Source organism: Cygnus atratus, chromosome 11 (genome assembly GCF_013377495.2).
Source record: "Cygnus atratus isolate AKBS03 ecotype Queensland, Australia chromosome 11, CAtr_DNAZoo_HiC_assembly, whole genome shotgun sequence".
NCBI lineage: Eukaryota > Metazoa > Chordata > Aves > Anseriformes > Anatidae > Cygnus > Cygnus atratus.
The window spans coordinates 13,244,791-13,356,148 of record NC_066372.1 but is presented as its reverse complement, the minus strand read 5'-3'; the positions used below and the strand labels follow the sequence as shown (position 1 = coordinate 13,356,148).

At 42.7% G+C, this 111,358-nt stretch overlaps 3 protein-coding genes across 11 annotated transcripts; 2 read left to right on the top strand and 1 right to left on the bottom strand.

Annotated features, from left to right (window-relative positions):
• Window positions 1-9,911: 9,911 nt before the first annotated feature.
• Window positions 9,912-47,666, top strand: ZFAND6 (zinc finger AN1-type containing 6). Of its 6 annotated transcripts, XM_035554629.2 has the most exons (8): window positions 9,923-10,037; window positions 12,508-12,602; window positions 33,818-33,987; window positions 35,226-35,337; window positions 37,537-37,637; window positions 46,008-46,121; window positions 46,608-46,654; window positions 46,737-46,886. In XM_035554629.2, the coding sequence occupies exons 3-7, from the start codon at window positions 33,837-33,839 to the stop codon at window positions 46,640-46,642; spliced, it is 513 nt and encodes a 170-aa protein (XP_035410522.1). In that variant the 5' UTR covers window positions 9,923-10,037; window positions 12,508-12,602; window positions 33,818-33,836; the 3' UTR covers window positions 46,643-46,654; window positions 46,737-46,886. The 6 variants fall into 6 exon arrangements, with proteins under 6 accessions (XP_035410515.1, XP_035410522.1, XP_035410516.1 ...); XM_035554622.2 differs by lacking the exon at window positions 46,608-46,654 and having other exon boundaries at window positions 9,912-10,037; window positions 46,737-47,666; XM_035554623.2 differs by lacking the exons at window positions 9,923-10,037; window positions 46,608-46,654 and adding an exon at window positions 11,043-11,101 and having other exon boundaries at window positions 46,737-47,666.
• A 3,208-nt stretch (window positions 47,667-50,874) lies between these two features.
• FAH (fumarylacetoacetate hydrolase) lies at window positions 50,875-67,423 on the top strand. Its single transcript, XM_035554632.2, has 14 exons — window positions 50,875-51,039; window positions 53,415-53,525; window positions 54,121-54,242; window positions 55,141-55,190; window positions 56,507-56,597; window positions 57,116-57,213; window positions 57,472-57,524; window positions 58,391-58,490; window positions 59,235-59,365; window positions 60,046-60,121; window positions 60,701-60,747; window positions 61,540-61,641; window positions 62,636-62,753; window positions 67,180-67,423. The coding sequence occupies exons 1-14, from the start codon at window positions 50,959-50,961 to the stop codon at window positions 67,257-67,259; spliced, it is 1,260 nt and encodes a 419-aa protein (XP_035410525.1). The 5' UTR covers window positions 50,875-50,958; the 3' UTR covers window positions 67,260-67,423.
• Window positions 67,424-72,385: 4,962 nt separating this feature from the next.
• On the bottom strand, window positions 72,386-109,265 carry CTXND1 (cortexin domain containing 1). Of its 4 annotated transcripts, XM_035554653.2 has the most exons (5): window positions 109,001-109,264; window positions 83,524-83,668; window positions 80,552-80,729; window positions 77,556-77,612; window positions 72,386-75,876 (listed from the first exon to the last, which is right to left on the bottom strand). In XM_035554653.2, the coding sequence occupies exon 5, from the start codon at window positions 75,820-75,822 to the stop codon at window positions 75,643-75,645; it is 180 nt and encodes a 59-aa protein (XP_035410546.1). In that variant the 5' UTR covers window positions 75,823-75,876; window positions 77,556-77,612; window positions 80,552-80,729; window positions 83,524-83,668; window positions 109,001-109,264; the 3' UTR covers window positions 72,386-75,642. The 4 variants fall into 4 exon arrangements, 2 of the variants coding, with proteins under 2 accessions (XP_035410546.1, XP_035410547.1); XR_004779994.2 differs by lacking the exon at window positions 83,524-83,668 and having other exon boundaries at window positions 109,001-109,265; XM_035554654.2 differs by lacking the exon at window positions 77,556-77,612 and having other exon boundaries at window positions 109,001-109,259.
• Window positions 109,266-111,358: the final 2,093 nt, after the last annotated feature.

Sequence of the window (111,358 nt, the reverse complement as noted above, 5' to 3'; positions counted from 1 at the left end):
ATCCTAGGCAGAGAGTCCTCTTTCTCTGACACAAGTTTGCTGGGTGGAAAAACCTAGTGTGCCAGTTAGTCTGCTGGAATTGAATAGATGAATTTTGCCAAAACTCACAATTTTACTGCAGGACACAGGGCCTGGTTGTGATTCTCTGAAATCTCTCTATTCCAGAGTCATGTTATTACTCAAGAATCCTTGTCAAAAAGAAGTTTACAGCCTCCACATTTGTAAAATGAAGCTGGCTTCATGTGATTTCCCAGCATATCAAGAAGTGAAGACAAATAAGAACAAACTGAACCTGTATTTTGGAAACCAACACTCTATAAGGCAATTGTGTGGCTTTGGGGAGGGGGGGAGGCTGACAGTTTATTTCTGAACAGTTTGTGTTGGCAACTCTGTAATTTTCCTTTAATAGCTATGTCTATGCTTGTGCAGTTTGGCTTACAACACCTTCTGCAATAAAGCTATCAATGTTCTTTTGTATATATTAAACTTTGTTTTATTTTTCCTTCTAGTTCCTGAGTCACTAACAGGAGAGATAATGTTATATGTAAGGCAATTATTCAGGCATTTTAAGACTAAAAGATGGAATATATTTCCCTGGGAAGTAAAGTTTTTAGTCTTTTCCACTTATTTAAAGGGGGTGGAAGCTTATACACTGCCTGTTCTGGTTCCTTGCTTGTAGAAAAATAATTTTCTTTCATTTTTTCTGTCTTGAAAGCAGGAAGATTGATTACAAAAATAATCAAAATAGGAAGGGCAAAAAAGCCTCTGAGCTCAAGTAACACATCGATGGGAAAATGTTTGCTAGCCCTCAGCTGTAGCATCTTGCTTCCATGAGGCTGTTTTACTGCAGGCAAAACACGACAACATTGCAGTGAATAAAATATTAAATACTGCTGAGGCTTTTATAAGGACATTTTTATAGTTCTACCAGGTGCAGTGGCATCCTTTTAATTACCTGGACATGACAAAGAGTGCTGCAAAGCTGAAGTGTTGATCCTCGGGCGTACATAAGGCCGTAAAAGTAGCAGCTGGGGAAGGGATCAGCTGCAGGTGAAAGGTTCTTCTGTGCACAGCAAAGGTCAGTGTTTGTTTGGATCTGTCTGTAGTTGTTACCCTGCTAATGGGTGGAAATCATTTTTAAGCATATAAAACCCATTCATAAGAAAAATCACTTGATTTAGCCAATAAATTAATTCAGAGTATTGGTGTCTTCCCATCAGGCCTTATTGAATCTAATAAATGCAGTGCTGTAAGGAGCAACGTGCCCAGCCACCTGCTAATGCTCCCTGCCTGCTTCTGTCTTTCTAACTATGTGCCTAGATCCCCTGTCCTCGCACAGGCCCTGCACGTCTGACAACTGCTCTGGTTTGCCGAACAAGTTGGTTTGTGCACTGTTGTTCCTTGTCCTCCCGTCTTTCACGGGACCTGACCCCTTAGAAATTTCACTCCGATATTTCCCCAGACGTTAGCAGGAACTCATTCCTCAGGAGCAGAATCAACCCTGACCCCACTGAAATACCTTCTACACGTGGTGCCAATGAGAAATCAATCTTTTTTTTTTTTTAGCAAACAATTGATTTGCCCACTGAGTATTAAGAGCATAACTACTTGCCCCTAAGCTAAACCAGCCCCCAGAGTGCTGGTTAGGGAAAGGTTTCCTTATCACGAAGCTGAGTCTGAAAGTTGTTGAGCATCTGCCAAGACTTTTGGTAACTTTTTGTTAGATATGGATTAATACATGGGTCTTCGATGTTTATGACTTTCTCTATTTTGCTTATTGCTTTGCTTTCTCTGATTTACTTATGGCTCAGTATTGATTTTGAACTACACTGGGATGCTTTGTTAGCAGACAGCCTTCTGTTTTATGGTTTGTAATTCTCACAATTCCTTTCTTCCAAGAGCAAGGGCCCTGGCAGATCAGCTCCAGCATATTTAGCAGTGGTGTTTGCAACCAGCAGTGCTTCTCCCGGTATTTTCTGCTGGACTTTATTGACACCAGCATAAAAGCAGCACAAAAAGCTGTGTGTCTTATACCGCAGTTTATAGTCCAGCATCCTAGCACCAGCTCATCCCCACCAGCACTTTAAGCTGGCTAATTATTACAGCACTGTAACATTTATGGAGTTATTCTGGTTGGTTTTACAGGCCATGTGGCTCAGCAATGGCTAAGCCGGTAGCAGTACCCGAGCTTCATTTAAAGGTAGTTCGGGTAAATCTGTGTTACTTAACAGCCACATCAATGACTGTCAGGTAGACATAACTTAATGCTTGACATATTCAACGGCATAATTAGTTATGTCAGCAAATTAACAGCAGTGTATTAAGCACAATTCTTAGCAAGAGCTGGTGAGCTTGGTGTGGTGTCTATAAATATTATTTCGTACTAGTAAGGACAAGAAAATAGGTAACACGAATATTCCCAAGCAGATTCCAGAGAACATTACATAAGAGAGCAAAGCACAACTTGAAATAGATTTTATGAAGTAATATTTCTGAAAGATTCGAATTACTCGCACATTCCAATTTTCTCATGACGGAGCTCTGTACTGTGGTGCCTTGCTCTCTTTCTGCAGAACTTGTTGTTTATTGTGGCAACTCTGATAATTAACAATTTCCCAAAGGAGGGAAAATTTTGCAAGCCTGTAAAATGTCAGAATATTGTCAATTGACCACTACTGTGAAAATAAAATGCTAACATGCATTAATTTTGAAGAGTGAAGGGCTGAGGAGGCACAAAGATATGACACAAAAATGTCACAAATTTTAGAGATGCTTAAAGGGATAAAATCCCACACACACCCTGTATTTTTAAAGAGAAAATTAATAGATGTAGACGAGCAGCCAAGAAAAAATACTTATCCCCAGGACCACTGCAAGAAGCATTATATCACACAAATCTGTGTGCGCAAAGCTGATGTGAGCAAACCAAGTAACTGCCTGCACAGTTCACACCAACGTGCAGAGATGCATTTTGTCAGTGTGTGACGTGTATTTCGACCAACACATCCACTGGATGCCAAGGACAGAATGCAAACGAGGCAGAGGTAATACCAGAAGAGAAGATAATGCCAGAATGGTAACGCCATTCTTTCTAATGGCCCAGTTTTCCTCTCTTTTAGGAGAGGAGAAGCAGTAAAGGCAGACAAGCAAAGAGAAGAAAACTGGAAGGGGTGGGATGGAGTGCTCTGATGTCATAATCTTCCGGATTATCAGCTCTGCCATAATCCCACTACTCAGCAGCGAACACTTCGTAGGGCAGCAGGAGAGCAGAAAGCGAGCAGCAGAGAGGGAGAAAGATGAAGAGGGGGAAGGATCATGGGGAAGGAAGCAGGAATCACAGGCGGCTGAAGTTCCCCGTTGACTGATGCACATAAAGAAACATTTGCTAAGCAGTTTACAGGCAACGTGAATTTTCCTACAAGTGTGATGTTAGGACAACCCCCCTCTTCAACTTTAGACTCATCAGTGATCCAAAGCCTCAACCTGGCTCTGTGTGCACTTCTGCTCAGGAAGCCCATCGGGGCATTTTCTGTGGAACACTGGTAAGTTGCTCGTGTGTGTTTTTAATATGTTCTGTACAGTGCAGAAGATGTTAAAATGTAGTAAAGGGCACCAAGACTTTCTTCAGATCAAAGTAAATTAAACTTTACATGTGCTGGACCAGATCTAGTTTTATAAAATGTAGCAGGGACAGGATGGGAATGAGGATGGACAGGCCTCTAGTGTTCCTGGGTTCTCTGTCATTGTGATCCTCACACAGGCTACAGATGCAATTTTTTAAGTCTGTTGGTTTCTTTCCTTAGATAGAATACCAGCCATCCCATTTCAGCTTTGGTGTCCCCCACCAAAGCCTGAGAAAGCTCAAAGCCGATCATGACAAATTACTTGGCTATTATAGGACAAAATGTGTGTTCTAGGTGTATTAAGACTTTCAGCTCCAAATTTCCTAAAGAAAATAGACAAATCTCAAATGCATTCTAAACATCTGTGAGTCTATGGAAATGTCCTGTTTTATTACTCTCTCCAGTAAAACATTTTATTGTTTTCAAATCCAGCAAAATCTGATGACATTTTGACAGAGAAGATTAATTGTCTCACTTAGGGAAACACTGATCAGATCTGCTCTGCTGTAAAACTTTTTATTGGTTGCAAATTTCAAGTCATTCCAGCTATCCAAGACTGCTTTAGAAAAAAGACTCGAGGCATTATAATTTTACAAGAAGTGAATAACTGCTCGGAGATTTTTGCAAAGCAACCAATTTCGTTCTGAGCAATCAAAGCAATGCTTCAGTTTCTCTAATGAGGCGGTTGTATCAAGAAGCTGGAGAACACCGACACTGGATATTCCCTCTGTTGTTGCAGCAGATTCCTCTGGCATTGACAAATAGCCTGTCTGAAATAGCAAGGTCAGATGGACAGTAACAGAACAAACAAGAGTGTCAAACCCGTCGTAGGCTGATGCTCTTGGCATTCCTAAACAGGCAGGTAGATGGATGAACAGACATTTTTGTCATTTGTACCGTTTGTATCTAGATCCTTGACAGCCACGTCAAGTGTGCTGTTTGCTTTCTAGACGCCGGGACGTGTGGCCAGGCACCAGGATTATTTACACAGAGCAGGCCAGCCATTTCTTTGTCTCTAAATCCAAAAGTCCAGTGACACAAGATTAACTAAGAGCTCCGCTACATGTAACGGAGGCAACCGAAAATTGCAAAAGCAAAAAATTGGCCTCAGGGATGCACTCAGTCCTGCTGGCTTGCAACGCCTCCGCAGGAGCTGTGCTGGGAAGGGATCACCCCACAGTGCTGCACTGATGGCAGCACCTTTGCTTCCCTCGACTTGTGAGGGCCAGAACAGAGCCACGTAGGGCCAGACGGTGTGCGCAGAGGTTTTTGGTTCCTGGTGGCTGAAGGAATTCTGACGTCCTGTTGGAGCATCTCTGGTCCCTTTGTGCTCACAGTTGGTAGCCTATGGGTTTTCTGTACAGTGACCTACTTGTGCAAGGGTTTCCACAAGCATGGTACATGGATATTTTAATGTTGCAGAATACAGGGCTCCAGATTTGGGGTTTAAACTAATTAATAATAAACCCCTGTTTCAGCAGCAGGGTGATTGTCAAGCACATACAGAGGCCCTCGTGTTAAGATGCTGCTGTTGAGGGTAGGACTGAGGAGCACAGAGGCTCTCAGTGAGGCTGGCATTCGCTGTGTTAATGACTAAACACGCAGAGCATGAGCCGCTCCCTTCCTCAAAGCCTCCACTATCTACATAGACAAAGCAGATGCAGGAGGAAAAAAAAAAAAGCACAGAGGTACCAAATAATTTCTGCGCCTGAAGTTACTCATTGGCCAAGAATGGCACACTGTTCTCCTGAATACCAGGCCATACTCAATGATCTATTTAACGTGGATATTAAAAGCTTAAGTAGGGAGTTGTTAAGGTTTTAAAAGGCCCCATCCTGGATTTCTAAACAGGGCTATCTAGAAGGAGTCTCCCAAATTTGTAATAGCATAGCAAAACAATCTGCTTCGTTTTGGACAATGCTGAGCAGACGGGGCTCTGCTCCATGGAGGACCTCCATCCTATGCTCCTTCCTACTCAAGAAAGATGCTCAGCAGCTAGATTGCTCCAAGGTCCCTTCCCCAGCTCCAGTGGTATCAAGGAGCTGTGGCTCTGAGGCTGGCGCTGTGACTCTGGGCAGGGCAGCACAGACCTGGCTCTACTGCCTGCCTGGATGCTCTCAGGCAGCAGCGGGCACTGTCAGATGTGTTTGCCTGCCATCCCACCTACCTGTTCTTACAGTCAACCTGTACTTTGTTTTCTCCTGTTGTCCTTTGTGATCATTCAGCTTTCCCTAGAGCTCCTTCTCTGCTCCCACCCCTTGAGAGGCAGAAAAAGATTAATTTTACTCAGGGAGGGACTCCGACTGGGAAACCAGTACATAGAGAAGAAAAGCAAAGTATCAAACTTTTTGTGTGTTAATAAATATTTATTATTATTATTATGACTATTTAATAACAGACTTAATAAACAAGACTCCAGAATGTCATAAATAAATGCCAGGAAATATGATTTTTCATTTCTGTCTTTTTCTGGTGAGAAAGAGTCTCTGGGTTGTTTTGGAAAATGAATGCTGAAAGCTGGAAATCCTAATGGTAATCAGTGTTTTTTCGTTTCCATATGTGCATCTTTCTTGCAAACTATGTAACATCAGCACAGTAGATACCCTTTATATAATTTAAAAGTAAAATGCAGCGTGAAGCATGCTGTTAGTTCTTGATGATAACATCATATAAACAGAAGCATGAGGGAATCTGAAAAGATCTTGTGCCAATTTCTGCTCTTGGCTAAAATCCTACAACCCCCTTGAAGTCAGTGGCATTCTAGGCTTGCAAATACAAGCAGGATTTGGATTCTAATTCTACAATTTTCTGAATGTGGGCACTGAAAGAGAGAGCTGGCGTTGCTACTCATTAAAGGGAACTGCCAAAGGACTGCTAGGCCAAATTTTGAGTAGGTCTGGATCACTGAAACTCCAACTCATCCTGTTATTGTAAGGTGTGGAACAGAGGTCAGAGTGACCGTGGAAAAAAATCCAGAGAGATTCAGAATGAAATCAATCTCATTGAAGCCTCAGCTGTTCAAGAAAGTCTTGTGCTTATTTCTTTTGGATTTATACAGGCTGTCTCTCAGGAAGTAGGGGCCAATTCCTCTCTCATTAAAGCCTATGGTGAAATTCTCAGCAGTCTCAGGAGCTGCATGCTGGGCCCCAAACAACTAGGTTATAAGGACTGAAATGATGTTAGCACTAAACACCTGATCCAAAGCCCACTGAAGTGAAGAAGAGACTTTCTATTTATTGCCTCTGAAGATAAATCTACCTCAAAATGAATACATTACTAAGATTCCTCAGGTGATTTCTAAAGCTTTAGCAAAAGAAGAAATAACAACCTTCTATAGCAGAAGGAAACATAAAAGGAACCAAAGAAAAAAGTCCTCTGTGCTGGCACATTGGTTAAATGGCTTTGGGAGAAGGGGGTAAAAATTAGAAGAGGAAATTTATTTCAGATTTTTTTGCCAACGTTTTCTAAAGAGGTAGATGGCCCTTAAGAATATGAAAATAAATTGTGCTGAGATATCAAGGTGATGGGAAACTTAAAGTACGACAAACATTTAAATAATGCAGGTCAAGGAGATTAAACACTTTCAGTTGTGACATTATAAGTTGTGAAGTAGTTGTTCCATCTTGCCATACGTCATCAAATCACCAGCATACCTGTGAAATCTTTCACCTCTCTCTGAGATGTTTCAGCTTGTACCAAGGATCACCTTCTTAAAAGTCTGGAGCTTCTTTTTGACTACTCTGTCAAAGAAAAATCATGCCTGGTAGAATTAAGTTGGGATGTTCATCTCCATGCATTGCCTATCAAGCTCCACATGCTTCTAGTCACCCTATGTCCTGCTCAATGCTTGTGTATTCTTAAAAATCAAAACTATTCCTATCACCTTAAGGTGGATAAATAGCCTCTAACTTCTTTGCAGTGCTCTAGTAAAAACAATCTTCTGTTTTCATTTGCTGGCTCAGGTTCACTTTCAACTTTCCAACCTCTTTGGCTGATTTCTGACCCTTTCTGAGTCAAGGAGGCCCTTCTCTGGGTGCTAACAGTCACTTCTCTGATCAGACACTTCCCTCTCCCCATAACCTATGTGAATTCAGCAAGATTTTTAGCCTATTTATCTTAAGGTCCTCAAATGAGAAAATTGAATGCTGTTTCTTTATCTTCCATTCACAGTTGTTCAAGATGTACATTCATTTTTTAACCTCCACACTTTATTCTACATCAAAAATAAATGTGGTCATCTTTTTCATGATTTTTTTTCTCCCTCAGACAGTTTGACTACAGGCTCTTCTTCTGCAGATGACATGCAGCTTTGCATTCCCCATTTCCCAGCTGTTTGGGTCTTGAGTTGCGGCAGCTTCTGACCATTCCAAACATACTGATTTTGAATGCTTCAAGAAATCCACTTACTCCAGCATTACTATAACTAAGCTTTCTCATTTTAGCACATCAGAAAATTGATGAGCTTCAAACACAATCAAGGAAGATTACATCTGAACATGCTGCTGTCCCCCCCTTGACATTTGATGCCATAAGTTAACATTTGTTCCACCATGTGTTGCTGGTCAATAACTCCTGGCAGGAGGTGTCCATCTTGTTCACTGCCTGAATTTCCCTTTTTATTCCCGCTGCTGTACTGCCAGCTGTTGTGTTGGTTGTTCACAACTGCAAAAGATTCAGCTGGCCTTTTTCTAAAGAGACACTGTAAATGTTCTACCCTTCTACTAAGCATCTATATTTCTAATGACGAGGTGAAACCTGGCACAAAGAAAGTAGTCTAAGATGAAACGAAAGGCATTAAGATTTTTTTTAAAGAAGAGACAACCATAGACAGGCTTGGAGGAATGTGATCATCACTCCCCACAGCTCCTTGTGATTACTGCCAAGACCATGAAAGCACTCCAAATAATGTTGTGGGGAATGCTGTGATAACCACATGCAATGCAGGTCATCTTCTGTTCATGCAACTTGGCATTTGGAGGACTTATTGCATCAGCAAAGACAGCCAAGTGTGAATAACCTCTACTAAAATAGCCGTAAAACTGTTAGCATTTCCACGCTGGTTGCACCAGCATTTTCTGGTGTTGATCCAAGCTGAGATATCCAAAACAAAAAAAACTGGGGGACTTCTTGCTATTAAGCCCTTTTGCCAAGTTTATGGATTTGTTTGCTGGGTTCACAACGTTGGCATTAGTGAGATCTTACCAATGGGCCATCTCTACTTGGACTTCATCTTTGCTGAAATCCTTGTGTGTCCTCTTGTAATGCCTTCCTCAGGATATTCTCGAATTCCTCTGCAATAAAGAGAGGACAAATTCTAGAACACTGTTAACTGTCCTGGCAGGAAACAGAAACGTCTTCAGCTTCTCTGTCTTGCCTTGTTGCCCTGGAGCTTCACAATGTCTTGCTTTTTTGCTCCTCCAAAATTCCCCACAACCTCAGCTCACCTGACATCTCTGACCTCTCATCCAGTTCCTCCACTCGTGGCCCCCTACCCTGCGCTATCCGCAGATAAAATTCTGCTCTCATTTGCTTTGTTCCATCTCTCTGGAGTCCTGTCCGCCCCCCTATCTGCTACGAGCCCCCATCGTCCATAAATTTCACCTCACACCCTTCCCTGACAGAGAAATTATGTGAGACCGTACTGTGGGTGCGACATAAAAACATTCTGTGTAAAAATAAGCTGCGGTGCACCTCCTCAGAGCCCCTAATTTGAAAAAAGCAGCACAAAGAAGGCCGGGCCAGGTGACATTTTAACATTTTGTAGATCAGTAGCCTGGAAGCTCACAGCCGACTCCCCCGGGGGCACGAAGCTCTGACAGGGCCGGGGGAGGAGCAGGCCGCTGCCAGCCCCCGCAGGCGAGTTTTATTCCAGCAAGCGTTTATCCTTCACGAATTTAAAACACGGTACACAACATTTTATTTTATTTTATTTTATTTTATTTTATTTTATGAGGTGTGAGGGGGCGGTCTCTCCTCGGGCTCCTCTCAGCCAGGCCGCGGCCCGGCCTGAAGGGAGCAGCCTGCAGCTCCGTGGGGAGCTCCGTGCCCGGAGCTGGGGGCCCCTGCCCCCGGGCCCTGCGTGCCCCGTCCCCGCCTGTCCCTCCCGCCCCGTCCCCGCGGTCGCCTCAGGCCAAGGGGAACGTGAAAAGGGAACGTGATGGGGGGGGAGCACACGGGACAGGCCGCTGCCCCTTTAAATCCCATCCTGCGTTTCACGTCGCCGCCGTCTCCTCGCCATACATAACCAGCCGCGGCGCCGCCCCCCCGTCCCCCCACCGCCTCCCTTCCGCGGCGCCGCCAATCCGCGCCCGCCCGCGTCACTCCGAGGGCGAGGGCAGGCGGAGAGGAAAAAAAAAAAAAAAAAAAGAGAGAAAAAAAAAAAGTTTGGTGAGGAGCGAGCGGGGCCGCGGGCAGGTGAGGGGAGCGCGGCGGGGCCGGCGGGGCGCGGGGGGCTCCTTCGGGACCTTTTTTTGCCTTTTTTTTCCTTCTTTTTTACCTCACGGGGCCGCCAGGCTGCGTGCGCAGGAGCCCTCCCGGGGCAGAGGTGTCCTTGTGAGGGAGCTGCGGGCCCGCCCGGCTGGCTGAGGGCCGCTACCGGGCGGTGCTGGGGGTCGTGGGGGCGGTGGTCGGGGGGGTCGTGAGGGGTTTGGCAGCCCCCCGGCGGGGTGAGGGCTTCCCCCGGCCGGCCGGGCCTTCCCCGCGGGTCAGGGCTCTGCCAACCCCTTGGTGAGTCCCGTGCAGCCCCGCCGTTAAAGGCAGGGGTCGAGCCTGCGCCGTGTCGTCAGCGTTTTTGGTGTTTTTAGCAGGAAAAAAAGTTCTTTTTCGGCTTTGTTGTGGCGCTCGGCGAGGAGCCCTGCTAAATTTAACCGAGCTTAACTCGCTCTGGGCTCTGAAAAAAAAAAAAAAAGAAAATAAAAAGACTGGAGTGAGAGATAAGGGCTGCAGGCATCCACAGCCCCCGAAGGACTTGGGGGGGGGAGGGGGGGTCCTTGCAAAATAAAAAGCAATAATTGTCTCCTTGCTGCTACCGGCGAAGCCTCCACCAAATGTGCTGACGTAAGGTGGAGGCGTTCAGCAAAACCAAGGGCAGCTCCTTCTCCCCCTCCGCGGACCGACTTAAAGCGCACAGTTGTGCTCTGAAGTCCATTCCCTGGATGTTTGTTCAGACTTGCCCTATAATGGGTGTCATTGCATAAGAGTTGCAGGCAGCGTGCTGAGTTTCTTTCATTCTTCCAAGGGTCTGTGCCCTCCTCCTAACTGTGCCAGGCTGTCTGTGTACACTGCAGAGGGAAGGGTGCAGCTTTGCGAGCTGCCCTATGAACTCCAGGGGAAAAAAAATAAAGCAGCTCCTCTCTTCCTCCTCCTGCTTCTAAGCAAATGATTTTGTCTGATGTCATCGTAAATAATTCCTTTCGCAGAGCGCTAATCCTCTTCTGAACTGTGGATGATGGTAACTCAACGGCTGAGGAAGCAAATATGTCAGTTCCTTAGTCTCTTTCCTGTGTCTCCTTTAACTTTTATAGCTTTGCTCTTTGAGTTCGGCCTGATTTGTTTAGTTAGTGCTGGGGTGCCTACACCTGTTCTTTATATTAATTATCCCTTGGCCTAGAACAAGGGGACTGGCTTTTGCGGCGTATATATTTGTTCTGGCCAAAATAACAGTGTGTTCTGGGGGAATTTTTGTTCCTTATGATAGTGAGTATCAAATCCTTGACACGTCAGTGGCATAATTCCTTGATTGTGCTACTTTCCAGATAGCGTCTTCAGCAGTAAAGAACTTCCTCTATCTCCTGTACGTATTTCTGAGGATCCTTGTAAAATAACTTTTGTCTTAGAAAACTATGAATCATATTAAAATAATAACAGATTAAAATTAAGTTACCTCTCGACTAATCATGAGTTGTTGACAAAGATGAAAAACTTGCATGTTACAGACTACTTCTGAGAGTGTAAGAACATAAATTTACACTTCAAGTTTTTGTTACTTTATGATCTCAGATGGCACATAGAAAACCTTGTACAAATAGCTTGAAGGAGATAGTGGCAAGTTATCAGGAGGGGAGTAGCATTGACACAAACTAGTGAAAAGTTGCCGTGGTTACAGATAAAGGTAATCCTTGCTTCTGCGAAGGTGTGTCCTTCTGTAATAGCTGTATAAATCAGTTTGATTTCTGAGAGAATTGTAAGTACACAAACTTCCAGCTCCATTTTCTTAGCAGTTAGTAGTTGTACAGCTACCTTTTTCTTTTAATTAAGTACTGAATAGACTTTGACTTGTGTTCAAGATACTCGATTTAAACTACAAAGAGTGTTACAGATTATATATAGATGTTCTTGGAGCATGCTAAATTCAGTGGAAATCAGCATTTTTTTCTACCCAAGAGATACCTGATGACAAGAAAAAGTCTTTCAAAATGTCTGGATCCTTTCTCAAGTACTCTGAAGAGGGTGATGCGTGGCATCTGGCACTGGAGTCCTCAGCTGTGTAGCTGAACAAGATGTCATTCCCTATTCTGATCTTAAAAATACATATATTTTTAAAAAAAAGCCATAATAGCAATATGGTGACTGCTGAGTGATTAAGACTCATTACAGCTTTGCAGCTTTGTAAGCCAGGAGATAAGAGTGGAACAAAAAGGAGGGGGGGGGAAATGAAAGCTATTTTCTTAGTGGCTTATTCCCTGTGCAGAAGGAAGCAGTTGGAATTTAACATGTGGATAACCTTTAGTAAGTTCTCGGGGTAGCTAACCTTTGGGTGGTTTGAGATAGCTGCTCAGACTTCCAGGGGAATATCGTGTGCGTGAATACGGCTATCCAGGCAACTAACCAGCCCTCTCTGATGGAGACCTGATATTTACCACATGTACTTTTTTGTTATTTCCAGATTTGATTATCACAGTGCGGCAGTACAGCTTGGATTCAAAGCAGCAAGAGAAATCTCAGGAAGTTCTTCAAGCTTACTGAAATCTCATCAGTCTGGTATGTTGCACTCTCTAGACTCTTAGAGTAGCAAGCTGAATTCTTTGTATGCAAGGGCCTCCTTAGTTGCTGCTAAGGATACTGAAGTTTCTAGGACTTTGGCTTGCTACCAGCAACTTTATTCTCACGAAGTAATATGCTACCGCAAGTATGGAACTTTGTATTGCTGGGGTAGTGTAGAAGATTGCTTTTGGTAGTGGTATTCGTACCAGGGCAACAAACCTGTACTTCAGAACCTTCAGTCAACACATGCTGAGAGCTTGTTTTTGTCTTGCCTATCCTGCCTTGAAATTCCAGGTACTTCTTGCAGACTCTTTAAAGTAAAAGCAGGCTGGAAAGAGACTACCACTAACTTTCAAGAGACTGCACACTGATGTATTGATGAATGTATAAGAATACAAAAAGGAACGTTTCTTTTATCATGCAGAATTATTATTCCATTCCTTATGTAGGTAGTTAGTTTAGGTTTGATTAAAAAATGATTGCCAGCTTCTCAGAGCTGTTTCTCAAATGGCAAAGTTCTGAAATTCCTATGCTCATGTGCTTTTAAATTTTTAAGCTTGCAAAAAATCTTATACAGCAAGTTTATGGGGACTGTAGTTAGTAAACAGGTATTGCAACATCTGAGGATACAAAAACAATAGGAAGCTAAATATTCAGTTTAAAGCTATCTCTAATAATAATAAATAAACAATCTAAAAGACAGAGCTGTAATTGTTTAAAAAAATCGGCACATGCTGTAATGCTGACACAATTGACAAGGGGAGGGTAAAGTCCTTTTCTACAATGCAAGTTGAGTGTGTGAAAGCACCAGTTCTGTTACTGTGCTACTTATTAACATGTACAAAATCCAGAAGGTATGTTGTATTCAAGACGGTGAAAAACAGGTGCAAACTGTGAGGAAAGATGGTGTGCTTCACAGGGATCTTCTGGGAACTGGAGAGCCAGTAGCCATCTCTTTATCTAATCCCTGAACAGCCATCACATGGAGCTTTTGATCGCTACTATTCTGGTCTCTGTTTGAACTGGTGACTTAAAGATGAAAGGCTCTGTTCTTGATCTCTTGAGCTGTCAAGTCCTCCAAACTTGCTGTCTTCTGTATATGTAAGATTGCAGAACAAATGGGCTTTTAGCTCCATGATTACAATAGTCAAATGAGAGTCAGGTGCTCTCTCTTGCTGTTGTCCTCAGAGCAAAGTTCAGTGGCAGCAAACCGAATCTTTTTTATGCTGCTGTCAAAGCTTCCCTGTTTAGTGTACTTGCAGCTGCAATCTGCTGTTTCATGTTTTTCTGCGTTACTAAAGATATTGTAAGAGTGGCAAAGGCCTAACTTGAGCCCAGACCTTAAAATGATGCCTCTGCACTTCCTCCCAAATGTGCCTGTGTTTTCATGGAAAATAGGTTACTTGTGTGCAGAAACTGAGCTTATAAATTGGGCTTTTTAGTGTTCAGTTCCACTAGGTTTCCTTCAGCATGGGATAACAACTTGAGTAGCATTTTTTATATATATATTTGGATTTTCAACATGGAAATGGTAGATGTGTGTACCCATGATTTCTGGTTCAATGAGGCAGGGCTAACTGTGAATCTAGTTTTGATTGCCTATTTCACCAATTTGGGGGTTCTATTTATTTTGTGAAGGTAGCAAATTACTCTTGGAGCATTCTTAATAAGTGTTATGGTGTTTTATGGGGTGTGTGTTTGTTTTTTTTTTTTTTTTTTAAGGAAATTAGACTAACAAATCTAGGAGGTCAGTCTTGAACAGAGGAGAATCTGCTTCGCCATTCCCCTGATGCTCTGGGTGAGCCATGCTCTTGCTTATCAGAAGCTGGCCAAGCCTCTGCCAGATCATTGAGTCAGAAGGGGCATGGAAGGGTCTGATGAGTACCAGAGCTGTAGTAAGGCAGTAGGCCAGGCTGCGTGGCTGGGAGGGGAAAGATGGGGAGAAAGAGGAGTGAAACTTCTCCCTTGTAGCGATAAGGAGCTGCTAGCTGCCTGTTTAACTTAAGTATGAGTCGCGTTGTTCAATGATAAAAGTTATTTTTCATCACTGTTGCAGTTGCCAGGTGGTTAGACTTGTTTCGTAGCACAAAGAGCCAGAGAGTTGTAGGTTAATACAGTGTTTTTTCTTCCCTTTTGAAAGTACCCAACCAGCACAAGTAACTTTAGGGTTGTCATGTCCTCTGCCATTACTAGGCAGCTCTGGTGATAAGATTGGTGACTTCGGACGTTGTTTTTATGGGCCTAAAGTTAATGTGCTCTAAATTGAAGCTTTCCAAGATTGATTACTGAGATTCTTAGAGGACGCTTTACTGGTACGTTTTATTTGCATGAACTGTGTGCTTGGATCTGATGTCTTTGATAGCGTTTGGTCAGAAGTGTCCTGCAAGCGGCCTCACAGTTATCCTCAGGGGACTGGCTGACTTCCTAAAGTACTGTTAAAGTTCTGGCTCATGTACACCGTGGGATTTAAGTGTAAGGGTTAACGTCTGGTTCTTACAGCTCATTTTAGGTTCTGCAGGGGAAGTTATGTAAATCTTGTTAAAGTTAACTCCAGTCTTGCAATGCTTTGTGCTCATTAACCTAACAGCTGTATGAACTGCTGCTTTCCAGTTCGGTTTGGCTTTGTGGGGCGATAGATCGCTCTAGAAGAGAAGGTAGCACAAACAGGTTACGTGACTGTGTTAGAGGAATCAGATGGCCTCCTCGATGGTGTTTTTTGTTCTTTTCGGTGGGACTTGCGGAACAACTGCGTGCTAAGGTGTTTGAGCTTGATTAACGTGCACCGGGAAAGTTAAGGCAGATAGCCATGTTGCCATACAGCCCCTAGCTAGAGCAGGGGGAGGCAGCTCCAGCGTGTCCCTAGAGGCGAGAACTGTCCTGTAAAGCAAGGACTTCTCCTCTCTCCCCCTGCTCAGCACAAACCAACCCCAGCACGTCCACGCAGACCGGCGCCTCAGCTTCACCCGGCTGACCCCCCCTTCAGCCGTTACAAACCCACGAACGTGCTTCGGAAGGCGACCTTTTTGTGCTGCGTGGCGCTGGGAGGAAGCCCCGCCGCCGGCCGCCCGGGGAGCCTCGCAGCGCCCCGCCGCTCCTTTCGGCCTCGGCGAGCCCCGAGAGTTTCCAGCGGCGCCCGCAGCCGCTGCCCCCGAGGCGCCGCCCGCCTCTCGCCGTGCTGACTCACGCTTCGCAGCGCCGGGAGCCTCCTGCCAGCGGCCGCCGAGCCTATTTTTAGCCGGGCCGGCCCTTCCCCGGCCGCGAGCGGAGGCCGGGGTCAGCGGAGGGGCCGCGGGGGTCCCGCTGCTCCCGGGGGGGAGCCCCCGGGGGGGGGTACGCGGTGCCCAGCGCTGCCTCCCGTGGCGGCCGCCGGCGGGGTGCGGCCCCTTTAAGAGCCACCCCCCCCCTCACTGGGGAGGGAGGGGGGGGGGTTGCTCGAAGCGCTGCCTCAACCTAACCTGCTAGCGAGGAAAAAGTTCTTTACCTAACAGACGCGCCGCTCCGCCAATCGGAGCGCGGAGCCGGGCCGGCGGGGCGGTGCCTTCCTTATCCTCCACCAATCGCGGCGGGGGCGGCGCGCGCAGGCTGCGTTGCGCCGGGAGAGCCCCCCCCCCCCCCCCCCCCGCCCCCCCGCGGGAGCAAGAAGTGAAGTTGAGCCGGGGTCGGAGCGGGGAGCCGGGCGGCGGTAGGCACCTTCCCCTCGCGGCCGGGTCCTAGCGCCCCCCCGCCGGCCGGGAAGCAGAACAAAAGGGGCTCCGCGGGCAGCAGCCCGGCTGCCGGGGGGCTCCGCGGGAGGATTGGGGGGGGCCTCGGGGCGCTCCGCCCGGCCTCGGGCACGGCCGGGAGCCCCGGGGGGAGCCGCACCGGGCAGCGGCACCAGCTCCGGCCCCTCGGGTCGTGCCCGGCTTCGGGCCAGCTCGCCGTGACAGCCGCTGCGGGGTCAGCCCGCGGCAGCGTTTGCTCCGAGTGGTTCTGTCTCAAATCGCCTATTGTTGTGCCGCCGAGCCCCGCTCCGCTGTTGTCTCGGGCTTCGCTCTCGCTCGCAGGAACGCCTCGCAGGTCCTCGGCGTGCAGAACAAAGATAGCTGGAAACTACGCGGAGAAAGCGCGATTCGCCTCCTCCTTTCTCTTCAGCTTCGCGGACGGCCGCGGCTGCCGGGGCTCTGCTCACCAACGCGGGCAGGAGAATTGTGTTAGCGCCCTGGTCGGCAGCTGCTGCCCTTCCAGCCGGGGCTGGGGGTGAGCGGGTTTGGCTGCCGAATCGCTCCGGCTCTCGTGAATGCTCTGTTGTCCGACCGTAGCGGGTGTCTGCTCTGAGGGGAGATTATTTTTAGTTTCTGCACCAGGTGTGTCATCTAAGGCCTTCCTAGCACTATTTTTAGCGATACTCGGTGCCTCCGAAAGACCTTTAGGAAGAGGACAAGTGTGATTTGCCACGGGTGGCATGGGATGAGGGTGAGAGGGAGGAGAGCAGGAAGTGGCGAGTCAGGAAGTCGGGGTTTTTAATGAGAATGAAGACTTTTTTGTTTTAATCGTCATCCTTTTGGTATCTTTGACAAGTATGTTAGACGAGGCCACATACAGAACAATGCTTTCAGAGCGATGATTATATTTTCTTGCTTCCCTAAATATTTCCTGTTGTTTACTTAAAAAAAATAGAACAAACACTTGTGTCTGTACACAGCTGCTCCTGGGAACTGGAAAGAAATACTCGTGGCCCTAATACTTGTTGAGGCTAAGTAAGGAGTTTGACGGGATTTGTATGATTAGTCGAGATGACAGAAGAATGGCTGTGAAAACTGAGCAGCAGTCTTCCAAGCGGCAAAGGAAAGCTATTGTTTAAACCTGTAGCGAACATAAACAAAAGTGTGGCTATTAAAGTGTACCTCCTGCTTTCAGTTTTGTACTGAGCCATTTTGCTTACTCCAGAAATGCTGGTTACGGATTACTTCTTAAAAAATATGTCAAAGCACCATGACGCATTGGCATCTTGCCATACTTCATTGGCGCAGGTCTGAATTACTAATTTGCTTTTGCTATCTGTTTACACCATTTCTTTTTGTTGTAGACTATATTTAAACCTTGGATATACTTTAGAACGAGCAGTGACTGTGCACAGTCCTGTAGGTGAGAGGTGAGCCAGATCTCTTGCATAAGGGGAGGTAATTAAGAAGGGGATATATACGTTTAAATCCCTGGGGTTTGATTCATTTCTTAACTTTACAACTGATGCTAGGCTGAGACCGAGTGGTTAGGTTTCATGTCTCGGGTGAGGGCAAGAAGAATGGAATAGTTTGCTTTCGTTCTTATAAACGCATGGTATGAGTACGCGCATTAGACTTGCTCAAACAAACTGGAGCAAACTTAGGTGTTTGTGTGCTGGTGAGTACTGTGTTTGGCCAAAAGCTGGTTTTGCTTAAAACAGAAGAAAAGCTGCATGCATCAGGCAACACGAATTGTATTGCTTGGTGTATGAGTAGCAGTTCTTCTCTGCTCCCCTCTGCCCCCCAGCTTAGGAAAGAGAGATTATCTGGGGCCAATTTTACTGATGTATTCAGTGCAGAAGTGAAGTGCTCAACTCTCTCACCACATGTATACAATTCTAATGCAGGCTGTTTGTAGAAAGCAAATCTGCCCTAAAGGATAAACATACCACTTTGCTGGCACAGCTGTACAACTTCTGTATTCAGGCTACAGCAAATGTTTCTTGCCTGCGTTCAGAGCCGTCGCTGGCAGGACCCGTGTTGTCCCCGCGCGCCGATTGGTTGCTCCAGCACTCCTTGTTCAGAAAAACCTTCTCCCGCACATGCTCCATCTGCAAGCCTTAAACACTGTGAGCGTGTCGTGTGCTGTGGGATTTACATGTCTGCTTCTTGCGCCAGGACGGGATATGCATCTCTGATGTGAATAAGAGATTCGTACAGTGATTGTCAGCCTGTGTACAAAATGCGGGACTGGACCTTGTCTCCTCTGTTGGTGAGGCAGAGAGGACCTGTGCTCTTTTGTCTGTTGGCATCTCTTCCCGACGCTGTGACGCGGGTGGCTCTCCGCTCGCTGGGATGGTCACTCCGCACTCTGCTTCCATTTAATGCTTCCTGGAGAAGGCTGTGCACCTCCCCCAGGGACAGTTGTTGTAAAACATGCCAGTAGCCTTACGGAGGGCAGCTGTCCACCCTGCAAACAGCCAGGTGGGCTTCAGGGCCCTGCTTGCTTGTCGAGTGCTTTCTGCTGCGTGTGGTGCCTCCTGCCGCCCTCCCAGCGCAGTGGGTCCTGTGGGCGCTGGGGGCGAAGCCAGCGAGGCTCGCTTAAATTGTTTTAAATTAGTGGCTCGAGCCAACCCAACTGGCTCTTTTCCCTTACTCTTCCTTCCCGTATTCCCCAAGTGCTTCAGGGTTCATTTCTGCTAATTGCTTCGCGCCCAAGGCGCAAGGGAGGGAAGTGGGTGAATAATGTCATCTCAGAGAACTTCAGCCCTACCAGAAAGGGACATCTGTCCATGGTTTTAGACGCGGGTTATGCCTGCTAACAGGTTTCATTGCAGTTCCTAGGAGAGACACGGTGAAGGGGTGAGTAGCTGTTGATCGTTACGGTGGTGCTGGTGCAGAGAAGGTCGGTACTGGAGGTACGGCCCTGGTGGACAGATACTCCTCTCCTCGAGGAGATGGTTGCTCTCCTCTGGTGTGGAGCCCAGTCTGGGTGGGGTGGATGATCAGGCCGGTGATGTTTACGTTGTAGTAAGGTTTTGTGAAAATAAGCAGTTAATTACACATGGCCAACAAAGGAATAGAAACAGCTAAGGTAAGGGACTGTCCTTGCTTTAAAATCAATTTAACAGAGGCATGAAAGGTTTAAGTTTTTTTTAAACCTGCCTTTTTTTTTTACCTTTAGAAATATCAGGAACATTAAGTCTTTCTTCCCTGTTCTTGTTGGGTGTCTCAGATGTGTCATAAGCTTCTCAGCCCTTAATTGAAGGGGTGGGGTGATATATTTTTAACAGATCCCTTCCAACTGTGTTTATAGGGCTTTTGAGTTAAATAGAGATTAGCAAAAACAAAGCCTTGACAGTGTAAAAATTGTTTCTTCTCAATCAAGTTGTATTTGCTTGTGCGTTCTGCGGTTGTTGACAGAAACTCAGGTTTTGTGCATCTGAAAAGTAACTTTTCTAGCTATTAAATTATACATCGAGATAAACCAAGCTAAATCCTAACTTCATCCATCTTCTGTTCCATTTAGACCAACTTGAGAAAATGTTTTGAGCATTACTTAAACAAATGAGCTCTTGCATTTGTGTATTTCCTAAAAATAGTTCCTTTTTAAGCAACAGTTTCATTAAATGTATGGCTCTTCCTTTAACTTAATGGTTCAGCAATCTTACAGAAGCCGAAACGGTCTCCACTCTGGTCTCCAAGCTGAAGACCACCCCTGCTCCGCCGTTCCGCCCTGTCAGGATATATTTGTGTCACAGCACTCTAACCTTCAGGGTATGGTATTTGTCAGTCTGAAATGTAATAATCCTGTATCTGTAGAACGAAACTATAAACAGTGTGGCTGACTTGGCAGGCCCTGACAACCGCCTGAACGGTTTAACTAGCCCAGGGTTTAAGACAACACTGCGCTGGTGCGTCCTGTGATTCACAGTGCTAATGCATTTTTATCCATGTGAAGGATTAGGGAAACAAATATAAACTTCATTATCAAATTAATGTGGAAGCTTAATAGCAGGATTTTTGAGGACAGAAGTGAGGTGCTCTCAGCTTGGTTAAATGTTTTGCGTTGGGCGTGTTTTGTTTTTTTCAAACAATGACTTGACTTTTCACCATTAGCTTGAACAAGGCAGAAGGCTGGACAGCGTATGCCATTGAATATATGCACAAAATCAGGCTGATGAAAATACTGCATGGGGAAGACAGCTGCTTTAGCTGCTGATACCGAAGGCTTTAAATTTTTGGAGGTGAGAGGCAAAAAGAGTACCGCTGATTTTACAGACAAAACTACAGAGCTTCTGTAAGTAAATTGGGCAGTTTCATGCCTTTTTATACACAGGTCTTATCTTTGAGTTAGGTTGTCTGAAGAAAACATTTAACCAGTTGCTGATCGAGCTGTTTCTTGAGGGCAGGGCAGATGAGGCTGCAAAGAAGGATGAAATTGTCTCTACTATCTCCTATGTGAATTTAAGATGTTTTTCTGAAATGATGATATGGAATCAGGATCTTCAGTGCAATGTAACTTTACCACCTAGTAGAATATTTTCTGTGCAACAGAAGCGTCTTGCATTAGAGCCTTATCAAGGCAGGGGCAAAGGAAGTGCCTGTGCTGTGAGTGTTTAGAAACTGAAACACTTGCAGGTTGTTCTTCCTGCCTAGTGAGTTCTCTAAGTGAAATGTACAAGAGTTATGCTGAACCTCTACCATCCAAATGTCATGCTAGTATGATGTACTGTTGGGTATTGGTGTTCAGTCCTTGAATAAGTGATTTTGTAGGGACTAATTAGGATTAGTTATCAACCAAATGTTATTGTCTTGGGGAAAAATAACTAGAAAAGTAATTATTTTAGTGCTTGTTATATTGAAACCATTTGATTTCATACCTGAAAAAAGTGTCAACATGGGCAGACTTACTTAGAAAATTTTTTAGGGAAGAGACTTTAGAATTGCTCAACTGGCTTGTTTTGAATATCAGTATGTTTTCGTGGGCTTTGTTTAAAGTATCCTGGAAGAGCAGGAAGGAGGCATTAGTAACTATAGGTCAAGGTAAGTGTGTCATTAGTTACATAATAAACACTGTCAGCTGAGTGTGACAAACTGTGCTGAGGCTGAGACCAATACTCAGATCAAGGAGTATTTGATTTGTTGTGGACTGGCCTAGCAGCAGTGCATGAATATTTTGCCTTCCTAATAAGTCTAGTGAAACTTGGCGTAGGGCTTTGATTTCAATTGAAAACTCTTGAGCATAGCAGTGGAGTAATTGACTAGCTTCTGAACTTTTTTTTTGGAGGAGCGTCAACAAATAAGCTCAACAAAAACAAACGAACAAAAAACCCTAAAATTCAAGTCTAATTTCACACTCCAGTCGCTTAGGTGATTGTTGCCTTCCTGCCTTTGCTTTTCTCTTAGTGTCTGTGAAACTTTTGGCTGTTTTGCTCTGTCTTTTTGATCCTATTGCAAGAGTTAGCTTGTTGTTCTTCAAAGTCACAATGTGACCCATGGTCTTAAGTTTATACCTAGTCATTCTGTGTCTAAATAAATCCCTGATTAGTTGTTACCTACTTATCCTTCTATCTTTTACCACAGATTGCCCGCTGCACAGGCAAAATGCTTGAAATATCAGTCTGTCTGTTCTGTTGAGGAATATTTCTGTCCTTGATGCAGCTATGACACCTTAATTTCTCAAACTGTCAAGGCCTGAGATGAAGAATTTGCTGAAACTTCTTTGTATGAGCTGATAGCTCTATCTGGTGAACTTGCGCAGGGTGGCACATACAAAGTAAAAGGCGTGTTGTGGTATTGCTGGGTTTTCTTAAGCAGCATCAGTGCTATTTATTAAAATAGGAGAAAGTCTTCTCTTAAAATCCAGGGTTATGGGTGAAATTAGTGACTTTTATGCAAGGGATACAGATACTCTTCAGCAGTGGTAATTTTTGTGTGTGTTCCCATCAGAAAAGGAGTGTGAGACACGTTTCTGGGAGACAATGCCAGTGCACTGCCACAGCTTGAAAAACAAATGGTACTCATGGAATTAGCCTAATGTAATGTAGCAGCTGAAGCTGTGATGCATGCGAATGTGTCTGAAGGGCTCTGATCTTGCTGATCTCCCATGTATTTCTGACCTTATGCCTTAATAAATGGGGTATGTCGTGTCCTTTTTTCCAGTGTTTCCTGATAGAAGTCCTGTTGGCCAGTATTTATGAATGAAAGGGAACGAGTGCTGTGATAGAAAGCCATGCAGTTACACAAAATGAGGTTTGATGTCTTCTGAGCAGGTTCTGTATCACACGTTAGAACGGACGAAGCGGCCTTAGTATGCTAAGCAAAGTAATTGAAGTGAGATCTGGCTTGTGTTTTTGTACTTCTCCTTTAGATCATGAATTTTCCTTTCTCTGGAAGGTGTTGTTACTCTGTCATGTGTCGATCTGTTCTCTGGCAGAATACAATCACTATGGCAAGAGAAGAAGTCAGATGTATTTAAAGAATTATTGTTCAAAATGCAAATTTCTTCTCATATGGGTGGATGAAAAAGGGGGAATCCCAAAGCACTGCTTAACAGCTCAGTCCTTTGGATACAAGTCCCTCCCTTAAAGCTATTTATGGCTGTATTTTTCTTTGTAGAATTGTAAAAAGAACTCTGTACAAAGGTACCATCATATTAAATGGGAGACAGTGGCATCCAGCCATGCTATTTTTAGGCTATTGTGCTCTTAACTTGCTGATCTGAGTGTTCTGGACAGTGAGCGGGGGAGACCTCGTACTAGAAATGCCTGCTCATGGAGTTGAATCTAGTCTGAAAACAGAATGAATAGCAAACTTGGTTGTCAGAAAAGCAGGTCGGAGTTGTACCTGAAGTGAATATTAGTAAGGAAAAAGTGTGATTAAAGCACAGTGCCTGCAACGTAGACTTTTACTCGAAAGCTGGCAGTTAGCTCTGGCTTTTGTCCTGCTCAGGTTGAGTAACTGAAATCTATGCAGTCTGTTCTGTATGGGCTAAGAAAAGAAGTAGAAAAAAACTGATTGTCTGTTCTGTGATGGCAATGGGAAAAATGCCAGTTGTCCTCAGTTAAGCTTCTTCCAATAGTTCTTAAGCTTTTCCTAAACGCTGTGACAACCCCTCCATCTGAGCAAGTGGTATAGTTTTAGAAACCTTCAGAAGGGAGAGTGCCTTACGCTTGGTGAATTTCGGATTATTCTTTAACTTTTCATCTATTAATCTGACACTACCTCAGATAGTTAAGGCTGCAATAAGGCATTTCGTATGTAATTTCCACCCTGGCCTCTTTGTGCCATATGCAGCTTTCATCTTTTCTTGACTTCCACTATGGCTGAAGCCGCGGCGTAGAGTTGAGGTCCAATGCTACTTTGGTAGTTCCACCTTTTTGCAGCAGAGCAATGCTACCTTGACTCTGCTGGCACAGAACTGCAGAGCTGCACAGTGAACCAGGTGCAGGAACCCCTCCAGGCTCTGGAAGAACAAAGTCTTCGAGGTAAATCAGTTCCTGGTGTGCTGACATTAAGCCTAAGTTACCCATACCATGAAACCACTGCACTGGTTACGTGGAAGTACAAATTGGATGCACGTTGGCTGGTTGCACTGGGCTGCTCGCTTGTTGCAGTGTTTCAAGCAGTGTGGCAGTTGAAAGGAAACTAAGGAAAGACACACAACTTCATGGTTAGTGTGACCAGTTAGCTGATACAGCCATGTATTTGGTGCAACGTGGCAGTAAATGTTGAGGGGTGGATAAATATCAGTTGCCCAGCATGGTGGCTGCTGCTCAGCTGGGCAATATTTTTGTATGTTTGGTGCAGGGTGATTGGTTTTACTATTTAGACAATTCAGTAACTTGTTTGGGATCATGTAAGCTGGCTTCCCTTACAATTGAAAAAACACAACAACAAAACTGGAATCGCATTGGGGTTAAAACAAAGTAGCACCTTTGAATCCTTGGCTAAATTTAAGTGCATTGCAAAAGACCAGGAATGCAGCTTTGCCACAGGGAACATTATACTTATACCCCTTTTGCCGAAAACTTGTCCCTAAATACCCTGTTTGTTTGGACAGGCTTTAGCTTTAGGTTAAATTCCCCATCAAACCACAGTAAGGGTATTGTATAATTTTGAACACTTAAATTAGACATAGTGCATCATTCTAAATAGAACAACACATCATCCATGATAATCACAATGTTCTTGGAAGTTAAGTTGAATTCATGATGCCTTAAGCAGAAGTGATGATGATGATGATCCTTTTATTTATTAACATCTAGGAACCCTAATCTAGGAACCCTAATATTAGAGCAGGACCTCCCTGAGCATTAGGCCTATGCAGAACTGTAGCATTATGAGCTAATTAAAATTCTACATGGTGCTGTTTACAAAAACAAATTATAACGTGTTTTGTGCTTACTGTCAGTTCTCAGCAACAGGTGTTTTGTTAGCAAGAAGCTGTCTATTTTGGGAACTCGTGTTAAAGCGGCTTTTATCTCTTCTGGGTTTGATATGCTTAAAATAAGTGAAACTTATGCTGTATTGTGAGAAGATTACTTATTCACTGAATATCAAAAGAAGCGATTACTGAATCTGTATCTATTCTTTTAGTAATTATATGGGTAATCTTGTAAGTGATTGAATCTTCCCTACGTATTATTTTTTATCAGTTTGTAAATCCAAACCTGTTTTGAAACGCAGCATGAAAGAGAGTTTATGGAGTTGCCCTCTGTGTACGTCCCTTAAACTTGGGTCTGGTATCGTAAAGGAATGTAGGGAATTTCAGGATCTTCTAATTTTACCCAACCCCTGATTTCTGAAATGGCTGACTGCGCTGTGTGGTGCCAAGGCAAGCCAAATGTGGCTTTGTCTTGCCTGTTTCAGAGTAAGCTGTCTTGTCATTTCTGGAGCACTTTGAGAATTTATTTGAAACCTGACAGATTAATGACATGCCTTCTTTTAATTTATAGAGCTATGATAGAAATATGGAGAGTAACTTGAGGATTCCTGCTGTCTTTGGCTCCAGGCACCTCAATGCCAAAGTAGAGCTATGAGATAGCACTCTCTAGAGTTTGTGCCCGGGGAAGAAGAGGGCTCACCCAGCAGCAGCTCCTGCAGCTTGACACCAGTTCAGCTACACTTGATGGAAACTGGTTTGTGCAAGCTCAGGTGGCAGGCTGCTGGAAAGCAGTTACCGAGATGGTTTGGTTTTCTAGTGGGTGTAACTCTTCAATCGTTCCTCCTGAGCAGACGCCTGAACAGCACTGCCTAACATTTGTGCTCTTTTATTCATGTTTATGTATTCTATCACCGTAATAACTTCACGTAAGGTTTCTGTGGCCCTCCTGTCACAGAGACAGCCATCTTCCAAAAACAGTCCTGCTACCTCTAGTCTCAAATCGTAGGTGAACTGGGTGGGCTAAACTAAGCAAGTGCACCTTCACGTTTTGGAAGAAAGAAGCCTTTGTGTCTCCTTTGGCTTGCCTACTGACTAAGGGTGGTTGGGTAGGACAGCGTGACCAGTAGGGTGCTGGCCGGTGTCCTCCCTGCGTTCCTCAGATATGCCTCTTGGACTTCTCCCAGAGATAGCGTTACAAAAGCAGCTTCCAGAAACATGACCTGCTCTTTTCTCTTGCTCACTTTGCTTGGTCTGTAATTCACTCAGAAGTTGTCTTTTGCTTTGTACAAAATAACTGTAGTTACTGTGTTGCTCTTGGTGCTTTCAATGTTTAACTAGTTATCTTTATTGAAGGTCCCTATCCTGTGTTACTGTAAACAAGTGTGTCCTGCTCCAAGGGCTACTGGCTATTTTTTCTCTTGAATGGTAGAAGTGATTTTTGTGCTCTGCAGTTATTTTTATTTTTTTTTAAACTTGCATTTAGGTTGACCTCTCCGAAAAGGCAGCTTTGTCAGCTTAGATTTTCTAACGATCATCACTGAAGAGGCCAAAGCTTTGAGCTAGTGGTGGTGTTTCTGAAAGCTGCTAGGTACTTCTCTGGGCTGGAGTTTCCTGCGTTACCTGGGACCGTCTTCAAGGGTATTGTGCTGCTAGGGAATGAGAATTAAAGAAGCAGCTGTTGGGTCTTCTGCCAGACTGGTGTCTCTTTGAATTTCACAAAGTTTGGATAATGCCATCCACGAGGGCTTAACACTAATAAAGCTGCAGTGTTGGTCTTCTTGAACTAAGAAATCCAAACATTATTTTTAGTACATCTAAACACACACACCTTGGTATCTTGAACTGTACTTTTCTGCTTTAGTCTTTGTGTGAAATACATCCAAGATAGGAAGATTCTTGAAATTTTTATACAGAGCACTGCATTTAGTCTTGTAAGGTGCTGCTGGGGTAACATCTGGTACCAAAAGCCTGTAGCTCCCTGTGGCAGCTTTCTGGAATTCCAACACTCATGAAACAACTTTTGTCTGTGCTCTGCCTCTTAGAAATCCCATGTAAGTGACATGTGACTCCTTGTACTAGTCAATAAACCATACCTGTTACCATTCTCATTATTTTTAGGATTTAGCCTTCAGTAGAGTGGTGAACATCGTGGAATTGCCACTTTATTTGGTATGGTGAAGGTAGTAAAAGGTTTGGAGACAAGAACAACTTGCTTCTGTTGTCTGTTTGTAGGCATACTTAGAGGTCACTGCAAGTAACTTGATGCGTTTGTATGAGGGGAATGAGTTTCTAAAGTACCTTGTTTTACAGAAGCTAATCTTTGGTTCTCGTAGTCTGTACTTTGCAAAGGTTGAAGGTGGCCACAAGTAAACAAAGTAACATCTATTAATAGTGTATGCAGGCAAGCATGGAAAGCTGAATCCTTATTATCAATGATCTTCTTGATACCAGTATAGAATCTGCATCTTTATTCTTCCCTACTAAGAGCAAAGAGGTGGTGGTGAAATGTTTTCTTGTTCCTCGTGTAACCTTGAGTGCAAGAGCAGGCAGCTGAAGTTAACAATATAAACTCCTTAACACTGGGGCTTTGTCTATACCGAGTGTTCCTGGGCTGTGCAATGATGTAACGCTGTTAGTAGGGTACTCTGGCTCAGAGCAGTTATGAAAGTTGCTGATGTTCCTTCCCTTCGTAAGACCTGTACTCTGTGTGTTTTCTGTCCACCTTCTGTTTCTGAGACTGCACTTTGTTGTGGCTTTTTCTACCAATGTGATTCTGAACTATGTGAGTAAACACTCTTTCTCCCATCTTAAATCTGGGATTTATGCTGTAGGGTGAGCGTAGCTTTCTCGAGGGTCCAAACTTTACTTATATTTTAATTTTTGTACTGAAAGATCTGAACTAGCTAGCTATTTAGAATTAGAAGGGGAGAAAAGACTCTTTCCATTTTTTTGGTAAAGTTTCTGCAGGGAGTGCCTAATGTAAGTGCTTGTTTTTATCCTAAAATAAGTCTATGCATGAAACAAAAATAAAAAGCTGTTCAACAGGAATAGACTGGAACACAAGTAGATATTAGATGACTTGTCAAGTGAGTTGCAAGAACATGTTACGCAAGTCTTTGGTCACTAGTTTGAATGTTATGTTTTCAATATTAAGTCATTACATAAAATCTGCTTCAGTAGCTCAAGTTGCAATTTAAAGCTGCATTTAGTTGTGGGCAGAAGGAGAACTCGGGGCCTACTGGAGTCAACTGAAAGCTTTAAGACGCAGGGATTCTCTGGGTGTTGAGGAAGTTATCTAACTCCTGTGTTTTGAAAAATGCAGCAGCTGTGTGTTCTGCTGCTACATGAACAAAGAGGTCACTGCCCTTACAGATCTGCTTGCATAGTTGGTCCTTAACCATTTTCACTTTTTTTTTTTAACCCAGAGCGTTCTGATGAAACTGGGTCAGAGCGTAACTCCGCATGCAGCTACGCTGGCAAATCTGAACCAGCTGGAGTGTTTTAGCCAGGGTGAGCTGTAGATGAAATGACATGTCTGACTGCAACCAGAAAGCTGGGCTGAGCCTTAATGACTGAGGCCCCTATTCAAATCTGCCAGTTCTTCTTGGCTCCCTAGCAAGTTGCTGGGACATGGCAATGCCTTAAAGCAGCTACAAGTATCTGCTCTGTGAATGTAAATTGGAGCTTTCTGGGAGAGAGCAGAAGAGTAAAGAGAGAGGACTATTTTGTAACTCGCTATTGATTCATGCTTCTGGGGCTTTATACCCTGAGCAGCGTCCTGCTTTCAGTGTGACACCTGAGCAGCCATTCCCTGTTTCTGTGGGTTCTGCTGGGGACTGGTATCCTCTAACACAGCCCTTTGGAAACTCTGCAGCAAGATTCAACAGAGCTCTTTTCTTAGACCTTTATTTGTCATTTGTTTTGATAAGCCTGTGGAGGAATGCATTTCCTATTTATTACTTTTTGTACTAACATGCCTTTTTCCTATGGTGATACAGGTGGCATTAGCTAGCCGTACCAGCATGTGCTATAGAATTAAATGCCTTTTTAGTGTACCCAACTTCATATCTGGCTTTTGTTTGGGCCTGGGATGAAGGCTTGTATGTTTAAGCAGCACAATTTCCATTTTTATAGTTACTTCCTTGCTTCGTTAGCACAAGGGGAAGATGACCATTAGCACTGGTGCTTGTTAAATCAGTGCTGAGAACTGTTCCTTTATAAAGGTGATTATGATAGAGGAGGGAATATTCTAATCACTTGTTTAAGAGCTGGACTCATCCTTTAAGTGATTTGAGATGAGTGTCGGTTGAGATCTGTCAGTGCACTGATCCATCGTCCTTGACAGTGAGGAGAGGAGCCTGAACTAAATGCTCTGCTTTCTCTTTGAGGAGTATTTTCAAAGCTGGCATCGGAGAGCCTCAGACTGCCTTTGGGTTTGCTACCGCAGCCAAAGCAGCTGAGTGCTGCTGGGTGGTCTCCTTAGCTTCGGCTTTAGCATTTGGGAGGGATCCTTCTCATACCAGTAATGGATTTTAGAAGTGTACTTCAGGGGTGGTTGATGGGGCAGGGATGGCAAACACAACCTCGCAACTTAAAGCACCGGTGGTGGAGTAGGAATTGCCTGTGCACTGCGCACCTACTGGAGATTTTCCTTCGTGTTGACAGTGTTGAATAAGACGACAAAAATTGTAATCAGAAAAGGTTTGGAAGGGAAACAGAATAAATGCCATTTAAATGGACATCCCAGAATGGAAAGGAAGTTTAAGGAGAACTTGAATTTGGGATCTTTTCCTTAGGGGAAGACAGATGAAGAGAGAGCTGACTGCAGAGTTAGGATTTTTTCCTCCTCTTGTTGAGGGGAGGGGGGAAAAAGAGAGATTATTCCTAAACCTTGTGTGTTTAATCCTACTAAATGCTGCTCTCTGATCTCACTGATTAACGTTTCAAGCCTGTAAAGCTAGAGTATTGGTTATTTGAAACTCATATCGTATACACATTTTAATTAAAAAAAAAAAAAAAGCCGAGTATCAAGGTGCTTGCTCCGTGGGGAAAGGATGTGCGTAAGTATTTTGTTACTTGCTTTGTGGAGTGTTGGAAGAGGCATCTCTCTTCACAGCGAGCCTGACATCCAGCAGATTTAACCAGCTCTCGCGTTTCCACAGCCTCAGCTCTGTGGATGTTATATGGTTATAATCACTAATGTCCTTTATATGGTTCCTTGTGGTTGCTGCTTGGTATGCAGAATAATTTACCCTCTGCGGACGCGTGCTGGTGAGGAGCGAGCGGTGGGACCTGTGTCAGCAGGCTAGTGTTTTACTTGCGTGTGAGATTTTGGTGAGTCAGGCCTTGTAGATACAGGAAGGTATGTGTGTGGCAAGGCTAACAGAAATGGGCAGATTTTAGTCTAAATTGCTAGAAAAAGAAGGATTTAGCATGGTAGCACACAGCGCTGCGGACTTCTAGTGGCAGCAAAGAGTATTTTTGAATTGAGCAGTAATAAAAATTACCAGAGGTAATCTCAGCTTAAGTTTAGCAATTTCTAGCTAATGAGAAAAGAGGCCGTCTCCTCCATAATCTTCAGCAAAGTGGATGTTCTGGGGTTGTGTTGGGGGAAGATTGTGTAAGGCTCTTGCCCTTCCCTCTAGTACACTTCCCTCGCATTAGTGCTCATACAGCTGGTTATACAGCTATACTATAAAGCACAGCAGGGAACATGCTTAAAATGTTGTAAAAATTTTTTTAAAGATGAATCAATTCTGCATTCAGAGTATCAGGGTGACCCTATGAGCATTGTGCTAGCACAGCTTGCAGGGAACAGGCAGAGCCTGGAAACCTCTCCAGCAGCATTACAAGCTCCCCGCTTGTTTTGTGACACCTCCGAGGGGGACATATATGCGGCCACGTTGGTCCCAAGACCTTGCTGTCACTGCAGCTATGAAGTTACTTCCACTTTTGTACTCGAGCCAAGCCAGGAGACCAGTCCTGAAACTACAGATAGGGTATGTGCTTGGCGTGTATCGTACAGTAGCTTAATCCCCAGGAATGGCCTGCTGCCACTAGAAGGGGCCGTCCTGTTTTTAACCTTGTCACTTCCTTTGCACCGTGCGGTGGTTCTCGAGTTGGTTGTCTGTCAGATCCGCAAGCTCTCCAGTCCACCAGCATAAATATTGCTGTTTTTCCATCGGCTGAAGGAGCTGCTCTGACTCACCTCGTGATTGCCGGCTCCAGTGCAGAGGAAGGGGTGGGAACGCGCAGCGGGGGCCGGGGCTGTGCGAGCAGGATTACCCCTTTCACAGCCCTGCTAAGGTGCAATTTCCGTGACAGCCCACCATTACACGTGATGGTTGGGCTCGGCGACGTCGTGGATCTTCCTGCATGAGGAATTACAGATGGTTTTGAAGCACATCTTCTGAAGTTGAGCCAGGAGCTGGCGGGGGGAAGTCTTTGCTCCCCCCAAACATCTGTTCGGCGATCTGTTCAGTGGCTGCTTCCAGAGGCAGGGCAGCAGGTGTACCGTGCTGTGCTTGCTGCTGTCTGACTCCTGCCCGAGTCGTGGGGCAGGAATGCCACTGAGGCACGGCGCTTTGGATCTCAACTCCCTTGTATTCTGAACGCCTGCTTTTGGCCGATGGTTTTCCTAAGGCTTTCAGCCCACTCAGTTGCTGAAACAAGTGGTTCCCCGTGTGTCTTCAGCTGCTGTCTCCCACCCTAACCCCTCTCTTGTGCCCAGCAAGCTTGACAGATGCAACTCGTTTGAGTGGCTGGTTTGCTAAGGTTGATCACTTGGATCTGTTTCAGTGCCTGTTTGCACTGAAAGGACGGGAACAGCATGGGAGAGGGAGTGAGAAGCTCGGCAACAAGTGCTTATTGTGCTGGTTTGGCATTCTGTGGCTTTAGGGTTTAGATAGATCAGGTCAAGCATCTCACCCAGGAGCTTGCAGGCTGCTGAAAGGGGTGGTCCCCTGTGTGGCATCCCGCCTGTTTGCATACCATCCTTCACATCCCTTCCCAAGTTTTTCCCCTGAGCGTGGTGCTTATCTTGGTTTGTGTGCATGGACTGATTGAGCTCACTGACCTGTCAGAAGACTTGTGATGGCTTTCTTTCTCTTCCTGGCTCGGGGATCTAGTTGGTGGGTCAGCGGAGGTCCTGGTGAGCAGTGGAGCTGGTGGGGGCAGTGTATGCCATGGCCCCCTTCTGAATGCCACAAGCTATTGTAGAGGTTCAACCCCATTCTAATTTGACTTCCTAACATTGCATCAGTTCAATACTCTTTTCTCCATTTTATTCCCAAAATATTAGCAACCAATACAGGATCTTCCGCTTCCTGTGGCTTTCATTAAAACTCTTCAGAAGAATCCCTGGCACTTCCCTTGGAGATCGGAGTGTTCTGGAGCTTCATGCCATTGGTTTGTGCTTTGCCTGGTGGCTGGATCCACTGCTTAATGAACTCGGGAGCTGGCTGAGCTGGAACTCAGTCCAGCTTTTCTTGTTCTTCTTCTGGGCATCCTTATGCATCTTTCCCAATTTGTTTATTGAATTGGGGCAGGCTCTAAGTCCATGTTAGAAATTGTTATTGTGCGATTGCTTTAGCACCTGGTCCCTTCAGCAAGAGTTGTGTTGGGGAATGAGAAAATTAGCAGTAACTGGTGCTGTTATTGAGTTCCTGCACGCTGCTTGAAGCTAACTGTTGAGCAGGAACCATAGTAAATTTTGAAAGTCAGTATGGTAGGGTTTTTTAATCTGCTGTTGTCTAAAATTAAAAGGTTTAATACTTGCCTTGTGACACCAAATCTCTATTAGCCATTGAAATACTCAGTCCAAAGCGTTTTGTAATTAGTTGTTCAGTCTTAAATGTACTATGCCAGGAGTGACTTGTGTAAGGTTTCACCTTTAAAGTGGTTTGAGTTACCAAAGCAGAGAAAACTTGTGTTAATTTCAGCTGAGCCATTTGAGTGAAGTGTTATGTTGGGCTCAGCCAGCATAAGAATTGGATTCCCACATGCATTACTTGCAGCTTCATTCGGAAGGGTTATCTGGAGAAAGGCAGGCATGAAAGTGCTCTTTTAGCTACAAGTACAATGCTTCAGCAAAATCAAATTTAGCTGCTATTTGAGGTCAATGGGGGCTTTGTGTGTCAAAATCAAATGCTTCTATATTGGGGTGGGAGAGTGCAGTCAAACAGCTGAAATAACCTTAATTGCAGGTTGAAGCTTAATAAAATACTGAGATTTTTTTGTCTTCTTGCCTGTACATCTCCCTTGTCTTATGTCTTGAGTACTTTGTGGTCCTTAGAGCAGAGCAGCTTACTGCTGTGAACAGAAGACTGGGCTGTTTCTGTGTTGCTCCTAGCTTTGTGACCCAGAGATTTACTTTCGAGGTATCAATTTCATGTGCTTTTGGGAAATAAAAACAAAATGTAATGGTTGTGGGTGTGAGAGGAGCTGAGGATATTTGTCTAAAAACAAAATAATGGGAAACTTGTTAGCATTTGGCTTCAAATACATCTTATATAAAAGGAAATGTTTTTACCCTGGTGTACTTCTGACTGTGGTTTAATTTAGTTTTATAACTTGGCAACTGGTGAAATATGCAAATATCTTGAAACCTCTTTCCCTCTGGATTTTCTTATCTCTGCTTTTGATATATATACTGATATTACTTGAAGCATTGATTAGCAGTGATACTGATAATCTGTCTTTGTTTTGACTTGCAGGAATTAAAATCGTCTATGCTTCAGTCTAATTTTTAATTGGGAGGGTTAAATGGTAGACCTAAATTGATCTTGAATGGAATAATTAATGTGTTAAGATACTTAGTTCCTTAATGAGAAACTTTTTTTTCTTTTACAACTGGTTAAAAAAAAAATAAATAAAAATTCTCAGTGAATGACAGGTATCAATAATTCATCCAGAAGTTTGACCATTTGAGAATAGTTAGGAGGTTCAAATACCATTGAAGAGGGGTGTTTGTGGTAATTTTATGAAGAAAGTTTTAGGTTATCCATAAATGTCTTTTCTAGAAGATCTTGATGAACCTTAGGGAAATCCAGAGTTCCGAACACTAACTGTAAAAGAGTTTTTCCTGAGGCCTCTAAATAATGGGTTATATCTCTCAATTTCAGGTGTGTAGAAGAAGGGAAAATGGCTCAAGAAACCAACCGTAGCCAAGTGCCTATGCTTTGTTCCACTGGTTGCGGATTTTATGGGAACCCTCGTACAAATGGCATGTGTTCAGTGTGCTACAAAGAACATCTTCAAAGGCAGAACAGTAATGGTAGAATTAGTCCTCCTGGTAAGTAATGCTATTGTAGTGCTGTTTGAAATTTGAAATGGAAAGTTAGGCTGTAGTTTGATTCTTGACCATGTCCAGATACTAAATACGCTTGGAAGCATAGGAGTATTAGAGCAAACCACTCTATCAGGTTTGTTATCATACCTATCTATTCAGGTATTTTACCTGTTAGATTAAACTTGTGTGAAATGTTCACAGTGTAGTTGTGCTGTGATTAATCTGCTTAGAAGTTGCTAATATACGTTTAGTATGTTATGCTGTTTCCTATGTCATGATAAAAATGCAGAAAAATACCACATCAACACATTTCCTGAAATTACTGACAGTAGAGAGAACATCTAGCTTGGGGAATGTTTGTGAAAAGCATTTAAAATACAGGCATGTAGGTTTGTAGCCTGATGCTAAAGGATTAACCTCCACTTTTTTTAAAGTTTCTCCTAATGTCATAGTTTCTTGTTTGTTTTTTTATCCTTATTTGGTACAAAACAGATTGTGATAATTTCAGTGGGTTGAGGAACTCTTCCTATATTTGCTCTCCAAGAATAAGCTAGGAGATCTTTCCCCCTTAAAATTCATGGCAGCTCCCTCAGAAAGAGGAACCCTTTCTCTGTTCACCTTCACTCTGATGTTTCTGCTTGGGGAAGAAGAGAGAGGAAGTGCTTCCCTCTAAAACCTGAAATGTCTCTTTTGGCTTGGCTGGATGCTGACACCAAGAATCTCATGTTGTGTTCCTCAAGACTTCCTTGACTTTTAATACTAACTTCTAATATTAAAGCAATAGATTTCATTGCTTGAAATCTAGGGTTCTAGGGTTCTACAACTTCGGAATGGATCCTAAGGTGATGGATCCTAAGGTGATGCTAGGATGCAATAATAATACTGTTTCTCACAGGTCCATCTTGTTTTATTTAATAAAATAAAACTTCAGTCAGAAAACTGGAGTTTATCCTGAGAAGGCTGTTTGTAGACACTTGAGGTAGCAGAAAATAGTAACTATTTTAAAGCTCCAGCACTACAGTTTTGTGCCGTGGAGCTTGTGGGGGCCTGGGGCTGGAACATGTTCAAAACATGGCCAAGCAGAATTACTTCTTGTAAAATTATTTTTCGTTATGGTATTGACTGAGGGTTCAGTTACTTTCCTGGCTGGTGTCACAGGGGTTGAAGAATAATTGCACTGTGTAATTTATGTAATCCCAGGAAGTAGTGTAACACATTTTACATTAGTGTCTTCCTTCCAGCAACTTCTGTCAGTAGTATAACTGAGTCCTTACCAGTTCAATGCACAGAAGGCAGTGCCCAGGAAACTCAGTCAACTTTAGATTCTACATCAACTCCATCTATGCAGCCAAGGTAAGCTGTTTCTGTCCGTTACTTTTTGTACATAAAAATGTTTTAATCAGCATGATGAAATGAACTGTGCTCTGACTCTGCATAATTAAATGCCAAGACCTGGATTAGGAAAACATGTAAGATTTAACTGAGAAATTTAAAGCATGGGATCTCAGTAAATAGTAGCCGATCTGTTAGCTACATCTTGCATTCAAATGTAAATTTGTCTTTAGAATTTAGCCTCAAATAGGAGTGTTGCCAGCTTCATGCTGTTCTACAAAGACTTGTCTGGCTAGTCTTCCGGCTCCACCATGTGCAGTTGGTTGTATATTTACCAAAGGAGAGCTCTTTCCATCCCAGAAATTTGAGGGTTTTGTAAAATGGCAGAAAGCTATTGACTAGTACTCTCATAAATAAATGTATGATAATGTGTTAAGGAATAGTAGTTTCACAAAACGTGGAGCATACAGAGGAAAATATGTATGAATCTTAGTACAAGTGGTACTGCTGAACTGATGTCTTATTAAACAACTAATTTCCAACTGGATTATTCAAGGAGAGGTAACAGCCCTTTGTAAATCCCTCAGACTTAAAGTGCTTTCCATTTATGAAAGCTAAATATTTATTTGGTAACTACATTTCAGTTTAGGAAGACATAACCAACAGCAACCATTTTTTTAAAGTGCTTTGGAAATTTTTGCAGTGAAAAACATTAGTTACACTATGGAAGCGAAATGAGAGTTTGAATAAGTATTACTGCTAATTTAAAAAATTGAAATGTAATAAAGGACAGGCCAAGGGTAAGCAAGATCTGATTTCGTCTGTTATTGTTGACTGATTCTGTTCAGACTGTTTTCTGCTCCTTAGCTTTTTATAGGAGGTGTTATCTCATGCTTGGGTCCTGCATATGAACTGAGTGCTAGATGCCATGCTTGATGCTATATTTGGTCTTTCTATTCTGGGATTTCTAATTGAGGTAGAAAGTATATATCTTACCCTGATATAACACTTAATCTGTATTTAAAAGGAAACACCTGGTTTTTATATATATATATTTATATATAATTGTATATATACATGTGTAAAATCATCTAGGTCAATGCACGGAGGTGAACCAATTACAGTGCCTTGGGTTTGTTTTCCCACCTAGCCTTTACAGTATAAACTTTTTTTAAAGTATTTTTTGATCACTAGCTTGGTTATTGGTTACAGAAGAAAAGATGGATGGTGGCTCTGAGACTTGCATTTTAAAAAAAAATCAGTATCACCTGCACTTTTTTCCGAAATAAAAGTAGGTGATCTGGTCATACTTCAGAGTTATGATACACTGAGGAAATGTCTGCTAAATTGAAAATGGACTTTTGTAGGTGACGTAGCCTGCAGTTCAAGACCTCTATGTAACACTTGGCAATTAAAATTACAGTTCTGATGCCCTGGTTGCATCACGGACTATTGGTAGGGCTTTGTTGGTTCACAGACTGCTGGGTAATCTGATTTCTTGAATTCAGAGTGAATCCCTGAGAGGAAGGTGAGAAATAAGTTGGACAAGTGGATAGTTTTACCCCTCACTTGGGCCTTGTCCCACAGCAGAAGTGCTGGTGAGCAGTTTGTGACTGCTAGAATTAAATCTGTCTCCCATAACTGTCCAGGGTATTCACCTCTGAGTTTTCAGCCACACTGATTTTAGCAGTATGGCTGACAGGGTTGAGAAATTTGGCCATCACTGCTTTTTCCCTGCAAAAATACAAGGGGTTCTGCGTACAACTGCAGATTCTTTATTGCTGGAAACATTGACATGCTGCAATTTTCTTGTTCATATCACTGGAATACCAGAAGTAGCTCCTCTGCAATTATCTTGATGGCGTATGTTATAGAAATCTTTGCGCTCTGAATGTTGCATTGTTGCTTCTGTGTGGAAGGATAGTATGCCAAACTACAAAAAGGGGGGGGGGGAGAAAGACCCAAATGTTTTTTTGGTAGTTGAACTGACTTACTATATTCACTATGAATGCAGTGAATGCAAAAATGTTTAATTTTTTATCAGCTCAGCTTGTCTGGTATTCTTAGCGTAACACTTTTTTTAGTGGTTACTGAAGCAACTTCAGAGTGAAAAGTTTTGGCATGCTCTCTTGTCAAGACTTAAAGTATTTCTTTAATGAATGCTCTTAGGATATGGACGTGCCTTGTTTAAAAATAACTTTTTTTTTTTTTGCCTTCTAGCCCTGTGTCAAGTCAGTCACTTTTAACAGAATCTGTAGCATCATCCCAACCGGATAGTACGGCCGTGGACAAAACAGTACCTGAGACAGAAGATTTGCAAGGTTGGTGCTTAGTTTTCAGAGATGGAGCTTATGAATAATGTTTTTAAATCTGTGTTCATAATACACTCCTGTTCAAGAGATGGCTCATTCTCAAAACCAAATGTTCTGTGAAATCAGATGGCAAAATAAGGATTTTTTAAATATATGAGCCTTAAACTGGAAATTTCTAACTTTAATTGTGGATTTCAGTATCTGTTGCATCAGGTTTATTAATTGGGGTTAGAAATGCACATCATAACAATAGGTTCATTTAAGTCTTTGCCACAGCTGCTGCATGCAGATGGAACTCTGACTATATATTACTTCCCAAAATAGTCTTTTGCAGGTTGGGCAAATATCACAGAAGTTTAAGCATATTTGTTAGATAGGATGTTATGACAGAGCTAAGAACAGTGTTATTCTCTAGTATAAACATGAAATGCCTACAAAAGAGCCTTTCACCTAAGAACTTTATTGGCTGTGGTGTAATATTTTAAACCACTGAAATTAATGTTATCAAAGATAAAATTGCGGAACTATGCACTCTGGTTGCTTGAAGGAAAATAACTGAGTGGTTCACTTCAAGTATATAGGCCTAAAATCTTATTGCTCTTACAATGTAAAGTGTTTTTTTCCCCGTTGATTCTTATGTACGGGCTTGCAGAGCTTAAAACTAAAGTGTTTTAATAGCATTTATTAGGAAAATGCAAGCATAACAGATAGCATACGAAATCTGCTCAGGCCTGTAATCTGCAGACATTATAAAAGTTTTTTGAAGGTAAGTCAGTAAGTATTCTGCTTTTTCTTTTGCTGACACAGCTAACGCTTCAGTGAGTAGAGCTCTGTTTCTGTGGACTTGTCTTTAAATATTCTTTGGGCTTTCCCATAAATAGAGCATGCAATTCCACTTAAAGTTGATAAATACAGTTTATTTTGTTGAACTTCCAGTATTGAAGTTCTGCATTTCAGATATTATACTAAACATGAATTTTCCCTTTTTATAGGGCAGAATAGTCAAGTCATTGTTTGTGGCTGTTACCTCCTGGGTGCTGAGTAAAGGCCACATCGTTGGTCACACAAACAGTAGCTGTGAAACTCAGAGAAAAGGTTGTAATGCTGGTGCCATTTTGTACTAGCCTTTGAGAAGTCGGTTATTGGACAAATGTTTGTTTAGTCTTGATCTATTCTAGATGTATGTTCTAATACCTGTTACTTTGTTTTCTGGAGCTGAAAGCTTTTGTTGCCTCAGCTTTTACAATGCACACAAGGCATGCTCTTAATATATAGATCAATGACATCTGACCCTACCTGGTCTGCGGGAAGAGCAAGGGCTGAAAAGGCTTATGCTTCTAAAGTCATATATATTTGCCCAGTGGAGGTAGACTTGCAAGCTAGGCTTTCAGCTGATATACTGCTCAGTAATAAAAATAGCTTTACTTTCAGCTCAGCACTATAGACAAACTGGGATGTGCTGCGTACCAAGTGTAACCTAGCTCCTGTGCAGGTATGTCCCTTGCAGGGGACCTCAGAAGTAGAACAAGCACCGCAGATACACAAATCTGGCACTACAGGTTTATTCTGGTATTGACATAGTATATATCAGGCAATATAAAGTCAATTTTTGTAAGCTGTTTTTCCTTTGACCGTCATGTTTTTTTTCTCCCTCACTATTTCAAGTTTCCACAACCTGTTAGTCTCATGATTCTTTGTTTTCCATCCAGTGCCTGAATTAGTGTCTCTGTTTACATACGTATCTTGCTTGCTTGGCTTAGCTGTAAATCAAAACTCCGGGTTTGTAGCATGTACTGCTTTTTCACTTGGAGGCAGAAGGAAGAGTACTTTATTCTAAAATAATCTTTGGTTCTGGTACTGTTGGTGACTTGGGCCTGTGAAAAGACTTTCCCCAGCAAATTTCTAGAAGAATGTCTCTTCTTAGCCCTTTGGATAAATGTTTGCTCCTTCTAATTCTTCTTAGGAGAAGATGGTTTCTCAACTAGAAGCTTTAATTTCAAGGGTATATTCCTATTTTACAGTACACATTTCAAGGATCAACCTATGTCTGGTGTTTAGAGTACTTCAGCTGTGTCCTTTTCTTTGTACCTTAATGATTTCTAAACTAAGAACATCAGCACGTAATTGCAGTTCTAAATTACAATCTCTATTTATAACTCACGGTAGCAGGGTCAGCCCCATTTTCTGAAGAGTGCTTCTGTGCTGTCCCTTGGCTGAAAATCATCTGAAATTTAGTGTTTCCAGTTTTAATATTCTACTTTAAAAGTGTAAGTTTGGAAAGAAAGCAACTTATAATGGATGCTAAGTGGACTTAATTGAATTGTCACAATTCTGCATCCTAAAGACTTTTTTCTCACAGCGTTCAGAATTTGAATTTTAGGCTGCTGACAAGAATGTAATAGAAATGTGTGAATCAGTTATTTAGCATTGTCTAGCTATGTAGTGTTTAAAAAAAAAAAGCCTCGATATTGAGGGAATTGGTTCCAGACAGAAGACCTTATAATTCTACTCGTGTTGATGCGGGGGAGGAACAAAAAACAAAATTGTCTGATTCAATCACTTGTTCAGCATTTATTATTCTGAAAAATATTGCTTCATTAGAATACTTGTCTGAAGCAAATTGTTTTGTACTACTATAATAAGTTAGTCTACTGCAGTTGTTTGGTCGAAGTCCCATTACTTAACACTTATTAGAATTTACTAGTATATAAAATCAATGAAAGATTAGCTGAATGCTTGGTTTGCTAGATTATTTTAAAGCAGACATAAATTGGACTTGAGCTGTGTGCACACAGTTCATGCTGTTTGCAGAGAAGCTAAAACTACAAAGCTAAAATCCCAAAGAGCAGTTGAGATTTTTCTCTTCATTGAATTTGTGTTTGAAAGAAATAAAGAAAAAACACAGAATATGTTAATAAATCTAGTCTTTCCATATAGTGTTTGTCATAATGCTTGTGGGTACTGAACACTGCAAAAAGCCCAGATGCTGTATAGTGGCTAATAGATATTTTAATTTTGAATTTAATGTTTTATGAACATATCATTAAAGGTGACCTAAAATGAAACACATTAAAGTAGGTACAGTCCAGCTTTTCTAGCAGCTTTCTTCTATTTGGAGCATTTCTCGAGTTCAGTTCGGTTGAAGTGTCTCACGGATTGCTGTACCTTTCACTCATTACAGCACTGTTATAATTAGACGGTCAGGATTCCTTATTTGTTAGCCAGTGGGTTAATGGGGCTGACTCCTGGCAAGCCTGCAAGCGAGGCATTTCACTGCTCTGGGATTAACAGTCTTTGAAAACATCCAGGTTAGGATGTGTACTTTATATTTCAGGGATGCTTTTAAAGGTAAATGAAACTTGTCCTGGGAAACAGGATTATTCCAACGTGTACTTAGTGGAGATCTTGCAGCTCAAGAGCATTGGGATCTAAGTACGAGCTATATTAATGGGTGAGCGCTCAGCCTCTGAGGCTGAAAACTACTGAGTGCCAAGAGAGCCGATCTGGTTTTTGACCACCTTGTAAATTAGGAAGGTCCATATATTAGCATGCAAAACTCAATCGATAACGCAATATGGCACTGTTAGTATTTTGAAAAATCAAACTTAACCAACTTGAATAATTAGCTAAAAGGTGCATGTTTGTTGTTCTTAATGAAATCACCTGGCTTGGCACTAGTTTAGGTTTTTGAGAGGTAAAACATTTCAGTAATTATCATTGCTGACTAAATAAAAAAGGTTAATATTAAAACCAATGAGTAGCTATAGAATTTTATGTAGAGATAACTTGGACCTAATGTGAATTCTAGTGAACTAAACATCAACTTCAGCGGGCCTTATCAGGGCTGTTCCAGTAAACAGTACTGGAAAGGAATTGATGGATACTTCAGGGTTTTTTTTGTGACAGTACCAGGGACTTAGAAGTAGAGTATAATTTTGATACAGATGCAGAAAATGATGCAGGATAGCCTGATTCACCAGATGAATGATCCAGGGAGAGATGTAAAGTTCATGATAGAGGTTTAAACTAAATTCTTTAGGTAAGTGTGCTTTTATTTAAATGTTCTGTTATCTTATGTAAACTTTTACTTAGTGCTTCCATACTAAAACTGCATACAAGCTCTCTTATATATGCAGTAGAATATATTTTAACTTCTGCTCTTCTCCTAAGGCTACTCATGTTGCTCAGTGATGTGGTTTTTCTGGCAAACTTTACTTTCTAGTTCATATTTATAAGAAATAGCTCATGTATGTAGCCAATGATTTTAGTAAATGACTTATTAAAAAAATGCAAATAAATACTGTAGCTTTAATATATTTTTTCCTTTGCATATTTTTTTTTCTTTTCAGGTACCAGTTTTGTTCTTACCTGTCTTTCATTTTTATCTTCCTCTCCAGGTTTCTATGGGAGTAACTGATCTTTCGTGTTTTACCTCTTGTCACAAAACATTTATCACTTTTAGCCTCACTTTCTATTACTGTTTGAGATTTCTCCTGTAGAATATCAGTGAAAACTTGCCGTACCTCACATCTTTTAAATATAAAATTTTACGTACAGTTTTGTTCCATAAAAAAATTTTCAGGGGAAATCCCAGCCTTATGATAGAATATAAATGTAGCTTTCAGATGTGGAAGTCAGGTTTGCTTTCCCAGTTTTCATAAGATTTGCAGCAGTTCAGAGGCAGTTGGGGGTCAGATAAAGGAGGCTTGTGTTTTTTGATAGTTTCTTAGATGCTTTGACATCTGAAGAGTTTCACCTCAAGGAAAAGCTGGAGCTACCAGCTATCAGTCCTTGGCTGAAGGAACTGAATTTGAATCCAGTCTTGTTTCAGACCGTAATATCTACTGGACTTTATCTTTCTGGTCTTCACCTGTAGGCTCAAGATGAAAAGTATGGGATGAGGAGGGGAAATACTTTTCCCTACATTGTAACGGGTTGTTTGGCAAAAGTTTGAGAAGTTAGAGGATGCTGGATGCTTTTTTCAGCTGCTGGTTTTAGTTTAACTGCAGTAATGGAATTTTTTAAAGGGGAGTGAAGTAGTTCAAGAGAGTGTAGGTGAAAGGTTTCTGAGGAAAATTAGGGGAACGTGCTTGCCTTCTTTTACACTCTTCTTTTAAAGAAGTTCTTTATGTCTGTGCTAGTGAAATGCTGGTCTGATCCAAGCGGATGAAATTGAGGAAACAAGCCTTTCTAAACTGCATAGAAACTTAGTGTGAAGTGCAAGTGGTAAGAAACTTGATTTCTCCTTTTGTCCCGTCTTTAATCTGAGACTGAAACAATCCCTCTGCACTGTTTAGCTCATGTGGGTGGAAAAATGCAAACAAAAAACCCACCACAAAACTGGAATGCAGCAATATCCTACTGTTATCTTTTTGTAGGTGCAGTGTATTTTAGGTTCATTACTTCAGTTTGTAGTTGAGATGTTAGTAGTGATCTTCTGGTTAGGATTAACCTTAAACATTGCATTCATTTGGGACAGACAGTATTCTTCTTCCTAGGTTTGATCAGATACACTTAAAAGGTAAATATAGCTGTTAGTCCCCTTCCTGTGGGAATAACGTTTCTTTCAGAAACTCTGCCTGGTAATACAGAGGCAACGAACATAAAGCATCCAGAGCAGGGGGAGAGAAGAGAACAGAAGAAATGTCAGGAGCTTTGCAACAAATGCGCTCAGTTCTGTGTTGAGCCTGCAGGGATACAAGGACTGAAGCGTGCTTCATCTCCTAGGTGTTGTTTTCATGGTCAGTCAGAGTATGTTGAAGTTCAAGCAGGCTTGGCACAAGCAAAGCAGTAGCAAAAGCTTCTGCCTCTAGGAGGAAATCCAGGCTCTGGTTGTTTTGATCAGCTAGGAACATGTTCTGTAAAACAAGGAACTTCTAGCAGGCAGGCCAACTTGTCACCTGCAGAAAAATGAGCGTTTCTTCATGCTTTATTCTTTTTCGGCTAGTTGGCAGCTTGTACTGGTACTGCCAGTGCTTCTGTTCTCCAGCTAAAGGCAGAGCTGGGGCTGGGGGAAGGGAGGGAACCGGTTCAAGCACCACAGGCAGCAGCATCCTGGAATCCAGACAAAGTACAGCAGCTGGGAGTGGTTGCAACATATTTCCTGCAAGCTCCAAGCGGGGTGGTATTGCACTTTACCTGGCTTTTTTCTATTGTGTTCATCATGTTTAGTTTATAGACTGAGCACTAAGCACTGGTGCCTTGTTATCTAAAGGTGGCTTAGTAGTCAGGACATCTATAATTATCAAAGAGGATTTTGAGTTAAATCTCTAGCTTCCATGGAAAAGCAAACAGATCTAAAATTTATGGTTACTACAGTAGATACAAAATGACTCGTGGCAGCAGTAGAAAAATCTTCCCACTTGGTTCCACAGAAAGCAGCAGCCCTTAAATATTTTTAAGCCTTTTTTAGTGTGAGATTCATATGCACAAAGAAGATCTATGTATGTATTAGAGCCTTGTTATGCAGGGAACAGTGCCAGTTTTTCCTAAATTTGGTTAACAGTTAGAGGCTTTCTGTAAAACTTATATTGAAATAACTGGATCTTGCTACAAGAGGAAATGCAAGCCGGACAGTTTTAGCTCCTAAATGCCAATTTATGGCATAAAGCTTTCTTAACAAATTAATGAACACAGGAATGTCTGTTCCGTATAACACTGCAAGAGTTCATTTCAGTAACTCTTACTTCTTCTGATACTTACCGCACATCTTTTAATCCTTACTGCTTTTATACTTATCTTGCAAACCTTTTAATGTTATCTGTCCACTCACATATTTGCCCTTTAACAGCCATGTAAAGCCACTTGCAAACTATCATTTTATAAATTTTAGGAAAAGAAAAGGCTGCTGCTTGCGACATAGATGGTGATTTTAAAATGGTTTAATAAACCATATTTAATAGCCTGTCCTTGCTATCTTAACATTTGAAATAGGCTACTCACTTGTGCAAAGTCTTTGCTGTTCAGAGATTTTGCTAGCTGTTGATGTCTCTACCATGTTTTGATACAATACAAAAAAGACAAAGTGCCACTTCCTTAACCACTCTCCACCGCCAAAAAAATGAAATAGTAGCACGAGGACAGGGGAGAGCAAAAACCACCTGGATTATCGAGCAGAGTCGCTGTCAACTGGCACAGAACTAGCAAGGTCCTTGATGCATCTGACAGTCTGTGCCTAACAAAAGTCCAGCTGCACAGAGATGCCTGCAGCTATTTCCTGACAAATGTCTGGGCTTGCTGTTGTATTTTGTTCTTTACCACACTGGTTCTAGTTCTGCTTCCATTGATGCTCCTCTGAGCTGGAGCTTGCTTTTGTTCTTTCCCTCTTTTGCTGCAAATACTCCTAGCTTCTGTGTACCTTACTAGTAACTTGTCCTGCTGTCATACAGCAATAGCTGCTTGGCAGAGCTCGGATCTTAGCACTTCTTGGAATTAAGTGGCTTTTTTTTTCTGGTTTCTATTTCTGTTTTGTAATGTAAGGAATGTGCAAATACTTGAGGAAAACCAGCCAATATCTATTTTTACCTAGGTAAGGCAAATACTACGGTTACTTGTTTATAATCTTCCATGTAACCTGTCCCTTTCAGACGTGGGAAAATATAAAGGTAGTCTGAAGGTTGTCCCAGCAAATCTCTTTAAAATGGGATAGGTGTTTACCTACCTCCTGAGTTTCAGGGTAGTGTACTTCCCCTTATATTTCTGTGCATCTTGGGCTATTAGTATCTTACCTCTAATTAGTGACGAGCCCCTGTGTAGGCTTTCTTCAGGTGTACATGAGCAGCAGCATCACAGTAGTAGAGACTGTTCTGAAACACTGCACTTTGGATGGCTTCAGTATTGCAGCCTTCAGCAAAAAATAATGTTGCTTCAGCATTTGGAAGGGAATGTTTTTCTGAACCAATCCTAATAATATGCAAAGCTTCTCACACTTTTTATAAGCAGATTTTAGGAAACAGACCAGTAGCACCAATAGGAAACACTTGGTGTTGGATGTTCATTTTCTTCTGAAATCTGGTAGCACTGGATCTTAACCTAATTTTTAATTATTCTGATGTATAAAGGGATGGACATCAATTTTTTCCTTTATGGTATTGTTGTACTGTGGGTTTTGTATGAGTGTTCAGTGAATTCTCTCCATGAATTAGACTGAAGGTTTGGAGGGAGGGAGTTCCAGTACCAGTGCTGTGAGTACGTTATACTTCAGACGTGGAAGTTGCAGCAAAATTGCTAACCTCAGAGCCTAAACTTACAATGTGGGATTTAGATTTATCATATGACTTAAACAGGGGAAGGGGGGGGGAGAGAGAGAGAGAGAGAGAGAGAGAGAGAGAGAGAGAGAGAGATGCTTTTCCACTGTTCTCATCAACTTTTTAATATTAGCTTCAGTGTCAGAGAACGCAGAGCCTACACCTGAAGAACAAGACAAGTCACTTGACAAACCAAAACAGAAAAAGAATCGCTGTTTCATGTGCAGGAAGAAGGTTGGACTTACTGGTAAGAAATTTCAATTTTACTTCGTTCCTAAAAAGAGAGAGATTCAGGCTTTGGACCTTTTGAAAGGGTCTTCTCTTAGGGCAAAAATGGGGCTTGGTCATCTCTTGATGCTGTAAATTTGAAATAAAAATTGGGCAAAGGTGCTTTCAGCTGGCTTGTACTAGATTTAGTCTTTCATGTACACATTTTGTTTTTCAGTTTCCCTTTTTTCTAGTGAAATTTATAACTCCAGATATTGCCCTTTGGAAGTCTTCATAGCTGAGGAATTGGCTGATGTTTGCTGCCATTCACTAACCACCCTTTGCAGTGGTTCAGTGAAAGGGCCTGAGGAACTTGAGTTCTGTGGGGTGAAGATTAACAAATTAAATGAGCAGGAGGTCTCCAAGAGTGTTTTGTACTAGTATATCGTGATAGGAGGGAATGGTCAAGTCAAATCTTACTGTAATTGCTTAAATGTATTATTTGTGATTCTTATGCTTTCTGCAGCAGAGGCTCTTTGGCTGATTGACACTGGTGACTGAGATTTATTGATAGTGAGTGAACACATTCAGGATTTAAAACAAGCCAGTATAATTAAGAATGTTGAAATGTCTAAACTAATATTTGTGTCCACAGGGTTCGAGTGTCGGTGTGGAAACGTTTACTGTGGTATGCACCGCTATTCAGATGTACACAGTTGCTCTTACAATTATAAAGCTGATGCTGCTGAGAAAATCAGAAAAGAGAATCCTGTAGTTGTTGGGGAAAAGATCCAGAAGATCTGAACTGCTGCTTCTGCTGGAATACAAAATCCTTTGACCATCTGCAGATTAAATTGACTTGAGCTTTTTTCCTTAGTCATCAGGAATGTAGAGCAGTGTATCTTGCCTAGACCTTTTAATCATGCATGTCATCAGATGAATAGATTTTGTTTTTGTTTTTGTTTTTTGAAAATGACTGAACATTTATTTTCATTGCAGTTTTCTGTGGCTGAAGACTTAAGTAAAACTTTACAAGTATTATCCTTTAAGATCATTTTAATTTTAGTTGAGTGCAGAGGGCTTTTATAACAAACATGGAGAAAATATTGGAGGGCTGTGCTTTTCCAGGTTAAAACATGCATGCGTTAACTTTGCAGTTTATTTTCTTGTTGTATATAGCTTTTCTCTGCAGCACAATTTCCTTTTTTTGATAATGCCTTGTATGGCACAACTAGTTATCAGTAACTGAATGTATTTTAATCATTATGGCTGCTTCTGTTTTTTTCCCCATTAACGAGAGGTTATACATGTTCGCATATTAGCTTGTTTGCACCCTCTACCTATTTATGTATGAATCATTTGTAATGAGAGTGTGTGCTGAGATTGTCTGTGTGTTTTTTTAAATTGGTTTTTGTTTCTGTGTGTATGGGGGGAAGGCTGTATGCACATCACTGACTGCAGGTTTCATTGGGAGTACATCCATCAGTCTGTCTGTACACAAATATGAAGAATGATCTGAAGTACCTGTGCTGTATTTATGTTTATCCACGTCTTAACTTTGATTAAATAAAATTTAAAAAATTGAGCCCCTGTGGCTGTCACTAGCATCTGTAATCTGGATTTTTCCTGCCTTATTTTCATGGGACCTTCCACTGGTGTTTTGTTTACTTACAATGCATTGATCCATAGGCTGTACCTAATCCAATGCCAGCTAAGTTCTGATTTATATATAGAGAGAGAACTTTTTACCTATTCACTTATAACTACAGGTAAGACTCTGATTTCCAGAACCTTTCTATCTTGTATACTTACTGTGGTACGCACTGCTATTCAGATGTGCACAGTTGCTTCTACATTATATATTGATCCATACCGCACAGGGAGTTCTCCGCGCTTCCTGTGCAGTGTCACTCCTGTCTGACAATGCACTATAGTTGGGGACGTGCCTACAAGAACAAATGTCTCCAGCTTTAAGTCAGTGATTAGGCTGTGGATCCATGTGTGTGTGACTATAGTCCTAAGTAATATTGCTGTGGGGTTTGTGATCCACTGTTTGACAGAGCACTACACAAACTTCCTTGAAGATAAAGATGGGTAAGAGAATGGTTCTTGAGACAGTTTCTCCATCTCCAGTGAACTGTTCTTTTGAGGTTTGAAATCTGTGGGTTTCAACATTGAACGCTGCCACAGCCACCCTCCCTATGCTCCTTAGCGCACCTACAGGCTTGTAAGTAATCCTCCTTTGGGGGTAGAGGGTATTCTTTTATGATCTTGTTGGGGGTGTTCATTAATTTCCTTTTAGTTAAGACTGCCTATTTTGTCAGATCAGAGTCAGTGCCTCAACTATTCATCCATCCCGGTCATCTGTATGACAAAGGTTGAGTGGTTTGTGTAGTAGCACGGTAAATTCAGCCAGGGTTGCTTATCACAGAACATAACAGTACACTAAAGTAGAACCAAATCCTCTCCAGATGGTACTGCTCCCCAGTTGAAACTTCACTTTGGTGACTTGCCTGCTGCTTTTGAACATTTGCGAAATAAATGAGATTGCATGGCTTTATTTAAAATGTTAAATTTTTAATCAAAGCTGACTGCATCCTTTAAAATTCTGAATGCTCTTTAAAAGCTATGGCTGGCAATTAGTAGATAAAGCGCTACATTTAGCATATAAACACTACACAGCAGAAGGAGCTTTCTCTATCAGATAGCAATGGAAAGTGATTTGCAAGACCCAATAATAAATGAAGTATCTTGAGCTTGCAAAAATGGTTTAATCACAATTTATGGAACATGTTTTTTTATAGTAAAGGAGGGTGTAAATAACTCCAGCAAGTTTCATTAATGGTCTGCTCCTCTGGGTCAAAGATCTTACATTTCCTTACAGCATTTGCTAAACTTCCTCTGACGTAGCACAGACAATGGAAGAACAGCAGCAGCATCTTTCATGGCGGTCTCTGCTTTCCTCTTAGCTGCTACTTCCCTTCTCAGTTTGATTTCTTCTCTATTCACTGTTTCTGGTCTCTCTTCCTAAAAGTGTCTTTTTCATACATGCCCCTCTCTAGTCTGCCTTTCATCTGACAGTGACGCTTCTGGGCTAAGCAGAGAAGATGCTGTAGGTTTAACAATGGAGGAAAAAATTGAGCTTTGTAAGTTCTGGTATCTGAGACTGGAAGAAGAAAGGGTAGAAAAGCGGCTGCCCTTGGAATTCACATAATCCCTTTACCACTGCCTGCTATGAAGCAACAACTCTTCTGGCCCTTGATTGTATGGTAGGAAACGTGACTGTGCCAAGAGGAAACTTGACTTGCAGTGTGGTGGCAGCACTCAGCCTGGGTCAGCGTTAGGCAATTCTGTTTCTACACATCATTCTCAAAGCAACCTAAAAAACTTTGTGGCCTGGTTTATGCAGATAGGAGTTAAGGATATATATCAGGACCATATCTTTCAATAAGCTTGCATTTGGACTGGAAATCCTTCTTTCCCTAACAATAAGAGTTGTGTCATCTTTGTTTGCTTTGGCATTGGCTCCGTGTTATCATGGTGGTTGATCTGCCTCTCAATCTGGATAACCAGTAATGCTTTATATTTTGTCATCAGCTTGAGGTTAGCAGATGAGCACTTTAATTAATACCAGCGTATTCACAGCACTACAAAACACTTGAATAAATCTGTTTTTTTTCAAGATGCACGCAGCGTTTGATACATACTTCCAAGGTTTTGTTTTTTAGAGTAAGGTTATACGCACAATTCGTATAAGCTTGGCACGAAACCTCTTCATTGTGTTAAACATTTTAAACAGTCGTTGGAATGGAGTTGTACCTAAGATACTGAATTAGCTTACAGGAAATTTTACAGGAGTCAGTGCTAGGCGTTGTATTGTTTTAAATAAGACCCCATGCCAGACAGCACCATGTGAGCTTTCTTCTCCACAAGGGAAGAGCTGTCACAGATGGGTTGTTGTCAATGGTGGTGTGTGATCTTACACTGAATATCTGGCTCTACAGCTTGCTGCGTTTCTTCTAATGAGTCTTCTCTGCCAAAAAATAAAAAAAAATTAAAAAGTTGAGCAGCGACTCAGTTCTTCGGCTTGGCAGTCGCAAGCCATCTAACTTTTTATTGAAAAGGGGTGGTCTTTGCTATTTAGTTTTAATTCCACAGATATTCCCTCATTGGTTTCTACTTTTCCTAAATATGGATGTCCTGTGGGTAGGAAAAAGCTGGGGCTGGGAGCAGAAAAAGACAAAAAATCTCCCTGTTCTTTTTTTGTTGTTTGTACATGTTTTTAAGCAATTGGGGCTATCTGGGGAAAATAGGGCTTGGGTACTCCATTACAAAACTACTATGCACGTGAAGTGCGGTTTCAGGTGCAAGTTGTGCAACTTTCTCAGGGTTGCAGGGCTCCTGGGAGAAGACCTGCTCCGTCTGGGTTAGACGTGGGCATCATCATCTCGCCGTCACCCTGGCAGGTACGCAACCCACGGGAGGTAAACCAGCAGCGTGTCCCTGCTCTGACCACACCAGCCGGAGCCGTCTGCTGGGATTAGGCCACCCGCAAGGATGCAGCCGGTAAAAGGCGGCCCTGGTTTCACGGAAGGGTTTATCAAGCAGGAAGAGCCTGTTTCTCGCCAGGAACAGTTACCAGCTGCTGACTCACGCAAACCTCTGGCACTAATTAACCGCGGCGGCTGCCAGCAGGAGCAGGCAGAGGGGTGGGATGGAGATGGGGCTGCGATTGGTTTGGGGCCGAGGACAGAGGGTGGGATTTGGTGCTTCTGTGCTCCCCTTTGCGACATCTGGTGAGGTTCTTCATAGGTAGGAGCACGGCAGCCTGGCAGGTCGGGTCTCTGGTTCGTAAGCAGGGACTGCTGGCGTTCAGCATGTCTTTCATCCAGGTAGATAAGGATTCAGATTTTCCTCTCCAAAATCTCCCTTATGGGGTTTTCTCCACTAAGGAGGAGGTGAGTAACAACATGCATTACACTGGGGCTGTCGTAATTGTTCGGAGCCTATGAGTAAGAGGAGAAATTCCCAGCGACCTGGGATAAGGAAAAACTTCACAGGCTAGGACATTGGTGCAGGCTTCCTGGTTTGAGAGCTGTAGCTGGCGTGTGGTCTTTTTGCTTAATGTGGTCATTTTTGTGACAACTTCCTTGAAATTGTGCAAAAGAAAGGGAAAGTGTTAATACTCCTGAAGAGTGTTTTGGCTAATACATCCTATAGTTTTTATGTGGTTTTGACTGTTGGTGTTTTGTTTGTTTGTTTTTGTAAAATCATTAAATCTGATCCTTTCACATCACTGTTTGTACTTTTTTTGAACTCAATTCCTCATTTTCTTTGTGACTGGATATAATTACACCTTCACCCTCAAGAAGCCACATTAAATATCTATTTCATCTGCCATTAACTCTGTAGCATCCAGTCCCGTTTGCACAATATGAACTGGCGTAGGGGGAAAAATGAATTCTGTCCTGAAATAGCTGTACTTTCAAGTGGGTGCCTTGTTCTGTTTTCTTTTAAGAGCCTGCTCTTTGTCAATTTGGTAGAGCTGGGTGCAGAAACATTAAGCAGGGCACAAAGTGTGTCATTTCCATCTCTGCAGCTGACCAGTTGTGGTTTATTGGGCATAAGCATTGCAGCAATGAGTTAAATGTGCTAAAGTCCATAACTGCTATGCCCAAAGGCTACATCTTGAGCCAGCTTCAGGCCTTATATTTTATCCGTCACATAAGAAAACATGGTTCAATCTTTTCCAAGGAAGGTGGCTCCTAGTTCCTGTGTGCTGAGCCCAGTTAGGCCGACTGCTGACCTCAGACCTGCAGACACCCGACCTGCCAGAGCCACTGAAATGTGCCCTGGAGAAGAGAGTGATTTCTGGGAAGGAAAAACTGGAGGACTGCTAACTGAAACGTTGTTATTATCTTCTGCTTGCTGCTGTCTCTGCTTATCAACACCAGTTCAAAAAAGAATCTAAACCCAAAGATTGTGTTTTCTGATCTGGTATTTTCCCAAGATAAAATGAGATGGTTCGTTTAATCTCTTCATAGATGCATGTGTTGTTATCTAACAAGTTTGGATTATTTTTTCCACCTTTTCCAGTGACTGTTTGCTGAAGAAAACATCTTTGCTAAGATCTTATTAAAAGGCAGAAATTATTTGGGAAAATAATGTTCTAAAGGTGGCACAATGTTCCAAGGATTTCAGGTTAAAGCAGTTGATGTAATTCCTGACTATCCCAGTTACAAATTAACCTGATGTGACCTTTAGAGTTTTCTGCAGGAATGTTTGCTGAATAAATACTTATTGTCACATTTGGAAACTTGCTTAGAAATTAAAGGCTAAAAAATAGGTTTAATAGCATGGATTTTCATCGATGATTTTCCCATTTTGTTATTCTACTTTTCATAATGACTGTGACCAGTTTGTCTCTACTTGCTTAAAGGCACGAATAATTGAAATTTTGCCTTTGAACGCAGCAGCGTTTCTATAATTTCCACCCAGCTGTGGCAGAGCTGCAGTGGGACAGTCTGCGCTGCTCCGGCACTGGCACCACAGGCTCAGCACGCGCCCGGCGCGGGCCCTTCGAGGACAGCAGCAAATGAACGTGGTCTTTGTTTGTCTGTGTGCATCTGGCAGGCAAATGCATCCACGGCAATCCTCCCATATGCACAGGAAGCTCTTCCTATACCAGGATCTACACCAGGGTTTGCCTTCAAGTGGTGGACTGCTGGTGTGCTGTGAGGATGCTCCAGGCAGGGTAGCCTCCTTCGACCTTATGCAGGGATAACGTGGCTGAGCAAGTTGAATGGCAGTGGAGCACAGAGCACCTTCTCTCATCTCAGGTGGAGCTGGGGTGTAGAAACACCTATTTCTTTCTAAAAATACGCACACAGGGATGAGATCAGTCCTGCCCACTGCGTGTCTATGCTGCTCCCCACCTGAAGGAGAAATAGCATCTTCCTACCTCGCAACCTATTTCAAATACGCGAACTCATTCTGAAATGTTTGCCATTAATGAGGAGTGGGCAAATACTTCTGGAGCAGGAAAAGAAACCTCTTTATTGTCTTCTCCTTCCCCCAGAAGGCCAGGATGAGGGGAATGTGCTCTTTCACCCCTGCAAGTCGGCGAGGAGTCTGTGTTGATGCTCTGCCTCCAAGCCTTAATGTTTTTCATCAGCCAGCCTTTTCTGCTAGCTGTCAGTAGCAAATGGCTGTGACATTGAGCCCCTGTCCCTGAGGGATCCAGCTCCTGTGGTCACTGCATTCCCCCATGCCCTCTTTGGAGGATTTTTGGGTACAAGCATAAATTCTTCTCCCCGCTCTCATCGCTTTGCAGCCTCGGCACAGGATTGGGGTAGCGATTGGAGACCAGATTTTGGATCTCAGCGTCATCAAGCATCTGTTCAATGGACCAGCTCTTGCCAAACACCAACATGTCTTTGATCAGGTATTTATCACACAGTCTGTTTTTTGACTTTCTGCATGCATTTTAGATATATTCATGAGTTGTTAGCAATGAGCGATGAGATGTAGGCCATGAACTGTAAATGGCGGCTTTTACTCAGCACTGAAGCTCTGTTGGTCCAGTTTTAGCCTGGTGTAACTGTCAAATAGCAGCACGATGAAGCAATGCCACCCAAGTTTCGGGTGACGTGGAGGGGTGAAAGAGAAACATCCAAAATTAGCAAAATATTTCAGACCACCTTAAGGCTTTCTCCATCAGATTGGTTAGTACAGCGCAGAGCAGCACTAAATGCTTTCCTTTTGAAACTTCGGCTTTGAATCCAAAGCAGAAACAGGAATCCAAATTTCCCAGAGTCTGGTGCTGGGGGGCATGTCTCTGTGGCAGAGTCCAAATTTGGGGCAAATTTCCCCTCACAGGGAATGTGGGCCTGTGCCATCGGTTGTGTTCTGCTCTGAAGGAGAACCCATCGCTGTGGAGGTGGCCAGGGCAGCAGGGGGATTTGGGACCTGAAGGGTGTTTTTATGAAACGAGGCACAGTCTATTATCTGCCTCCCCACTCCTCTCTGTCACCCGCCAGCCCACCCTCAATGCCTTCATGGAGCTGGGCCCCACGGCCTGGAGGGAAGCCCGGGCCCTGCTGCAGACGCTGCTGTCAGCCGCCGAGCCAACGCTGCAGGACAACGTGGGCCTGCGGAAACGGTGAGCAAGCGCCAGGCCCGAGGTGGCCAGGTGCCATCTGAGGGGGACTTAACCTGGCGTTGGGGCCTGCTGAGAGCTTCCCGCTCCTCGTAATGTCGCTGGTTAATCCTCTCACCGCCCGCAGATCCGGGGCGTTAACCCCTGCTTGGGAACATGGAGATTACGCCCTGGGGTGTGCCCGGATCTGCTGCAACCCTACGGAGGGACGAGCTGGGCTCTTGGGCTCTGGGGACACCTGGGGCTCCACACACGCTGTGGCAACCACGGCCTCCACTCGGGAGGTGGTCTTGAGGCCTCCAGTCCATGGCTCCCAGCAGAGCTCTGTCTGCCCAGGCTGCGGCTCTTCTGCCAGGGGGACGCCCCCTCCAGCTGCCCCCCAGAAGCCGTCTCGCTTCGCCAAACCCCAGCCTGTTGGGGCAAAGTGGCTTGAGACACGTGGCAGTGCGTTGGTGCGGGAGGGGAGGGCAGGGCAGGGGACTCCTCCCTGTCCTGCTAGGTGGCACGTGTGCCAGGGAGCTGTTGAAACTCTGCTTGCCACAGGGACCTTCCCTGCACACCCCCAGAGCCACAAAACACAGCCTCACCCCTTCCTCGCCAAGGAGGGCAGAGGACAGAGCATGTTTCTGCAAAACAGCCTGCTCCTGCATCCATTTCTCACCTCTCTTGCCCACCGTGATGGGTGCTGCTTCAGTTGTAACCCTCTCTGTAGCAGCAGCCTGTGCAGTCTAAATTTTCCTGCATACCCCATACTTAGAAAGGAATCACTGCGAGGTTTGGCAAAGCAAATCAAAGGTGGAGCTGCTCGAGAGAAATACTCAGTCCCTTACGTGCTTGTAAACCAGTTCAGGGTGAGAGCCTCAACTTTTCCGAGAGCTGAAGTCTTTGTCTTTTATTTCAGAGCATTTGTACCTCAGGCTTCTGCTACCATGCACCTGCCAGCACACATCGGTAAGCATCCCGGAGCCGCCGGCCGCTCGGCACTGCCCTTTGTTCTTGCCCAGAGGAGCTGCTTTATGTCCAGATTGCTCAGACAGATCATAGCTGCGACAGGGAGTGGGCTTTGTAGGAGCCAGAAGTAGATTATTGTATGTAATGAATGGTAGGTGCTGTCTGCAGCACAGGAATAGAAAAACCCAGGGAAACTCAATAGCAGCCAGAAAATTCCTGGATTTTCACTAAATCAGGGTTGTCTGGTACCACAAAACTCTTGTCATCAGATTTGCATCACCAAAGGCCTTTGTGATTAGAGCCAGGCAGGAAACACAAGTTCGATTTCAAACATTGACCCCATTTGTCATCAGAAAATAACCCAGATCTTGCAAAATTTTGCAAGCCAGATACTCAGGCACAGCCTCATAAACAAGCGTGAGTCCCTGCCACCAGGTCGTCACCCTGCATCCCAGCCCACATCAGGCCACAAACTGTTTTGGAGTGAGAAGCATCTTTGTGGTTTTGACAGAAATTTATATTTGAATCAAAACCAGCTTGACCAAAATCACTGGAGGGATGTGACCAGCCCAGGATCGCGTGAATTTGCCCATTCCCCTACCAAGCACTGCTTCACTAGCATTTTGGCTCCCACGGGGCGCAGCGGGGCTGTGGAACAGCCTGCCCTCTCCTGCAGGAACCGTGACACCTTCTGCAAACAGTGCCAGGCTGAATAGGCCCGTGCTTCCCCAGCAGACAGCTCGGTGAAGAATTGCAGGCTCCTAGCCCCCATACATGCTGCTAGTGAGAGCACGACCCTGGCAATATCCCCTTGCCAGCACCTTACAGCTGTGCGTTATTTAGCTTCCCGCAGCGCTTCTGTCCTTGTGCTCCAGTCCTGCTTGTTCTGAGAGGGAGCATTGGCTGTATCCCCTGCTGGGGCTGCGAGATAACACACCGAGGCTGCAAGATAATGCAACGAGGCTGCAAATTAACACACCGAGCCTGCAAACGAACGCCAGGCCGCCGAGCTGCTCGCAGCGGCGGCAGCAGAGGGCAGCAGCCGCCCGCCCCGCGCCAGCCCCTGGGTTGTCTTCGCCGCCGGGGGCTGGAAACCAAAAAACGAGCCGGTTTTGTCATCGTTTTCCAGGCGAACCACATTAATCACCACTCTTTTGCTATTCATCATAGCCCCGTAGTAATAATGTGAAATGCTGAATGGCCCCGCTTCACTCTCTGCATCCCCTCCTGCTCTTCTCATCACACATCGTGCGCTTTAGCCCCTGCAGATGATGGGCTTTCCCACCATTGATCCACATTTTTTTTTTTCCACGCAGGAGATTACACGGACTTCTACTCGTCACGACAACACGCCACCAACGTCGGGATCATGTTCCGGGGGAAGGAGAACGCGCTGATGCCCAACTGGTGGGTCACACAGGTGGTTCTCTGGGGCACTTTGTTTTGTACGCTCCTCTGTAGGTATAATATACATTTTTAAAGGTCTGGGTATTTCAGCAAAATACTGATTTCACAGTGGACAAGAAACTGTGAACTTTGAGAGTGTGTCAAGAGCTCAAGAAGAGAACCAAAAGCCCCATTTCCCCAGCCTGTGCTGGTGCAGCAGCCGCACCAATAGCAATGCACACCTCTGGTCCAAGGGCAGATTTACCTAAGAAATTGTTTTGCCATATGACAAGAAAACGGGGTTTAAGCTCCAAGGAACTTAGGGGAGCAGTGGCACAGGAGAAGCACAGCTACATGGCTGCAGGACTGTGGTTTGTTCACATCTTTATTTCAGAGCACGGAAGGTGTAATTGTTCGTGCTCATCTGTGCAGAGCTCAGGCCTCAGACTTCAGACCCCGAGGTGCCTCTGCCCCCAGAAGCTGCTCTGGGTGGTGATGCTCCCCGAACTAACCCATGCTCCGTGATGCTCTTTCACAAGGCTGCACTTACCCGTGGGTTATCACGGCCGGGCATCTTCCGTCGTGGTGTCTGGGACGCCTATCCGGAGACCTGTGGGACAAATGAGACCTGACAATGGTGAGACCATGGCAAGCTTTAAATGTGGCTTCTTACTCCTTATTTAACTTTTATTTTTCCTCCACATTGTACAGCAGTAGGGAGCAAGGGTTTGGGATGTCCAGGCTGGGGTCAGGGCAGAGAGCAAAGGAAAGCCCAGGGTTAAATCCATTTTATGTCTGCATGCCAGGCAGCACTGGCTGCTTCGTTTCTTCTGCATGATGCTTTCGTTGCCCTGTCAGCTTCCCTCTCATAAAGCACTCTTCCTTCTGCCCACAGATAAACCTCCAGTGTTCGGTGCTTGCAAGCGTCTGGATATTGAATTAGAAATGGTAAGACAGGCTATTTGCCCTGCCGTTGTAATAGAGAAACATTAAAGACAGGAAAGAAAAGGTAAATTCAGCTGCTTCTAAAATGAATGTCTTCAGGTCCATTCATTCATTTCATCTGATAGGTCTGTGTAGCAGGCAACAAAGAGTTCTGTGGTGGAAATCTTCCCGTCTGATGGCCGGAGGATGTTTTAGCTCATTCGGTGCTTTGCTAATTGAGCTTTCAGGCTGGAAACAGCTTGTCTGGCCAGACCTGAGCAACCTGGAAGCATGCGGCATGTTCTTCATATCAGGCACCACCGCCTGCTATCTGGCCAGCAGTTGCCTTTGCCCTGCAGCCAGGATCCTTTAGTAGACATGGGGATTTTAGGAGCCCAGACTGCCCATGCCATGAATCCAGAGCAGAGGAAGCCGGGAATTGCTGCGAGTGCCATCCAAGCACCTCACCCTGGATAGGAAGAGAAAACCTGTTCTGTGGGTGTTGGAACAAAACATCTTTGGGAAGTGCATTTTGTGGCTTAGCCTGGTCCTAAAGGAGAGAGTTTTGTAGGATTGTTGTTTGTAATTTACACAATATATATCATCTGGATTGTGATTAGGGGAGACCATATTACTCCCATGTTTTGATGCAGTCATGCCCTTGTTTAATGGGTGGCTCTTGGCAACACAACGCTCCCAAGCACTTCAAAGCTGCCAGCCTTAAGGATGGGGTGAGAGAGGCAGTAGGCCACGTTCTTTGTCTAATTGTGTCTGGGAAATGATGCAGAATCACGTCCCGCCCAGCCTTGGTTGCTCACGCATGTAACCCTCTGTATGGTAAAGATTTCCGATTTCAGAAATTTAATCAACACTTTGCTTTTCAACTTCAGGCATTCTTTGTGGGACCTGGAAACAAGTATGGGGAGCCAATCCCTATCAGCAGAGCCCACGAGCACATCTTTGGGATGGTCCTTATGAACGACTGGAGTGGTAACCAGCACTGCAGGCATCTGCCTGGAGGGGGGGGGGATCACAGCATCGTGGGAAACCCTAGATATGGATAAAGGATGTATTTTAGTAACAGATTAGTGGGCTTGATACCACTGTGTGTGATTGAAAGGGATCAAAATGAAACACTACCTGCATTTCTCTAGCTCTTTCTAAACACATCTTTGATCAATCAGTAGAACCAGTGATTGCTGCCTAATGAAGATTTATTTACTTATGAAGGAGCTAATATCCATCTAGTTTCTTCTGAGCAGGGATGGAGCAGCCCTAACGATGGTGATTTCATCAGAGGATTGATTTCAGTGTCAGGATTAGGGAAGGGATTTGACAATCACAAATCCCTCTCTCTGTTCAGAGATTTAAGCAGACAAAAGCATTGTTATCGAGGTGAAATTAGCCCTATGACTGGCACGGACCCCTGGCTGGGTGTCAAAGCATTAACTAAACTGGGGAAGAAAATGTGGTTATCTGAGGATGGTCTGACTACTTTAATTATCCCTGCCTTTTCTTCCTAATCTAGCCTGTCTAGGAAATTTGGTTTGAGGGTCAGAAAGGGATGGATTTTAATCAGGGTTTGGGCACAATGGCTGGAAATGGGTGGTGATGACATTTCCAAGTCCATGCAGCTGGTTCTGTAGCTGTGCAGAGAGCTGTGTCTTCAACCAATGTGAAAGCTCACAACAATTACTGTGTTTAATGGCATTCCTTTCAATTTTCCCTTCCTAGCTCGCGACATCCAGAAATGGGAATATGTTCCTCTGGGCCCGTTCCTGAGCAAGAGCTTTGGCACAACCATCTCGCCTTGGGTTGTCACCATGGAAGCTCTCATGCCATTTGTGCTGCCCAACCCTGTCCAGGTTAGCAAGGGGGAGACTTGAACCTTTAAAGAGTTTACAAGCATGATCCTGCTTCCAAATACATGGAGAAACCTTGAGCTCTTTGAGTCAAACACTGATTGATGTCACTGGCATGGCCACATGGCACCCTGACTGCCATTCTGCCTACTCAAGCAGGGCAGAAAAATCATCTCCTTCAAAACATCTTGAAAATTAACTGATCAGAGAACTTCTTGGTAGTGCTTAGCATCCAAGAAGCAGTAGAGAGAGAGAGAGTGGACTCATTCCAGAACACTTTGTTCAAATGTTTCCAGTTGTCTGTGTTATGTAGGTGTTTAGTTAAAATGGAAAAAGATAATGAAGGTCTCACAGAGAATTTGCCATCTTCTCTGTGCAGGCAGAGAACAAAGTTGTGCCAGCACCATATTTGTTTTGGATTAACATCCATGCCATAGTGATGGAGAGGGATTTTGGAGCCCAAGTGCAAAGGAGGGAATCTGGATCTGTGGATATCGCATCAGCTCAGAAAGGTCTTTAAAAACATGTGCATGAGAGCAAGAAAAGCAATAATCTGAACAGTAATAGTGGTAAAGTAAATGGAGCGTGCAGCACAGACTGCATAAACAAAAAGTCACCGGGATGGCTCATGGAATTTTTCCTTTCTGCTTGTTTAGACTGACATGCCTTTTATATGTTATTAGGATCCCAAGCCACTTCCCTACCTTCAGGATGAAGAACCCTACACTTTCGACATCAATCTCTTTGTTGCCATTAAAGGTACAGCAAAGCTAAGCGAGTTATAAAGCTGAAATTGCCAATTAAGGACTGCAGGACCCACCGGGTACTTCAGACAATTTGCTCTTGGCTCTGCAGTGCTCCTTTTTGCCTCTGTCAGGGAAAGAAGGAAGCTCCTCGTGCTCCCCATTGGCCGTGCAGCGATGCACTAAGGAGGGAATGCTGCCCACCCGGGGCTTGCAGATGATCAGCTCATGAGGAGGAGGGTCCCTACGGGGGCTGCCTGCAGGGCATAGAAGGAGCAGCTGTCCACGACTGTCAGATTTAAGCCCAGCACAGCCCCCAGCTAATGGCCCTGCTGAGCAGGAGGTCTAGTTGCTGCTCCTGTAGTAGAGTAGAGAATAGGAAATGGGTAGCTTGATGTTACCCTGGTGCCAGCCACACGCTTGTTTTCTGTGAAATGCTGGCCTTCATAAGGGAATGGAAAATGTTATTGCTTCTTTGCTGCAAGGGATCGCAGTGATAAAAGAAGTCATCCATCTGTAAAATGAAAAGACTCTAGCATCAGTCATCCAACACAAACGAGTTGTTTTCCCGTTTCTTATTTTTTATTTTCCTCAGGAGAAGGAATGAGCACGCCAACTACTATATGCAGATCCAATTTCAAGGTAAGACCTCGGTCTCTTGCCTCTGCTGGAAATCTTGCTGATGCCATCAGCTCCAGTTTGGTGCCTGAGCACTGAACAAGGGAGCAGCTCCTCCTGCTGCTCGGCTTAGGATTCAGGCAAAGGCAATTGCCTCTTGCTGTGCCAAGGTGGGAGAGAGCCTCACAGTCACAGCTGATAATTTCCACATGGACACAGCTGCAAGCCTGGGGCTGTCCTGGATGCTGCATGGGCAGGGTGGTTGGTGGCTGTGGCAGTGTGGGCTGATGGGGACATGGTAAGCCAGGGGGCGTGTGGACCAGCTGCAGCACGACTCAGTCAATTTTGTATTCGCACATGGTTCTGTGCGTCTCTAGCAATTACCTTAATCAGTAAATCAGCAGTCAGCAAATCAACAATTAGGAGATTTTTCTGTGAACCTGCTGGGCCTGACCATGGATCCTGTTATAGCAATGCTGGCCTTAAAGAGAAAGAAAAGGAGAATTGACATCTAATTGAAAGAAGAGAGATTTTAAGGGATAAAATTACAAGTTAAAGTCTGAATTTTGTATGTACATAACAGCTCCTTGTCATCATTTAGAAAGCAATCAGCCAGGCCACAGTAACTATTGAAAATATAGCACCAAGTAGCTGTGGATGTCACTTTTAGGCTGCTGAAGGTTCCTCATTAAATAAGGGAATTTCTTCAGGGACAGTCTGTTCAGCATCATCCAGAGAATGCAATAGCTCCTGCATAGGCATGCAAGAGGTTTGTCCTTCATTGCTTTAGCCTCCTCCTCCTCCTCCCTCCTGCAGCACATGTACTGGACGATGAAGCAGCAGCTGGCTCACCATTCGATCAACGGGTGCAACCTCAGGCCTGGCGACCTCCTGGCATCAGGAACTATCAGTGGGCCTGTGAGTGTTCAAATACCGATAGCCACGGTTACCTGGTCAGTAGTCCAAAACCGACTGAGCAGGGCTTTGGGTCAAAGTCCTATTTGGATTGAGCAGCCATGAAAATGCCTGCAGTTCCTTTCTAGGCATTTTGTGCTAATGGTTTTGCAACCTCAAAATCACACTGAGAGATATTTTTAAATTGTTTGTTGTTGTTTTTAATCTCTCCTGTGTTCCTTTCCCTAAGAACTATTTAACTCTAGATGCAAATTAATTTCTGTGTATAAACATCCACACAAGCCTATTTTTGCTTTATGACATGCAGCTTTTAAAATTATGATTATTTGTGAAGATAATATTAAAGGTGCATGGGCATAGCTTGTAGATTTTCTAATACTACATATATGGACCTAACTTCACAAGCTATTATTCTCCCTGTACAGACAGTTGTTGTAATATCTGAGTAAGGTATTGGCACTTGCTGAAACATCAAATATAAATGCTCTTCACACTGTCTGGAAGACAGCTTCAGGGAAGTGTTTTCCAGACAGGGTTACCTGTACTTCCATTCTGAGCACTCCTGAAGTGCTTTCTGCTTCCTCTAACTCATTGCACTGCAGATCGACATTGAAGACGTACAAACCTTTGCCAGCTTTGCTCTTCTGAAGAACAAAATGTAAATAAAACTGTGAACCACGGCTACATGAAAGCACTGGATTTGCAGGAGTGCCCTACATTTGTTTCCCTTCTTTCTGTAGCAGGCTCAAACTTCTCTTAAAGGATTTAGGACTATTTTAAACAGAGCAGATAAAGTCTGGGAGGCACGGCTGCTTATGGTGAGCAAGACATTAAAATGTGAAGGCAAAACAATAAGACAGTGTATCAATGAATCAAATTAACAGCAGAAGCCCATTCTATATTTTTATGTATTTCTGAATCTACCTTCAGCAGCAAGTAGCTCAGCAGTGGGACAGGTGCTAAAGAGCTGTTTATTTGTTGATAACTTTTGCTGCAGGAACCTGAGAGCTTTGGCTCCATGCTGGAGCTGTCTTGGAATGGGACAAAAGAAATCCCCCTTGGCAGTGGACAGTCTCGTAAATTCCTGCAGGATGGAGATGAAATCGTTTTAACAGGTAATGGCCAAGCTCCTGCTCTTACGCTGTACCTAAGAGATGTTTCCAGATGGCAGTGGCACAAGCCCCTGACAAGGACACAGGCAGTGCCCTACGTGCCTGCCGTGCAGGCCCAGCTGTTTCCATCCCACCTACCACCAGGTAAAAGGAGGCAGATACAAATTGCCCTGGAATAAATGCTTTCTGGGTTAGTTTATTTGTTTTGTTAAATGAGTGAAGGACCTTGCTATGCCTGTGTGTGAGTGCTAATGGGAGGTTGGGGTCGGTTTGCCTTTATGGGTTGAAATACCCTGGGCCTAGCATTATCTGATAAATTGTTGCCACCACGGTCTGAGTTTACAAATCTTGGCAAATCTTGAAAGAAGTCATTTTGCAAATAATATTTAATTGGTGACATATGCATACCCAATTAAATGGGTTGCAAATTCAATATGTGGGAAGTAGCATGAAGCCTGCTAGAACAGCTGACCAGGTCCCCTCAGAAAAGGGATGTGCTTGAGAACTCTTTCATACTTGGCCATGGTTTTAATTTTCATTTTGAGAAACCAAGGATTTTATGCATTAAAATCTATCATGGCCTTTCGTGATCCAGATCCCACTCCTACCTCTTTTTAATCCACAGTCCAGTGCAAGACAAATCTGTTTTTCCTTTCCTCTCATCTTGACAACCCCGTTATGGCTTTGAGGTGGCAAACAGTTGGCAAGAACAGTCATGTGAAACTTTTATTCAAACGTCTTGCTACGTCGCCTACTGAATTTTTAGAGAATATCTGGTGGGATTTTGTGCATCAGCAGCTCCCACTCTGAGGCCCAGTCAGTAACACGCCTGGCTCTGAAGTGACGAGAAAACATTTACAAATGTGATGTAGGACAGAGAAAATGTGAGTGACTAATGTCTATGCAGTAACTCGAAGGATGTGAAAGCGTGATGTAGTATGTGTTCACAGGTCTTTGCATACTTAATCCAGCCCACATGGTAATAAGAATAGATGGGATTTGTCAATAGAGGCATTGCCATATGCCTGCATCTCCTAGTGCTGGTGTTTGCAAAAGCATGGGCTACTTTTTCTTTCTGCACTACAAGGCATTTACTTCACACCCCTTAGTATCTTCATTTAAACTTTTTTAACTCCCCAAGCAGTGATCCAGATGCCAACACTAAGCCTCACAGCAGGATGCAATTGGCAAAATAAGATTGTGGCATGTGCTGCAAGCTATGATGGCCTGATCTAGTTAATGCAGGTAAAATCAAAGGTCCTTTACCTAGCTGTATTTCTACCACAGAGGTGTTTAATTGGAGAAAACCCAACATGGTAAAGCACAAGCACATCTAAGCAAAACATAAGCCTGAAGTTATGCAGGACACATGTTGGAGCAGCATTCATGGCAATGCTGAAATGGATGAAGTGACAAAATGCAGCAGCACGCACGTAGGTGCACACCACACAGTCCGCAGCACCTCCCCTCTGAGATATTCAGCATGAGGAAGAAGAGGGTTTGCACACAGTAATGGCCACAGGGCCTGCCCATCTGTTTACATATAAGCTACATATATATGCTGGTTGAATGGCTGGGGTTTTGTTTGTTTGTTTGTTTTAGGGTGAAACATCAGAGTTATGTTGTGCTAAAACTTTCGGAAGAGCACTGCCCCACTGTCCTAGCTCTTTGCCAGGGCTTGGCTGGCTCTGATCACCCTCAGCTGAGGCAGGAGGTGATAGGAACTAGGAACACTGCAAACCAGCTTGGGGTAAATGACTGCCAGACACATGCTGTATTTAGCTTTTAGAAACTAGTCAAAACGCACAAAACTTTCCCACACAACTCCTTGCTGGAAAACAGCATTTTTTGTGCTGTAGTTATCACTCACCATGTATCTGAGTGGTGGTTATGGGCTATTCTTGGCCAAGACTTTCAGGAATTTTGCCAAAGCAGTCTAAAAATTCTCGTTCTTTCAGAAACATTTTTAACAAAAAGCAAGGACCTTTCTGTGGAGAAAAATAAGTATGGCTGCATTCCAGTCTGCCAGCAACGGCTGTGTAAGCTGTCCCAGCGGGGCTACAGCCCCAGTGCCTCCTGTCTGGCAGCCCCCATATGAGGTTTGAGTTTCTGTGAGGTGCTGCCAGCTTTGCATAGCAAGGTGCTGAGACAGCTGGAGACTGAGATGTACTGGAGGGAGATGGAGACAGAGGTACCAAGGAGTCCCTGGTACCTCTGACATACTTCAGCCCTCAAACAAGCCTTTGTATATTCATGCTGCAGTGTGTAGACGTCTGACGCTGCTGTCCATTGCCCTCTAGAGGTGCAGGTCTCTCTCAAGTAACTGTGCCACCAACCCTAAATTAGGGTACAGTTAGGTGTATGAATGTCCCTTTGGAGTTCCATGCTGACATCCTGATCTGCAATGAGCACCTTGCGGTTTGGGAGCTGCTGGCACATGGTGTCCAGCCGAGGGACAATGGGACTAGACTGTAACCCATGCTGACCTTCATGCCCAGAACAAGAATCCTGAATGTCTTTTGGTATGATGACATCGCTGCTAACCTGGGTGAAGGCACCGCTGCCCCAGGAGGATGGTCTCACATCAAGCTGCCTGCTGTGCTGTTTCAAACCAGCTGCAGCTTGTGGTGATGGGGGCACCACGCTATTCACGAGAGCCATGTGCTGCTGGGACTGCCTGCTGGGACAGCTTGGGACGTGCCCCTGTTTAGTGATGTATGGCAGATCCAGCACCTTAGAGCACCCCTGAGGCAGGGCTGCTGCTATTGCATCCTCTCCCCAGGCAGCACCACTAGCTCTTGCCAAGTGCCCAGCCCATAACTCCTAGTCTCCCATTTCAACTTTGTGTTTTTGCTCACTTTCATCTCTTCTCCCCTCTTGGGAACCATTTCAGTGCCCTACCGCACAAAATGAGAGAAATACTCTGTTCCAAAAAGTACATCTTAGGGAGGGAGCCCTGTTAGTGGTGTCTCTCTGAGGGCGTGCAGCAGCTGGCTGCACAAACCTCGCCGCAGCTCCTTGGCACGCTGCTCCGGCCAACACTGCCGGCAGCACAGAGCTGGCTTTGTGAAATGTGCCGCTCCTTGGTGCTGCTTTAAATCACAGTTGACAGCAGGGATAACTAAACTGGACTGAAATAATAAGCCAGTGCTCAAAGGAAAGCTGGCAATGGAGCCTGATGAGAAAAATGGAAAGTGAGCTGAGCCTCAAAGCAAGCATCTTACTCCGGTAATGTTGAGGATTGAGGATGGCCCAGCAGATACTGGGAGGATGTCTGCAGGCTGGCTGTTATACAGGTACTTACAGACACTGCTGTCCTCGGGAAAACTTCATCTCTGCCTGGCCGTGACAGCAGCGCCGGTGGACTGGTGCTGGCAGGGTCTGTCCTGCTGCAGCCTGAGCCCACCCCATCCTCCTCTTCCTCCCCTGATTCCCCTGCGGGTGGGGATCGAGGGTTGAGCTCTGTTGTTTTCACATCCCTCCCAGCTTCTCAAAGGCAGCTGGCTTTTATCACAGGCGGGGAAGATGATGTATTCCATTATTTTAGGAAACCCATCTCTAACTATGAAATCAGCACAGCATATGCCACTTGTGTCCTTCCTTTGATCAGCCGTTGCTAGCAGAGAGCTGCAGTAGGTCTCCTCAGCTGCTTCTTCCCAAAATAGTCTTCCCAGATGGGCTGGGAGCCCCTTGCTGTGTCCGCTCCCCTCCTTCCCCTGCAGCTGTGCTGTGGATGCTCGGTTGGCCCGTGGCAACAAGGGCTGCAGTGGCACCTGTGTCACCGTGTCACCTCTCCCATAGGTCTGCGCCCTCCTGCAGAGGGACATGTCATCACAGACCGGTAGCTTCAGCAGCAGCCAGCTCACTTGTGGCGTCTGTCTGCACAACAGAGGATAATCGGATATTTTGTGTTAGTTGCTGAGTTTCTCGTGGAACTATGCTGCTTTATTTAGGTCCTGTCGTTTGGGGGCTTTTAATGACTTTCCCTCTGGTTCTAAGCACCCTGATGTCCCATGAGTAGTCCCAATGCTGCAGAGAGAGAACCCAGGTTTATTTTAGTAATTTCAAGGCTAAGTCAGCCACAAATCAGCTTAGATTGATGATGCTGCAGGTTGGGTTTGAAAACAAGAATATTGCACATCTTGTTTGTTCTTTGATCATATTCACTGAACTTGTATATTGCTGTGTTTCACTTTTTTTTTTTTTTTTTTTAAACAGTCCTGGCCTATTTGAACTTTTTTCCACCATTGCATTTCTGAAAGTTTTTATTTATCAGTCAAACTTTAAGAATGCTGTACTCTTAACCTCAAATATCCACCTGAGGATACTTCTACTCATTTTTGGTCTCTTTGTATCTTTATATACTTTAATTCTTGGTAAAACCCTGCTGTCCTCACACCACAACCTGTCCCTTCTTTTCCGGCACCAGGTTACTGCCAGGGCAGCGGCTACCGCGTGGGGTTCGGCCAGTGCTCAGGAAAAATCCTTCCAGCCATGTCAGGTCCGTGATGACTGCTGTAAGGTGGTGTCCGAGGAGGAAGAGAAGAAGGAGCAGAAGGAGGACCAACCCCCCCCCACCTCTAATAGACATGCGACTTTACTCAGATTTATTATTTTTATATGAGCGATTGGAATCTTACTGTTTTTAATCATCAATAAATATCTTCAAGATGAATGTGGTTCTGTGGTGTGGTAAGAAAAAGTTTTCAATGCTAGCTTAATGTTCTTGGAATGAGAATAGGGTGATTTAAAGAGAAAGTGAGATTTTTATCTCTTCTGTACTAATATTTTTATCGCAGCTATAAAAAGGTCTTCAGATAAACTTAAATATTCAGAGCACTGGGTTGATGATACCAGCAGAGATTGAATGCTGACTTCTGGTTTCTCCTGTGTTCATCTTCTGATGAAGGTGAGTTTCAGATGGATGCTAAAAACTTGTGAACCCTTCCGAATAGAAGAGCTACAGGAGCATGCCCTCAACTAACGCATAACAAAGCAACTGGCAAATGTGATCATTGATGCAACTGAAAGCACAGGAAAGCGAAACAAGGCACTAAACAACCTTTTAAACAGAGTGAAAACAAATCACGCTGTACCAAAGGCTGTGCACCAGCTTCCCTGACGTTAGGGAGGAAGGCAGTGTCACTGTGGTGGCTGGCATGGTCCCCAGGCCCACAGCGGTGGCTGTCCCACCTTGTCACTCTGCAGGGGCCATGACATGGAGGAGGCTGCCCCCCTTCCTTTGTGCCACCCAGTGCCATGGCAGCTCCTTGCAGCAGGCAGCAAACAAAGCCACACAACACTTTTCTCAAGTGTAAAGGGCATCTGCCACGTCCTGCTGGCCTACAGATCAATCTAACTCTGTGGCCGAGTGCCAGATCACATCAATTAGAGGGTATTACTGACTGAAGGAGCTCGGGAGACCAGATAATGAACTCTGGTACGGTGCAAGGGAAACTCGCTAAATATTTGCTTGTTCCTCAAAGTGAAGGGGCTGATGAGGCTGCTGGCTTCATGCAGGGACAATAGGATGAGCTGTTTTCCATGGCTGCCCGATTGCTCCTATTGAGGCCTGCGGGTAATTTTGGGCAATGTGCCCCCACAGCATTGCCAGCTGCAGCTGCATCCCAAGAGCCAGGAGCTCCTCGTGCTGGGGTTGGTGGGCAGCAGGAAGGTTGGCTATACGGAGCTTTTGAGTTCAAAAGTCTTGTTTGTGGAGCTCCCTGTAGGAGAGGGTCTGGGCCCATCCACTTCAAAGCCTAGGCAATATGGCATCAGGCCATGCTGATATTTAATGTCATCCAGGGGGAGCATCCAGTACTCATCAGGAATGTGACCCCTTGGCCAGGCAGGAGAGAAAAGTGAATTTGGAATGAAGATTAATGAAAAAATGTGACAGAGTGGATAAATCACTGCAACGGGGTGTATTTGCTGAAATGGGCTCTCTTCCAGGCAGCCTCAGTGTGCAATAATAATAGTCCCTTCCAAGGATGACACTGGGAGGATCACCCCTAAATCAATTTAAAATTTTAGCCAAAGACATTCCACTGTTACCAGAAGGGATGGCCTGGCCAGGAAAACAGTGGCTCTTTGTTTATCAAGAAAAAGTAATTTTTTTCTTCCGGCTCTTGCAGATACTCTGAATTGGACTACTAGCCATATATTTAATTTATCGTACTCTGACTCGGTTGTCAATTGATAGGATGCTTTGTGCTCTCTTTTGACCCCAAAGGACAACCACAAATTGACACCTTCCCTCTTGGATTTAGAAATAACTCATGCTGTCCTTGATGCAAAGCTGTGGCTGCCCCACGTTGTGGCTTTGTCACAATGCCACAGTCCCACAGAAGCTAAAAAAGGAGAGAAATGGTTTTTATGCCCAAGGTGACACGTTTCACCTCCAGGAGGAAGACGCGGGCTTGGTTTGGGTGTGCACTGTGGGGACAGGGAGCAGGCCCAGAAGGCCCAGGCTGCCCACAGCACTCATCCCACCCCTGCCAGGGCAGACTGTCTGAAGTGAGGCTATATCTGCACTGCAACGTCCCGAAAATCACATTGTTTTCACTTGCTAAGGAACCAGCAATGCTATGGGCACCATAGTACCACAAAGAAAGCTCTGGAAAACACCCAGGTGGTCCGGGCACCTCCTGAGGGCTTGACTTCACCTGGGGCAGCTGTGTCTACTTTGTGGGCTTGGCCTTTAAAAGATGAAGGTGCTAAAAGCCTCCCTGCTTTGGGGGAAGGCATCTGCAGGGGTGGAAGGAAGCTAAGGCCTTGATATGAGGCCTTTGGAGCAGGAGGGTGCTCAGGGGCTCTTAGTGAAGCATACAGACCTCGTGCTGAGAGGAGTTTATTTTTTAAAGGGACATTTGAAATGGCTTCCCCCTCTCTACAGAGAGCTTCCTCTGTGCTTCTGGAAGCTTTTGCCACAATTAGATTTGAGCGTGGCTCTCTTTGCTTCCAGAGTTGATTACTTTTAATTCAATATGTCTGCTTTCATTAGGTTTCTTGTATACTGGCTTCCAACAATGAAAGGAAAAAAGTCAAACCTAGAGCTCCTGCTCCTCTGCTGTGTCATAGCACCAAGTTTGTGACCTGGATGTAGGAGAAGAAATCCCTGCTTCTGTCTTCAGAGGCCTGGAGGAAAAGTAGAACCCATCCAGGCGTCCTCATCTGGAGCTGTGCAATATTGCATGGGAAGGGAGCTGCTGCTTCCCTGGGCAGAGGAGAGGGAAAAGCATGGCTGATGGAAACCTCAGCTTCAACACTTGCCTGGAGCTCCCTCCATGCTGGTGAGTGTTTCATGGCAATTCCCCACTGCTGTCCTGGGGGTGAGTAGTGGGGAGACCTTGGGTGGAAGGGCGTGGGTGTGCCTCGGCATCATGCTGTTTTATAATGACATAGTGAATCACATTCCTGTACCTTAATCCATCTGGTACTATTGTGCTGTTAAAAAAAAAAAAAACAAAACAAAAAAAAAACTAAGGGCAGCTTCTGGTTGATACCATTTAAGATGCATCTTTTTCTAGATCAAAGTGTCAGCTGGTTGGTGTGTAATGAAAGAGTTGGGTATAATTTATGATAGCACTGTGGTATAATTGAGTGCCAAAAGAAAAGAGCAGAATAAAACCCTAAAGCATAGTTCTGAATTTAAACAAAACAATGGATTTTCAGTGTGAAATACTGGCCTTTTTCACCAAAAATACTTTTCTGCAGAGTTTCTAATTAGAAATTGATGCAATGTGATGAGAAAAACATCAGTGTTGATGAAAGCAGTCAGGTGCAATACTCTTAATTCCTTTATTAACCAGGCAGTAATTATTCAAAGTATAATGCTTTTTCAGTGGCTGTTCAGGGTCAGGGTAGTGACTTTGCTAAAATGGGCACTGCTGATAATGATATTCACATAGGTTTTGGCCTTAAGCAGGAATATGGGAAGCCATTTTTCAGGCTTGATTGCAGCTTCTGTCCAGGATGCTCACATGGTCACTGCTTAGTGAGAGAAAGGGAGAGTGTTTCTGGAACCTTAAAATTGATTTAAAGCTTTGGAAGTCTTTGGAAGTATGCGGAGAACAAGCTGAAGCACTGGCCCCATCTTGCCCCTTACAAACCCATTATGATAGCATGGCTGCTGCTAAAAAATCCATTTAGTTTAAAATATAAAATATATTTTGTTGAAGTTCTCTTTCCTTATGGATTCATCATGCTTAATGCAATTTTAATGTATTTTGACTGATTTGTGGTTTTCCTCTGAGATGCCTGGCCAAGTCCCAGTCATAAACACAGAGCTTTGCAACTAACATTTCCTAATACTGCTGTGAGCTGGCTGAGTTGAACCCTGAGAATAAACGCATCTAGAAGTTTTAAGCTGTGCATTGTTTTAAAAATGTATGTGTGATCACTGTTTTTTCTCCTAGTTAGCAAAAAAAGAATGCTGGCCAGAGGGTATTAAATACTTTTAAAGAAAACATATTTAAGTGCAAATGCAAAGTAATGTAGATTGAAATAAAGAATTCCCATTGTTGCATTAAGACATGGTTAAAATTCAGGATTTAATATCCTTTATTTAAATCAAATCACCCAAGATGTAAACCACAGGACAGCTAAGACAAGTGGTTTGAAGGCTGGCAAATCTGGGCTGACAGGGTCAGAGACAGCGATGGGAGGCAGAGGAAAAGAGGAATTTAAATTGCCCGGCCTGCATTAGGCAGCACTTTCACAGCATAAGCAACTCAGCTGAAGCTGTTGCAATGGTGCTGAATGCACTGGATATGGCCCAAATGTGCTAACGGGGATTGTGTGCAGATAATATGAGGGGCCAGCATCAGTCTGGCTCTGGGGAAGTTGAATTTGTCTGTCTGGGAAAGGCACTGCCTTCATCTTTCGTGTGCTCCCTCTCTCTTCTGGGGCACCAGTGATGGCTGACAAAAGTGAGCCTGGTCAATAGGCAGGGTCTCTGTGCTCACTTCCTCCTTAGGTGTGCTGTGGAGACTGCTGGAGTCTGAGCACGGTGTTTTCTCCCTCCAAGTCCTGTGTTGGCCTGGTTTCTGAGCTCCAGCTGCATGGGCTGAAGTTACCTGCTGAGACCTGCAAGGGCCCAGCGAGCTGGGGACACCTTTGGATGCTGCAGCAGTGTTTGTGTGGTTCTTGGCTGGCATCGGTCCCTGTTTCTTTCAAAAAAAAGCTTTATGCTCACTGTTTTCTGGAGTGTCTGCCCAAATTGAGCCACTGCTGGGCTTCAGTTCAGGTCTGATCTCTTACTAGCCCTAGTAGCTGCTCTGAAAGCAGCATGGAGGCTGCAGTCTGTTTCTGACTAGGACGTGGTTAATGATTTATCAGTGGGTTTTTGTTTCTGTGGCAAGCTGGGTTGCAGGCATGAATGTCCCTCTGCCAGAGGACTTGCTGCAGGGGTGAGCAGATGTATATAAAGCACCCAGCTCTGAGGCAGCTGAGTCCTTTAACAAGGTGAGAGAAACAGCAATTTCCCTCTCCATTTTTCTCAAGAGGAGTTCCCTGGGTGCCTTTCACTCAGCATGTCCCTTGTTCTGTGCCCTCTTCAAAGAGACCCCACAGATGCTCCATGCTCTCTGTTCATGAGATCTGGCAACTAGCAGCAAACCACAACTGACACAGTCTTCCACTGTAGAAGCTGTTTATTGCATTAGGTAAATACACTTGCAGTAAATTTGCATTATTTCCTCTGAGAGCAATTGCTGGTAGTATGGCATAATGATTAAAAATAACAGAACTAGCAGAGGCACTTGTTACATGCAGCCAAAATTACTGCCAAGCCCACTGATGCAGCCCCTGCTAACACAAAATTTCCTCTGGCCAGGAACATAGCTTTGCCAACCAGGCTCACAGGCTCAGCTTTGGTAGGAGCTGGAGTAACAAACATGTCTTGGGTGGGCAGGTCCCAACTCAAAGGCAAGCAGGATGAAACTTCTGCTTTTGCCATGATTCTTAGTATTGCTTTAAGTTAGAGTGGTGAGGTTGTGTGTTTGTAATCATTGGTGGAAGGCAGAAATCAGAACAGGGTTACATTATCTTTATAAAAACAATCCTGTTGGTGTTGAGATAGTCGTGAACAGGCTGGATGTGGAGGAGGCCATTTTGTAAACAGACTTGATAGGTTATATTGGAAAGATAAGTGCCTTTTCAGAAAATTGAGCTACCCAGGGGGATCCTTCCTCTAAAATATTTTGGAAAAAAAATCTTAAAATGGTTTGCATTGGCTGGAAATAGAAATAATGGCACATACTTTTGTGAAGTTAACTTATTAATTTGCCTCCCCAGCATTTGTCACTGTTTGTTCTCATACAGGCTTCGTTCCTATGAGGGCTGTGCGTTACTGCCCCTGCCCAGCCAAGGACACAGCATGTGGCTGACCCTTGTCCCTGGGTAGTCAGGCAGCCTGCTCAGGGGCTTCAACCTAAGTGCGTGCCTAAGTCCTTAGCTGAACAGGGGCTTATTGGTGATGCACAGCAAAGCCAAAGCATGCAGGTACTTCTTGAGAGTGTTGGAGTCAGGAGTGGTGACAAGCACTGTTCTTGCTCTATCAGCTGCAAATGTAGCCAGGTAACTTGAAAACAGAAAGTGTCTCTAGCCTGGAAATAGATTAGTTTTATTTTTTGTTTATTCTGTACCCCTGCTAGCATTAAAGTGGGATACTAGACTTGGTGACAAAAATGGATTCTAAACTTTAGCCCAGAGGACAGAAACAATCTCCTTTGAGCTAGGGCATCAGTTCCTATCCTATAGATAGGCACACTCATGAATAAGAGGTGACCATATTTTCTCAAATTATGGTGAACATCAGCATTCACACTTGTGAAAATATTCAATTACTGGTGGTTAATTGGCTAGCAGAAACTGAGGCTAAATAACAGCCTGATGCAACCTGCAGTGGATAATTGAAGCAGCGGAGGTCTCTTGTTGGAGAATAGCAGGATAAGAGCTGATCCTCAAATCTCCTGCCTCCTGAATGGGATTTCCTAGAACAGAGATGACCAAAACTTGTGTGACTGAGCCTAGTGCAGAAGGCGCATGCAAAATTTTCCATGTACCTCGTGACCTGCTATTCTGTAATCATTGCTGAGCACCTTTCCTCCAGTGTCCTCAGAAATCAGTGGAATAGGCAAAAAAGGCAGGTGCCATTGGCATGAACAGGGATATTCCAATCTCAGTGAGAGAGAATGGAGGGCTGGACAAGTTCTATGCCTGGGGAGAACTTTACTTGCTGTATACTGAGATTCAGACCTTCTCCCCCTTTAGTTTCACAAGGAAGACCTGTAAATCAATACCTTATTTTCACGTCCCTATCTAAGGCTGTCCAAGTGCTTTTTATGGTGGTATGATACAGACAAAAATGAGACAAGTTACTGTTATTGTACCAATTTTACAAGTGCATAGACTGAGGCACAGAGAAACTTGACTTGTATGATGGCCAAACAAATCTGTCACAGCTGAGAGCAGTAACCTACAAAGTTTACATCCTAATCCTTTGCTCCAACCTTTGTTTCTGTCTTTCTCAACCACTGTACCTTGTCTTATGGCAAGAATCTAGAAGCCATTTAGGATGGTAAAGAAGTGAAATGCCCTTCTTACAAATTTGTGCTTTCAGGTCTTGTCTACTCATGACACTTGGGGTTGCAGTACCTACTTCTTATTGCTTCAGCAACTCTTTACAATTAGGCCCAATGTGTGCTCAGTAAAGGTTGGCTGTGGGCAAACCTTAGAACTTGAGGAATATTGGACACAGGAATCCCTCAAACACCACTCTTCAAAAGGTAAATAATAAATTTCCAAAGCTCCCTTGTTTGTTTATGCCTTCTTTCATAATGGCTTTCTTAATGAAGTGAGAGAAGGAAATGTACAGATAATCATCCTACAAATTTGTGGAAAAATTCTTATAAAGGTGCTGAGCTTGTTCGAGGTAGAGTGCATATTATTGTATGCTACTGTATCTGTTATGCTAAAGAATCCGACAAAGCTAGGAGCCATGTCTTTGCTTATTGTCTTTAATCTCTGTGTGTGATCCCACTGAATTGTGCCTGAAAGGAAAGGTCAATGAAGTTTAATGTGGAATCGCTCTTTGAAAATCATGGCAAGTTCAATGTAGTTGAAGCCAGTGGTGTCCAAGTTCTGCTCCATGAATTTCTGGTGTCTATCAAGCTCATTGCAAGTGGTCTGGTATATCTGGGTAATCCACAGACCTATGGCAGATGACAAAATATCTAATGTTTTCCAGGAGTAGGATAGAGCAAGGTGAGGCTGCAGAGTCAACCATACTCCATGACCACTTAGGAACTGTAGGTTGGGTACTTCTGTACTCTGATCACTGGAAATATGACTGCAGTGTGGTAGGGAGCATATGTGCACAACCACATTATCTGAGAATAAATCTGCTCATAGCACCCTCCTTAGCCATGGCGTTTTAGTGCTTCTGCTCAATGATGCTCTGGGATACAAAACCTGTTCCTTTTTTGAGAGACAAATATAATGACTCAGGAAGTTATTTGAAGCAAACATTCAGGGAAGATAAAATATTCTTGTTGCTTTTCTGTTTTCTGAACAAAGCCCTGAATTTGTGGGAGATATTGAGAGGGCAAACTGTGCTACAGCTACAGGAAAAGTCTGGAGAGTCTTGTGCTACTTGAGTTACAATGATCACTGTTTTCATTAAAATGCATGTTGCTGCATAGTATTAACTGTGCTGCCAGAATGGCTTGCCAATATTCTGATCTGTTGAGCAAGAATCATCTGATCTACATGCTCTTGAAGATATTGCAGTTGCCCTGCATGTCTGAAAATGGCTATTTGTGTTTGCCTTCCAGGTAGGGAAAGGCCTCCTAGATTGCAGCATTTTATGGCTCTGTCTAGTGAAGTCCTTTCAGTCATCGAGATGCTGCTCCTCCCACGTAGATGTAGGGATGGCGCTGTAAGGGTCCATGATGACTTTTGCACAGCGAATGATCATCACAATCAAGAAAAGGCAGAGGAAGACGAAACATGCTAGTGTCAGTCCCTTGTCCACATCAACGTACACAGGTTCTGGGGTTGGTCCCTCCATTGCTTTTGCCGCTCCTCATCTGGGTTTATATTTACTGCTGACATCATCGACCACCTGCAAAACAAACAGTGTTAGACACTGGTGACTGCTGCCCTGAGCGTGGGGAACCTTGAGTACAACTGGAAACAATATCTGGAATATCTGTGGTGTATTCTTGGAGGGAAATAAACCTGCTGGAGATGTCACGGCTTGGGTAACAGAGCTGTGAGCAGGAGAACACTAATCTCCATCTTCATTTAGCCCATGAATCTTTCTTGCTAAGATGCTAGACAATAGAAACAGATTTTCTCAAAAGAAAAGAGAAACAGTGGTAAATGAACACTATCCACTTGAAATATCATCTCTTAAGAGGTCCAGACACTGTTCTTGTCTCAGTTATTTCCCAGTCATAAAAATATTTCCTCTTCTCTGTTAATGTGGAAGACCAGACAAATGGCAGAACAGACTGTTTCTATCCCAAACTTTCCCTCTGTCCAAACACTTCCTGTCTCTCACTGGCACAAAGCAAAGTGAAAATTATGCGTACTTATTTTCCATAATGTTTAATCTCTGCTACTTGTAGGTTCTTTAGGCAATCCATTATTTTTAGGAGCAATATCCTTTTAAGTGCGTGTTTTATCACCCAGAGAGCTATGGGTGATTATGTGATTCCTACGTGGGTTATTTAATGCAGATGTGTGCGTTGCTGAAGGTCTCTCCTGACCTCATCTGAATCCATAAGCAGAATCAATCCAGCAGAGGCACCCTTCTGCAGGTATGCTGCTGGGTAATGTGTGAGCTGGTACCCCAGACTGCTTCAGTATGATGATGGTGCGGGAGAGGAACTGAGCTGACTCACAGAATGAGTCATTGCCCAGGGATGGGGAAACTCTTCCTGACATCCACCCCTGGTCAAGGTGGGAGGTAGAATTGCTGAGGGTTTCTACTGTAGAAGGGTAAGAACATGGAATGCCTCTTTAAAATAAACCACTGTGTCTGTTGTATCAAAGCAAATAACCAATCTGCAAACTGATCCCTGTTTAATTTAGAGAAGAGAGATGGGGAGAGAAGATATTAAACCACTGAGGGAATTGGGTGGAACTTGGGTATCAGATGGTGTAGTTGCTCTCCCTCACTGCATTAATGCAGTTATAAAAACCCAGGCACAGGCTTTGTCTATGCAGCCAAATTTGCCCAGCACCATTTCCAGGGATCTGATGCTGCTGACAGGGCTATTTCAGTAGCAACTCACATCTGGCTGCAGCACTGTGTTCTTGTAGCATCTTGCTGTGCCAGCTGTGGGTGTCCCAGCAGCTACCGAACTCTTATGCCCTGAGAATTTTTCCCAGGGTGAACTGAGGACCTTTTGTTTAAAATAAATAAAATAATAAAAAAAAAATCACAGCACTTCCCCTCATAATTTACTTCCTTTCAAGTTGTTTTCCAGTCTCGCCAACTCCCAGCTCCTACAACGTATAATTCAGCCGGGCTCTCTAGTCTATTTCAAGCACAAGGATGGCTGATTTCTATTTCCTGAAAACACAGAAATTACTGCAACAGCCAGTCCTGCAGCAGGGAGTTGAAAGAGATGCTGATGAGACAGAAGTGCATGAAACCAAGCAGACACTTCGTGCATTTACCAGTCCGGTAACCAACAAGTTTAGGCTTACAAAGAAGTTTCTGAGGAGTGGGGTAAGATTTGTGATGCTCACCTGGCCTGACTAGAGGTCTTTGATAATAGAGAGGACTCTTACCAGTATTGCTAGAAGGAGTTGCTCTGGGAGAAGATCCTGCTGCTGCTCCAGAAGACCCTGGAACCCAAAGTAGTATGGGTTGAAATCTATCACAGGAGTCACCACAGTTGGATATTAGCAGTTATTGTGATTCTGGGCTGTCTGAGGAAGAGTGGATTCAAGGAATGGATAAAAGTTTGACAGATTTTCATTGAGGCTTTGGGACTTGGAGGGATTTTGGTCACTCTCTGGTTAGGAGACTTCATAGTTTCCAACGGAGCCTCCAGTGTTGAGAAAATAGCACCGGATTTGATGATGAAAAAACAATTCTGCAGAGGCTTTTAGACCTATTTTGCTAGCCAAGAGACCTTACATTATAACTTAAAGCTTATTTTGCTGAGCAAGAGTAAAGACTTTGTCAGCAAGGCTGAGTATTAAGTGTGGATGCTTTTTCTTGCGGAGCAGAAGAAAAAATTTGTTGTCAAAACTACTAATGTAGCCTCATCTTTTTTGGTACTCTTGTGAAGGTCCCAGAGGCATGGATTTGATTCTTCCCTCCTGACCTTCTGGCTGTTGTACCACATGCTATTATTTCATACTAAGTTAACTTCTGCAGAATATCAGAACTACCTTGAAATTTCCATCAGGAATAATCTTTGAGAAGTTGCATTTTCAATTAAATGTACCTTTAAAAAAATTTACTTAGTGTTCTGAGATTTCAGTGGGAGAACCAAACCCTTGAATATCTTTTCAAATGGCATCACAAATCTCATGGGAGATGTGGTTAAAGTGTTCCTTTACCCATAGGACTCTCTGGATGTTTCCTATGAAACACCTGAGCTATCATGCAGCCCCCTCTCCTACCGAAAGGAAAGGACATGCTGGGCAGAAAGCTTTACCTAGAGATCAGAGTGAAAGCATGTGGCATCTGATCTATAGTTCACGCAGGAAATTAGTGACAGCTTGAGTCTGATTTTTTTTTCAGGCTTAAGTTGATATGTTTTGCCAAAATGTCAACGTTTTCAGTGGGGATATAAGGATTTTTTCCCATAAAGCTGTAGTCTTGAGGTTAAACAAATTGTACGTCTTCCTTCTGCTCTCCCCGTAAACGGAAGGATTCTACGATGTGGCTATTATTCTGCATTAAGTCAATAGAGATGGAAAACATATTTCTTGGGGCTGGCCAGAAGGGCCTGGCTTTGGGTCAATCTCCTCACTCACAGCTTGGCTGCTCACCTGGATCTGTCCGTGCAGCAGCACTGTGGGAGGGGAAGGCTTCCCCTGCAGACCCAGCCTGTCAGAGCAGTGCTAGCATAATGCCCGTGCTCGAGTTGCGTGGCGGATCAGTTGTCAGAAGGCATTTGGTGGTGTTCTGCACTGTTAGTTACTGCAATCCCATTTCAGTATGCTTGGCAGTGTAGGGACAGCCATTAGCACTGAGCGGGTCTAGGTACTGGCATGGAGTTGTGTCCGGGGCAGTTTGCTGTTTCCAGATTCATTTATTGCTGCTGGAACATACCGCTGCTCTAGATCAGGCCTCTGGGGATCGGACCAGCAAGAGAGGAACACTTGCAAAGGAGTTATTTGCTCAGACGTCTTCGCATCTTCACCAGGACAAGTTATGATGATGCACAGTCAGGCCCTGCCTGCGCATCCCACTAGTGCTCTCAGCCACGGGGGATGTGTTGGGTGCATTAGCAGACCAGTTTTGCACATCCCAGTCTGGCTCGTGAAATCCATCAGGCCAGCATAGTGCTACTGAAACTAGTTCTCGCTCCTGCTGCAGACTAGTAGGCTGGATGCTTTGCTCTTATTTACCAGCACTGGTGATGCTGACAGCATATGTGTGGGGAGAAAAAAAGATTAGCAGAAACAATTATAAATGTTCACACTTGACTGATCAAGATTTCTCTGAATAGCTGAATTTTAGAAAATGACTTTTTCCAGGTTGTACCTAGTAGAATAATATTTTTAATTTCTTCATATCTGTTGAAAACAATTTGGTTTAATAAAAGCCATCAGATGAAGAACGCTCCCAGACTCAAATTTATCAAGCAATTTAGCAGTGATGCGTCTGCTCTTCTGTAAATCCCCAGGTGTTTCGATATAATCTCTGAGAATAGATGGGCATCACAGGTAACCTCTTGGAAATGTTCATAGGGCTGTCTGTTTTCTTGCATCTAGACGAGACCACCTGTAAACTCTGGTGGCCAGAACCCAGCCCAAAGCCTTTGTTTGCAGTGACTCGTTTAAGAAATTTTTGTCTCTGCAGCTGCAGCACCCCAGGGATGGAGCTGTGCCAGCTTGTTGCAGTGGTCAGTGTAATTCAGTACCAAAAGCGCCTGTGTGCATCTGGCTCCATGCGGATTGCCTGGCCAGGACCAGGCACCTTTGTATCTCTTCAGAGGGGTTGGCATCATCTGGTTTGGAGGCTCTTGTCCCCCCTGCTTCTTGTCTGACCACTGTTGCAGTCAGGAAATCCTGTGGTCCGTGAGTTGTGTGGAATAATGGGCAGGGACCATGGCCTGGGGATGAAGAACTCATGTAACTCAATGGAGAATCTGTTCCAAATATTTGGTCTTCGCCTTTGTTTCCTAGCACTTTTTGCATGGAATGCCACAGATGAGAGGATATATTTTTTTTTTTTTAAATGTTGGCATCCTCTTTCATATGTCAGCTGTGTTGCAGCTTCTATATAATGCTTGTGCTGATTGGTGTGGCTGAATTTCAGGTTCATTCATACCAAGGTAAAGTGCTTTAAAAGACGTTTTCTTTTCCCCAGACCTGAAAATCTTGGCACTGTCACTTTAAACACAAGCTAATAATGTACCATGTAGTGCAGAGCGGTTGTCTAAACCATACCAGTTCTTACACTGGTTAATTATATTTCCACTCATCTCAACCCATAGAATACATTTCAAAACGCTTCTTTAATATTCTCTGCTCTTTTCCCAAAACAATAAGTGTGCAGAGGGAAGGGAAACTATGCAATTTCATACATGCAAGCAGATTCTTACCTTCCAGACCTGGGTAGAAAGCCTGTCACATCCTGGCATGACAGCATTGTGGAGTTAAAATCCTTTCTGTAGTCATATTTTAAAAGTTTTGTTAGTCAATGTGGTTTCAGCTGCATTCAGGCTCCACTCAGGTTCACGTCCATCCAGACCTGGAAGCAGTTCTTGTCACCGGTGTGTTCTGGAAAAAAAAAAAATCACAATTGCACATCACGCAGGATGTGGGCGTTGGAGTCATTAAGCAGTAGGGACTCACTTCAGTGACAGCCTGAGGCAATCATACAGTCAGATGCGAGATGGGAATTTCTGGCAAAAATCATTGAACATTTATGATGTACAGAGAGCAATGTTTGAGCCCAAAGTTATGTTACTTCTTAAGCAAAACCTTAAAGCAAAAAATGCTTTTAATCTATAGTGAAAGATGAACCAGATCTGAATTGATGCTGCTCAAGAGTCTGCCTCTTTAGTTGTTTTTCTTTAAAAATGGCCAGAATTGAAGTGAAACATTTCAACAACCTAAAATAATATGGTTGATCTGAGCTGATATAGCAACACTTTAAAAACGGTTAATTTGATTTTTCAGTCTGATTGGGGATGGTATTTTTACACACAATAATTTCAACCAAACAAAAGTTGTTGGGTAACAAACACGTTTCCCCACTCAGTTTTGCTAACTGAAGTTTCTGGTACTATTTGGAGCAGACAGTTGTAGGACAAGACATCTGTCAAAGCTGGAAGAGAGGAGATAGTGGTAATTAAAACTGAAGCAGTAACAGCTTGCCTGATTGTTTTCAGGATGCTTACAGAGGTGGTGAGACTCAGATGCTGGTATGGAAAAGATGTAAGAGTTAAGACGTGAAGGCTGGAGAGAAGAATGAGCCAAAGATGACCCCAACCCCAAATCCCAGGTGAAGGAAGCTGAAATGCTGTTTCAGGGATGTATTTTGTGTGTGTCAAATGAACTTGCTTTCAGTTTGAAGTTCAAATCTATAAAAGAGGAGTCTGGACACTTAATCATACTCTAATGTTCTTAACAATCTAGTTTCGATTAAAAACTCACTGCCTCTGAGCACAAAGTGAAATGCTGTAGATTGATATAGACAGATGAGCTTCTTTCTATATCCAGAGAGCAATAAGATAACCACTACCTTCATTTAAAAATGAATTGTCCTTTTATACTTACAGTTCTTTCAGCAGAAAATCAATACTTTATTTCAGTAACTCTGGCTTCTATGAGCATGACTTCTCCTATGTACCTGTGGCACACAGGCAGGTTTAATCTGTTTTAACCCACTATTTGTTGGGTTTAAAAAATTTGCTGTAGTTTTTTTATTGTTTTAAGTACTGGCTTCAAATCTTTACACTCAGCTTAGTTTATGCAAGCTCATTCAATCTAGCCCCCTTGGTTATGGTCAGGCAATAAATAATCTTCCCTCAATAAACTTGCTTTTAGCCAGTCATAAATTACTCGGTGTCAGTACACCCTCTGAAGACTAAAGACATCATTTACTGGTGCCCAAAAAGTTGAAAACAAATAAACACATAAATCAATCTGAAGAAAGTGTTAAAAATTGCTGTTGCACAAATGTTTCCTTCTGGCATAACCCCGTGGTAAGTGTAACATTAATCTTCATTGAGAAAAAGATGCAACATACACTTAAAATAACTGTGGGCTGCTTATAATTTCAGAGCATCCTAAATCGAATAATCATTTCTCACTCGAGGAGCATGCGGTATTACTTGTTAGCCGAAGAAGAAGAGAAATACTTGGGAGCGAGTTGCTTCTTAGGGCTATTGAGTTCCTGATGGAACAGTTGGCCTCTGGAGAGAAAAGCTCCTCAAGTCTTCCAAAGTTCAATTGGTGTGGATAATCCTTGATTAAATTTTGCTGAAGTGAGATCCTGAGACCATTTAGGAAGCTTTATAAGACTGGAACTCTTAGTTCAGGGGTAAGAGTAGGGCAGAATCAAGGGTGCACCTTAGGGATTGTTGGCTACCGAGCACATTGGCAGGAAGAGCTAGGACTTGAGCAACGTACACTAACTAAACTAAGGCAGGTAAGCCAGGGCTGATGTTATAAAGTCTTCTTCTATTAGCTGTTATACAATCCATGAGGGAGCACTGGGTCCCCATTTCAGAGGGTTGTGTTTGTTTTTTTTTGTTTTTTTTTACATCTCACTAGTACTGTCTTCAGCTGGCCAGGCTCTGAGCGATGTGTGAGCCAATAGTCCAGCTATTTTCCAAAAGGAAAGCAGAAAGTCCTGTGCACAGGACCCCTTCTTTGGTTCCCCATTTGTGTTTCTGCTGTGGGTGTGGGAGAGCTGCTTGGATTTTGTAACATGGTTTGCCCCATCCTTGTTCCTGAAGTATTCAATTCCAGCCAGGAGGGCTGTTGGGAGCATTCATCAGGCATTGGAAATCCTTTAGTAGATGATTTGAAGCAATGCCTATGACATGTAAAGTTTAGATGGGCTCAAAAAGCAATGTCTGTCTGCAGCAAGTCCATCCTTCATTCAGCATGTGGTTTGATAAGGAGTCTGAAGCTGCTTTTCTCATCACTCAGTGATATGATGCACAGTGTGTACATCCTCTCTAATCATGGTGAGTGGCAAACAGAGGAGTCGTAGAGAAACAAATGGATTTGGCCTTTAAGCCAAGGCTTGTAAGGTCTGAATAGATATTATATGAACACAGTTTAATGGACTATATGCTGTTTAAACATGCTGTTTAAATCGTATGGGCAGAGACAAACATGCCTGTTGTTCTTGTCAGTTACTTTATAAATTAAACTGTGGCTGTTCCCCAGGAGAATCATAAGAATAGCCATGTGGAAATTTTTCATTGCAGCAAAGCTGACAGGGAGGAAAAAGGAGAAGCGTTACTTTTTTCCACTCTTGATCTGATGATATTTTCACAAAAACAAGCTGCACTTTGAGGTGGAATAGCAGCTCCTTTTTGCTTGAATATTCATTTACCTTGTGGTGGAGATGTCCAGTATTCTCTAACTTGCAGAATATTTCTCAGATGTCTTTTGACCTCTCATCTTCAAAAGCGACATGCGTGGCTCAGACTGAGGCAGCATCAATATTTTGATATGAGGAAAAGTACTGTGGATGAAAGCTTACAAAAATAACTGGGTTACTCGTGTATAACTGCTACTGACATTAGCATGAAGAAATCATGAAGCACTGCTTCATGGCTGAACATCTTATTTAAAATGAAAAGCTAAATTCCCACTGATGAAAGAAACTCCTGGTTCAGGAAGGCATTCATTTAACAATACACACTCAAAACTGAGTTACAGCTACCTTTGCTATAGTAAAAGATAGGAGTTCGGTGTATGCAAGTACTCATCAATCCAAATATACGATGTCTGTATTAAAAAGATTCTGAATCAGTTTTCTCAGATACTTAGAAATTTGAGGGGATATGATTAAAAATAACCATAGGAATGAACAGAGCTTAAAGTCCAGAGTTCTGTGTTCTGGTTGAAAAGAAAACAAAATTATAAAGTTTTACACTGGGCTCCCATGAAAGATACTGCTCTTCTCTGTTCCTTTTTAGAACTGCTTAAGTCCACAGAAGACAAATTACTGTGATATTTCTCTTTTTGTGGTGATATCAGAGGCACAATGCCGGCTGAACTACATATTATCTTAACCTGGAGAAAAAAAAAAAAAGGTTTTGCAAAGGAAACTTAAAGAGAGAAGGAATAAGCTATGGAATTTAGAGATGCTCCTGATAGTAATACAGATCTGAATGCAAATCAGGAAATATTGTTATATATTTTTCAGCATGTGTTGCCAGGTCACTGAACAAAAATTGACCTACAGAAGAAACTGTCCAAAAGCCAGAAATTTGTTGAGTAAGGAGAAAATATCTCTAAGGAGAAACCTTGGAAAACATTGGCAAAAACACCCCTACTTAAACAGATTTCTCTCTTTTCACCGGTATGAGGAATTGGAGAAAACAATCACAGGATCTGAAACAAGAAGGTAGGGCCCCATGTGTTCTGAGGAGAGTTTGGGTTAGGGCTGGTTCAGGAGCAGAGCTCAGTGCTACTCACCCTCTCCAGCTGGAAAGGCAGACTTGTTGCAGCATGTCAGCCAATTCTTGTTATAATTTGCCAACAGGAGAATTAGTAATATCATTACTAGTTTTTCCATGTTTTCTCTTCTCAAGAGAACTTTTTTTTTAACTGTAAGAACTGGGAGAATGAGCATTGGCCCATTTTCAGAGGTGCTGAGTGCCTGGAGCACCCTCTGGAATCAGTGCAAACAAACAGTTCAACATCCTAATCTTCCACTTTTCAGCCCCCTTTTTTGTACAGTTTCATCTGTGAATGCTGCACAAAACCTTTCTGATGAGGATCCAGTTGGCATCCAGATAGATTATTTTTTCAACTGTCTCCCAGTGGGGATGGATTGCCTTTTCCTTCAGAGAGGCCAGATGATTTTTATTACAAATGAACCAAAACCTTGAGGCAGGACATGCATTACATTTCCATGGCAGCACTGGCAGGAGTGAAAGATCCTGATAAGAGTTTAAGGATAATTGAACTCTAGTCTCCAGCTCTGCAGGTACATGACAAATATAGCAGCTTCCAAATTCTGTGCGTCACTAAGTGAGGCTGGGTAAGAGGATAAATGGCCTATTGCTTAGGAGAGCAAGGATCAGTCAGGGTCCTGAGTCTGTCCCAGCAGTTTATGGTCTCTGTCTGTTGTCCTTCATAGGATGTGTGGGCTGTATCTGTGCTAGTAAATCAAATATGCCCAAGACTGTTTTTTGGCATTGAGGCTGGCTGGCAAAGGGCAGATCATGCAAATATTGTTAAAGTTACTTGACTTCTGAGACAGGTCATTATGTTACTGGGGTTACACAGAGCAAGAGGAAAACAAACTTCTATACTTTCAGTATCTTTTAGTTGCAGAGCATGTTTGAGATGTGCCAGGTGGATGGAAATAGAATACAGTTTGTATTTAATCAAAGGCAGAGCAGTCAAAAATGATCTCTGAGAATGGTAAAGCTATTAGGCATTTTCTGAATGGCCTTTGGTGGCATGAGGTGGGTCGAATACTGATTTAGTGCCCACCAGAACAGAGCAGAAGGACACTGAAGACTGGCTGGGTGGTGTAAAGCCACACAATGACTTGTACCACGCTCTTCATGCATGTTTCTGGGACGTGCTCCATTGGTCACCTCAAAGCCTGCAGCCCTCAAGCACTCAAGCCCCTGGGGGCTGCTGCAAGCTAGGCTGGGATACAGCTTCCCTGAAGCTGCTCTGACCTCTGCTAGTGATGGTATTGGCCACAGCTTTGTGGTTGGTGTTGTTGGGCATGGCTAATGCCATCTCAGTCCTTCCCTCTCATCCAAACCTATACTGATGGCATTACCAAGTGCAGCCCATGGCCTGAGTTTTATCCTGTTTCTGCTTTCCTTTTCCTTATTACGCTCTTTCTAAGTACACGTGCAGCCATTTCATCAAATCGAGAAAGATCCTTTCCTCAGCTGGAAGCTCATTGACTATTCTGTAAGACTTGTAGTCAGAGGCACTCTTTAGTTAAGATTGTACCAAAGGAGCTTTGATTCCAGCCATGTATTACAGCCTGATGTTGTTTTCTTTGTCACTTCAGTAGGTTATTGGAAATGTAGTCCTTGATTAAAAAGATTCTGTGCAATTACATTCCATCTCCACATCTTCAGCTACATCAGTAGCTTGTCAGTGGGTCATTGGGAATCAGATTGCCAGAACCTTTGTACCTGTTCAATTTATAACAGGCTGGTTTTCTGGCACAGCATCTGACAATGCTATAGAGCCAATACCTTATTAATGCGCCATTAGCCACAAGGAACATTTTCAAGCGAACCTGATGTACAGCGAGCAACAAGGGCTTGCCTGAACTGACTCAGCAGTTTGAAGGTCTTTTCCTCTTTGCAGGGATCACACTAACTTCTGAATGTGCTTGAATGTCTCAAAACTAACGCTGGTGAAAACTTGCATCTGTCCACCTTCCTTATTTCGGTTTCTGGTAGACTGAGATCGTAATTTGAAAGCAAGTTACTGGGCTAAGGAATAAACACCTTCTATTAAGGACTTCTCTTTAAAACACCTAAAATGGTCAAAGGGATTATCAGCTGCTTTGCAAGTCCCTGGAGAAGATGGGACTGTTCTGTTTAGGAAGGTTTTTAAAAGGTTTTAAAATTATATTAAAGGTTTTTCAGAACTCTGTGATCCAACTTCAGTTTCAATCTCTATCTTCTTAAGTTAGATAGCACTAATACTTCTAAAACCAGGCACTGTTCTTTGCTTCTAGGTTAACTATCTGTTTTTACACACACATACAGCACAATATTGAGATTCCTCAAAAGCTTTTCATGCATGAAAGGGAACTTAGCTCAAACAGCTCTGTCCCATCAATAATCAGGTGAGATGTGTACCAGTGGGTCTCGGCCAGCCCCCTGGCTGGTATTTGCCTGTTTATTGTCACAGGCTCATTTCACATCTGTGCTCTTGGAGGTTTAGTTAATTGCAAGCACAGGCAGTAGGGGCTAGTTGCAGAATATGACTTTTGGAGAGAAACAACCGTGCATCCAACTGATAGACATTACATCCCCAAATCAGAACATCCTGAAAAAGATACAATTACCTTTCTCTGATCCCCATCTCTCCAGGCATGTAGCTCAGTACAGAGCATCCAGCCAAGGATGTTTTAAATGCTGCAGGGACCAAGTTTTGATGATACCATTAGGATTAGCTAAATTTTCCTGCCTTGTTTGGTGTGCTTCCATGCTAAGATCTGTGCTAGGGCAGGAGCCAACTGGACTGCAGTCATTCCTCATTTAAAAAACTAGCTTTTTCTAAGGTAAATTTTAAGGTATGTGCAAATACAGATCTGAAATTGGTTTTGGATGAGCTGTTCTTTCCTTCCCCTTGGACTGTTTTCCCTGCAAGGTCTTCTAGATGATCCCAGCACTGTGCATTTTGGTAAGGAATGACTCCAGATCTCTCACAGTTTCAGCATGCACCAGCTGAGTCCAGGAGCATCTAGAAGGACAGCACACTGGCCTAAAACCAGTGCCAGCTTTTCAGTTGCTCAGCTGCAGTTCTGATGGTGTTATTCCATCAGTGCCGGATTCAGAAGTGACTCCTATTCTTGTGTCAGCCACAGTCAGATTTCCTAAAACGGGGTTTTGACTGAGGAGGGGCAAGAGTCAAGTGCAGGAAAGAGCCTTTGTAACTCCATCATGGTTCAACATTTCTTCTCTTAGGAGGTGAACAAGGGCAACTGGTTCTTATCAGTTTTGCAGTATTTCTGACAGTAGCTGATTCATAAAAATAATAAAACTCATGATTTCCCCTGTCACTGCAGATTAATGTTAAGAATTATCAGATCCCAATGCCTGGGGGAAAAAATACTTTATCTTTACTAAAAAGGTGTGATTTTTATCTACTTTTGTTCTGTATTGATAAAAAATGAGACCCCTGCAAACGATGTTGAAGAAGAGGGAAGAGAATAGGCACCTCACACTATCATTAAGGGGTGGATAGGTGTAATAAGAACACTCCGAGAACGTGTCTATGTTCACAATTACCATCCAAAGGCAAGTATTAATAACTAAAGCTAATATATTAAGCAAGATACAAGGAAGCTCCTTGAATATCAGAAACCTCCACCGTTGCACCACGGTTTTTAATTCAATGCTGTGCTTTCTATTTAAGCCTGCTCTGCAAATTGAACTTTGCAAACTGAGATTTAGCCAAACATTCTCTATTTGTTTACAAACTGCACCCATGGTTTTTCAGGGGCTGGGGGAGACAGCAATGGAAAATAGCCTCATACTGCCATAAAAATTAGTTTTTGTATACACCAAGCCTCAGAGTAAGAAAGATGCATGTTGGCTTGTTGCTCAAGAAGACAGAGTGTGGGAAGGAGGTTAGAGAACCTGCTCATAAGCATTCTGATGCATGTAAAGTTACCAAGGTCAGTCACCCTGTGCTGATATGCTCAGTAAATAATGGGACTCATATGTTAAAGCTGCCCAGGGCATCTTTCCTGGGTTGAATGAACATTGTAACTGCAAACCTTTCAAAAGCAGAGAGATGTACAGCACTAAGCTACAAAATAGGACATTATTGTCATGTTAAAATATAATCTGCACATCGCACCCTTCTTTGAATGACTCTTCCCTAGCAGAGAATAATGTTTGGCTTGCATTTACTTGACTGTAAGCACCCTTGAATTATATTAGATCTGTAAACACTGGGCTGGTAGTGGGCAGGTTGATTTCTAGAGAAATTCTCTTTCTAATGAAATGCCTCATAAAAACTGCACTGACTTCAGACAGATTGTGGGCAGGTAGAAACTTCTTATTGCTTCACTTTAACTTAGTTTTTTTGGACTTACCTGTGCTTGACGAATATCTTTCTGTCAAGTGTCCCTCACCAGCAGGAATATTAAGAGTAATTATTTTCTGAGACATATGGCAGTGATCAGGTATTACTCACATGAACACCTGGTCAGTGAGGTTTGAGGAAAGGGAGGCTCAATGTGATATTCAGCGTGACTAAAGCCCGTGTCTCCAAGATGCTTATCTGAAATCAGTGGGCCATAAAGGCTGACAGCCTACACTTGGCATTTCCCATATTAAGCAGCGATATGACAAGCACCATTTCCAAGGCCTCCATAAAACCTAAGGTGGGTCTGAGAGCTAAGCAGTTTCAGTAAACACTGCTGAACTTTGTCTTTGAAGAAAGCCTTTCTGCCAGAAAGGATGCTCTAACTGGAACACTGCATTCCCAACACAAATTCCCCTTGGTATCACCTCCCCTCACTTGCCAACTAATAAAACTCTTTTCCTTCCAAAGGAAGTCCAAGTGGAGTTTTGACTTTGCAAAAAGAAGTGCCAGTAATTATCTGAGAGTCAGTATGGCCAGTTCTACTGATATGCAGTTTTTAGTAGGAAGTATTGGCAAGCTACAGTAACAGCATAAAACCCTAAGGTAGGTAGCAACTTTGACAACAAAGAACGGTGTTCAAACTGTCCCCTCAGCATCTACTGGAAGAGTAGTTTGAAGTGACAACTCTTTGCAGTGGCCTCAAGTCCTGGTAGGCTGTTTTGTCCCAACTTACAACCTCTCTAAACCTAGGAAGTAGCCTCCCAAATGCCACACTGTTTGGTTTTGGTTGGTTGTTTTTTTCTTTCTTTCTTTCTTTTTTTCTTGGTGACCTACTGCAGTGGATAGCAATTAAAGCATTTGCCAGGTTTCTAATGAATATAACCTTGAAGCTGTATTAGCAATCTAATGGCGAAACGTAGCTGGCCTATCCGTATCTCTCTATCAAATGACAATACAAGTGCAGTGTTTAGGAACAAATACATATCTGCTTGTAAGAAACTGGGGACATCCTTACTACAAACCACTCTAGTACATGTATGAGCCAGTTTATCAGAAAGGACTCCCCTCATCTTTCTGCCTGAGGTCCACTGGCATCACTAATTATGATAGCAAGCTCCTTGCATCAGTGTCATTTAGTTTGCTTTTGTTTGCTGTTTTGTCCTAAATTTCAGATGTGGTTTGTTGGTTGCTGAAACTATGTACAGAGACATTTCAGTTGCTGAGGTGATTTCAAAGCATAACTTGCTCCTCCTGCAAATTTGCTTCTTGCAGTGAAAGCCTGATCATTTGCTGTTTATTTACGTTTAGAAAAATTCCTTCACAGTGCACTTCTACATTCACCCTTGTCGCTCTTCCCCCAGTATGTTGGACAACTCACAGTTTCAAAGATCTGCTCTTCTACAGAAAGTGACTCTAAAAACTTTCCTTTTTTTTTTTTAATGTTAATATATTTATTTATTTATTTATTTATTCATTTATTTAAGCTTCAGAAGCTTTTCTAGCCCTGCAAAGCTTAGCCTGGGAACTGGATCTAGGTTCTTTTCTACCTCATGAATCACCACCCTGAGAATGAACTTGGAACAGGCTGATAATTCAGGAGCCAGGAGCCATCCCTGCTCCCACCACGCACCCTGGCCTTACAGACGGCAGTGCTGCGCTGCTATGGGATACAAAAAGCTTACTGAATCTGCTCGTCAGTGAGCATCTGGGACTTTGAATGCAGATGAGAAGTAGGCTTAATTCGCTTGAGTATAAAGGGGTCAATAGAGAATGAACATTATTTTCCTGTCCATAATTGCATTTTAAATGCATAATAAGACTACAGTAACTAAAGGGTCCAACTGTTCTTAATTGATTAAAATAGATTCTGAAAACAGTTTCTATTAAGGACTTAGCACAATGCTATAGCATGGAATCAGGATGGGTTTGCGGTTAACTGGCTCTCTTCACTGGGTCAAGCAGTATGGAAATAGAAGTGGTTTTTCACAAGTCAGACATTGTCACTCGGTTCCGACAGCCACCTACCTCTGCCCTGCTAAACTCAACAGTGGGGCAACAGCAACATATCTGGGTCTTTTAGAATCAAAAACCCAACTCTTTCCCATGTGAGCAGAAGGAATGTTTTCCAGCGCTTATACAAAGTTAAGCTGCTAGAAAGAGGTACAGGGTAGAGGTCAGACGTGAGTTGAGGGTACTGTGCCCTGCTGCTTTTTCCTTTTTCTTTTCCCTCTACTGTGATGCCAGATCTCTGGTATAACAGTCAGTGTTGTTTCTCCTCTGTCAGAAAGGTTAAAAAACTTCCCCCTTAATAGCCCAGGGCAGGTTTGGTAGTGACCACAAGGGTAATTATATTGGCAAACTTCAGGGGGCCTGCTGGAAAGGGAAGAATGATGGATAGGTTTAGATGGACAGGTGGAAAAATCATTTATACTGAGTCAGTATGAGAAAGGCCAAATCCAACTGTATCCTGGTAAATAGTCCATTGCAATATAGAAGCATGTAGACAGGAATTGAGATTTTTCTCTGTGGGATCTTCAAACCCGGGACTCCAGCTGTTCTGATAACACGTTGGTTTATATTTCATTTGTCAGATATGGCCAAAAAAAGAAGTTAATATCTCACCTGTAAGATGAGACAGTAAAATCAAGACTGTTTTCTCTGCCTAAGCATGGAAAATTCTAGGACAAGTAGTTTTCTGTAGGGTCCTAGAATGAAAATATTATTTATCTTACCCTTGTCTAGAATGAAGGCTTTTATTCTCCAGCCAAAGAATGAGAAGTGTACTTCTGAAGTACCTTGAAGTTGGCTGCAGTACAGGTAGCTCAGTATTAATAAATGAACAAAATATATATTATAATAATCTCAGCAATACCAGCTTGGTGTTTTATCCCACCACCTTTAAGCAGACTAAATAAAGCATTGCCTTAAATAATTTTCCATGAAGTAGCATGGCAACTGCTCCAGTTTACTGGCATTCATGCAGACAACAGAATCCTGGCAAAAATTTAACATACGCATTTGAAAGGCAGCAACTCTGGATTTTGTCTTTTAATTGCAGAGCATTAAATCATACAATCTGTCTAGCTCTAGGCTCTCTGTCTGAGCCATGTCTTATGTTAACCTGTTGTCAAAATAAATTTGATTTGTAACTGTACAAAAACCAGAGTGATAATTTAATTTTAGGTGGTTTCTCTGAACTATTTGAAACAATTTTTTCATGTAAGGGCTTCAGTACATGCATAACAATTATATGCACTTACAGCAGCCCTGAGAAGTGAAGTGTAAGGCCAACATACCTAATTTCACTTAGGTTCTTAAATCCTAAATTCTCATTGACTTTAATGAGAACAGAGGTGCTCAGGCACGATTTAGGAGCCAATCTATTCCTGTGCCTTTGACTTTTAACCTAAGTCCAAATAATACTGTCAGACTTAAATGCATCCTCTAAGTATTTGCTTGGTTTACTGGATGACACCAAGACTAGTCTGTACACAGCAGTCTTTGTATTGGATCCAGTACTTCTTTTTCCAATCTCCACCTCCACTGTTGAATGGCAAAGCAGGAAATTGAAGCATTGCAGGAAACTTCCAACTTTAAAAATTAATACATTTATCTGAAGTCTTCTCTGGCATTCAAATCACTTCCTCATATCTCAAGAAACAGTAGCTATCTTTCCTGTAGGTCAGTGTGTACACATTAATTTAAATCCATGTGACAAGGGATATCAGATTGAGCTGAAAATAAATAAATCATAAATTCATGCTGACAAGGCAGTTTTGAAAAAAAAAGACTAGAAATAGATGCTTAGTAAATTTATACAAAGCCTTTGACAACATAAGTGCTTTAGAATAACATTCAAACAGCTGGTAAAATGGAAGTTCGTCATCCTGAGTATTACATGGAAGGAAGGTCAGACTAATTAATTAAGCAAATATAGAGAAAGCCTGACCTAGCAGTCATTAGAAACTAAAATCAATGGGAATTTGTCTTGCAGAAAAAAACCATTACTGCTTACAAAACCATTAAAGAACTCTGGACTTGGACCAAGTAGATAGAAATCTTTTTGGAATGATTTCTTCCTAATACAGGAATTCTTCCTAACTCCTTTAAAGAGCATTTCATTTATTTTATTATATATATATCATATATATATATATATATATATATCATTTATTTATTAGCATTTCATCAAATACCGGACTTTTCCATTTTGTAACTGAAGAGTAAATCCTACCCCATGCTTACTGAGACCGCAACTTCACATAACCATTAAAGTAGCATTTGCCCCAAACTGCAGCTATTTTTTCAATGCCTTATCTTATTACATGTCTATGAAAGCAAAATTTTATGTATCAAATTGGGAACTTTGTAATAAGCCTGTGGCTAGAGTTCTAACAACTAGATTCATGTTCCATTTTAAGTTTCTAACTGCAGTAACATTTATAAATGACAAAAACAGCCTTAGCTCTTAGGATCAGCCTAAATTCTTGAATGGCAGATCTGTCATTGTCAGGACTCAGCTGACAGTACAAGCAGACCCCTGGGAATCATCCTTTAAAAACCTGGAGGTCCATAATCATATTTGGAAGGTATACAGTAAGTAGAAACAGTAACAATGGACTTGCATATTGTCAGCCTTATTCTGTATCTCTGAGATGTAACTTCCAGTTTCAATCTTGTAGGATCTTGTCTATAGTGCCTCTGAACTGCTTTCAAGAATGGTAGCAGTCATCTCCATGCTGCTTGAAGAGTATAGCATCTCTCTGTTATTGTTCATTGTATTGCATCCTGCTTTTAAATCAGTGAAGGATCCTTCTCATTTTATTTACCAGGACACAATATTGGTAGCTGTTGTTGGATGGTTTGAGTTCTCCTCTTTTAAGAAGAGAAAGTATTTAGCTCTCAAATTCATTTGCTTATATGCTAAAATTTGCGGGACTATTTTTAAATAGAGTGCACCAAGTGCTGCACAGATAATACAATAACAGGTACAGTCTAGGAGTGTTCCAGTGGAAGCACTGAATATTAATTGGAAGTAAAACATGGTAGTTCCTTATGGCTTCCAGCACTGACGTGGTTTGGCTACGGAGAAATTCACCTTCCACAGCACTGTGTGTTTTGGTATGTTTCCTATGCATTCTGCTTCAGTAGTTCATTTTCTGTTATTTTGATTTTATGCTCGCATAAAACTATGGTAACATGGCATTATACAGACTTCATAACCTCAAGGAATTATTTGGGACACAGTGAACTAGGCATAATTCTGTTCTCATTTATCCCTGTAAACAGCAAAGTCCATAAATCATCTTCCATCTAGTTTGACATACACTGGCAGTCAGGAAAATGTTATGCAGAGCTCTCCATCTTGCAAATGTAGGCTGTGGTGCCAGTTAATACAGCAATGCTAAGGCTTGCTTCCAGGCAGTGAGCAGGGAAGCCACAAGAGTAAATACTCTTGACTCCTCTTTCCTTTCCTATTTTTTTTCTGTATACAAAAAACAACAACAACAACAAAACAATGCCAGCACATATCACAAAGAGCATGTATTTATGGATTGACCTTTACTTTAGAAATGTCCTTTTCCACATCTCTCACGCTCTGAGCTTGGTGAGTTTTATTAAATCCTGTTTTAAAATATGTTAAAACTGAGCTCTGTAGGACTAAATCCCTTCACTTTTAAAAAGAAAGTTCCTCTTTATGGGTTTGACTTTGACCTAAGTGATTCTCCGTTCTGCCTGGAAATATTTACTGGTATACAAAGTGTCTAAAAATGTAGTGTTCTGACCTTGTAAGGATTTGTGGTTACTTTGCACAGGTAGATGGCAAGCTGAGAGTCAGCAGGCAAACAGAGGCTTTGATGGGCTCTGTAGACAAACCCATAGACTGAAATCTTCAGCGGTGGCCTTAAATTTCTTGCCTTAGACTCACCAGGTCAGTCTGTGGTATCTCCACAGAGAGACATATCTGCTCTGGTCCTTGGTCCTGTGCTTCAGCAGCACAAGCTTTTGCTCTCCTGCCACCATGAGCTCCCCCATCGTATCTCATTTGCAATGCACAGTGAAACAAACTGCCTCCCCTTCCAACACTCAAATTTTAAACCACAAACTATAATGTTTAGCTGTTAATAAGGCAAATGAGGTGAGAAGTGTTGTGTATCGTTGCGATGTGGATGTCATTCAGAAATGCTGATGCATATTAATGTACTTTGATGTCATTTAATGAATAATAGATGTATTTGTTATTGCTATGCCACTCAAGCAGGGAAAACAACATCGGCCTGCTAGGAAATATGTCAGAAACCACTATTGGACAACCAAAAATTGATTATAAATATTTCCTCATGCTGTATAAAAATGCAGATGATGTAGAAGTGGGGAGGGGAACCAACAATTTTGTGTGGCCAAGTACACAGGACCTGGTACCAGAGCTATTTCCAGCCCGATTTGCTGAGGGGCACCCTGGCTCCATGTTGGTTTTGTGGGGCCTCAGGTAGGCCAACCTGTCTGCCACAGGGTGCCTGCACCCATGGCCCCCAGCTAGCCAGGAGCTTTTATCTGAGCCCTAAAGCCTGGAGAGCCCTGAGGGAGCCTGAATTCGCCAGGGTCCTGCCCTGTCAGCAGGTGGGTGGCCAGATGGCAGCCGCAGGCCGCTCAGACCTGTGAGACAAAGCCCCATGTCTCCGTGTCATGAGGTGTGGTGCCTGCAGGCAGGCCTGGCTTTGCTACGGCCTGCTAAGCCTGATTTAAAACCTCCTCTTTTAGCTGGAAACTATTTCTTCTTCCTCCTTTTTTTTTTTTTTTTCTTTTCTGTAACCTGGTGAAAAACTGCTTTTATTCCTTCACAAACTCATTTTCTAAACAGTAACCAGCAAGGATTTATGGACCAGTGATTTTCACAGCACCCTCTCAGAGTCATGGTAGTTACTATGCTGTATAAGCACATGCAGCATACTTGAGAATAATTGCAAGAAAAGGACCCCAGATAATATTTTCTGTTCTGTGCTCACACTAATCTCACATTTTTTAAATAATAGCTTCTCAGAAAGTTACTGAGAACTAAAAATCTAGAAAAAGAAATTTGTAGAATTATCTTTGTTATTTTGAAGACATGGTAATTATTCAAACATGACTTAGCTTTCTCACTTGCCAAATTTGTTTTTACAAGAACTTTACTGGTTATTTAATACCTTATGTGCAAATTTTTTCATGTGCTCATTGAATGATACATGATTCAAGTACAAATTTATATTAGGCAGAGTTGTACGGAAAAGAGAAAACGCTAAAACAACCAGAAAAGACTATAAGAAATCAGTTTTGCCCAGAAACTCTGTGCAGAAAGACCATTCTTTTTATTCAGTTCATCAAATCCTGGGGGGAACTCATGAAGATAATCTTACAAAGAGGCCAAGTGGAAAAAAGAAGCAATAGTTATCCCATGTATCCTATGAGAAAAGCCAAAAAATTGTACAACTTTGACTATCCAAGCACTACCCTCATTTTCCTCTGACAAAAGGTTGTAGTTAGAGATTTTTATTTAATGATAATACAAATATGGGAAAGAACATCCTGATCCTAATATCACAATTTTGAATTCATTTATCCTAGTGAGTATTGGATCATATCTGGTTTTCCTCACCCTTACATTTTTGGCCTCATAATTTTATTCATTGTTTTAAAATTCTCTTTGATTTGGCTTTCAAGGCGGGAATATGCTTAATAGCAGTGACATGACATTGCACTGGGGAGAACTGGCACAGCCATCTGAAGCCTTGCTTGCAAGTGCTCCTGCTTTCTGATCTCTCACAGAAGCATTTTGCAAAAATCCATTATTGTTGAGAGAAATGCATCAATAATGGAGGAAAAACAAAAGTTTAGAGTAAAAAGATGTTGTTTGCCACTGTCAAGTAAGGGGGGAGATTAAATAAGAGATCATGTGTATGAAAGATTGAAAATGAGTCTAATCACTCAAATTTTTGAAGGAACAGGTATTCTTTTTTTTTCTCTGATGCTATTAGTCTATTTTATGGCTTAAACTGCTCTAAAAATGCTGACTTTCTCTATGTAGTAGAGCCAGATATTTCAGGAAAGTGAAATTGGGCAATTGCATAATAAAATTAATGTCTGCTTGCAATCACATATCCCACTGCTGTTCAAAGATCCTGTTCTCTCAGCAAACCTAGTGAATTTAGTAGAGCTCTTCGATAAACTTTTCTTTTCCTGATTAAACTTATTATATTTTCCAAACATTTGATGGGTGAGACACTGTGTTGTATCCCATGATAAAGAGGGGGAAAAGACAGGGATATGGGAGAGCAGAGTACGTGCAGCTCTAGTTTGCTTTTTCAGAAGAATTCCTTCGAGCGCAGCCTCTTCCTCTCTGAGGAACAGGTCACTTTGGTGGTGCAACCCTAGCTCCTGGCTGAGGTACCATCTCATGAAATTGGGCCAGGTTGAATTTTGCTCTGCTAGAATGAGACTCACCGTACCGATGGGACAAGAAGTTTTCAACTCTGTTAAAATTTTCAGTACAAAATCTATCTAAGCTTGCAGATAGAGATAGGACAAGGGGGAAAGGTTTTAAACTAAAAGAGGAGAGATTTAGGTTAGATGTTAGAAAGAAATTCTTTACTCTGAGGGTGGTGAGGCACTGGAACAGATTGTCCAGAAGTTGTGGATTGTTTTGTTAATGAAAAAAAGGCAAAATACCAAATGTTTTTAACCTTTTTGAAAAAGAGATTGTTTATCACAAGATTATTTTTAGATGCAAAGTCTGTTTTGTTTTTTTTTTTTTCAGAAAACAGATCTGAAATACTAATTGTAGTGGTTATTGTCTGTGATCTTTGCCCAGGGAAACAGTGATAGCAAAATCCTTTGAGAGGTTTCCAGTTCTCTGCCTCCAAGCTCATAACTCTGACTGAGACAGGAATTTTGGGAAACTGATTATTTTCTTGGGATTCTATTTTGGTGCAGCTGGTAGTGCAATAGGAGAATGCTTTGTACTGAATATCAGTTGTGAGGGGAGAGAGAGAGAATGAAGAATTCTGCACTTTGAGATGATCAAGCTGTCATGTTGCCTCATACTCTTTGGGGAATGATTCCATAACTGCCTTCCCTGGAGCAAAAATGCCCTGTACAATACACAGGACTGCATTGCCCAGTTTTTCTTGAAGAATCATTGACTGAAATTCCCTGTAGCTGAAACAAATTTCCTCAAGTTATTCCTTCCTCTCATAGCTGTCCAGCTGCCTATGCCGAGAGGTGAGCTCATGGCAAGAACTACTCCTTTCTGAGCATCTATATGTGCCCAGAATATCCCGGCTGGTCAGAGTTTCAGAGAAGCCAGTGCTGTTAGCTGCAGTCACGTCTGTCTGACTAAATATGGAGATTTCCTAGTGTGGTAAATGGTGTCCGTATTTCTGAGGAGTTACCTAGAGCTACCTGTTGTGTGATTTCTCAGATCAGGTTTTGTGATGCCATCTGCCTTGCACTCAAAAAGATGCTTTCTGTTGATGCTGAGCCATTTGGAGGACTCCTGTGTGCCCCGAAACAGGGGCCCCTCTCAGATCTTTGCCTTGGTCCTTCCTGGATGTGCTTAGACTCTCACCATCCTGCAGTCATGCAGTTATTCATGCAGTTATGTGCTCACCACTGTTAGATAACAAGGATCTCTTCAGAACAGACATGGCTGTTGAGCAAACTGGCATATCGGCAACTCAGTATAAACAGATGTAACTTGCAAGGGAACAGAGAAAGAAGACATAGTAAGAAGTAGTGTTTTTTTTTTTTTTAAAGGAATGAAGTAGTAAGTGACGTAGTACAGATTTGCCATTGTTTTGTTTTTTTTGTGGGGTGACTTGCTATGCTGCATGCTGTTAGGTTTACTTACAGCTAACTTAAATTGTCCGTTAAGTGACCTCTCAATTGAGCCCTAGGTTTTAATGTAGGAGCATAAGGAGATTACAGGAATTAATTTTCAGGAGAAAAGCAAGCTGAAGACAGCCATTCTGATCCCTACACAAATAAGGAAACAAGACTTTGTTTATACAGAGCATCCCATTCTTACCAAATCCAATAGATAAAATTTTGCTTAGAGTAGCAGTGTTATTTCCTCCTCTGCTATTAATTTTAAAAAGTGCTGTAGGCATTCATGTTTTGCAGATGCTTGCTTAAGCTGCAAATACATGTCCACAAGTAAATAAGAAAATGTTTAAGGCTGAAGTAACATTTTTCTTGCTGTGAGATGAAAAATCACTTGCAAAATTCTCCTGTGCTGCATCCAAAATATCAGCAAAGCATTTGTGTGCTTCATTGTCCCAAGGCAATGTTTTGAGCATGATGCCAACCACTGTTGATTTCTATTTCCCAAAGATTCCTCTAAAAAGTGTTTCAGTTTGAATCACCTGAAGCAGGCATAATTATTCCCTTTCTCTACATTCCCATGCTAATTCTCTGACAACTGTCCATATAAAAGCCTTATCTTTGGTTGGTGGGTAGTAGGGAGTGCAGAAAAGCATGGGTTCATGGAAAATGATAATTTTTTTTTGGACGTGTGTGTTTTCTGTTGGCCTCTACCACTCACCTACCCACAGAGACCGTGGCCTATGCTACAGAGACCATACACCTGAGGAAGGGGTCCTTCAAGACCACTCCAGGCTGAGCTGGTTTAGGGAGTTAAAAGATCTGGGATTGCCCCTTTGTGATGTAAAATGTCAATAAAAAATGCACAAGCCTTGCCAAATCTTTCTCTGTCCCCTGCTTAGAAAGTGTTGACTCCACTCTCTCTATGGATGCCAAATTCATTTCTTTGAATTCTTGCGCTGGAGTCAGCTTCCAAATGGATCCTACAGCAGTTTCCTGTAGAGCCTGCTTCCAGTTGGCCAAGTCTTTGAAGTGCACTAGAAAGACTTTCCTGGACGCAGGAAGATTAAAAGTTTCAAGCATAAGCTCTTCATTCACCTGAATAAGTAGCTTACAAAGCTGTGTTAGAGCTGTTTCTAGCAAACTTCATGTTGATATCTTTCAGCTATTATTATCCCATAACACATATCATGGCAATAACTGCAGGTACGGTAGGGAACTTTTTATAGTCTAATACTTGTAATATGGTAGGGTTATGTTTTCAAGGCAGCCAGCAATGGAAGTAATGAATCTTTAGAAGTTACCTTCTGTCAGCTGAGACAAAGTAATGGACTGCCTGGGTGCTCTTAGCCCATATGAGAAAACCAAATAAGTCTAAACCAGTAAATCAGACTTTGTAAAAAATAAATATATAAAGAATTTTTAAAAAGCTCAACCTAGGCTGACTGCACCTGCATTTCCTTTACAGAGTCTTGCAAATTTAGTTTTAAACTGTAACTTCTGTGAATTTTAGCTAAGAAAATTCAATGAAGTTTTCTGTTACCAAGCTGCCCAGTGATGTCACTGGAGCATATATAAATGGTCTTGAGAGCAGTGTATTTGTACTTGCATTTTAATTTTGAATCCACGGGACAGGATTGCTATGATAGCAATGGTGCTATCACGCACACTTATTGTATATAAATGGGAAGATAATCCTTCCTATTTGGAAGCAAAGCATAGGCTGATAGGTTTCAGCTACTACATATACAACAAGTCCAGATATTTGAAACAGAGGAAAATATCACAGATGTTTTAAAAGCTCTGTTTTTATTAATCTGACTGTAAACAGGATGCAAATCTCAGAGAGCAGCAGGTGAGGGAAGAGCTGAGCCAGGCATTTTATGGGAAGGAAGACTGCTGATAGCGGGGTTTAACCCTGTGCAGCAGTCCAGTCTCTTCACCTGCCAGGATCTATTCCTTCCTGTCTATGCCTGATCCCTCACTTGGGATGGCCAAAACAGTTATGAGGCCACACACCAAACTGGGTGGATCAGGGTATGGATCTGGGATAAAGCAAACCATATTTTTTCAGCTTAGTTTTAACCCAGATCTGTTCCCCAACCTGGTCACCAGCCCAGTTGTGACCATTTCATGCAGATACAGAGAAGCACCTGTTGTAGGGTGGACTCTGGAGTAGGAGTGACTGCTATTTACATACCGAACTGTCCATGAAAACACAAGTCCTTCCCATGAGGCTGGAGAATGACAGGGGAGCATATTGCTTACAGGAATGAAAACTCAATATATAAATAGCAGCAGAGGGAGGAAAAAGGGAGCCTTGACAGAGAGGGAAAGCATGAGAGAATTACAATGTCAATGACATTGTTTTGTGTAGATCTGAAGAAAATTGACTGTACTGTCTGCATCAGTGATCTCTCAGGTGCAAAGGACAAGAGGTAGCAAGAAGATCTGTGCCTGAAGTGGTGAAGAAGTCTTTCTCCTCACCTGTGCTGCTGGGGCCTTTTAAACCAAGTATGGTGTTCAAGTGCTTTGATGAGATTTCAGTGACTTTAAGTAAGGGGAGCAATTTGCCCTCCTACAACTGGGAGATGAGGCTGTGCAGGTGCGAAGTGTCTGTTCTGTGCTTGGTATGTTTATACTTCAGCACTAGCCAAAAAATAAAAAATAAAAACCATAGCAGACAGTTCAGGTGTTTTCTAATGAACAAGTGACTATTTGATTAAATATCACCTGAAAACATAACATCACTTTTGGAGCAAGATCCTAGCTGCGGGGCAATCAAAAGAAAACAGTTCTGTTGACTCAAATCGCACCTCTTCATTCAGTTCAGCCTCTGCTGAATTTAATCTCGCTTCCCTCACCTGCGGGCAGGGGTGGGAGCGGTGCCTGTAAGGTACTATTTCTCCAGTCCTACAGGAGCTCAAGGAAAAAAGTTCAGAGGTGCCACATCTGCAGCTGAGTGTTAAAAAAGGGAGAATAGAAAAGCTTTGAGTGTGGTTCCATAAGAAATTTAGTATATTCCTCCCATACTGTGGATAAGAGCTAGAAAAATCATGTTGCTTGTGAGCTCCAGTGGTTTTCAAGTCCTTCTCAGCAGTGCTTTTAATGGGCAGCTGGTGGAAAGGACCAAGGATGAACCCTAAGGTTTACATTTTTGTTCATGTGTACACGTACACACTTAGCTATAAAATGCCCTAGCTGTACGTTACTGACATTTAACCTCTTGCTGTTACAGACAATGAAGTTTCTGCATGGGTTGTGCTTCCTAACAGCTAGGCAGTGTCCTTTTAAATTGGTCACAGCATCCCCTCAGCTGCTGTTGAAATGGTTAGCTGCTTTCATCAGGAGATGGGTATATCCAGGTGGGACCCAGTCAGGTGGCACATTACTTTTTTTCTTACAGATTTGCTTTTTTTCTTATAGATTAAAGATAATAAATGCCTTAGTACTAAATACTGTTTAAGGAAACCTTATGGAATATCTGCTGTTTTCATTTTCTTTCCAGATCTTGATTTATTGCCTTTTTTTTTTTTTTTTGGTGCTGTTTCTGTTAAAGATACTGCTTCATTTTTGCTTCATTTTTATGCACTTACTATTTCTTACCAAAATATCAGTTTTATGAAGATTATATGAAATAAATGCTAGAAATAAAGACATATCCCCTTGCTGGCTTGCTCCAGCAGGCTACATTCTGAGAACCAAGGGTGTCTAAAGGGCAGCTGACATCGAGTCCCAGGCTGGGGAGTAATGGTACAAAGCATTATTGAGGCACAGTATTTCTTCATGAGAAAAGTTATTCCATCTACTTAAATTCCATGTGTAACCAAAGTTTTTGTGGTTGCATTATGTTTTCATTCCTCTTTTAATATATTATTTCCTTTGTTTCCCACAATTTAAATCAAATGGCTATTAGAAAACACCAGGGTGACACATAACTTCGTTGTCTGTAACAGCTGTTATAAATTTTTAATGCATGTGCAAGAACTTAGGCAAATAAAGCCACTGATGAAAGGCTGGCTATTTACAAAAGAGAGAACTGCTCACAAAGGTGAGTGTTTGCAAGGTCAGGATCTTTTTGTACTCCTTTTTTTAAAAAAGAAAAAAAAAACAACTTATTTTTCTGTGCTATGAGCAGGATTTTGCAAATTTGAGTAGCTGTTGATTATTAAAATATTCTCAAGCTACCTTTATTAGAAGTCTGTTATGTTCTGATCCAAAGTCCCTGGGAGTCTCCTCATTGCTGCCTGCTGATTTGGGATCAAGACCCAAAGCAGAAGAATAGTGGAGGAAAACCCCTTTACAGGAGCAATTATGGGTTCATTTTTTTTTCTACTTGCTCGAATGTGATTACCAACCTGTTCCCATTCTTCAGGCAACTCTTAAAAGAGATTGCTACTTATGTATGGCAGCAGGAAAATGTTATGAAGTGAGAGCAGGTGTTTTCTGAACAGGAGAGTCTGCTTCTTTCCAGAAAATACCCATGTTGAATGTGAAGATGAGAATTGCAAATGCTGTAGTGGTGTGACAGAGTCTGAATGGTAAGAGAATATAATACTAGTCATCTTCAATGTGCTGATCAAATACAGCACGTGAGAAGAGAATGGAGAAGTTTTTTGGAATACTTTTGCAACTGAACAGGAGCTGCATAAGTATGTGTTAATATTTCCTTTCCTGCTGCCTTTTGCTTACAACTTGCAAAATGCAATGATATAGTGAACTCAGTAGCAGAATATGATGGGGAAAACAATATTTTCTGGTGGTTTGCAGACACAGGTATTAGAAAATCCTTCACTTTCTTTCCCTAGTAAAATTTCCACTGGCTGCAAGACATAAAGACGGATGTAAAATGGTAAGAATAAAAACAAAAGAAAATGTTTTGTGAATTTGTGCTGCTAAATGTAGAGGTTGCCTAACTTTAAAGTTGTATGATTTTTATTTGAGGTGATGCTTTTGAAGCTGTGATCTTCTTGTGCGAGAATCTCTCATGTGCTTGTAGATGAACATTTTGAAGTATGAATCCTAAAATATTCCAGAAAATGGAAGACAAAAAGAATGCAGGGTTTATTTTTTTTCAGAGTTCAGTCCTTTTATTTTGGATTATCCAAGTTTCATGACTCTGAGTAGTTATGATTTGTCTTTGTTTGGACTTCTTATAATGGGAGATACTTTCCTGACAAGTTGTCAGTTTGGAATGATCTCCCTTCCCAACCTAGTTCCAGTTCTTCCTGAACTTCTCTGGAAATCTCACCAGAAATGGGTCACTTGGTAAATGTGTATATGCTCACTTTTGTTCTAACTCCATAGCACCTCTCCGTTATAAACACTTCCTTGTGTTATAGTCCTTGTCTTATGGTGATGTTCCACATTGATATAACATGTTCTTTTCTCTGATTTTCCCCATTTAAAAAAAAAAGTCACAAAATGACTTGGGCAGAGCAACTGACAACACGCTCCATTTTTAGAGTGGAGGTAAAGGAATCAATATGGCAAAACTAAGTATGACAAATACTTAGTGCCTCCAAAGAAGGTAGAAAAAAGTATCTATTATTATATCTCTTAGTTGCTCTCCTAGTTGGGTCATGCTCAGGCTGAGGGCTGAATTTTAAACTAGGCTGATGAAAATCCAGTATAGTTCTGCAACGTACAGTGTGACATGGTTATTTGCTAAGAAGTTGTAGGCAGGTTGGTGATGTTGGCAGAGGCAACAGGAGCTTGGATATGAACGCAGGAAAAAATAATACTGGATGGGTGACGTCAGCTTACTTTGGACCAGTTTATAATACAGGCTAAAGGTATAAGGCAGCAAATTCTTCCAAAAATCATGAAATCAATCAGAAGGGGTAGAAGCAGAAAGGGGAAGAAAGGTTTTCCACCAGATAGTTTCTATTTGCTTGAGGATGTGGTTCTTTATTGCCATTGGCCCTGACTGAAAGTCTAAAGCATAACATTAAGAGAAAATCTGTGATTTATCATAAAATGAAATAAATTTTTGCTCTGTTTCTAGTGGAAGAAATGTGAGCATCTGTGTTTCCAGCAACCTTCTGTCTTGTTTCCTCATCTTTCCCTCTGAACAAAGTACTGACTGACACACTGGGAATATGATGTTCTTCCTGTCTAGGAATCTTTCCCTCGCTGACTGCTGTGGATTCAGAGTATCTGTGGATAGGACCCCCAGAGGCTTAGTCTTGCCAGGGCTAGGTGAAGTAGTTTTGAAATTTAAGTGCTAAAATAATGCTGGGAAAGTGTACTTATCTCTGTGGCTATTGTTCAAGCAAACCCTTGTTCAGTTGACATGCTCTTTCCTTTCTATTTATGTTCAAAAGGGATGAAAAGATCGTTAAAGATTCCATGAACTAACTCCTAAAGATTCAAAACTGAGCATACAGCATTTAAGTTTCCTGCAGATGTTTCTGTGAAAATCAGATGTCTGATTTGCAGTCTGTCACTGATCATCTAGTTTACTAGGATATGCACTTTCACAGCCTTGTTTTAAAGTTCATTCTATTGAACTCTCCTCCAAAAAGACAGATGCCAGAACGCTTTCCTAAAGCTCTAGAGAACATGTACAAGAGGTGGAGGAATCATGGACCAGTTCTTCTGTATCTTCTGAAGGTCAAACTGCCTTCTAGGTATGCTTTGAAGGTACTTTGCAAAATGTAGAGCATGATCTTTCTACTTTTGGATGTATTTTGGATGCGTATCTGTTCCTTTTGAACAGCACTTGGAAGAGGCAGGTACATTATTTTTGCTCCTGTTTAAAACAACAGCTCAGGCAGCAGTATTTGGGAGGTACTTGATCTTAGTCCTTTAATCCTCCTTGAACACTACTGCACTGCTGCTTTATGCACAGGAGCTTCTGGGGACTTGTGTGGGTGTGGTAAGTGCAGATAGTCACCCTGGCAAGGAAAGTATTCTGAATTGTAACTATTGCAGAGTATTAAACTACTGCCTTTTGTAAGAAGTGCTAGCACGTAATACTTAGCATATTCATTTTGTTGTTGAAAATGGATTGTCTAAGCATATATCTGAAAATCCCAATTAAATTCAATCTTGATGCTCACAGCAGATAAGTATAACAAAGATTCTAAGCCATTTGCTTTCATACATATGAATAAAATAATTATTATGCAGCATATCTAAGTAGTTAGACACCATCAGAAAGTCTACCCTTGAATAACAGAAAGGGAAGAAAGCGTCCTTTCTTTTGTAGTCAGAAACAAAGTATTGACTGTATGTGGCACATTTTGGATTTCACTAGCTGTAAGACATTTGTCTTTATAAACATGACAGCTCTACTAAGCATGGTAGAAAAATTCACTGCTCTTGTTCAAATATCCTTAAGTTTTTCTCTTTGAGAATGTGCTAAATGTCGTATCTTTTAATTTAACATTGTCTGCACCATTCGTTCCTGTTGCAACTGACTCATTTTCACTGTGCGTTGAAATTAAGGAGCGTGTTCATCTGCCTATGGTATATTCTTCGTTACAGCTTTGTACTGGAAGCTTTGTCTCTGATGCTTAGATGTCAAGATGGTGCAGTCATATTTCATACTGTAAAGAATTGTCAGTGTTTCTACAAGTGAAAAAGTGGTAGCAACATAGTAACATGAATTCAAGTACTCTAAACGTTAATTAAATTGGGTTGCAATTGATTACTGACAGTGTAAGTTAAAATTAGTAAACTTTTCTTTGTGTGCGCCTCTCTAAGGTTTCAGTGTGATAAAGTAAACTTGACTTACGAGGCAAGGCTCTTAAAAGACAGGATGAAAAAGTGAAAGCATTTGTTTACTAATATACTTATTCTAGACGGCTGAGATATTAGATTACATGCTTAATGTTTTCCCATTTTAATTTTGACATGAACAATAATATCTGGGAAATAACTGTAAGTTTCCAGTTCAGGGAACACATTTTGATTAGGGACTCAGAATTGCATGAAGGCATAAAAACAGCTATAATCTTTCTTTTCCTCTTGTGATTATTATTATGAATCCAGTATCTTTCCAACATCAACTCCTATTTGCATTTTCTTTCCTCCTAATTTGTATATTTCTTTTCCTGGGAGAAAATCTTTTGAAAACAGTGACTTGTTAAATTACCAGGATTAGTTTACCTGAAAATGTCTGATGATAATATCATCAAAACTGCATGTTCTGTGTACATCCTGATTACAGGTAAAATCCCTGCTATTTCCTTATGATAGATAATCAACACTAGGTTTATACATCTATTTTTGAACTATCTTACAATAAATCTTCATATGTTCCAAATTCCTTATTGGCTGAGCTAGATATCTGGATGAAGATGACAGAGGTAGATGACAAGCTGATCATGGACCTGCTACTGGAAAAAGAGCACAGATCATGGGTTAAGGTCCCGAATCATGAGCAGCTCTACCTAACCTACCAAATTCTTGCACACAGAAAGGAAATGGGAGAAGTCAAGATAGGAGAGAAAGGGAAGAGGTGAGCAGGTCAGTCAGACACAATTCACCTTCCTTGTAGATTTGTCCGTCTTCAAAGTTGTACAAATAGTGAAGAATATTTATCACTTATTAATGGTTCATTATCTTAATGATTACAACTCAATAGCACCATAAGTCACAAGGGTTGTCTTAGGCAAAAGGAGAAAATTCTCGATGGCGTTGTCAGGGGAAATAGCAATTATCGGCACCCGTGTCCCTCTCTTTCAAGGAGTAAAGTGTTTAAGACATGCATGTTGCATATGAGTAGAAAAGCGGTAACTCAGAGCTGTAATTCCCGGGTATTAATTCCTCCAAGCCTTTAGCTGTGCCTATTACTAAACATTACACATCTTTAGCTGCATTCCTGCAAAAACTCTCTTAGCAGAAACTGAGCTTCAGTTGTCTTACTTGTGAGAAGTATCCCTTCTGATAACATGACACACCAAATTTTGTGCAAAACTAAATTGACAAAGACGTGCCAAGAAGGAATTTTTTTCTTCAAAATGTGAGCACTTCCTGTACATTTCCCAATAGTTTACAATAACTAAATGGGCTCCAACTTTTAGACAAAAACTGAGTCGCAGAACTAAAGACTGCTTTCATGAGTGCCCTTTTCAAGACATCCATGATTATTTAATATTGACATTTGATTTGGCTTAACAGCAAAAAAGAATACCTAACTTTTGGGACTATATGTACTGCCCTCTGTAATAATAGAGAATGCTTTACCTCAAGGAGTTAAACGTGCCTGAAGCCGAAAATGGCACTTATTCTCAAAACAGGCAGTTAGTCTAAACCAGAGTCTTGTAAGTCACTGAAAAAGCTGTATTAAGAAACCAGATGAACATAGCTTAGTAATAGTCCCAAAATTAACAGAGTGAAAACTGCACAGTCAAATTTGATTTAAATGCTGTATGTTTTCTTCCAAAGGTCTGCAATTACTTCCCAAACTCTTATTTTACAAACACTTTAAAGCTATGTAAAAACCTCTCTTGTAATAAACCAAACTTTAAAGCATGCCTTCTCTTTACTACACGTTACAAATAGAAAGCTGTGCTACTGCAGCGTACAGAAAAACAACATTTAAATCTGAAGAAACCCACAGCTATGCTATGGTAAAGTACTGCTTATAAACGTTTATCTACAAAAAAAAAAAAGGCATCTGCAGTTTCAAACCACACTGAAGTATTTACCTCAAACTAGAAGCTAGCTGCATCTGATGAAGTAAAATTAAAGTATTATTTTCATCAAGGCAGTCGTTCACATAGTTGCAATCTCTGATTTTTCATTGTTTGGTGACACAGTCTCTGTAAATCTAGCATAATAGTACAGAAAATAGTTTGCACCCAAGCACAGGAATCATGCTGTCTAGTTAAAGAGCATAGAAACACGCTGACAATAAGTTATTAAGCAGCATCCCTGTTTAAGTGCCGTCAAACATGACTATAGAAAAAAGCCACAAACCTAGCAGTACTACTTCGGCACAGGACCATACAGCAAGCACTCCCCTGCAATACACACACATGCACACAATGCAACATTATTTGCTTAGTGTCACTGCACATCGGCTCGATTCCTTTACTCAATTTAGAAACAACAGCAACAGAAATCATGCGGCTCTGACACTGGTCCCGGACCAGAGGTTGTCTCTCTCACAGCAAAAGCTGCAAGGCTTCAGCTCCTTATTAACCTCAGGAACCAGTGCCTGCTGCAATATCAGAGTCACTTACTGCATTGCTTTTCAGTGGAGCGAAAGTGGCTGCTCTTCCCAGCCACACATGGCTCTGCCAGCCGGAGGGGTTCTCTATTCAGCACGATTCAGCTCCGCGGTCTCTGCGTGCGGAGGGTAATTGCCTCTGCTCCGTGCTGGGGTTTTCTGGCTGCAGTGACTGCTCACCCTATCCATTGCCTCTGGTGTATGCTAAGTAAGCAATCCCCTGGGTCTTCATAATGAAAGAATGAAGAGTCACAGCTCTTGAGAGCAGATAAGGTGTTCTGCCGAAAGCCACTGCTTCCAGGGCATTTTAAAGGCAAAGGGGCCGGGGATGCCTTCATCTCGTGTTGTAGTTGGTTATAGTGCAAGTTCTATTCGGTAACTTGCAGTTGAATTCGCAGCCGAGCGCTATTTTTATGTTTCAGAGAGATTTGAATTTCTGTTACAAATTCAAGCTAATGCATTTTTCAATGTTGAGGAGTGAACTCTTTCAGCTGAACTTAATCTTCTGTTTTTCAGAAGTAGAAGTGAAAGGGGGGCAGGGGGTGTCCCAGCTCTGAAATGGAGCTTACCGGCAGTGCTTACAGAAAGGATACAGTCAGAAAGTAGCTCCCTAAAAGCTTCATGGAGTAACGTTCCAGATTTAACGCACCCCAAGAGCTGTTCTACTCACCCTTGTCAGTTGTCTGTAGGGTGTCTGTCAGGGGGAAAATGTAGGGACTGGCCCTACAGCGTGCTGATGTGGCAGAAATAATGAACAGTAATAATAAAGAGGCAAAAAGAGGAAGAGCCACAGCAAGAAATTCCTCTTCAGAGATCCTAAGGTAATATATTTGGCCATTGGGGAAACTACGGGGGAATTGCACTCACTTTCCTCATATCCAGCTCGAGGGAGATGTACGGATGGGCAGTTTTGTGCGGCCGCTCTGCTGCCCACTCCAACCCTGACCTTCAGAGGGACTCTCAGGAGAAAAGACCCATTTCGGTGCTGTGCTTGCTTGTTACCCAGGCCTCCTGTGACCTGCTGGTGCTAATTGTGCCTAACCATGTGTGGCGAATTTGTGAAAAGAAACACATAACAGCCCTGGAGGTAAAAATGTGATGTTTTTTCCACCTAGGTGCCCTAATATATAACACGGCAATCATTAATTAAGATTTCCTAAGATGAGACATTGTGTAAGATGTTGATTTAATCATCCCACTAAGACTCTTGGGCAGGGGGGATTTTATGTACATAATAAACTTTATAGGAAGATTAACTGGACCCTTTAGGAAAAGGGCAGGCAAGGACAGGCATCTGGAAAGCGCATGTCACATTTTTTTCCTACAGAAAGTGTTTTATTAGCTGGACTTCATGTTTTTTTTCTTCTGGAGTTACTGTATTAATGCAATTTTCTATGATACCCCTCAGCATCATTAGTGCTGTTGGTATTATTTTCAGGGCAGTACATTTCTGCTTGTAAAAACGCCAAAGATGCTCAGTCTTTCTAGCCCACAGATGTTGCTGGAAGGCTGGTGGTTTGCACTTTCACAAAAATAACATCTTGGAGGAGAGGGGAAACCTACACACAGTATATTGGCGTCAGCATCAGTGGGTTTCTACAAAACTCCTATAAGAGAAAAAGTGACCTTTTTTTTTTCCTCTTGCGCTCATAGCTGTGTTCAGCACATCAAATTTGTTGAGTCATAGAAAATAAGAACCAACAAAGGTGCCTTGAATATTAAGTTTATTGTACGTAGTATTTATGCACTGGGTGCTTCTGGTTTAACTCTTAAAATGCAGAGAAGAAACGGTCTGTGTCCCAAGCAGTTATGCAGTCAAAATTAGACAAAATTATTCAGACGTGTAACAAACAGGATTGCCAGATGATAGCCTTGGTGCAAGAAGATCAGGAAAACCTGACTGGGTTTGTGAGCTGCAGCATTGGTAACAGAAATAATTAACTCATCGTCAGGGCTCTCAGCATTCATAAGACCCTATAGAAAGGCCCTCAATTTCTCCTCTTTATTTCTCTCTCACCCTTTTGGAGCATATTCATCCTTCCAGTAAGTCCATTTACTTCCCTTGGTTGGGGGATAAGTTATAATGAATTTCGTTGAAGTTGGACAAAAAGAATTGAGTCAGCACAGTAATTAGGAGTGAACCTTTTTAACATTCCAGTAGACACCAGAACTGGCCATGGGTAGATAAGTGGTTATTCTAACAAGCATAATAATCTCATGCTATGGAGCTGTGGTGAGGGCAGAAGGAAGGATTATAGATTTCACTGGATCACTTTCTTCTGGTTTTCTGGGCTCCTTGCCTCAGCTCAATAACACAGCAAGCTCTGCTGTGCTAACACATCACTTCACTTTCTGTTAGTAGCAGTATTTT

What these genes read in the sequence shown, in the direction of transcription:
- ZFAND6 (XM_035554622.2), top strand. Translation starts at nt 33,837, where the DNA reads ATGGCTCAAGAAACCAACCGTAGCCAAGTGCCTATGCTTTGTTCCACT. An exon ending in ACTCCATCTATGCAGCCAAG is followed by an intron (nt 35,338 to 37,536) that starts GTAAGCTGTTTC and finishes TTTGCCTTCTAG; the next exon opens with CCCTGTGTCAAGTCAGTCAC. An exon ending in TGAGACAGAAGATTTGCAAG is followed by an intron (nt 37,638 to 46,007) that starts GTTGGTGCTTAG and finishes TTTTAATATTAG; the next exon opens with CTTCAGTGTCAGAGAACGCA.
- FAH (XM_035554632.2), top strand. Translation starts at nt 50,959, where the DNA reads ATGTCTTTCATCCAGGTAGATAAGGATTCAGATTTTCCTCTCCAAAAT. An exon ending in GCACCTGCCAGCACACATCG is followed by an intron (nt 55,191 to 56,506) that starts GTAAGCATCCCG and finishes TTTTCCACGCAG; the next exon opens with GAGATTACACGGACTTCTAC. An exon ending in CAGGAACTATCAGTGGGCCT is followed by an intron (nt 61,642 to 62,635) that starts GTGAGTGTTCAA and finishes CTTTTGCTGCAG; the next exon opens with GAACCTGAGAGCTTTGGCTC.
- CTXND1 (XM_035554653.2), bottom strand. Translation starts at nt 75,822, where the DNA reads ATGGAGGGACCAACCCCAGAACCTGTGTACGTTGATGTGGACAAGGGA.